The following is a 139,299-nucleotide window of genomic DNA, read 5'->3' on the forward strand; positions in this document are numbered from 1 at the left end:
ATGACCATCGGGTGCAGCCCCTTCATTTCACGGAGGAAGGGCTGCTCCCTGCCCAGGTGACCCGATGGCCCCGCCCACTCAGGAGCAGAGCAGGGAGCGGCACTCAGGCCCTGGGAATGGGGACCCTGCGTGTTTTCGCCTCTTTGATGGATCCCACTGCAGACAGCACAGCCCTCACGTCACCCCAGCAAACAGTGGGCATCTGTCTATCCCTCCCACATGCCTGGCTCGGGGCGAGGCCCTGGGGCTGCTGCTGTGAGGAGGGGACAGGTGTCCCTCCTGAAGGTGCCCCCGAGCCCCCAGCAGGGGAGAGACATTGCCACCAAGTACTCGAGAGACTCTACGAGGGACATTTTTTCACTCGCTCTACATATTTCCCAAGTTCAAGGCCTTTAGTGAAACCCAGACTCTGCTGGGCATTGAAAAGTATTCCTCGACTCCCTGGCTGGTGTGGCTCAGTGGATTGAGCACCGGCCTGCGAAACAAAGGGTCGCCGGTTCGATTCCCAGTCAGGGCCCATGCCTGGGCTGCGGGCCAGGTTCCCTGGTGAGGGGCCCGCGAGAGGCAACCGCGCACGGATGTTCTCTCCCTCTCTTTCTACCCCCTTTCCTCTCTCTGTAGAACTAAACAAATAAAATCTTCAACAACAGTTTTCCTTGTGATGGTGTTTGTCGTACCCCATTCTTTCCCTTGTGTAACTTCTCGTTGATACACGCTCCTAAGAGTGCTTGCAATTCATATTTCCCCTGCTATGTTGGGGGGTGGCAGGCTGCACAAAGGACGGGTGTCGGGAGACATGCCACTCACCATGTGGGTGTCCTGCGCCCCAAGGACTCATGGGAGAAGACGGCCAAACCTGTTTGCTCTGCCTGCCTCATAGGCTCGTGGTTAAGGTCGAGCAGAGTCAGGTCTGCGAAAGGGCCCAGCAGGACGGAGCTGCCTTCCAACGCCAAGTGTGGGACCCTTCGCTCTTCCCCACGATTCCTGGAAGCCATGGGCAGAGTTGGGCTTGTGCCTGCTGGTGAGGCCACTGTCACCACCCCTGAGCCCGATGGAGTGAGGGCTGCCTGCAACTTTCTCCTAAAAATAAGGACCCGATCCCCTCCTGGGAGAAGGTGAGAGCGCATGCTTGCTTTGTGACATCTCACCGGCTCAGGTGCAGTTTGCCGTGGTGCCTGGTGACTGTAATTCAGTCCCTGCAGTCTGGTCACTAAGAGCAGGGGAGGGTCCCCGTGAACGGGGCTGTCTCGGGGCGCTCAGGTGCACCCTGAGCTCTGCTTTCGTCACCTGTGGTTATTGGGGTAATGACGTGCCTCCCCCTCTTGGGGTTGTGGTGAAGATGAAATGAGTTAACCAAGCCTGGCACAGACGAGATGTTGGATAACTGTTAGCTGGCCTTGGGATTTATTGAGCTGGCCTCCTGGTTACACTGCGGATTAAGACCCCTGTCCCTGCTCCTGGAGGGGCCCAAAGTCTAGTGTTGCAGGCCAAGGCTCCGGTGCAGTGCGCTGACATGGTCCCCAGACACTTGGCTCCCCTGGGAATGCCCCCTTCCTGCGCGGTGTCTTTGCGGGCTCTGGGTCAGGGGTCAGACCCCACCGGGTCTGCAGCAGCACCCTGATTCAAGCCTCGCCGGGGCAGGGGGCCCTGTTGAATCCGCACACCCCATCGATGAGCAGATTTCGAGCCTAATTTGGGAGCTCCAGGGGGCCTCTGGGCGACCAGACAGGGCTTGGAGAACTCGGAGGTGCAGGGGCCGCACTCACTCGCCGCAAGCGGCCTTTGCGCGCGCCTCTTGGCCGGGTGAGGGCCGCCCGACTTCCTCACTTGCAGCGGCTTGCGGACGCCGCGGTCGGGGCCGCGCCGGGAGCTCGGCGCAGGCCCGTGCGCCCTGAGGTGGCGGTTACACGTGGAGGGAGGAAACTTGGCGCGCCCGGGAGGTCGCTGCGGCCGCGGGGCGCGCTCGGAAAGGGAGCGCGGCGGCCCCTCCGCGGGACGCGCTCCAGCCCCCTCCCCGAGCTCTCCACCCCTCCCTGCGCCGCGCACGCCGCCGTCGCCCCGGCTGAGCGGCTGGACTCGCCCCGGCCCACAGGCCCGACTCGCACCCAGGACCCGGGCGCGGCGGCCCGGGCGCGGCGGTCCCTCCTTGCTTCGGAGAAGCGTCGGCCCTCCCCTCGCCCAGAGGAGCAATCCAGCGGGCCGGACGTCCCGAGAAGGCCGGAGCCCGCGGCCACGTCCGGGCCCGGCCCGCACGCCGAGGAGCCGGAGGAGCGGGCTCCTTCCCGGGCGCGCCGGAGCCGGGCAGGCGCTCCCTGCAGCCTCGAGGACCTCCGCCTCCCGGGCCGCAGCTGGTCCAGCTCCGGCCGCGCAGCGAGCTCCTCCGTCAGGTAAGGGAGGCGGCCCGCTCTGGGCTCCCGCTCCGGCCGGCGTTTCGGAAAGTTGATTTGAAATGCAGCCAGGAGCGCGCAGGGCCGGAGCGGCTCCGCCCCGAGGCGACTCCTCTGCTCCGGCAGACCTTCCCGGCACCAGCGGGCGGCAGGAGGACGCCCGGCGCCCCGGGTCCGGAGGGCTCGCACTGCCCTCTCCGCGGGCCAGGCGCGGGCTGCGGAGCTGGTGGCCCCGCGTGCCGGAGCCTTTCACCCCATCCCACCCGGGAGCTGGGTTCCAGCGGGGACGTCCGCAGGGCCCAACGCAGTGGAGGTTGGGCGGAGTCAGGCCAGCACGGGAGCCCAGGGCTGGGACAGGGTGGGGACGTGGGGGCAGGGAAGGAGAAGCGCAGTTGGGGGGCGGAGGCCTAAGTACATAACGCGCTGACTTCGAGTGAAGTCAGATCAGTTGGAGCGGCTGGCGGTGACTGGTCTCTCCGCCCACCCCACGTTCCTCTTGGCTGGCCTCTCCCCTGCGGCTCCTTCTGGTCACCCTGGCCACTCCCTCCGGCCTTTCCCAGGAGTGCGGCGGCCGCGTTCCGGAGGGCACGACGCCAGAAGCGTCGTTTCCTCTCCTCCGTAGGTCCTCGCGGCCCGGCCGGAACATGCTGGACGGGCTGAAGATGGAGGAAAACTTCCAAAGCGCCATAGAGACCTCGGCCTCCTTCTCCTCGCTGCTGGGTGAGTTCTCCGGCCACACGCCCCCGGCGCCCGGCCAGGTCCAGATCTGGAGCCCCGGTCGCTGGGACGCGCTGGGCAACAGGGGAGCTGGCTCCCCGCAGCTTGCACTCAGCTGAGACCCTGTCTGTCCGCCAGTCCCTCGGTCCCCCCTGCCCCAAACAGAGCAGCCGACAGGCCTCCTGCGCGGGGCATCGAATTCCCCAAAGCCATGAGGGCTGGGCAAGCTGGCTCGCAGGCGACCGATTTCAAGTGATTAAAAACACCCTCGGCAGGATTTTTAATCATAGAGCTGATCGACAGCTCTCAAATGCCTCCCTGTCTTCGGGGGCCCACAGGCGAGCGTGGAGGAGGCTTCTCGCGCCCACCGACCCTAGGCTCGTCTCAGCCGAGGGGCTTTTCCGGGCCGGTGGGCAGCGAAGCGCGGGGATTAGCCTGCGCGGCGGGGCCCTCGCCCAGGCTTAATTAACTAGAGCAGGAGCTCCGGCCGGAGGCCCTCCGCCTCTCCAGCCTCTTCGCAGCGACCGCAGGGAAGCAACGCGCCCAGGGCCTCGATAGAATGTGCGCGCGCGGGCCCCGGGAGCCAGGGCAGGACCTCACCCCACTCAGCTCGTCCTTGGCACCTTTCAAGTTTGGGGAGCGGGTGTTTCGATTGTTTTAACGGGAGGGGTTTTCGTTTTGTCCTTTACTGTGGCCTCTCTGCATCGCCAGAGCCGCTAGAGCGGGGTGGAGGCGACGAGGAGACATTTCGGAGGGAGAAACCGCGTGGAGAGAAGCCCCCCAACTCCCCTACGGACACGCAATCGCGTGCGCGAACATCCCTTGTTTCAGCCGCGGTTCCGGAAACTCCCCGACTCCTCCGCCTGGGAGGAACGCGGGCCCGGGCTGGCAGCGTCCTGGCGCGCGGCGCGCGTGCACCTCCGCTTGAAGCGGGCATCGGGGTTCGTCCTGGGCTCCGCGGGGCACGTCCGCACCAGGAGACGGGGCAGAGAGAGTAGAGAACGTCCACCTGAGAAGTAACTTGCTGCTCTTCTTGGCCTCTCTGCCTGTGCCTCACGTCTGTGACCGCCACCCTGGGGAGCTGGTGGCCAGTCCCCTGAGGGAGTGTAACCGCGAAGCATGGGCGAGACAGGCCCTTTGGGACACGAGGCGCAAGGCTACTGTTACCAGGGCAAGGCTTCTTTTAAATAGCTGTGAAAAGTGCCAACAAAGGTGGCCAAGCGTCCCCCCCCCCCCAAAGCACTTCATCCCGCAAAGGGACACATCAGGAGTCCAGCGGGGTAGGTCCGAGAAGAGTGCCCTGTTTGTGGAATCGGTTTGGGGTCCGTGTAACTCTCTTCCGCGGCTGCTGCGCCGCAAAGCTTCCCGGAGTCCCGGCCAGACGCACAGGGTGTCTTCCCCCCTCGATTCTCCCCTTTGTTTTTTTTCTTCTCTTTATTTCGATGCCTCTTAATGATGAAAAGCCCATCTGCAGTTTGCAGCGGAGACTCAGCAAATGGGGGTTCGTTGTTTTGAGCACCCTGAATTTGCTTGAGGCGAGATGGCGTTTTTCCTGTATGCACGAGGCTTTTTAGAAAGCAAAGAGAAAAAAAAAACTGTAAAGTCTTCCTTCAAAGAAATAAACATAAAAAATTCAGAACTTCGTTTTTAGCAAAAGACAAACCCAAACAAAATTCTTTCTACACACTCAGTTTTAATAAGGGTCGGCAGAGGCGAGCACAGTGCGTGGTTTCATGACTGCGGTAGACCCGGGAGAACGGGTTTATTGGTAGTCTAATTTTGCAGGATGCGCGCGGACCGGGTAGGTTCGATAATTAAAGGCTACTATGGATTTCCTCTCCCTCCTCGGGTGGAGTTTAAACCTTGACTGTGTGTTGGAAGCGCCGCTCGGTTTGATTTTTCTCTGTCTCCAAACCTCGGCCGCCGGGATGAGCCGGGGTTTTCCAGTGGCGGGAACGGGGGCGCCCGCGGTGGGAGCGCCGGGAGCGCGTCCGGCGCGGTGGCGGTGGCGGGACGCGGAGCGCGCGGCTCACCCCCGCGCGTCTGTCGCTGCTGCAGGCCGAGCGGTGAGCCCCAAGTCCGTCTGCGAGGGCTGTCAGCGGGTCATCTCGGACAGGTTCTTGCTGCGGCTCAACGACAGCTTCTGGCACGAGCAGTGCGTGCAGTGCGCCTCCTGCAAAGAGCCCCTGGAGACCACCTGCTTCTACCGGGACAAGAAGCTCTACTGCAAGTTCGACTACGAGAAGTAAGTGTCCGCGCCCCCGGAGCCGGCGATCGCCGCCGGCGCCCTTGCGCGTTTCGGTTCCGGGAGGCGCAAGGGCACCCGAATGCCCAGAGGCGCACGGCGTCCTTTCCCCGAACCGGAGCACTTCTCGGGAGGCAAAGAAATACCCGGCCCACGCCGCCGCCCGCCCCGCGGACAGACGCGCGCCAGAGCTGCCCTCTGTAATCCACTTGCCCAGTTTTCAGTCCTCTGGGGTCCCTACCCTGACTTGGGGTGTCCATTAAGCTTGCTCTCCCAGGCCCCCTTCGCTGGGGTGCCCTGCGGGGTGCCAGTGGCCCCTGTCTCCTCGCTGGTCCCCAGCCCACCTTACCCACGTGTCTGTGCCGCTCCCGCACCCTGCTCCGCTGGGAGGCTCAGCAGCGGGGAGGCCGTAGGGGGATCCCAAGGCGGCGGTCCCTTGCGCTTTTCTTGGTCTGCTTTGTCTGCTGGGGTCCGACACATTGCGCTCAGAAATGGCGCTGTGGCCCCTCTGAGCTCAGGGCGCACACCCCCGTTTGTGGTTCTCTCCGTGTACTCTGCCCCTCCCTTCCCCATTTCTACTGCTGGGGCGCAGGACGGGGGGCCGATATGGAGGCCGGTCGCAGCCCTGTGCCATTGCCCCACCGGTGCCTCCTCAGAGACCCCGGAGTGTGCGTCTGCGTGCTCGCAGCGGGGGTGATTCCCCCCTGCCAACATGAGGAGTGTTTAGAGGAGAACTGGGGGCAGGTAATTCAGAAAGTGGATTACTTTGAATCTCGACTTCTTTGGTGCCTAAAGCCTCCGAGAGGCTGGGGAGTGGGTTAGGGTCCCCAGGAGGCTGGAGTGGCTTTGAGGAGCTGAGGAGAGGGAACTGCTCTCCTTGTCAAAATGGCTAATTAACAGGGACAGAGACTTAGCAGAGCCACAGAGGGTATTGAAGGACTGGAAAGTGGCTGAGAAAGAGGTCTCTCTTTTTTGTGCCCTGGGACTGGTCTGTGTGACCCAGCGGACGAGCCTGCGGGAGAGTTCCACATTTGTCACCGGTGAAGGGAGGGGACAGCACTAGGTGCCGATAATCGAGGGCCAGTCAGCGTGAGTGCCAAGCGATTTTCTCCGAGTTAGCAAAGCCACACAATGACTGGGGCAGGGGTGTGTGCAGAAGTCTCCAGGTAACAAAAGCACCGAGGAAAAACAAACACGCGTGTATCCTTCTCTGCCTCTCTGCCTTCTCTGCCTCTGAGACCTGTGACCACAGGCAAAATACCCTTTCTGCCACTCGGTGCTGCTTTGCCAGGATATACTTGAACTTAACCCCATGTGTGTAGTGTGCTGGGCGTTTTGTGATTTGTTTTGAAACGCTGACTCCATTTTCAGTACTAAAAAAAAATGCACATTTGATTTGGGACGAGCTGGACAATGCAGACCGATAGACCATGAACACAGGCCACCACTTCCCAGAGTGGCAATTGTGGCAAACATTGGGAAGCAAACAGGCGCCTGCATCTGTCTGTTTTTGGTTGCCTGTTTATGGCCACTGTGTCTCGGTGGACGGTGCAGTTTTTAGAAAATTCAGTCTGTCTTGCCCACACAGCCCCTAGTTCCACTGCTGGGTCAAGAGCCTGGTTGATGGCTCCCCCCACCCTCCCCCAGGCCCCGGCTCGAGTCCGGGGGTCTGTGCAGGCCCAGGCTTTATCCTGCCGCTTTCAGACCATCACTGCGATGCCCACCCCCTTTGGGCAGAACACTGGCAAATTCACGAAGATTGGAGGATTTGGGTTGTGGATTTTCTGTTCTGTTTGTTAACAACGACGACAAAAAAATCGCAACTCCGAACAGGCCGCAGGGTCAACACAGCTGTCCTGCCAGCCGAGCCCGCGCTGAGGAGGCCGGGCTGTGTCAAGAGAAGGAACAGTTGTTGGAAGGCCCTTCCCACAACAATGCCCTGCCACTCCAGCCCCTCCGATTAGCCCACTTCCAGTCCCTTCTCCCCCGGCGAAGCTCTTTCTGCCGAGGGAAAATTGCAGGGATCAACCTCGCAGCTGTTGACCAGAACCGGGAGGGTTTGAGGGAGGCGTGTGAGCGCGCCACGCTGGCCGGAGAAGTGCGGACGGTGCCCGGAGGGCCTCCGTTTCGATTTCAGCGAAGGTTCCAGAGACTCGGATGTCCGGAACGGGGTTTCGAGGACTCTGTAGCTGGGGGTGCACTCTTAGCACTTGTCTGTGCCGGCCCACTGGTTGTCTTTTTTTTTTAGTTTACTTTTATTTCTTTTCCCCCTCCTCCTCAATCTCCCAGCCCAATCCCCCGCTTCTTCCAACAAAACAGGGTTTGAATAGACTGGACCGACTCTGTGGTGTGAGGGGCGGGAGAGAGAGGGGAGGCTAGTTTGTTTCTTTGTTTTAAAACTGGGCTCAGGGCAAACACCTTCATTCTTCCTGATTGGCTGGAGCTGTTTCTGCAGGCCAGGCACGGGCTGGGCAATGGGAGAGCACAGGAGGGGCGCAGCCTGCCTTCAGGGGGCATGCGGCTCAGTGCTGGTCCCCTTTGCGTGGTCCGGGCCAGCAAGCCTCTCTCAAAAAGCCCCTCTGCTTTTGGGGCTTAGAGTGGAGGGCTTGGAATGGGACAGAGGCTGTCCGGAGTGGCCGGGTGTCTGTCCCCTAGAGGGACCCAATCCAATTTCAGATAACACTCGGGAAACAGAGAGCAGGCTTCCTTTTTAACAAGTGTGTTTATGAACTTGAACGTGCCTTTCTCGTGGGATCCAGGTAAATTGTGAGGCCCAGTGAAGGCCCATGGAGAGGAAAATCTGACCGCTTGCGGGGCGGTGGACAGCGATGGTGGTAGACTGTGGAGCGCTTATTTCAAAAGGCACTTATTGGTGACTTCTCCAAAATCCGTGAAATTCAAATGCGGCTTCTGGGCACGCAAATGGAAGAGTGGATTCTTCGGGCAGGTCAGAAACTCCGTAGGAGCGAGGCAGGTTTGTCCCCTGTGTGTGGCTCTGGCTGCCGGGCGGTTTTGCATTTGAGTTATTAGCTGCCTGTTCTCGGTGTCAGGCAGCCTGTTACGAAGCGGAATTTCTGCTCTATCAACTCATTGCAACACCTTCTCCACGTCAAGCCCTGAATCTGCCTAATTAAAAAAACCCTGGGATTGACAAGAGAGGCATCGCAGGCCCACAGCGGTCCATTCGACAGGCTCAGGATGTCTGGTTAAACATTTCTGTCCTGCACTATGACACCCTGAGGAGAAATTTATCTTCTGCTCATCCAAAACAAATAAGCATTTAAGGCCCGAGTGGAGAACGCTGATTTATGAAGGTCCAGAAATGAGGAAGTGGACGTGACTTTCATTGCTCTCGACACGTCATCCGAGAAAAACGGCTGGTCAGGTGGGGTGATGCGTTTACAGGGTCGCAGGAGGTTGCTGGAGGTGGGGACGTTGGAAAACTGGGCACGACCCTCCTCCACGTTCCCGAACGTCCACGGGCAACCAAAATATTCTCCGGCCGAGGGGCCTTCTATTCATGTAACTGCTGGTCCCGATTTCACTGTGTCCTGTGATCTGATTACTTGGGAGTTTTCCCTAAATTAGTTCCCGGAAGAGGCTGCTGAGTAACAGGAATGGGGTTCTGGGCTAGAGGGTGAAGCCTGCTGGAAGGGCTCCTGCCGCTAAGTCAAGTTGATGCTGTGTCTTTCTCGTGCCTGGAGGCTCAGTGCGTCAGGCAGGCCCGCCCCCCCTCGTGTGGGAGGTTTATCATTGTCCCTTCGGTGTCTGTGGACGGCGTGGGGGCGGTCTGGGATCAGATGGCTGTCATCGGGGCCGCTGTCCTCACATCGTTCCTCCCCGCACGACAGCAGGCCTCGGGAAACCTTTCCTCCAGGGCCCGGCCTCGGTCGCCCCCCACCCCCCGCCCCCAGCCTTGCTTTGGGATCAGAAGGATTTTGTGAAGAGAAAGACTGACTGGGTCTCCGAACATCCTCCGTGGCATCTTTTTTTGGACCTGCTGATTGGCAGCTCCTCGGAGAGAATGGCTGAGCTAATGGTCTCTGTTAAAACCCGAGATGAACTGATTCGGCATCTGGTCGAAGTCCTGCAGGAAGTGTGTGCAGGAAGGACAGTTAGTCTGCTTTTGTTACTTGGAGATCAAAAGTGGGCACCCAGGTCCCCCAAAGAGCGGCTGTGGAGGATGTGACAGAGGCCATTGTCCCATTTTCGCTCGGCTTTGTGCTGCCGGCCCGGCTCCCGGCAGAATAAAAGGGAAGGGATGTAAAACTCAAACATGGCCGGGCAATAAATGGAGGTTGGTGCTCAGGTGCTGGGGGGCTTAGCCCGGAACACGCAGCGCCATCCTCAGCCGTGGCTGTGTGTACGCAAAAGAACACGTCCCTCGTGTTTTATTTAGGGGGGCGATTGGAAATGGCCTCGCTCAAGGGCGCTTTCTTTGTTATTATGTGTGTTGGTCCCTGGGCGGGACTTTCTTGGGATCGAAGACTTAAAATTCTGCAACAAAACCAGATGGCAGGAGTGGACAGTGACGGTGTCCTGGGACCCCGAGATGGGCATCGCCTCCCAGAGCCGGCTTGCGGGGCTCCTTTGGTTCTTCCAGAAATGGTGCACACCGGAAAAGCTGGTCCACACCCCGCGCCCATCTCGGACCCTTGTCACTCCCGGGGCTGAGGCTATCGGGTCCAGATGTCCAGGGAAAGAGCTTTCCCGACGGTTCCTTGTTTGTCCGGCTTTGTAGTTTGATTTTTCTTATTTACGACTTTTGTATTCTCCCAAACGCTGTGAGGGATTCGAGAGGGGAGTCTGGGGAGTGTTTAGGCGACACCAAAGAGGTGCAGAGTCTCCAAGGAGAACAATTCCATTTATTAAATCATCAGCTAATTAGTGCTCATGGCCTGAGAAACTTTGCGGGCCCTAGTGTTCAGAAGTGAGAAAGGGAACAAGGATGGAGAGTCCTTATGGTGGTACCGGACACGTACGAAAGCTTCTTAGTTGCCTACACCAAACGGCGCCGTCGAGTTATATCAAGTTCCAACGACCCCCGACGGAGTCTCCTTCACTTGGTTATTAATCCCAGTTGTACGACTGAGGGACATGAATCGTGGGGGGCGGGGAAGTGCCGTCACGACCAGCCCAGAAAGACTTAAAACTGATTTCTGCCGTCACCATGAGCTTTGGCTGCACAGCCCTGCAGTTTTTTTTTTTTTTTTGCATCTCTCACATGGCTTTTTAAAGGCCTCTCACATCTTCGGAGGGGAATTCTCGACAAGCAGGTGAGCTGAGAGGTGGGGGAGCTGGGTGGGAACATGCCTGCCACCCCCTGGAGCCTTTTGGATCTGGCCTGGGGCACTCGGTAATCTCAGGAGCCAAGTGTGGAGAAGGTTCTGGAGGAAATACCATCGCAGGACGGAGGACAGAGGCCCTGCCTGTGTGTGCCCTGCTTCTGGAACCACAGAGAGCCCGGCTGGGCGTTCTCCGGGTTGACATTTGCCCCTTCTTGTCTTGGATGCGTGGGACGTGGGACATCTCCGTCAGGGGGCCACATGCAGACGCAGCCGAGTCGCCTGCGACCACTGTCGGTCACGGCTGTGCGTGTCTGTTTCCCACGTGAAAGGAGCCCGCGCCACCGTCCTGCCGCCTGGAAGGAGACGCCTTCCAGACGCCGCACTGTTATTTCGGGCCGGCACACTCATCTGTCTGCGCTTCTAACCACGAGGAAGTTAATGAAACGGCCCGGCCCGGCATTCATTAGGGGCAGGATTAGGGCCCCGCGGGCTGATGGAGGTGTAAGTGCTCTAATCTTGCTGCGTGTCTGCTTTCACTCTCTGGGAAATAAATAAAATGCGGCTTAGAGCAGGGATCGCCTTTCCTCCGGGCGTCAGGCAGCGGTCGGAGTGCCGAGGAAAGGTGGGGTGTTGGTGAGGACGCTCCTTGAGTGATCACCCGGGGTCCCTCTGGTGGGTGTGCCTGGCCCCGTGGCAAACAGCCTGGTCAGGCCGTTAAACAAGGGTTTCTAAAACCCACCTCTGTGCGGTGATTGGCAGCAGTGACCCTCGGCGGCCCGGCCATCCGCAGAGCTTGTCACCTGCTGCCAGGCATGCTCGGCTGAGCTAGAATTTAATGAAATCGCCGCCGCGGCTGTTGCCTTAGTGCACCGTCATGTCACAACAGCTAAAAATGCCACACGGGCCGGGCTGTTCCCGGGCAGCCCTCGGAAGTTGAGCGAAGGAGTGTGGTCTCTTCCAGCCGTGCAGGCGGCCGGTTGGGGGACCCAGTGTTGGGACAACAGGAAGCCTACTTGCCTTTGCCGCCTCCCCAGGCCCCCTCGGCTCTGCACCCTCCTAGACAGTATTTTGTCACCGTCCCCGTGGAACAGATGAGCCCCGGCAGACACCGGCCACTGTGGGTTGGACTGTCCGGTCCGACAGGCCCGGTGAGTCCCTCTTTATATAAAACAAAGCCTCGACCCCCAGCATCGCTGGGCACAGGCCACGTGCCACACAGGGTGGGAGGAAGCAGCTTTATAGTCAGTCGTTCTTGTGGACAATGATACAATAATTAATCAATAATAATAATAACACTAGGACAAATTCTGTGTCTCCCATACACACAGCGATCGACCTACTGTGCGCCCAGCCTGTGTATGCAGCGGTCACCTCTGGCCCCATCCCGTCCTGCCCTACCCCCACTGCACCCCTGTGTCCCGTGGGACTGTTTACGTGACTCACGCAGACATCGGAGGTCACCGAGACAGCGTCTGGCGGACTGCCTCACGTCCCGCCTCACCTGTCCTCATGGACCGCTGGTCCTCTCGGACGTTCTCTCCTGGAGGGAACAAATGAGGCTTTTCCGTGTACGGAATGCTGGTGCCCGGGCCCCGGAGCAGGGCTCAGCTCCGCGATGCTGAGCTGAGCGCCACCCGGTGGCTGTGACCCTGTGGGGGACCATTCGGGACCCCTGGACATCTCTCTGAGCACCCCCCCCCACACACACCGGCACCGTGGTGGATACGAGTTACATGCTTCCCCTGGCGGTGGGTGATTTTTGGCAGGTCAGAGAAGTGCCCCAATGCTGTCCCCAGAGAACCAAGGGGACTTGTCCTTTACTGCAAAGCCTGGGTGTGTCCGATGGAATGAAACCCACCCCTCGTTCCCAGCCTGTTGCTTCGTCTCTGGGCAAGTGCTTCTCCGGCCCAGAGCGCACTGTCCACTCGAGCCCCAGGCCCGGCTGCTGCAAAGAGAGGCGGTCGGTCTCTGGAACCGCCACCGCCTCCAGTGACCTGGCACTCAGGATCCCGCTGCTTCCCCTGCCCCCCCACTGTCAGGCCTCAGGAGCCTTTAAAAGGATTGTTCAAAGCAAAGCAAAACAAAACACCCCTCCTGAACTCGAGATTAGCCTCTTAAGCGCTTAAAAGTTCCTTTAAATGCCAAACGCTGGGTTCCTGGGGACTGCCCCCTGCACCACATTTTCATTCTTCACGTTGTTCTCATGCACTGCGCAGCAGGTGAAGGCCAGCCCCCACCCACCCTGGCCCGGAACTGTCCCCTCTCTGTGAGCAGGAGGGTCCCCACACGTCATTGTCGGGGGGACCTTGCCAGCTGGGCTGGGGCTCCCAGCTCCAGGCAAGAAGGGGTTGATGTCTTTGGGGACAGGATGGGGCCCAGACAAGGGTGCAGGCGGTGGAGAGGGGACAGTGGGACTTGCACAGTTTTGGGGAGTTTGGTTGTCCCGGGTGCTGGGGAGAATGGGGGGAGGGAGCCCCAGTGGCCTGGATTTGAAGATCCGTCCTTGCCCTGGGACTTGGGTGGTTGCGGGGGCCCTTCTGTCTGGGACCCGGGTTTTGTTCATGCCCAGGCACCACTGGCCTGCCACGGTCCAGAGGTGGGTTTTTACGGCCACTCTGGCCTTTGGCCTGGCGCTCTAACCTGTATTTCAGCCTCCTCTGCAAACAGCCTTTTCCACCCCCTGGTCCGTTCAGGTTTCCCGCCCCCGGGCCGGCTCCTGGGGCGGCTTTCTGGTTTCCGTCGTGGAACAAATCCTTTTTAACCTGACCACGGAGCGCTGCCGGCCTCCCCCCCCCCACTGGTTCCCCTCACCCGCCCCCTCCCACCCCCCTCCCACTACAACGGTGTCACCCTCGTCACGGGGACACAGCACAGCGTGCCAGAGACGACTGCCACCATCAGGACCTGGAGGAGGGCTTTGGAAACCCAGGGGAGGGGGCACCCTGGAGGCCTCCCCACTCGTTTCCGGGTGGACTGTGCCGGGGTCCCCCCCCCTCTCTTCCCGGGGCTCTGAGCCCCTGCACCCTTGGGTTCCGCTATAGCACAGGTAGTCCCCCCCCCAGGACCCCCGCTCAGCCTTGGCTCTCATTCGTCTTATGCTCTGAACCCCTCTCGTGAGCTTTTCCATTTCAAAGTGCCCTGGGTGCGGATGGGAGCTTCCCCACAGCCGCACGCCGCCCCGTTGGGGGTGCGCGTCATGAAATGATTCGTGCTGGGATGTGCGTGACCCTTTGGTTTTCTTCCGGGGACACCACCAGCTGGGAGGTGTTCACACAAAGGAGGAGAGAACTTCGGGCCCAGGCGTGGGCCAGTGAGGGAGGTGCTTTGGGGCAGAACGCAGACAGCCCTGGGCAGGGCGGTGCTCCATTGTGTGAGGCCGGCAGTCCCCACCCTCATCGAGTCTTTGGGTGTTACTTTGTTTCTGCTCTGTTACTGCTTGAGATCTCCCGTTTCTCTTTCTTTCTATTTATACTGACGTTTTATGTATTATTGTTATTGTTAATCCTCACCCAAGGGTATATTTATTGATTTGAGAGAGAGAGGCGGGGGTGGGGGGAGGAAAGAGAAACGTTGATTGGTTGCCTCCTGCATGCACCCTGACCAGGGATCGAACCTGCAACCTTTTGGTGGTAGGGAAGTGCTCCAACCCACTGAGCCACCCAGCCAGGGCGGTATCTGCCATTTCAAAAATCGTGTCCATCGTCGGACGGGGGTGAGCCAGGTGGACGTGGGGAATGGGGGCCCTGCCCTGCACTGTGCTCTCCATGCCTAGAAAAATAAGTTGAAATGCACGTCCAGAGATGTCCAAGCCACAGTGTCCTCGTTTATACAGTAACCCTTACAGGGTCTGCCGAGGATTACGTGGAATAATGGAGGTGAGAACCCTTCTGGGGAGATACGGAGAACTATGCGGAGTTGGCTATTGTCACTGGTTTTTTTTTTAAGATTTTACTTATTTATTTTTAGAGAGAGGGGAAGGCCCAGAGAAAGAGAGGGAAAGAAACATCAGTGTGTGGTTGCCTCTCATGCGCCCCCTACTGGGGACCTGGCCCACAACCCAGGCATGTGCCCTGACTGGGAATCGAACTGGTGGCCCTTTGAGGGTCAATTTTCCAAGATCCATCACATATAGTGTCTGTATGGGACCTCACAACGAACTTACATATTAGGCAGGAGTGGTTATTTCCTTGCGTTTTGTCGTGGAGGAGAATGCCACTCAGAGAGGTGACCGCCCGGGCCCCTGCTGCTGGTGGTGGGAGGGGCCTCGGCCGTCCCCAGCCGCGGGCTCCGGGCCCAGCGGCCTTCCCGCTAACTCACACCATCTGCTGCTCAAATTCTGGTGTCACACCCGGTGAGGTCACAATTCTCGGTTTGTCCCGTTGAACCAGCTCTTGGAAAACAAGTCCCCACCTGCTGGATGCTCCAGCGGTCAGCTGCTCCCGCACAGTGTGGTTTTAAAGGACGCTTTTTGGATTTGGGGGTCACCTCCGTGTTTGTGTGTGAACCCTGCCCTGTGTGTGCATCTGTCCCAGCCCGTCTTGTCCTCTCCTATCTCCGCGGTCCCTCCAGGGCGGCTGCCCCTCCCAGCAGCAGAATGACCAAAAGGCGGCGGGAGCCGGTGGGCCTCCTGTCTGGCTCCTGGAGTTGCTAACGGTGACTTCTTTCCTGAGTGCGTCTTGGGCGGCAGGGCTGTTCAACCTCAGAGCCAAGCCTTCCGGACGTAGCTCCCCCCGGGACAGCCCGCAGCTGTCCCTCGGCTGTGCGGGTGGCCCCTCTCCACGCTGCCCGGTGAAGGGGCCCATGTTTTCAGACGGCTGGGCCCAGCCAGAAAGCGTCCCACTGCGCCCGCGGGAGGCCCGTGGCCAGCACTGTTCCCTTCCTCGTGTTGATTGCTCGGCCGGGCTGGACTGGAAAAGGGACATTGGAATCTTGGTTTTTAGGGAAATCAAGTATTCCTGAATGACACTATTTCTCTCCCCTGTCCCGGCACTGGGTTCTCTTCAGTGTGGTCGATTTCAGAGACAGGAAATGTTGGTCTGTGTTTAATCTCTATGAGAGTGGAGATTTGGGGTAACACATCGGAAACCTGGGATGCTCTTGACTCGTTGTGTGTGGATTTCTCAAACCTAGAATCCAGTGGAATCTTGTAAACAGCTTGTTCTGCAGTTAAATCGCTCATTCGCTTGTGGAATCGTCGCACAGACATGGAATTCCTGTATGTGCCGGGCGTGCGGAAATGCATCAGAGTGCTTCAGTGATCTCGGGGAGGCTGCTGAGAGATGCAAACTAAGCAGAGGCTCCAAAGACGGACGAGTGCAATTGTTTTGAGAGAGGTGCGGCCTGCGGGGCGGAGGCCTGGCCCTGGCTGGGCGTAGCGCTGTGCCCGTTGCGGTTTGCATGGTGCTTGTCAGCCTCTGAGGTGCACGTCTGCTTGTTGGGTCATTGCCTGGGTGTGTCACCGATCACAAGCTCTATGAGGACAGGGACCGGCCTGTTCTTGTAACATTCAGCTTTCTTTACCTCCCTCACCCCTAGCGTCTTGTACGGTGCTTAATGCAGGGTGGGCCTCCGGCGGAGGCAGGTTGGTGTGATGGGTGAATTAGCCAGAGAATGGCAGGCCGGGGTTGCTGAAACCACCTCACAGAGCAGGCGGCAGACAATGAACCAACACACACGCGAGCATTTCAAATTGCGGTCCGTGCTGTGAAGATGATGAAGAACATGTAGCAAAGCAGAACCCGGGACACGGAGCATGAGGTTGTGTCGTCCTATAAATACGGGAGAGGAGGGTGCCCGAGGGGCCCTGTGTGCTTGGAGAAGAGGTCCCAGGACGGGCAGGGCCAACTTTCGGGGGGCCCTGGGACAGGCTGGGGTGGACGCGGGCAGGAGGGTTCTGGAAGGCGCAGTGGACTTGGCCGTTGGGCACTGGTAACCGTATCGAGAGCCACTTCATGGGAGGCAGGAAGGGGACAGGACAGCCTGATGGTGGGCTGTCCAGCCGAAGGAAACCAAAGAGCGAGGGGGTTTGTGTCCAGCTCTTTGGAGGAGATGGGTAATGGGAGAAGGGCGGAGACCAGAAAAGGGGTGGACGCTATAGGGTGGAGTCATTGTGAGCCTCCTCTGTGGCCAGGGTGAGGTTAGCCAGGAAAAGGAGGGGGTTGGAGGCCCAGGGTGGGAGGGGCCTGGGGAGGGTCAGCCACAGCCCCCGGCATGGGCTCTGGCCCTGCTGGGTCTTCCCCGGCTGTCCGTCCTGCTGTTCTCATGTGCACTTCCCTGTGGGTCCCCGGGACTGGTCACCACAGAGCAGGGGTCTGCAGAGGGAGGGTCTGCTGTCCGTCACTCCTCAGGGTCCCCTTGATGTGGCCGCTACAGCTTCTCACGTGGCTTCTCCCCCAGCTCAGCCTGGTCCCCAGGAGGCAGAATGAGGCTCCGGCCTGTGTCGTCCTGCAGGTGCTGTCCGTCTTCATGTCAACCTGCCCCGTCCACCATCCTCCCGGTCCTGCCCCTCGTCTGTGCACAGCTCCGTGGGGTCAGGGCGTGGTCCCAGGTGTCCCCGTGGGGCTGATGTGGGAGCACAGGCTTGGCTGGCAGGCCCTCTGTGCACCTGGCTGTGGACGGGCCTTTACTCCCTGTGACCTCGGGGCGGCTCTGAGAGGGGCCCCCGGACTGGGACGCTGTCTGCTCCTTCACCAGGCCACGCAGCTGGTGGCCACTCCGTTTTGAAGTCTCGTCCACGCGGTCGGCTCCCCTGTGGGCTCCTCCACACTGGAGGCCGGAGCGACCTCGCGGGCAACCGTGGGCATTTGGAGCCTCGACCTTCCCTCTGGCCTCTCCCTCCGCTTTGGCCGCTCAGACCTGGGCAGATCCTTCGACCTTGGAGATGATCCCTTCTGCCCCGGTGCCTTGACCTTGAGCCCCGGGATGTGGAGCGGGATCGCAGGGGGACAGGGAGCGGGGAGCCATGGGCGGTGGGCGGGAGCACTTCCCTGGGTCAGGTCTGCGGCTGCCAGACCCGCGTGGCCCTGGGAGAGCACAGGGGGCAGCGTCACAAGGGGCCGGGCCTCTTCACTTCGTAGGGAAGGAGCCTGAGGTTGATGTTAGCAGAGAAGCTGTATCCCAGTGGCTCTGCCGCCGTGGCCGGTAGATTCCGAGGAAAACAGGTCGGCGATGGCTTATTTGGTACCATAGCCAGACACCCAGCTGATGCGTGGAATGGATGTTTCTACTTGTCGACTGGTGTGGACCAAGTTCAATGGCAGTAGGAGGGAGACCTGGCAGGGGGGCCGCAACACAAATGGCAATACTGGGCACTGTGTTACCTCACGGTCCCGTTGGCAGTGGGAAGAGTGAGGCCAAGGGGACTGTACCCTTTCAAATGGCAGCGTGGCCACCGGGGACGGCTGGAAAGCGTCAGGAGCCACGCTGAGTCCCTATCAGCTCAGTTAAACACTCTCCATCCCTGGCCGCTGCCCCCACTTAATTATTAAGGGATTAGACAACTTCCCCAGTGAACACCCTTAAAAATTTCATGATGTGCGTGTGGCGGCGGCCCAGTCCCTGGGATGGGGTGATTTCAGCTTCACCCTGACGTGCGGCTTAGTCAGAGGGGGGCGCAGGTTTGAGGCTCCCTTGACCTGGGATAGGGGAGGGCCCCCCCCCGTCTGCCAAGTCCCGGGCCAGGAACGCAGGGGCTCCCGTTCCCGACACCTCTGAACCAGGGGGAGCTCGTGGCTGGGAAGAGACACAGGGAGGACCTGCCTGACTGTGGCCCCACAGCGGCTGTGGCTCTGTCTGGCGGTCCCACTCCTGGTTAGAACAGTGTTTGCAGGAGGAGGGAGTGGACAGCCGCTGCCCGGGGCCTTGCTTGGTGTCCTAACAGTGTGTGAGGGGGTCAGTCCCTTGCAGCTTCTGGAAGAGGACACGTGGGCTTTGAATGCCCCATTGTCGGGTAGAACACACACACACACACACACACACACACACGGGCACACTCTTTCCCCGGGAAAATGAGGGTATGTCCACGTGACGTCACCAAGCGAGCTTGGGGTGTAACCTGTGGTCAGAGAGCCGAGTCAGTGCCTCCTGGTTTCCATGAGGACCCAGCCCCTGTCCTTGGACTCACCAGCACCAAGAAGGGGGCAGTAACTGTGCCCATCAGCCATGACCCGGCTCAGAGGCCAAGGTCATCTGCGAGTGTTCCGGATGAGCAGGTCTGCACTGGGGACTGCAGTGGGTGGGGGTGGGGGCACCCAGAGATTTTATCAGGCCCTGGAAGCTGCCTGTGGCCCCAGAGTGGCTGAGAGTTTGTGGCCCAGGAGAAAGGGAAAGGACGTGTCATTTCTACACGTGGCGAAGAAATGACAATGGCATCAGAGAGGATGACAGAAGACAGGCCTGCCCCCTCCCCCCCACGGGTAGGGGTTCAAATCCCAGCCCCGTTCCTTCGCCGGTGAACCTCCGAGACGCCTGCCTCCTTATTTCAAAAGGGCAGAAACAGCACCTTTGCGCACGGGACAGGGTGGGAGATGGTGCGTCTCCACAGCATCGAGTGAAGACCCTCCGCAGTCTCCAGCTAATCACACTGATCACTTATCCGCTAATGTGTAGCGATGCCAGCCAGTTGTGCCCAGGTGGGCAAGTTTGTTCTCCCACCGGGGGCTGGCTCCTGGCATGGCTTTTAAACCCCAGCACTAGCTTTGTGTCCAGTGGACGTCCCTGATGTGTGGGAAGGGCCTAGCAGCCGACAGATTGCCCTGGAAAGCGAGAACACGTATCAGACGCAAGAAAGAAAAATCCAGGCGCAGAGATTTGTGCTCTGCAAAGCAGCCGGACGAAACAGGGGAGATCTACTCTGAGTCCTCGTTTACGAGGACGGACTGATGAGCTCAAGCTGCAGGCCAGTGGTCTGGTTGCTTACGTCAACCCTAAACCGAAGAATAATTAGCAAATTTGTTAAGTAGGCTAATGTTTGGTTACCTTTCTTTGCCAACAATTACGATCATTTGTCGGCAGCAGAAGGCTGAGGTGGGTCCTTCCAACTTGATTCCCCCGACTCAGCTGTCGGGAGAAAATCACGCGTTTCAATTTCACGGAGATGTGAGTATCGCAGGTCTTGTGATAGGTTTTGCGGAGGCTCCGCCTCCCACAGACGGTGCCCACGGCTTCCGTTGTGATCACAGAATGGCTCTTCATTTATTGGTTTGCTCACAGTAATTTGTGGGTGGGCACACGCACCGATTTTCAAATGTATCCATTGTACTAATTAGTGTATGTGTACCCTGCGTGAGTATGTTGGCTTTTATGAGAGAGTTCAAAGTCTTAGAAATTGTGTTTTCTTTTAAAAATCACATATTGTTTCTCGCCCTGGCTGGGTAGCTCAGTTGGTTAGAGCATCACCCCTGATAGGTCAAGGTTGCGGTTTTGATCCCGGTCAGGGTACACGCAAGAGTCAGCCAGTGGCCCTGGCGGATGTGGCTCAGTTGGTTGGATGTCGTCCCTCAAAGCGAAAGGTCGTGGGTTTGATTCCCGGTCAGGGCACATGCTGGGGTTGTGGGTTTGGCCCCTAGTTGGGGCGCGTGCATGAGGCAACCAATCAACATTTGTCTCTCTCTTTCCCCCTTCCTTTCCCTCTCTCTTAAAAAATAAATAAATGAAAATTTAACAAAGCCATTGAGCAAAAGAATCAACCAATGAATGTAAAAATAAGTGGAACAACAAATTGCTGTCTCTCTCTTCCTCCTCTTCCTCTCTCCGTCTAAAATCAATCAATAAAACATGTTAAAAGTCACATACGATTTCTCTGGATCCTTCTCACGTGTCCTCTGAAGCCGCTGCACCCTCATTGGCTGAGGGTGTTCACAGCCTTGAGGAGCGTATAGTCTGGAGAGTGGGTAAGGACAGAGGCCGCGCTAGGTGGTCACCCCCAGCCCCTCCCAGAGAGGAAACTGTGGCTCGAAGGGGCTGCCCGCCGGGCCCCACGTCACGCGGCCCCTTAGTGGTGCGGATGGGACCACGCTCAGGGGTTCAAGGGTCAAAGCCGGTGCGTGTGCTCTGCGTCCTCGTGGCCTTGTCTGGGCGGCAAAGCCGGGAGCTGCTGCCTGCTCTGGGCCCCGGGCTGCGTGGGGAGGCCCGCCAGCAGCTTCCAAGAGAAAGTAAATTTGGGACGTTCTGGGGCCGTCCTGGTGCTGAGAAGGGAGGTGGCAGTCACTCTCCAAGATGCAGTGACACAGCTGGGTCGCTGGGGCCAGTGAACCCGGCTGGAGAAGCTGAGTCGGCATCGGCGGACGCGTCGACTTGGTAAACCGGCCCCACCAAGTCTGTCTCGGGGTTTGAGCACCTCGATCTGACCACGAGTTACCGTCATTGTACCATCATGGTACATGTAACATGTACTATTTACATGTGTGTTTGTGTGTATACGCATATACGCACATACAGGTGGAATGGTTAGATTTTAGAGGGAAGGTAGTTCATGGGTCACGGGTAGCATAACCATTAAAAACAGGAGGTGGGTTGCCTGATTTCTCCCCTTATTTTTAAAGTACATGTCCTGTAGACAGCATATAGCTGAGTCTTGCTTTTTCTTCTTTTTCTTCAAGATTTTATTTATTTGTTTTTAGGCAGAGGGGAAATAAGGGAGAAAGAGGGAGAGCAGCATCAATGTCGTTGTCTCTCATGCGCCCCCTACTGGGGACCTGGCCCACAACCCAGGCATGTGCCCTGAGTGGGAATCGAACCAGCCACCCCTTGGTTCTCAGGCCAACACTCAGCCCAGTGAGCCACACCAGCCAGGCTGCTTCTTCTTAATCCACCTGACAACCTCTTTCTTTTACTTGAAGTGTTTGGTCCATTAACATTTACTGTGATTACTGGTACAGTTACATTTCAGACTCCCATGTGGCCATTTTTATGCTGGTTTTATTTTTCCCTTCTATGACTGTGCTGTTTTCTGTTCTCCATCTTCCCTTTTGTGTCTTTTTTTGGCTAAGTGGGAAATTTTTTTAGCATTGACTATGTTATTGGCTTTTTAACTGTATCTCTTAGACTCTTAATGGTTTGAATGGTTACCCCAGGGTAGCTGTTCCAGTCAATATCCTGCCCCCGCGGATGACGCGTAAGGACCTGGAGTGTGCGCATGTACTCGGTGTCTCACTCTGCTTGTCCCTTCTTTCTTTCTTTTGCCAGTTTCAGCCTTTCCCCCCTCTGTTCTTCACCTCGGATCACGTCTGTGCTGAAGGTCATCGGTACTTTGTCGTCTCCAAGCGGCTGTTACGCCAGTCCAGTGAATATTTCCTTTTCTTTTTTGTTTAGATATTGTATTTCTCCGTGCTAATGTACGGAGTAGCCACTAGCCACCCGTGACCATTTAAACCTGAATTTAAACCGACAACAACTCGACCTCCGGGCCTTCAGGTGCAGTGGCCACACTGTACTCGGCCGGTGGCCACGGGTGGCGGGTGGCCCCCGCCCGCCGTGGGCAGCAGCGGTGTGGCGTTTCTGTCCTCGCGGGGAGTCGTGTCCGACTGGGCTGCCACACGGTTTCCAGAGGATCCGGTTCCACAGTCTGAACGTCTCCGGCGGCGTGTCCCATCTTTTTATTCCTTTCGAGCATGTTTTCCTTTACATCTTTGAGCGTAGGCACCATGGCTGCTTTGACATTTTGGCCAGCTCATTCCAGTGTCCCGGCGACTTTGGGGGTGCCCCTCGCTGATTCCCTTTTCTCCCGTGGACGGGTCACGTTAAGGTGTTCCGATCGTATTCTGCACAGGATCTAGTATTGTAGACAATCCGGATTCTTATGTGTTTTTTTCAAGGAATATTTGCATTCTAAGAAACTTCCAGTAGCCAGTGAACTAGGCTGAACTCAAACCGTAACCCTGCCTTCTCTGTTGGGGGAGAGAGCTGGCGTCTCCATTCGACTCCCAGGTCCGTCATGGGTCTGCGGGGCCCCCCCGCCCCCTCGAGGGGTTGGGGCTCCTTCTCCCTGCGGTTTCCCGGTTCCTGCTCCCACTTCAACGTCTGTCCTCCAGTCCTTCCAGCCAGCAAGACTGTGGTTTTTTCCCATCTGGGTTTCCTAGTTACTCAGTTTGAGCAAAAGCTGTAAAAGCAGGATGGTCACCCATTTCTAGTCCTTTCTTCCACGTGCTGACCCGCCTCTCTGGTCTGCCCGCTCTTGGCCATCTTCTGGGGGCTTCGCCTGGTTGTCGTTCACGTTCCATCTGGAGTTCTAGTTGTCTGTGGGGGGTCGGCCGGGACTCGGGGACTGCAGCCAGAGGGGCCTTGTTTCCCATCCCAACTCGGCCCCCGGCTGGCACCGGCTCCTGCGTCCTGGGCCTCAGGTGTTTCCTTGGGGCGCTGGGCGCTGGGCGCGATGTGCCTCCCTCCGCGTTCGTGGTGAGGAGGACGCGGGCGCCGAGGCCCGCTTCTGGCAGGGTCGTTGCATGGTGTTCGGTGGTGACAGGACTGTGAACACCTCATCTCACTTTGCACAAGTGGAGGTCACGAGGCTGATTGGTGGCGGGGCCAGCGTGGGGTCCCTAGGCCCCAGCCGGGCTGCACACACCACACACACACACGCACACATGTGTGCACACATAAGAAATAGGCCCGTCTTGGAGATAGCCCTTGCTTCAGTGACGTTCTGATTACTTGGTGTGACTCTCTGTAAGTTCTTTTATGTGTCCCTGGGACTTGGTCTCGAGGTGGGGTGGAGGGCCGCCTGCCAGATTCTACTAGTAACAGCCCCTCTGCCTGACTCTGCCAGAAAGTGTGTTTCCTCCGTGGGTTCGCCGTTCTGCGCCCCCTCACCTGTCGGGCTTTGGGGGGTATTTTGACTTGGGGGTTATGGCTGCTTCCGCTGTGTTGCTGTTCTCTTGCCCTGCTTGGTGGGCCGCTCAGCCGCACTTTCTCTACTCGGTGAGCGAGGTGGCCGTCCAGCCCATGGCCTGCTGGTTAGTCGCCCTTTACTGAATGGCAGCTGTGTCCAGTTGTTGACACGGATGGGGGACAGAGAAGCCCAGCCTGGCCTAGAGAAGAAGCTGCCTCAGCTCTTCATCTCTAGGGTGCATCTCAGTCCAGGGTGCTCTCGGCGGGGGGCCAGTGTGCCCCGATGCACCGAGACGTGGTTGTGTGCACCGTTCTGTTGGGGATTTCTGCCCCAGGGAGACTGGTCGCTGCCTCTCTCCTGACCGCGGCATCATGAGCCGGGATTGCCTCGGGAGTTCTCTCCACGTGGGTTTGAGATAGAATGGGAGCCCCGAGTGGGGGGGCACCGGTTCCCCTGTGCTGGTCAGCAGGAAGCCCGGAGCCCACTTCTTCCAGCGGGTCCGCCTTCCTTGTCTGCCTCCTGGTCTCCGGGAGTGCGGCTGCACTGGCTGGAGCGGGGTCCCGCCGCCGGAGCACTTCCCGGGTCTCGTCCCCACAGCGATGGCTCCCCCAGGACGCTGGCCATCATGGGCACAGGCGCACCAGCCCGGGTGGTGGCCCTGCGGGGGGACCCATCTGTCTCAGCCTGGGCTGGGTGGCTGGCCAGGTGCCGGGAGCTCGGCAGAGGTATCACGGGGGTGGTGGGGGCTGGGCTTCTAGACCCGAGGGCTGTCTGTGTCGGGCTGGCTTGTGCCCATGTGCCAACCGCGCACACTCGGCGTCACACTGTGCCTCTGCGCCCAGGGAGAACGAGAAACGTGTGCCCAGCCTCCGCCCCACGCCGACGGGCTGCTCTGGGACTGACGTCCGGAGGAGCGAGTCCTCTGTCCCCAGGGCTAACTGCAGGAGCAGGCCCCCGGCCCAGTGGCCGCCGCTCCAACACACCGGTGTCCGTGTGAAATCGTGGGAGCCAGGGGGACGAGGGCCCAGCGTGGGGCCCTGGCTAATGAGTTTTCCTTTCTCCGGCCTGTGTCCTGTTCTCCGCCTCCTCTTCTTCCGAGCTCCCGGCTCCTGGTCTCCCCGGGTCCCGACCCCGGAGCCGAGGGAGTGAGGCCTCTCGGTGCCCAGGCTCCCGTCAGACGGAAATATTTTCCCATTAAAGTCCCTTGTTGGGCTCCGTCAGTGCGGTGGTGGCTGGGCAGCGCTGGGGGCTCCCCACCTTTGAGAATTCCCGGGAAAGGCTCTTAGTGAAAAGGATTTGCGGCTGAGACAATGCCGCTTTCACAACCTTTAATTACACTTGACTCCTTCCAAAGGCTCCTGCTGGCAGGGCCTACCTTGTGGAGCAGGGCCTGGCTTGGGGCTGGGAGCAAGGTGGGAGGCGGGAGGCGCTCCCCTCCCCGGGGTGTCTCCAGCCCCCAGGGCTCCAGTGGTCCAGCCGGTGTCCCTGCGTGAGGTGGGTGCAGGGACCAGGCCACTTCCATGGGGCCGGGACACCTCAGGGCGGACCTGGAGCACCAGGGGGTGCCTGCCCAGGTCTGGTGTCTTTTCTGGTGGCTTCGGAGTTCAGCCTCGGCCTAGGACTCTGCATAGCCCACCCTCGCCTCCGGTGGTCCGGTCCGGTGGCTCCTTCTCTGAAGTCGACCTTGACCCTGGTGAGGCCAGGGTGACCTGGGGCTGTTTCCAGTGTCCCAGCTGCCGCAGCCGCCCCTTGGAACACAGCCCGGGCCTGGGGTGGCTCCGGGTGTGGTGAAGTGTGGAGTTGGGGTTCTTCCCTCCTTGGGGTGCTTCGTTGTCCTCCTGTTCGCTCCCCATGGTCTTTCCCACAGTCCTCGCTTTACCTCTCTGTCGCCTGCCATCTCCCACCAAGGAGGAATCTGCTCCCCAAAATCCAGTGGCACCCCAGACTGTGACCTTTGGTCCCAAGTCTACCAAGCCCACTGTTACCCCCATGTCTGGATCCATGTTTCCAGCTGCCAGGCAAGGACATTTGAAAGCCAGTGAAGTCATTGACAGAGGGGTGTCGTAGGGTTTCTCTGGCTCAGCATCGCTGGTAATGAGGAGAGGAGCCACAGGGAACTGAGCGAGTTTGGGAGAAAGCAGTCGAGTCAGGATTTGGAGATTTGATCCCATAGGAAACCGGGGGGAGAAGGCGGGGAGGAGTCCGGGAAGCACCGTGACTCCTGCCGCCCCAGCTCACAGCTCCTTCCCACTAGCGCCGGGCCATGCCATGCTGTGGCGTGCGCGACGCCAAACGTCCTCCTGCCCAGCTCATCTGCGGCTCCCCTCCTCCCTCCCTCCAGCCCCTTGCAGCCCTATTGGAAAGACCGGGGAGGTGGTGATGGATCTGACTGAAGACTGTGTAATATAAAAGGGCAGAGCTGAGCCTGCGGGGACCGGGGGCTGCGCGAGCTCCAATATTGCTTCTTCCACCGGGGCCGCGCCGAGGGCCCCGTGGGATCCCTCTCAATATTGCTGCCCCCGGAGGGGGGCAGGCAGGCGGGGAGGGGTGTCTCTGGACAGCTGCGCCAGGGCCTGGCAGGATAGTAACAAAAGTGGCCGTATTTTCATAATAGTAAAAACAGTCATCATGGCGCGGTCCAGGTTTATTAACTGGGGGCGGTCGGGTTTATTAACTCTCCGGCTTATTAACGTGGAGAAAGAAGTCTTTGCCCGTGGCAGCGTCTGCCCGGGGCTTGCTGCTGGGGCTGAGTACCCGCATCTCTGGCTCTCTGGAAGGAAGGGGGGGGGGCGCGGCAGGCAGGGGCAGGGAGGCGGCCGTGATATCCGAAGTAATTAGAGAGACTTTATTGAAATCAAACGCGCAGGCCAGAAGTGGTAATTAACGGAGAGACAAGGACACTTCAGGTGGCGAGGCTGTCACAGAGAGCCCTCATCTGGGGGCTCCTGGAGCGCTTGGAAGAGGCGGTGTTGGGAAGAACGTGTGTATTTTATATTATTTAAAAAATATTCGATTTCTTTTTAGAAAGAGGGGAAAGGAGGGGAGAAAGAGGGAGAGAAACATCGATGTAGGAGAGAAACAATCAGCTGTCTCTTGCACGCCCCCAACTGGGGACCTGGTCCACCACCCAGGCATGGGCCCCAACCGGTGACCTTTCTGTTCGCTGGCTGGCGCTCAACCCACCGAGTCACACCAGCCAGCGCAGAACGTGGGGATTTGGAAACAGAGGTCTGAGCTGAACAGCGAGGGAAGGAAGCAGCTCTCCCCTCCTCTTGTCACCGTTTCTGCACAAAAGGGGAGACGATAAAGAAGAAAAGAAACAGGACAGGCTCGTTGGAGATTGGAGTCCGTCCCTGAAGTCACTCCCGGGTGTGGGTAGCCCCGGACTCTCTGGGCAGGGGAGGCCAGGCCCAGAGCTCCAGACGACAATCCCGGGGAGGACAGGCTCCTGGGGAGAGAGTTCAGGGTTGTGGGGTTCACCTGGGGGTTTTGGGAACGTGGATTAGGAATCGCCTGGTTCCCTCACCTTCATTCTGAGGCCACGCAGCCGCCTGGAGGCTTTTAGAGACAAAGGCTGGTGGCCACCTGGGGCCGAGGAGGGGGACTCGGTGTGGAGGGACGGCCAGCTCACCCCAACGCGGCCGGTTTCCTAGTGCTGCTCTGAACAGAGAGTGGGCCCTTTATCCGATGGTGGCCTAGAAGATATTTTAAAATCCTTCTATGAAACATTTATTTGCTCTCTGCTGTGGTTTGGTACCAAGAAGAAATCTGGCCTATGTAGCTGACTTTGCCATTAAAAGGGCCTTGGATTTGGGGTCAGAAATCCCAGGTTTAAGATGCACGGACCTCTGTTTTTTGTGTGAGAAGGGGTCACGCAGATTATGTCTCGGAGCAGGGACTCTAAAGGGCCACACACCTGAAGGTCACAGACTGTCGTCATTGTTAGTAACACTTAAGTAACACCTACCGCCCCTCCATGAACCCAGGGATCCCCGGCTCCGCGGCTGCACACGGCTTCCCTGCCGGCTGGGCTTCCCCGCCTGTCCCAGAGCCGGCTGGCGGGGAGCCGCTGGGTCAACATTGACACAGGGATTGCTCCATGTCTGACGTGTCCAGTCAGTCATCTCACGGACGGCTTCTGTTCTCCGGGCCACGCTGCGCGGTGGCCACGCCACGGCCCTCCGGGATCACAGGGATTTACTTCTGATTAGGAGGGCAGCGAGCTGGGCCCTCTTCGGGGGAGGGCCTCCCTCGTCCGGGTCCGAGGGGGCTGAGCCTGGGGCCCTGGGCTGAGCTGGGAGGCCCGGTCCCCACGCAGCCCGCCGGTCTGACTCAGGTGGCCTTTGTCCTCCCGCACCCGGTGCCGGGCCACTGTCCGTCACCTGCGGGGGCGGGGTGTCTGGTCTGTTCGAGAAGGCAGTGCCTTCTGCGGAGTCTCCCGCTTATTTTCATCACTCATTTCCCCAAACCCACAGGCTCTGCGCCCCCAGGCCGAGTCTGATGTTAACAGAGCACCCTTGTCACTGATTGGTGTCTGAAGCGTGTGTTGGTGGGGCCCCAGGATCGGGGAGGAGAGGCCTCTGGAGAATTTCTCTCCATCTTTAGAAGGGGCAGCTCTGAGCATGCAGTGGGCACCTTCCGTTCCGTAAACTTTCACCTGCTCAGCAAATGTTTGCTGCTCGGCAGTTGGGCCTGTGGCAGGGGTTGAGGGTGACGAGACGAGGCCTTCCGGGGTTCTGTGCAGGAGTTTGAAGCTCCTTGAGGGCAGTGAAGCCAACGAGTGCTGAGTGCTCAATTCAACATCCTGGGCCTGTCCTAAAGGAGCAGAGGGGTGTCTCAAACGGGCTGCCGAGGAAATCTGGGAAAGCTTCATGGCGGAGGCAAGCTTTGATTTGGGGGGGCATGAGGCAGAGGTCAGCATTGTCCAGGTGTGTGGCTGGGTGCGGTGCAGGTGGGGACGGCCCTGCTCGTAGGTGCCTGACTTACATTGTGACAGCAGCATCTCTACCTCTAATACGTATCGAAAAATGGGAACATCAAACCCACACAGTCATGGGACTGATACAAAGGTTCTGTTTTAAAATAAGTCTGTTGAAGTGGAGTGAATCAGTTGCTACTTGCAGCGGGTCCCAGCTGCCCGGGTGGTGAGACTCGAGGCACAGGTGCGCCTGAGCCGTGGGAAGCCCCCACGTAAGAGGCACAGCACGAAACCAGCGTGCTGACTCGGGACGTGGTTACCTGTGAGTTGAAAAACCAGGAAAAAACAAAGTGGGCACCATTGGGGAAAGGCTTCCAAAGTCCAGATGTTAAGGACGCACAGTGGGTGATTATGTCATCATCATCATTGTCACATAACACGCAATGTACCGCTTTAGCCATTTGAAAGTGTACTGTTCGGTGGCTTTCAGCCCATTCACAGTGTCGTGACGCCATTGCCACCACTAATCCCAGAGCCTTCCGCCATCCCCACAGGAGACCCTGTACCTGGGAAACAGGCGCTCCTTGTCCCGTTCCCCAGCCCCTGGGAAACATTTCTCTGCTTTCTGTCCCTGTGGGTTTGCCCGTTCTGGGTACTCCATGTAAACAGGGCCACACCGTATGTGGCCTTCTGTGTCTGCTTCTTCCCCGTGGCAGGGTGTTTTCAAGGTTCCCGCATTCTGTGGTATATAGCGGCCCTCCTCCCTTTTCATGGGTGTATACTATTCCGCTCCCCTTCACGCTTGTGGCGCATTTTGTTTTTTGTTCATCAGTGGATAGACATTCGGGTTGTTTCCAGCTTTTGGCTGTTAGGAATGATGCTGCTTTGACTATTCACGGGCGTGTTTTGTCTCGACACCTGTTTTTAATTCTCCAGGGTCTCGTAGGTTTTAACACACCTAGGAGCGGAACTGGTAGGCCGCGTGGCAATTCCGTGTTTCTCGTGGAGGAATTGTGGAGCTCCCCTCAGCGGCCACAGGCTGCTGCGTCCCCGCCAGCCACGGGTGAAGGTGCCGATTTCTCCCCCCGCTCGCCCACGCTTGGTGCCCTGCTGTTTCCTTTGGGTGCAGCCAAACCCGCTGTGTCTTCACCTGCATTTTCCTGTCCAGGGACCAGGTTGAGAATCTTTTCACCTGCTCATTGGCCGCTTGTCTGTCTTCTCTGGAGAAATATGGACTCAAGTCCTTTGCCACTTTTTAACTGTGTGTTTTGCCTTTTGGGGGTTGAATCAGTTGTAAGAGGCTTTATATATTCTTGGGCAGTATAGCCCTTTATCCGTTATGTGATTGGCCAGTATTCTCTCCCGTTCTGTAGGTTGTCTTTCTATTTTCTTGATCCTGTCTTTTGATGCACAAAAGTTTTTAATTTTGATGAAGTCCAGTTGCCTGTTTTTTAAACTTTCAAACAAGGGGTCTCCGTGACCGAGTGTTAGGGTGCTGTGATGGTCAGAGATACTGGATTGTGGGGTGATTAGGTGCTTGTTGGAGACACTTGGAAGGTGTTAACATATAAAGACAGTGGGAGTTACCCAGGGTGCTACCGCTCACCGATTGTCCCCTCGGTGTTCTTCGGTCTTTCTGGACATTTTCCCCTTTATTCAGGCAAGTTTATGTCTGTCTGCCTGTGTAAGATTCCCTTTTGTCTGTTTATTTGTGCTTTACTTATTCTCATTGACATTATGCTGGGAACGTTTTTCCATATTAGAGTTTGAAAGTACATATGGTTTTGCCCTGACTGGGTGGCTCAGTTGGCTGGGCATCATCCCACAGACGGAAGGGTCTCTGGTTCGATTCCTGGTCGGGGCACACGCCTGGGTCGCAGGACCAGGTCCCTGGTTGGGGCACGTGCAAGAGGCAACCGATCAATGTTTCTCTCGTACAGGGATGTTTCTCTCCCTCTCCTTCTCCTTCCCTTCCCCCTCTCTAAATAAATAAATAAAATCTTTTAAAAAAATTAAATAAATAAACTGTGTATGGTTTTACTTGTTATGAAACTTAATTATAGCCTACTTTGTTTAACCATTTATATGGTTGTAATTAACACTTAGGTGACTTTGCTGATAATACACATTTTATTACATCTTGGATTATATTCTTAGATTGCTGACAGGAAGGATTATAGCACAAAACATATTAACATTTTTTAAGGTTCTCGAGCTTTCTTTTTTCTCTTTCTTTCCTTCTTCCCTCCCTCCCTTGTCTCTCTGTTTCTGTCTTTTTGGCTTTCACCTCAAAGAGGCCCAGGCAGGCTCCGGTATCCGTGAATTTCCGTTTGGAAGCTGCCCTCGGCCAGTCTGGCCTTGACTGGTGAGCGTGCAGGTGCGTGGGAAGGGGCCGTGGCTCTGACTCCCATCTCCGCCTGACTCCTGCTGACCTGGCCCACTGCTTCTGACTGCTCTCTCTGCTCCTTCCTGAACTTGACCTATTCCGACTAGTTATAGCCCTGAAACCAGGCTGGTCTACCCAGCGGTTCAAACCCCCTGTCCTGCCTCCCGATTGCTTTCCAGGTGGCGTGTCTTGTGCTGAAGCAGATGTCACGGTCTGGTTTCTGTGGAAACTTCAGGGTAGAGTCCATATTACTGTATTTTGCTGTGTGTAATGCACAGTTTTTTTTTGCCCAAATATTTGAGGGAAAAATAAGGATGCATGTTATACATGGGTATAATGGTTACATACCAAGGGTACAATAATCCCGTATATAATGCACACAAAGTCATGGGCGTGCATTATATACGCAAAATACAGTATATGTATTTTGATGTTGGGATGCCATGGATATTAAGTTACCTCATTGAATAAATGCAACTTTTTCAAGGAGAAACAATAAACAAAAAGGCAGGCTCTTTTTTTGCTTTTGTCTTTGAAACAGATGTTTGTAAGTTCCTTTCCAGAGGTCTCCCCGCCTGCCCCGAGTGCAGAGGTGGGATCAGGATGTATTCGTTGCCCCTCAGTCACCTTTTCAAGAACAGACTTCACGTTTTAGAGCAGTTTTAGGTCCACTGGAAACTTGAGAGGAAGGTGCACAGATTTGCCACGTACCCCGCCCCCCCTCTTCCACAGCCACCCTCCACCCCGCTGCCAACACCCCCTGCTCCCCCGCAGAGGGGCTGTTTGTCAGAAGTGATGCGGCTACAAGGACACGCCATCAGCCCCCCGAGTCTGTGGTCTGCACGGGGCCTACTGTGGGTTGTACGTTCCCTGGGTCCAGACAGATGTGTGATGACGTGTGATGACATATGATAACGTGCGATGATGTTTGATGTGCGTGATGACGTGTGATGATGTGATGATTATAACATCACACCGGAAAACCTGTCATGTCCATTCCTGTCTCCGCCCTGAGAACCTCTGGCCACCGCTGATCTTTTTACTGTCCCCTCGGTTTTGCTTCATCCAGAACGTCGTATAAGCGGAATGACACAGTGTGGAGTCCCTTCAGCTGGGTGTCACTTAGTCAAAGGCAGTGCGCTTTCTGCCACGTCTCTTGGTGGCTCGAGGCCCCATTTCTTTCTGACTTCGGACGCCGTGGCGTCGTGTGGACGGAGCCCAGTGTCTTCATCTGCTCACTGCCCCAGGGCCGCCCTGCTTGCTCCCAAGTTTCGGCGACTGTGGGTAAAGCTGCTGTAAACATCTCTGCATTTATTCAGACCTTTGTACCTCTCAGTGAAGCTGCATTTTCGTCCTCACTGTTCCACATATTCCTTGTAAGGATATTCCTAGATATTGCAGGTTTTCTTGCTGCGGTGACAAAAATCCCTCTAAAATCTACCCTAAATTTTGTTTGTTGCTAACATCATAGAAAAACTGTTATTTTTTTACATATAGCCTTGTGGCTTGTATTTTACGGAACCTATTCATTTTAGATTTTTGTTGCTCTCTCAGTTTTATTCATTTTCAAATAATCACAGTTTGTGTCTCCTAATTCCCAGCAGCTGCATGTCTACCTGTTTTATCTAATTTTCCTTTCTTTCTTTTTTTTTAGACAGGACTCTTCAGTATTTAAATTGTGGAAGTAACAGGGGTTCTTTTTATCTTCTTCCTGGATTTTAAGGAGAAATGGATGCCTTTGGATTATTTAAGTATGCTGTTGGCTGTAGGTTTAAGGGTAACGTTTTTTTATCATGTGAAGCGATAGGTCTATTTCCTACTAAGCAGTTGGTGGGCACTGGTGTGTGTGTGTGTGTGTGTGTGTGTGTGTGTGTGTGAGCAAGAGAGAGAGTGAGAGTGAGGGAGAGCGGAGAGCTCTCTGTGTTCTTTCTCTGGCTCCTGGGGGGCCCCCCATCCTCTGTGCGGTTCCTCCTGTCCACCCTCAGCCCCGGGGGCTCCCATTCTCACGGCCCCAAGCACCGTGCAGGCTGGCCTCCCACGCCCATTCCAGTGGGAAGAAGCTGGCGGAGCCAATAGGTAAAAGTCCAGAGAGCCCCAGCGGTGGCGGTGGCGTGTGCTGTCTAGGGGGCTCCTGGTTCCATCTCGTTAACGGGCTGGGCAGCCTGGAGGGCGGAGGTGGTCTGGGAGCAGGAGGCAGTGGGGTCAGGGTCCAGCAGTGCTGTCTGGCGTGGAGGCAAAGGGCTCGGACCCCTGGGCAGGGAGACGGTGTAACGCCCCAGCCCACGCTCCAAGCGGGGAGGCGGCTGGTTTTCTGTGAGTCCGGACTCCCCTTCCCACCCTCGGAGCTGGCACCTCGCTGCGCCCCGGCCTCCTGGGAGGGTGCCTGGCAGCAGGACCCCGAAAATGCTCCGGTTCCCACCGCTCCTTCTGCAACGGGATGCTTCATTCTTCTTTTGGTTAATGAGTAAACTGCTCTCTCGCCCTGATTTTTATGGGGCTGTTATTAAATTACCTCTGCTCGAACGGGCCCGTCAGGTGGACGGGATGTGGACAAGGTAGCATGTGGACAGCGGGTTAGCAACAGGGAAGGTGCCTTGCAAGGGAGGAGAAGCCGGGGAACGAAGGGAAGAGTCAGGAAGTCGCGGCCACCTCCCAGCTGGGGGAGGGAGGACAGGGAGTGTGGGGTCAGGGCACCCCCAGTCTGCTTTGCTTATCCTTTCGGCCTTGAGAGAAATGTCTCACGTTGCAGTTTTACTGGGAAAAGCCCCCTCCGTCACGCTACTTTTGTGGCAACTATTAATTGCTTCCTGCATTTCTGCCGCATAAATACAGCAGGTTGCCGGGGAGCAAACGCCCCGGCGGGTAAGCGGCTGGTCGTTAGCGTGGTGTTGACCCTGAACCCCGAGGATGACGTGAGGTCCGCTGGAGCGCTCGGGAAATTTACCAGAACCCACTTCAGCTGGAGGTGATGTGTTTTAAATCCTCCATAATGCGCCGAGGGAATCAAATTAGATAATAGTTTGCAGAGATCTGGGCCTGGGGGCCCCCTCGGCGGGACTGGATCCTGCGTGTTACCCCGTTCGTGCTTCAGGAAGACCCTGGGCCCCGTGGGGCCCAGACGGCTCTGTGTCTCCCCAGATGGTGACCCAGCACACCTGTGACCCCGAGGTGCCTCGGGGTGCAGGTATTTCTCTGTGTCCCGATTGTTTGTGGTTCTTTTGAGTCGAGAAGTAAACTCCAAGTCTGCCTTGTTCCGAACCCAGCGATTCTGGTCCGAAGAGAGGGACCGCCCCCTGGGTAGGCTCATTGCCCTGCCGCCCCCTTTCCGGCTTCCCCCTCCGGGGCGTCACCCCCGGCCTCTCCTGGCGGCAAGGGCGGGAGTGTGTGTGCCCGCTGGTTCTGTGGGCTGATGCGTTTCTTTGGGGGTTGGCATTTAGAGCGGGAAGTATTTGGGGGTGCATCTCGCCTCCATCACTGTCTGAGTGGATTCCACAGTTCAGAGCGGCTCTGGATGAACAGAATGAGGAGCTGGGTGAGGGCTCCCTGGGCATCGTGGGGGTGGCGGGCACTGTGGTGGGTGGGGGTCGGGGTGGCGGTCCGAAATACATGAAAAAGCCCGCTTCTTCCCTGGCTCAGCGCCAATTTCATAAATGCTCCTATCGGGTTAGGTCTCCCTCCCTCCCTCCCATCCTCCCTCCCTTGCCCACCTGTGTCTTTCTCTCAGACCTATGACCTGTGTTCTCACTCTTCACACACACACACACACGATGAAGAAACCATGGTAACCAACTAAGCACCACAACTGGAAAAGAAAAACCTTCCTCCCGTCCAGAAATGAAAGGCCCGGCCACCATGTCACCCACCGAGGAGGCGAGGGGCGTCGGTTCTCTGGCGGCTGGACTCCAATCCTGCTGCCCTGCCTCAGGGACGGCCTGTAGGTCCTCACCAGGCTGCGGCCACCTGCCTCCCAGGACAGCGTCCACGGTCGTCTGTGGAGAGCAGGCCCTCAGGGCCTTCAGGACGGCAGTGCCCAGAACCCTGGGTGGGTGTACCCATGCTCCGGGCAACACCAGGAGTGGAGGCCTCTCAGCCATGGGAGGGGGGCGTTCCAGGTGGGGGCAGGGTGTTTGGGCCTCACACGTGTCAGGAGTGTGTCAGGCGGGGCGTCAGGCGTGCGAGGGACTCTCCAGAGCCTCCTCTACCTCTGCAGTGGCTTTGAGGTCCGGCCAAGGGCCTCCGTCGGCGGGAGGGCTGGACCTCGGGGCTGCTGGTCCGCAGGAGCCTGGGACGGAGCTGGACCAGCACGGAGTCAGGTGACAAGGATTTAGTTTTACTGGGTTGGATTAAGGACCAAATGCAAGATGACTCGGACAATTTTCTCTCTGCTGGCTCCGTGGCTGCAGGCAGTTTACCCCAACCTCCCCCGGAAGGCCGGCTACACCGTTAGCACGCGCTTCAAAGCCCAGGCTGCGGTCGGGTTTCCTGTGCCGATGTCCCAGGGGCTTCGACCCAAGGTTGGAGCCGGGGAGACAGGAGGAAGTGGGGGTTTCCTGCGTGTTCTTGGCTAGTGTGGATGTTGGGGAGCTCAGGGAGGGTGGGTGGGGCCAGCCCAAAGCAGGGGGGACAGTCAGGAGTGGAGGAGGCGGCCTCTGGTGGCGTGGCCTTCATCAGCAGGAAGGCTGTGGCTCCCCACATCCCTGAGTGGGGAGGGAGGGGGACAGAGGGAAGGAGGAAGAAAACAGAAGAGACGGGATTAACCGAGGGGTGTGTCCGGTTGGACTTGTCCTTGGGACCCTTGGACCCTTGGGACCCTTGGACTTGTCCCAAGGGTCAAACAGTGGGAGGCCAGAGTGGCCTTTCTCATGCGGGTATCTGATCTGTCACTTCACCAGGGGTGGGGGGACAGACCAGGGGCTGTGACCATAACCTACCAGCAGCCTCTGGGGCATCTGCCCGTGGCCTTGCACCTCTAACTGGTGTGAAACAGGTGTCCCTGACCAGCACCCGTGGGCCGAGCCCTTAGCTGGTCTAGTAATTGTCCTAGTTACGGGGAGCTGGCTGCCAGGACAGGTCACCTGTGGGGCGACAGGACGGGGGGATGCAGCGTTGCTTAGAGGAAGGTGCTCCCAGAAATCCGGTCCAGAACCACAGACCCTTGAGCTCTGTTTGTAAGCAGAGACTTAAGGGAAAGGGAGCGAGTCCTCGGAACGAGAGGCAGGGGAGGGCAAATTCACTGGAGGAAAATGCAGGTGCTGGGAGGGAGCGGCATCACCGGAGGAGGTAAAATGAGGAGAAAGCGACCCTGAGACGCCAGGCGGGTGGACAGCATTGTGGGGGCCAGCGGGACGGGGGGTGGCCTGCTCCCTAACACACAGTCCCTGTGCCTGCCTCCCGTCAGAGCTGCAGACCAGACGAGGGGGACACACAGAAATGCCCTGCGGGCCCACCTGTGCCCCCCCAAATCACCAGCCCGAAATGAGGGTACCTGAGTCCGTCGGGGGCGCCCAGGCTGCTGGGTGGCCCTTTGCCACGCCCCCACCTCGGCCTCCCAGGGACAAGCCAGCTGTTCTGAGGCTCAGAGCCTCTTTCCCGCCCTTGGTGACTGTCCCCTCACACCAGGCAGTTGCTTCACCAGGAGGGGTCATTTTGGGGAGGTGCCTGTCACCTCTCAGACAGATACTGAGTCTGCTGTGTTTACCCCGAGCCCCTGCTCTGTGGGGTCAGGGCTGGCCCCAGGTTCTGGCTCCTCCACTTGCTGCCTCCGTCCCCTCGGCTGCCCTGTCCTGCCCTGGTTTTTGAGGGCAGCTGGGACAGGGCCACCGAGGGGTCCTCTCGGGAGGCTGGGCTGCATCTTCAGAGGTTTCCGAAGACAGCTTTTCCAGGGTCCCCACTGCGGGTGAGCCGTGGGCAGGAGGGGAGTGGGGTTGGGTGTTTGCGTCCCCGGCTCCTTCCCCACACCGTCCCCACCCGCGGGCTCTGTCCTCGCCCTGAAAGCCTTAGCTGCTGTTGGCTGTCCTTTCCACGGTGGCGGCTCTCTACCCCGTGTCCTCAGAGGGGACAGCTGCCCGAAGTCCCCAGCCCTGTTTGGGGCTTCTTCAGCCCCTCCCACTCCTTTGTAAACACCTTTTAAACCTCAGCCATCCAACCACAGCAGAGGACATGAGTGTGACTAAGTCTGAAGTTGGCCCGTCCTTTCGGAATGGCTGGGGACGTGAGGCCGGTGTTCTATCACTGGGTCTGACTTGCTCGAAGGACTCGTGGGGACGGAGCAGAGGGGGTGGCCTTCTAGGGGTGGGGTGTGCGTGCTGCCCTCGGGCTGGGAGCAGGGTGGCTTCCTGGGAGTGTGACCTGTATTGTCCCCCAGAGTCAGTGCCAGTGACGAGCTATAAGGTGCTTGACCAGAATGACGCCTCTCTAGGGGACCTTTTAGAGCATTTTTTTTCCTGGTGTGTAGCCTCCCTGCATGAGCTACAGAGCAGTAGAGAATCCCTCTGTTTTGGATCAATTCTCCACCCAAAGTCTGAACCTACGTTCCTGTTATTTCTGGCTGCATGGAGCGCCCCCCGAAGGCAGAGGCCTGAACTGCAGCGGCCGTGCTGTGGATGGGTCATTGGGAGGGGTCATTGGGAAGGGCTCCGCCAAGGTGGCAGGTTGCTTTTGACGCTGTCAGCTGGGCACGGACAACCTGCCTCCGCGGTGGTTCACCCTGCAGCTGGCAAGTGGGCCCTGGCTCTCCCCTGGGAGCTTGGCCGTGGCGGGGGGGTCTCGGTCCCCGTCCCTGTCAGCCTGTCCCGGGCTGCTTGGGCTTCCTCACATCATGGCGGCTGGTTTCCAGGAGACAGGAAGTGGGAGCTGCCCCTGTTAAAATGTGGGCCCCCAAGGAGTGTGACATCAGTCCCTCCCACCGTCCTGGGGTGGATCCAGATTTGAGGTGAGAGGACAGAGACCCGGTCATTGATGGGAAGGGAGTCAAAGCATTTACCATCAGGTATGTTTAATCAGTCCCAACAAGCACTCCTGTCGTATCCGTGAGACATTGCGTACATGCTCTGTCCAGCACCGCGCAGCACGGGCTGTTGTTCTGTGTGGCCTGGCGAACAGTGGGAGTCTTCTCTGTCCCTGAGGTCCCAGTTCTCGACCCCCAAGCACGTTAGAACGGCGGGAAGGGAGGTGCTCCGGAGCTTTCTATAAGGACCGCTGGCGTGGAGGCTGGGCACTTGGAACACGAGGGCACATGCGTGCCCCGACAGCAGACACTGTGCTCGCTCGTCGGGCTGATTAGGGATGAGGGGGCGTAATGGAGCCACCTCTTGTTCCAGGTCAAGTGGGCAGTGCGGGGCCATCTGCAGGAACGGCCGCAGTGGCACCCGGAGTCCTCTCCTGGGTCCCTTGGGGACTGTGAGTGGAGAGTGAAGGCTGTGGGGAGCTCTCAGCCCTCATGGTTGGCACCCACTCCCCGATGCCCGTGAGAAGCTCCAAGGGGACCTGGATTTCACAGCAGCGGTGTCCCATCCTCCTTCCAGGTGCCTGAGGCCCGTGTGTGGGGAGCGAGTGGGTGGGGGGCCCAGAGACAAGGGCCCCCATGGTTGGCATGCCCTTCCCTCCCCCCCTCAGTGCAGGGTCCGGGGTGGGACTCGTCCGGCACAGCGCGCCCGCCCCAGCGTGCACGCCCTTTCCCTTGGGACGCTGGTGCCGGGAAATAGGCTGGCTGGTCCCGAAGTCTGGGGCGTCCGGGTGTCCTCTCTGGGCCAGCGGGCGTTCTGCATTCCCAAGACACCTGTTGGTCCCCTTGCCCCCTGAGGAGTTCTGAGGGCGGGCACTCCTGGGCTTGGGGACATCTGGTGGTTCCAGAATCCGCTTCAGAGGGGACTTGTTGCTGCACAGGCCCCTGCGAGGCTGGGGGTGTGCTCCAAAGGCGAGGGCACCTGAGACTGCTTTCATGCCCGGGACCTCACTCGTCATGGGATGAGGAACCTCCGACCAGGTGTGTGGAGCTTCCGGCCTGCGTGCTCGCAGTTCGGAGAACTCAGCTGAGCGGATGCAGTTCGTTCCGACCACGCGGGTCCCAGCCAGGCTTTCCCAGGATGGGGGACAGGCCCCGGGGAAAGAATAAAAAAACGCAGATCCTGTTGACGGAAATGCTTAGCTTTGGGGATTCCGTTAGGTCTGCCAGATCAGCCCATCCAGTAAGACAGCTGAGCGCCGGTGCTCTGGCCACATGGCTCTGTTGGCTGGAGCGTGGTCCATATACCAAAGGCTGCAGGTTTGATTCCCAGTCAGGGTACATGCCTCGGCTGTAGGTTCAGTCCGTGGTTGGGGTGCATGCCAGAGGCAATCCGTCGACATCTCTTTCTCTCCTCCTTCTTCTCTCTCTCAAATCAGTGGAAATATGTCGTTGGGTGAGGATTAAGCAAAACAAAACAAAACAGAAACAACCAAAGTTAGGAAGGTGGGACGCAAGCCCAAGCCCGGGTTGCAAGTGCCAGAGTCACCCGTGTGGGAGGGAGAACTTGGGTTCATCCCGTGCGAAGCCAGGACGCCTGGAAAGTGGGGTGTCAGGTGTCTCTGCCTTCAGGGAGGGGACGAGGGTCCGGAGTGCCCCACACCCTGAGACATGGGTCAGACAGCAGTCACCGTAGGTCGCCACCCGGTCCCCCCGTGAGAACTGCCACTCACGGGCAGCCTCTTGTCCTCGCGAGGCTTTGCTCGTCTGTCCGATGGGAGTCTGCGGGGCGTGGAGGGAGTGGCCCGGCCGGGGGGCAGGTGAGGAGCGTTTTTCTCAGGTCTGTTTCCTCTCGCGGAGGCGGGCGGCCGGGTGGGAGGGTCTTTCGGGCTGGGCTCCCCCAGGAGGTGGCTCTGCAGGGTGGCTGGTGGGTCTTTTTGAGACCTACCTGGCCATGTCAGGTCCCCACCAGCGGGGGGCGCCTCTCTTGGGAAGCTGCTGAGAGCTGAACAGGGCACACATGACCCCGAGAGTCTGAGCTGGAAGGATGGGCTGGAGCTGGGCTGGAGGCGGTGGGGGTCCGGAGGGGGGACCCTTCAGGAAGAGGGGGCGGCCCTGGTGCAGACAGTGGCTGCTGCGGTGGGCGGTGGAGGCCTGGGGGGCCGCAGGTGCCCCTGCCTCTCCGGTGAGCGGTAACGAATGAGCTGACAGCCTGCCCCGCAGCCCCGCCCTCCCCAGGACGCCCGCGGCTTTGCCACTGGGGGCTCTTGCTAGACAGAGGTACCTTCCCTGCCAGGTTTTTGTTATTAAAGTTGATCCCACGTATCAGAACACAACCCTTGGAAATCGGCACCCGCGGGGGATTCGGGGCTCCACGTGGGGGCCGGTGCCAAGGGCTGGGGGCGGGGCCCGAGTCGGGAGTCGGGAGCGGGCCCTGCGCATCACTCAGGCTGTCAGGGCTCGGCGGTGGTAATCACTTCCAAATGGCTCCCCATGGCGGCGGGCGGGGAGGGGCTCCTCTCCGCTTGTCCAAGGAATGTCTTGCCTCGGACGGAAAGGGGGGCTTTTCCACGGGAGGCTCCCCTTTCCAGAGGGGACCGATGGCAGAATATGAAACGCATGAGTCTCTCTGGGTATCGTCTATGATAACAGCCACGTTCACAGAGCGGGGGAAGGGAGCAGGGCTGGGGGGCCGTGTCCGGTCCCCTCGGCTGACTGGGAGGTGCTTCCGGGACCCCTCCCCCTCCAGAACTGACACGTGGCGTCTCCGGTGTGTTCCAAGGCCGAGGTGGCCGGAGAGTGTGCACGGGCGTGGATGTGGTTTCCACGCAGTGGACAGGCAGCGACCTCGCCTTTCACGCCCACAGATCCACACTGCGCACCACTGATGTGCTACGTGGTTGTGACTTCACCGTCCTCAGCCTTGAGGGTCTCCCCTGTCACGCGGGAATCACGAGGAGCGTTTCGTAGAACTGCTGGGGGGACTCAGAGATACAGCTTTGGAGGGAGTGGGGACCATGTCTGAGTCTTAGAAACAGCACGGAATCGACTCAGTGTCTTTCCTGACGTGTGACCTTGGAGGGAAGTCGGGTTTTCTCCGGTTCTGACCAGACGCGGGGCAGCCGCCCAGAACTGCTGTGCCCAAGCTCTGTGGCCCGAGTCACTGTTTCCCTGCTCCCCGCCGCCCCTCTCATGCTGCCTTTGCTGCCGGGGGCCCTGGACGAGAGTGGAGGTGACGTGGCCACGTGGCTCGTGGGCCCGGCGTCCTGGGCGTTCTCGGCTCTCAGCCCGGGCGCCCAGTTCTTGGGCGTTGACTGCAGGTTCCCAAGGCCCTTCTCTGGCTGTTCAACCCCCGGAACTGGTTCTGCGTCCTGACCTTTACGGGAGGGACCAAGGACAAGGGGCAGTAGCGTTCGTAGCCATGGTTGGTGGCCTTCACCGTCTTTTCATCACGTGACAATGTGCTGTGCTCAGAGACCGTGTCTGTGGGAGACCAGGTCCCCCAGTCAGTTCAGAGACAGGTCGGCCGGTCGGCCCATGAGGGGCGTGTGCAGGAGTCTCAGGCTCCTCTGTCCTGCTCCCGTGGGCGGCGTCCCTGGAGGTGAGCAGGTGTTGGGGGGGCGGCAGACTCAGGGGACGGTGCTGTAAGGCCGTGGCGGCAGTCCGGGGGGTCCAGGAGAGGCAGCTGGCACCAGACAGCATCTTTATTCCAGGTGTGCGTACTGTGCGCCCTGAATTCCTCCTGGAAGAGTAGGTCCTGGGCCGGGGGGTGGCGTGAAGGTCCCAATGGTCTTCTTTACATTATCTGGTGCTCAGGCACGTTGGTGACTAATGCCTGTCTCGAGTTGCGCTCTGGTCTTGGGCTCGGCCAAGCCGCCCCTCCCCATTTTTTATTTCTGTCTGGCGCTTCGGCGATCCAGAATTCTTGTGGACTGGCAATCCGTCTTCTGGATCATAGGAATCGCTGAGATTTGAGCCTTTCTGGAACCGGGTCTGGCCAGGTTTGGACGGAAGAGGCCTTGAGGCCCACGGCGGAGCCGGGAGGGATTTTCACGCGCCTGTCCGAACCCCTCTCTCACGCCCTTTGTCTCTCGGTCCCTCTCAGTGGTCCTCCCGCTCTCTCCCCGCTTCCAGAGCCGGGCCTGGCACGGCTTCCCGAACGTCAGCAGAGTGCGTTTCCTGCCATTTGTTTCCCTGCCGCTCCTGGAAGGAGGAGGAAGTCTGGCCATCCTCGTCTGCACGGCCCGGTTCCCCGCACGAAGCCTCGGGGAGTTCTCGTTAGCTCTGCCTGTACGCGCAGACTCTGCGGGGCCCCGCGCAGGTGGACGCTGGCCGATCAGGGTCAGGCCCTCTCCTGCTGACCGGTTCCCGCCGGGTGCTGCTTGGTCGGGGGAAGGGCTTCGGGTGGCGACTGGAGTGGAAGTCCTGCCGAGGGTGGCAGGTCGGGCAGAGGCGGCCAAACCACCAGCCGTCTCCCGTGAGCTGGGCGCTGTCACGGTTCCCATTCTGCAGACGAGGAGACCGAGGCCTAGAGTGACCCCATCAGTAAAGAGAGTGGACCTTGTCTTCACCACCTCCATCCTGGCCAAGCCTCAGCCCGGAGGGGGACGTGGCATCAGCCCATGGCCTCCACCCCCTCCAGGGTCTGCACACCTGGAAGGGGGCCAGGGGCGAACTCTGCATTTGAAGAAAATGGTGATATCTGGCCGGGGAGAGTCCCTGCCGTACACCAGACGGGGCATCCCGTGGAGGAGGCGTGCGTGGTTTCCCGCTCTGTGGCTGCTGCCTCGAAATCCGCTCTGAGCTCCACAGCTTGAACCAGAGCTACGAGGACAATCGTGAGGCGGAGCGTCTTAGAATCTGGCGGGCCACAGAGTCGCTTCCTTCTCGGTCCCACCCTGGCCCCTCCCATCCCCGTCCCTACCTGCCTGCTGCCCACCCTCTGCTGCCTTGGACCTGGGGGGCCGCTGATCCAAGGAGAGGCAGGCCTGGGCGGGGTCTGGGGGAACAAGTCCTTGGGCCGCTGAGGCTGAGGCCAGTAGGATCCCAGGAAGCCCTCGGCGTGTGGTCATGTGGCCACCCTTCCGGCTGAGGAGTACACTTCCACGAGTCTTGTGCTTTTGTGAATTTTGTTGAGGACCTGTAAGCAACTCAGAGCCCAGAGGGAGCGCTCCGGGGGCCACCCACAGAGTCCGCAGCCCCGGCACGATGGGGGAAATTAGGTGCCAGCTGTGGCCACGAAGGAGTCGGTGGCTTTCATGGATGAGGTGGCAGGACCACCATGGGCCGCGGGAAGGGCGCCTGCCCCAGGTCTGCCTTCACATCTGGGGCCACCGGGAGCTGTCTGTCTGTCTGTCTGGTGTCCTAACTTTGACACCAAAGGTGTGTTGCCTCTCTCCTCTCAACCCCCTTCCCTTGCCCTGGCTGAAATTTGCAAAATCTACCCATCACTTCCCAAAGCTGGAAAAGTTGTCATCATTATTTGCAAGATACCCTCCCAAAGAAGACCTGAGGCCACTTACAATGACAAGAAATGCTGTGGACTGAATGTCTGTGTCCCCCAAGTCCCCATGTGGAACCCTACCCCCAGGGTGGTGGCATCTGGAGATACCATATTTTTGGGAGATACCATCTTTTCCAATGTATAAAGTGCATCCTGATTTTTCCCTAAAAAGTTGAGCAAAAATGTGTGCATTAAACATGGCAAAATACGGTAGTTAGGGCTGGATGAGGTGATGAGGTTATGGGGTTGGGGACCTAACGAGAGGGGTTAGTGCCCTTGTAGGAAGGGACCTGAGCGCCCCCTCTCTGTCATGGGAGGGCACAGCAAAGAGTCACCGCAGTAAATCAGGAAGCAGGCACTCGCCAGGACGTCGACCTTGGACTTCCTGGCCTCCGGGACTGTAGGAAAGAAATGTTTGCTGGGCAAGCCCCCGGGTCTGGGGTGTTCATTAGAGCAGCCGGACTGAGACCACCGGGTGCGACACATGGTTGAAACAGGAACCAAGGAACAAGAGTGAGGGGTGAAGGGGCGGTGTGGAGCAAGGGCCTTTCCGGAAGCACGGGCTGGGAGGAGTCCCCGGGGGAGCGAGGGGTGCTTGGCTCAGAGCTCCCTCAGCGCCGGGGAAAGCAGCCTCGCTGGGGGGCGGGGACGCCCAGCCACGGGAGGGCCCTTTTCCCGAAGGAGGAGGACTCACAGGGTGATTGTCCATCCCAGCTGTGGCCAGTGGTTTTGTAAGAATGACTTTGCCAGAAACTCGGAGACACCTCCTACTCCTCACCTTCCTGGACCCACACGAGGTCCAAAGCCATGGGACGTGGGTTCTTTGGACAGGCAGAAGAGGCGGCAGGGCTCAAGAACATGGGACGTGTCCCTCAGGGGTCACGGGGGGTCGGGGGAGCCAGGTCTGAGCAGCACCGCCGGTCTCAGAGCCTCGTCTCCCATCGAGTGCTGGGTGGGGCTCCGAGTTGGGATTGGTGGTTTCCGGTGGTCTCTGCCATTTGGCGGGCTGTCTGCGCAGCCTGGGAGCGGTCGCTCCACTGTGGCTGAGCAAATGTAGGCCTTGGCACTTCTCCTCCGTCGCAGGAGAAGAGGAAGGGTGTCGGGAGGTCCCTGGGTGCGTCAGCTTTCTTCGACCTTGAGAGAGGAGGCGCTCTCTCGGGGTGAACCGAGGGCTACCGCGGAGAACAAAGGAAACGAGCGAAAGGCGACTGAATCTGTCCTTTGTTGCTGGGCTCCTTCTGTCTTCCTTCTCCCACGGCTTTTGCCCCCAATTTTCTTTTCTTCTTAAGTCTGGTCTTGGAAGCTGGCTGTCATTTTTAACACGGAAGGGCCATATTTAGCAAAGGATTCTCACCTTTTTTTTTTTTAACGTGAATTCCATCGGCTTGCAAGCTGCTTGTCTGTGTCCACAGGGAGGAGGGACTCGGGGGGGTGAGTAAGCAGAGAACAGTTAGCAGACACGAGCCAGGGGGCTCCCCGCTCCCGTCCCCTGTGGGTGAGTTTTGAGTAAACGGCAGGTCTCACCGCCTGCCGGGCGTGCCTGCGTGCGTGTGGTCTGGCGTGGCGGTCTTGGGCCACACGGGCGCCAGGTGGGACGCAGGCAGGTGGGTAGAGCGCCCGGGAGAGACAGAGCCACAGAGAAGGCCCTCGTGAAAGGGGGGAGGATATTAACACGGACCCTCGGCGGTGCCCACAGATGGCTGTCCCCCGGCTTCTCACCGGGTTTGGGATTGTGTTAAGCCGGTCCTGAGAGCTGGCGGTCCGTGCCTGTTCGCACAGCCGGCAGTGAGGGGCGTCTCCGGCTGACCCCATATGTAAGGCAAACAGAAATCTGGGCTGTAGTTCATTCTCGATCAGAAGCTAGTGCCCCTCCGACTCTCTCACCCTCGGACGCCACCCGAGAGCTTCTTGGGTCGAGCGGACAGGCTGCTGGTTCCCTACAGTTTTCCTGGTCCAGGCAGGAAAAACTGCCCGGCCGGTTCGGGGACTACGAGGAGCCGGCAGGTGGCAGGGAGGAGGGAGGGTTATGGGCATTTCTATAATATTAGTGTTGTGCAAATAAAATGCAAATTAGAACCGAGTGCTCCCACACTCAGCAAAGGTGACGCCAATTTGCTTTTAATTTCTCTTCCCTGCGGCTGCAGGCACTGTGGCCACCAGGGAGCTGTTGTGGGGGCAGGGAGGGGGGGACGCAGGGAGAAGTGGGCTGCAGGGTGGTGGGCTGTGGATGTGGACAAGGGTCCGCCCGTCTGGTGTGTGGGTGAAGCCGGGTGCTTCTGAGAAGGGCTGATGGGGTCTTTCTCTGCACTTGGACAGGAGGGAGGTTTGGAAGAAGGAGCCGAGGGCTTTTCCTGGGTTAGGTCGGGCTGCTGATGGAGAAGAGGAACCTGGGTGCTTTCTTGTGTGTCTGGGAAGCTCTGTTGAGAAGGCCCTTGGAGCTGTCCCCACAAAAGGGGACATTGGTGACGAGAAAGCCCCTTCTGGAAGGCCAAGGGGAGAGCTAGGTGAGCAGCTCTGCACCTGGCCATAGGCTGTGAGCACTCGGTGGTTGAGGGCAGGCTCTGGGCAGCTCTGAGCTCAAAATGAGCAGACAAGAGCCGAGCATTTCGGCAGCCAAACGTACGTGCTCCAAAGCTTGGATCGCCAGGGTGCTGGCCTGCCCCCTCCCACCTGTAGGTGGCTCAGCAAGACTTCTGGTGACTCAGAGTCACTGTGTGTCTCACTCTTCCCAAGGGGCCCAGGAGAGTCTTCCGACCCAGTGGCCCTTGTCCTGCAGAAGGGCCTTGGGCAGCCAGTCTTAGGTGACTGAACCAATGACCCACAGCCATGGCGGGTCGGCACCTGGCCTAGAGGAGGTCTGGCCGGGGGGCAGAAAGGATTGGGAGATGCCCTTGGGATTCAAGAAGAGCTAACCGCCACCTCTCAGAAGTGGTTAATGGTATAGTTCCAAAAAAACCTTCCTTCCCCCAGCCCCCGTGTGCTTTTCGATGGCGCCGTCATCGGTTCTACCTGCAGAGGCTCCAAGAGAAATGTTTTAACATCCTGAAACTGAATTATTAAACGGAGATTAACTTCGTGTTGACTTTTCCTCATGGCGGAGTTGCCGGATGAACTGGGTTTAAGGCGTCTCCTGCTAAACCTGGTGGATTTCGGTCAATCGCAGCGGATGAGCCATTCATTAAAGATTTCACGCTGATGTTATTTGTTTAGGCTTTGATGCCCTTTCTCTGGCCTCCCTCCCCTTTTATTCAATGATGATATCTTTCAGGGAGAGAATACCGTGTCCATCCCGTGGCATTAAGGGCTCTCAGTGGTGGGGAATGTGGTTCCGTAGCTGGCAGCCAGGCGGGGAATCGGGGGGCTGAGCTGGCCTCCCGGCCTCGTCCCCAGCAGCCCCACAGCCAGGGCTCCCTGGGTAGCAGGCACCCGGTCCAGCTGCCCTTGGGACCTCATTTCCATTAATAAGGGATCTCATCTCTTCCTTTTGCTCTGAAACACCTGCCTCCCCCCACCATCAGGGTGTAAGTTCATGTTCATTGTTACGTTTTCCCCAGCAAGCAGGTGTCCTAGGGCTGTGTGTGGGGCCAAGATAGGCAGAAGGACCCTGGCTGGGTCGACGTCACAGGTCGGAAGACACTGCCCTTGGGCAAGCTGGTCAGCCTCTCCAACCATGGTTTCCATCCATGGAAGGAGCGAAAGGAAAATGCCCTTTGGCGGTGCCTTGAGGGTGCCATTGAGTGTTCTTGTCACCAGCTCAGCCTATCAGAGACGCTCCCTGTCCCCTGCCCACCAGTGGACACGCGTCCCAGGGCGGAACTCCTAGTGTGGGCCTTGTCTTAACCGCCATGGAAGAGGCCACTCCTTCCGTCACTGTCGGTGGCTGCCCAGCATCATGGATGGTCATTGGTGATACTTAGGATTGTGGGTAATTTTGGCTGCTTCTGAAGGTGGCCGTCCCCTCCGTGGGCCCTGGACCCTCCCGTGTCCTGGGCGGTGGGGTGTCGTAGGAATCCAAGACAGAAGGCGTTGCCTCGGTTTTTCTTGGGACGTCCTGATGTGAGGTGATCTCAGATGGCGGGACTGCTGCCTCGGCCCTGGCCGGAGGTCACCGCCGAAGTCCAGAATGGCACTCGGAACGTCATTTCCCCCGTGAACCCATGGCAGTAGTGTGCCCTTGTAGCCGGGCCTCCCGACTGTCTGGTTCTAGGCCTGGCCTGCCGGGCCTGGGCCTGCTGACCTCCATCCAGAACCTTCCACCCACGGTGTTGAACTCCTCCTCGGACCCCTGACAGCACCAGCCAGCCCAGCCGTGCCGTCCCCCTGACTGGGCCACACTGGCCTTTCAGCACCAGGTGACCGAGGTCCTCACTACACAAATCTGCTCTGGTCTCGCCAGCCAGGGGTGCACACCCAACCCGCCCAGAAGCTTCTGCCGGGGCCCCCCAACACGCATCTGACACTCGAGGTTCCCGCGTCTTTAGAAAAGTGTCTGAGGACAGACAGACTTGGGTGCGGGAGGCCGGGAAGCAGCAATCAGTGCAGGGCGCGTGTGAACCACGCAGGGCAGAGTTCCCACGGCCTGGCGGGCCCCCGGCAGGGTGCCGGTGCCGGATTTGGTCAGGGTGGCCTGCGAGGCCGTGCGGGGGGTGGTTTCTGTGGGCTAAGCGTGGGCTGGGGGCTCTAGGGTGGGGTTTTCAGCAGTGCAGCCGCCGGCCCTCGGTATCCGCGGCTGCCCTACCTGCGGATCGATCGGATCTGCTCGCTTTATCACCCCATCTGCTCGCTTTGCCCCTTACCAAGGACAGGAGCCCCCGCTCCTCAGGTCCTCCTGCCCCACCCTGTCCACCCGGCCCCGGGGGCTGTTTGCTCCTGAGCACCAGGAGGGGCCTCTTCCTTCCGGTTGCGGATTTGCTTCCTGCTCTTTCACACCCGTCTGTGGAATGTGCCGCTCCCCAGTGATCATGCATTTGGGTTGAGGTCGAGTGACATGATCTGGTCTCTGGCAGGGCCGGGGGCTTATATCCAGGAACCAGGGGGGAGAAAGGAAACTTCTAGCTCGTTACGGTGATTCCCGGAGGCTACTTCTCTTTAAAATAGAATTCTGCGCGACTATAAAGGGACTATGTGTTTATTATAGGACATTTGGGGTCACGGGGAAGAAACCGGAATCGGCCGTCGTCCACCGTCCAGGGTTGGTCACTGTTACCGGCGGGGTCTCCAGCCCCCCAACTGTCTCTCATTTCCCTGCCTGCACATTTTCCTGGGGTGCTTTACCACCTGCTTTTGCATCGTTTTGAGTTCAGTTGGCACTCCTGGCCACACGGAGGGTCACAGGTGATTAGTCGTTGTCCACTCCACTCACCTTGTTTTCTAGATGAGAGAGGGGCCCAGAACACACATGGAAGGAGGCGAGCCCAGTCCCAAATCCCCTCTTCACCCCTAAACCAGGGACAGAGCTGCTACTCTACACACCTGACATCATTTCTGCCTTCTGCTGTTCACGCCGGAAAGCCCACCTCTGCGTGCGGTCTCCCTCCGTGTCCCCTCGGTGCCCAGGACGGCACTGGGGGGCAGCGGCTGGCAGCCGTCCCCAGCGGCTGGGTGACCCGGAAGGGCTGCGGAGGTGGAGAGCTCCAGCGAGGTCTGCAGTTTGCAGGGCGGCAGATGACTGTCCTTACACCCCACGTTATTAACTTATTTCTAACCATTCCCGCTGGGGGTCATGGAAGGGCAGGTGTGCGGGGTGGAGGGTTTGAAGCAGGACCTGGGCGTTGGTTTAACAGAAATACCGGGAAGAGGGGCTGGAATAAGGGAACGCCAGCCCCCCTGGTCCGGCAGTTCGCAGACTTTCACGTGCATGAGAAACGCCTGTTAAAACCGGCTCTGAAACGGAGACTGGCCCCGAGGTTCTGACTCCTACGATGGGGGGAAGGGGCAGGAATAAGTTCCTGGGGGACACTGCTGGTCCAGGGGGTGCAATAGTGTCTTTTGTCAGCTGTGTTCAGCTCTTAGCAGTGTCGGGCTGAGACTGTCCCAGGTCCCCAATCCCTGCAACCTGTAAATGTGACCGTGTGTGGAAGACGTGATTACGTTACATCTGAGATGAGGAGACCGTGGGGATTATCCGGGTGGTTCTAAATGCCACCAGAAGGGTCCTTGGGAGAGAGAGGCAGAGGGGGGTGTACACACACACACACACACACACACACGCACACACACAGGTGTGATGTGGCCATGAGCTCAGGGCTGTCAGCAGGAGGGTCGGAGTGGCCCCCAAAGCCTCCGGAAGGATGGCGGCCCTGCCTGTACCTTCCTTGGCGCTGAGAGAAACCGAGTTTGGATCAGTCCATTCTCTCAAGGCTGAGACTGTTTCCCACCCAGCTCCTCTGGCTGAAGAACTATTCCGACCAGAGTACAGTCAACGTGCCGTCCCCTCCCGCTGCTCGGGGCTTGCTCCAGGGGCCGTGAGAGGGTAAGTTCTGTTGCTCTCGGGCACCAAGCTCGAGATACCGTGTTACCGGGGCGGCCAGGAGTGGGGGGCGCTGGCAGACCCCCAGGACGACTGCAGAGTTTGCAAAGCGCCCCTGTCAAATGTGGCCCCACAGCGGCCCCTGAGCAGGCGGCGGGCGCTGCCTCCCTCCTCCAGAGGAGCAGCTGCTTTTGGGCGGCCCCTCTGCGCCACAGACTCTGCCCCTGACGCGCCCCCAGTGATTCTTGTGCTCTGCGGCTCAGGCCCCGCCCTGAGCAGGTGACTTTGGCTGTGACTGTCACAGACTCAGGCCTGGTCCTGAGGTCCCGGACACCGGGGCTGTGAGTGTTTCTGTACATGGAATCACCTAGTACGTGTGGGATGGGGGTGGTAGGTGAGACTTGCGGTTCCAGGACACTTTGCATGTGACTCTGTGGCCAGGGTGACAAGGGGCCCAGGCAGGTGCCAGAGTGCTCCCGACACACGAGAGCCGCTACCGGGTCCCCTGTGCCGACGGGCGTGGCAGGGCTGTTGGCTTCCCAGGTTCATCACCGACCAGAGGAAAGGAGCCGAGCACACATTCGGGTGACTTTGGGTCGGTGTATTTATTTATTTTTACCCTCACCTGTGGATACGTTTGTTGACTGCAAAGAGAGAGGAAGGGAAGGAGAGAGAAACATCGGTGGGGTGCTTCCTGTAAGCGCCCTGACCGGGGATGGGACCCACAACCTTTTGGCTCACGGGATGACGCTCCAACCAGCTGAGCCACCCGGCCAGGGCTCGGGTGGGTGCATCAACAATACCCACCTCGCTCCCAGCTCCAGATGGACACCTGGCCATCACTCCCCGACGTGACCACAAAAGACCAGGGGGAGGCACAGGCCAGGAGGCCGGAGTGTGTGGCATGGGTGTTTTGTAAGACTCTCCGCCGGCGGCCCGACTTCTGTTTGCTCTGCCCACTTGGCCCAGCTGCTGGCCCCGGTCATGTGCTCTGCCCATCGGGTGTCACCTAGAGACTTTTATGGTGCTCACTCTAAAGGAAATTTGAGGAAGGGATTGCTTCCTCCGTTTTAATTAGAGCCCGGAGACTGTTGGCCTGCGGTGCGGTCCCACCAGCGTAGCTCCGTCTCAGCCCGGCTGCGGGGACCACGGTCAGCCCAGGGTGCTGGGCGTGGCTGGAGAAGGCACTGGAAGAGCCAGGTCGTGATGGTCGCTGCTGCCCGAGTGTGTGTGTGAGCGCCAACACACACACACATGCACACACGCACACACAGTGCCTCCTACAGCTGTTTGAACAGTCCCCGGAGAACACACATTTTCTGTTGTAATAAAGAACACTGCAGCTGTCACCTAGGAGACACGGGTCCCCCCAGAGCTGGAATCTGTAGCCACGTCTTGGCTGCCCACAGGCTCGGCCCAGGGGGGGTGGGGCCTGTCCGAGGGCAGCCTCATGCTGCCCTGAAGTTCCCCGTAGCAGCTATGGTGGAGGGGACAGCTGCCTGCTGTCCCTCACACGTCGGCCCCTGGGGAGGAATCAGAGCTAAGTGGCTGTTGCAAAGGGGCCAAGGTGCGGCTCCCACTGCCGGTTGCAGGAACACAACACTTCTGGTCTCCAGACACTTTCTGCTCCTTGTCTCTGCAGGTGCTTTGGAGCCACAGGGCCGGGAGGGACTGGGGGGGCACCTACCTGTGCCCCCGCTGCTTGTCAGCCCTTCCTCCGTGTGCCCCCCTGGGGTGGCCATAAATCTCCTTATCTCCGTTCAATAACCTGGGGCTCGAGCGCATTTGTTCCAGGAGAAACGACAGCAGTTGCGAGCCGAGCGACTCGCGGGTGATTTAAGCTGCTCATCTGGATGTGTTTAACACACTTCAGTTTTATTATCCGGGTTTTCATGCAGGGAGTTAATGAATAACTCGGTCTGTCTCCACAGTTCTCCAGCCGAACAAGGACCCTGGCGGGGGGTGGAGCTCGGGCCGGGCATGGCCGGTTTGCTCGGTGGCGGGGGTCCGTCCAGGGCCGTGGTCTGCAGCTCAGAATTCTGACGCGGAAGCGATTGTGGGGGAACGCAGCAGTTAGCCCATTTATTGCCATTGTCGTTGGACAGTGGGCTTTTTCTTTTCTTTTTTTTTTGGAACGTGGGTAGCTCCCCCCCGTTGACTTCACAGAGGTCTGTCGGGAACAGAACATTTGTCCACAAGACTGTGTGTTACGCTGTAGATGACGTCTCAGGGATGGTGTGGAGGTGCCTTGTGGGAGGTCGATGGCATGATTCCGGAAGATCCTGGAACGCGTGGACGGGAGGCTGAGGGGCCACCTTCACCCTTCCTGGGTGCGCAGCTGGAGCGGGCGCCAGGCTCCGGCCCGCCAGGCAACCAAGGACTTCCTCAGGGGTGGCGCCTTGGAGGGCGGTCTCAGCCATGTCTTCTGACCGCCTCCTTTTTGGCAAATGCCTTCTGGATTGGGCTTCTTTCTTGAGGGCTCCGCTTCACGGGGCTCGGAGCCCCTCGGAGGCGCGGCCTCTGGCGTGTGAAGAGCATTTGTGGTCATGGATCGCGTTCTGCCCCGGAGCCATCTCCGGGGTTTGGTGAGGTTGGGCTGGCCAGATGGATTTTTTTTTCTGGAAGCTCCTGTGCTTCCTGTCACACAGGCAAACACGACGGGCATTCCTCAATTTACTTTTCCTCTGGACCTCACCCTGACATCACTGTTCGTGGTATTCGTCCCCTGGATTTCAACCTGGCCGGGTGGCAGGAGGGGCGGGGCGATGGGTGTGCCTGGGGTGCCGCAGCACTTATGGGTCCTTGGTCCTTCAGGCACCAGACACCCTTTATTGGGTGACGTCATCATTGACTTGGCTCTAATTGTTGCATTTGCAGGACCCGATCTTGCAAATGCTCAGAATACCTTTTTGAAGTATTAAAACATGGAAAAGGGCCTGGCTGGCGTGGCTTAGTGGACTGAGGTCAGGCCTGCGAACCTGAGTGGCCAGTTCGAGTCCCAGTCAGGGCACGTGCTCGAGTTGTGGGACGTGTCCCCAGTAGGGGACGCATGAGAGGCAACCACACACTGATGTGTCTCTCCCTCCCTTCCCTCTCTACAAATAAATAAATCTTTAAAAGGGCTCGACCTCCCAGCGGAGCAGGTTAAATTGGAGACCTAGTGCCTTGCGTGATCCTGCTGGTCCCAGACTCTGTGCTTTTCTAAGGGAAACCTCTCCGTGCCTCGGTTTCCCCGTCTGTAAAGCGACTCGTCGGTAGCAACCCCATTGGACTCTCAGGAGAGTGTGGGAAGCGCCCCTTTCAGTGGTTGGCCCATAACGGCCAGGCTCCCCCCCACCCTGCAGGCTCACATTCCATCTGCGCTGAATCCGGGGAAACTGAGGCACGGAGAGGTTCCCGGTAACTTGATCCGGGCAGAGGCAAGTGTGGGCCCCTCTGATGCGGGTTCCTGCCACTCTGTGCCCCTCGTGGGCCCGGGGGACTCAGGCGGCTGAGGGCCTGTTGGGGAGTGAGGTGGAGACCTGGCACGCGGCCCCTCCCTGCTGGTGCTCCAGGCCGCGTCCGAGGCCCCTCAGGGAGGAGGACGCTCACGCTGGCCGAGTGTCCACATGCAGGGGTGTCCGTGTGAGTGAACGACTCTGAGTCGGGAGCCCCCCAGGGATGGAATGATGGAGCCCCGTTCACAGGGGAGCAGATCCAGGTTAGGGACGTGAAGTCCTTTGTCCACCATCACAGACGGCGTGAGAGCGGTGGACACAGGATCGGGCCTGGCTCTGGGCCTCAGACTCCTGCCCACCTGCCAGGTCCCCCACCCCTGCAGCGACAGCTGGGGGTCTTGCCTCCTCTTGGATGTCAGCCTTCGCATTTGGATGAACACCCGTGTTTTCTTTCCTGGCCAAGGAGAGGGGCTGCCATTTTTCTAATTAGCTGGTTCACACTCTGACCCACTCCAAGGGGCCAGGTCACCTGGCTGCCACAGGTGGGGCGTCTTGGAGCCCCTGCCCTTCCGCCCCACCCCAAGCCCAGACGGCTGGAGAGACAAGAGCTCATTGGGTTGACGAGGCGTTTGGAAAAGAAGCTTACGCCGCTTCTCCTGGTAACCGTCCTGGCTGGAGCGGTTCCCTGCTTCTAGCCTGAGCCCAGCCCCGTCCGTTTGCTCCTGGTGGAGATGCGGACAGCTGGTCCTCACGGGCTCCACGCTAATCCCCCGTGAGGAAGCCCATATGCGTGCGGTCCCCGTGGAGATGTAAACCTTCTCTCGTCTCCTGGGCAGGCGTGTTGTGCTTCCAGGCAGCCACAAGGCACAGAGCGGCTCTCACGCCGGAAAAGGCTGGCAGAGCCGCCCTGGTTCCTTCCAGAATGGTCTCTGACTCTGTGGGCGTCGTGGAAGAGACCAGAAGACCTACAGAGTCAGGGTTCGGGACAGGAGGGGCAGGAAATGCAGTCTTAGGGATGCTCTTGTTCTATAGATGAGACGCACCCCCCGCGCCCACGCTCCCCAGCCCAGGTGGGTGAGGAGGGGCCAGAGCTCCTGCAGAACCTGCTGCCCGTGGATGCCTTCCAGGTGCACGACAGGCCCTCACTGTGAAGTGAAGGCACAAGTCCCGTTATTTCCTCGTGGGCCCCGTATCCAGGCTGCACAGCCTGCTTCCCAGTCCACATGCACTTGGATCCGGGAACCACATTTGTTCTCTGCGCGAATGACACGGGGGGCGTGTGGCTGCGGCATCGACGGCGCTCTCCCCCATGGGGCGCGCTTCCTCTGCGCCAGAGCGTGGCGAGGTCGGCCCTTCGTCTTCTGTCACCCGTTTCTCAGATGGAGAGACCGAGGCACCTTGGCCGTCCATGCTGTGGCTCCTGGTTCTGGTGGCCGTGCAGGCTGGTAAGAAATCAGAAGCCTCCCTGCGTCCCCCACCTGCCCTCCCTGTGGGACAGGTGGACGCTGGATGGGTGTGAGCGGGATGGGTGTGAGCGGAGAGACTCCGGGTGGGCTCCCCGGCCTGCTCTCGGCAGACGCCCCCATAAATCTCACTGAGAACAAACGCCGTAACCAGAGGAGGGACGTTGAAGAAGCCCCTGGGGCACAGTCTGGTCTCGGCTCAGCGGTACAGCTCGGGGTCGGAGTGCGGCTCCCCGCCGAGGGCCACGGCAGCACCAGGACAGGGTGCTGAGAGAACTGTTGACACGTGTGACCGCTTTTCCCTAGAGGGTCAGAAAAGAAAAAAGACAACAGCTAACCCAACAATATCCATCTGGTGTGAATGAGTCAAAATTTTACCCATTCTTTTGTCAGGTAGGCAAAAAGTAGATACGCTTTTTGGTGTGCCACCGAATTTTAGTTATTAGCTTATGTGTTTCGCCCTGAGATGAGGAAGGTTGGAAATCGCTGGGTTGGGCCATATCCTGGGGAACTGAGCTTCCTTTTCCGGGGGCAATGCATTGTAGCTCTGCACACATGTGCACACATGTGAGAGACACTGTTACCTGCGGGTACATGTGGCTGCGTGGACGGTCCTTGGCAGTCCCCCTGCCCACGGCAGCACTGTTCATAAAGCCTGCTCTCTGCTCAGTCAGTGGTCAGCCTGGAGCTCGCTCGGACACTCCCGGGGTGTCTTCTGGCTCCTGAGACGGAGCTGGGCTCCCTTGTCGCGCTCTGTGCCCTGCATCTTCCCCAGTCCCCCTGCTCAAACCTGTCGGACCCTCACCTGTGCACAGCTAGCGTGTAACTCCAAGCCTCGGCCCGCGGTGTGGGCACAGGCGTGCCTCCCCTGTGCGACATCACAGCACAGACGCAGGTTCTGGGCAGCCACACACGAGAATCTGTGAGCACCACCGAGTCTTGGAGAGTTTCTTCCAGAAAGCTGAATACCTTGCACCTCCACATCGTCCTTCTCGGCGGCACCTCACACGAGTTCTGCTCTCACCCCAGTCACCCCGAGAGGCTTCGGGAGTTCCGGGTATGGTCCCTCACAGAGCCACCTCCCCGGGTCACGGCCAGAGCAAGGGGGGTTGGGGGCCATGTCGTGAGTCTTGGCATGCCTCCATAACCTTGCAGATGGCACCTGTGTGCGGACCCCGGGCTCAGCTCGGTGCCAGGCGTTAGGACACGCAGACCATCCGGGGGGTCTGGGTGAGGGGTAAGGGTCCCCCCAGGGGGTGAACAGGAATGCAAATTGCATTCACCAGCAGTGAAGTTCAAGAAGGTTCGTGCTTGACCTCAGATACGGAAGCTTCCAGATCTCGGCCATTTCTGCCAAACTCCATCTGTCTGGCGATAGAAAGACAGACAGAACTGCCAGGGAGCCCCTCCCCTGTGACCAAGCTCGCTTACTAGATGCACAAGCACTAACAGTGTTTTAAGTATAACAGTGATGATGACTTAGCCCCCCCAATCCCCCTGCCAACCTCCCCAATAACCTCAAGTTTGAACTTCCAGCATCTTGGTATCAAGCCTGATGCACAGCACCACGGAGTGATATGAGGTGTATTGTTTGGGGAGAGGATGGGGGGCCACGGAGGAGGACTCAGAACCCCACACCCTTCGTCTTTAATTCAGCCCCGTGTCCCCCGAGGACCGGCCTGGGACGATGGCACTTTGGTGCCGGGGTTGGGGGGGCACAGTTTGCTGGGGTTGGGACCCCATTGAAAAGCGCCACCACGGCCTGGTTGCCAAGTGCCCCCGAGCCTGAGGTGAGGAATTCTGATTGGCAGGATCCGCAGGAATTCAGACAAGGGAGCAGCGCGGAAAAACGGGGCGCTTCGGGTGGGACCCGGGCCGCGGAGCCGCGCGGGGCTCCGGTGCGCCCGAATCTGCTGAGAACACACTTTCCGAACACGCCGCCGGGTCGGCCGCCTTTGTTCGGGGGTTTGTTCAGCATTATCTGAAGAATGCCGTGGTTCAGCCCGCTCCGTGTGAAGCCTAATTCTCCCCCTGTCTGGAGCCACAGCCTGGTGGGTTCAATTTTTCTCTCTCCGTAGGGCTGCGGGCTCTCTGCTACTCCAGCCAAAAAAACACTCATATTTTAGCAAGCTTAGTCCCAGTCTGGTTGCCAGGCAGTAAAACGAGCACTTGCCCGCCCCGGGGAGAGGGGGCCGCGGGATGGAAAGGGGTCATGGAGATGGCCCGCGCGGCCCTCCCCCCAGATCTGCACGGAGGGTCTTCGGGGCGGCCCCCGAGTGCATGGAGTGCAGGGAGGCCGCCGCCTGGGGCCGAACCGTGGCCGTTTGTCGGAACGAACAGCACAGATTATTTTATTACTGCGGAGATGCTGTTGGCAGTGTCTGCTTGCCCTGGGCTGCTTTTGGAGGGTGTTAGATATGTTCATTTGATGGGCGCTGTCCTGCACGGGCAGCACCGACCGGGTCACCAAAGGGGAAACTGAGGCACGCAAGAACTGAGCTTCTGGCACTGAGAGAACGGAGGAGCCAGACAGACACCGGGGAGGAGGGCGGGGTGACGGGGTGAGTCTCTCAGGTGTTCCCTCAGGTTCCGGTGGGAGGACAGCTGCGGGCCCGGTGGCCGGGAGGGCGCTGAGCCGGGCACGCGGGGCCGCTGGGACAGGCCGAGGGCTGGCGTTGGCCCTGTGTGGAGGCTCCACCGGGGTTTCCTGCAGACCCTGGGTCGCTGTCGTCAGGGGAGGATGACTCCACCTCCCTTGGACCTGTTTGGAGAGTTCGCCCCAGAGTGCACCACCTCCGATTCTGCCGTGGGACCCACCCAGGGCCCACAGGGGCCCCTCAGATTTGGGTGGCTCCTCCCTGGTGCCCTCCAGCGCAGATGTCCCTGTGGCTCATCTCACGGGGCCACCCTCGGCCTGGGCTGCCGCCCTGCACGCCAGGCTGAAGCTCTGGGGCCACCCTGTTGGCCTCAGCCTGAACCCAGCCTCCAGTGCAGCGACTGAGAGCCCGTGTGTGGATTCCGTCCAGCGCCGCCCCTTCCGTCCCCTGCCAGGCAGACCGGGAGCTGGTCCCAAGCGGCAGTGTGGGCGCCTGGGTTCATGGAGCCAGCGAGGAGGGGAGACCAGGTGAGTAGAGAGGAGACAGCGGAGCACAGTAGGCAGGCGGCGGCAGCCAGAGTTTGGTGAGGGACACAGTGTCCTCCCGGAGGAGGAAGGGAGGACAGGCCATCCGCAGAGAAGAGGAGGCTGCCGGAGGGACAGCCTGCGTTGCCGGCACCGGACCTGCAGTGGAGTAACTGCTGAGGGCGGCCCCGAACCTGCCGGGTCCTCAGGTATGAACGTGAACGGGTCACAGCCGAGTGTCAGACGCTGGTACAAGGCTCGACGAGGTCACGGACCTGCAGAGAATGCGGCGGTGCCTGGGTGTGCCTCCTGCCCCTGCCGTGCTGAGTCTGTCACCTTGGCCCACCGCTCCGCCTCTGGGCCTCATTTACCCGTCGGGGGGGCGAGCACAGCCCGCGTCCCCCGTGTGAGGGCCGCGTCGGCTGGGGTGTGTCAGCCCCCCGAGAGGACTGGTGGGGACTCACTGACGTGACCGGCTCTTAGTTACTCCCAGAAACCCCGTCGGCACTGACGTGCAAGGCCGTGCACTCTCTGGGGTTCACGGACCTGGAGCAAACCCCACTCTATTTCTTTATTCTTTTATCCTTGCCCAAGGGTGTTGTGTTGATTTTAGAGAGAGAGGGAGGGAGGGAAAGAGAGAGAGAAGCATCAATATCAGTCAGTTGCCTCCTATATGTGCCCTGACCGGGGATTGAACTTGCAGCTTTTCAGCATATGGGCTGACATTCCAACCGCCCGTGCCCCCAGGCCAGCGCCTTTATTCCTTCAGTTGGAAGAAGCTGGATTCCTGCCCGGCTGGCAGGAGCCATTTCAGTCCTGCCAGGTGCCCGGGGGCGGAGGTGGTGCGGCCCCCGTGGCTGCGGCGGGTGTTCCAGAGCCCAGACAGGGCTTGGGGACCCAGGAAGGCTTGGGCTTTCTGTGGAGGGTGACGCCCTGGGACACAGACACCTCTGAGAGGAGCACGCACCCCAGTGCAGGCGGGGGTCTGAGGAGGAAGCCGCAGCCAGCGACACCGCCCCAGGGCTGCGGCCCTCTCTGCGGCCCCTGGACAGTGTCCTGGACATTGGCACGGCCCCAGAACTCCCCTGCCCCAGCAGACGATTTGGCAGAGACAGCCTCTCGAAGCCGGCACTCCTGGTCTCAAGCCCTGGCTGAGAGCAGAGAGGCAGGCAGATGTCAGACAACTTCATTGAGTAGCTGTGCCACCCACAGAGCCTCTGACCTGGGCCCCTGCGGCTGCCAGTGTCCCCCACCCCGGCCCTCCCTGCGCTCTGACAGCCCCTGCCAGCCCGCCACACTTCCCCACCTCTGGCTTTTCCCAATGAGCCCACAGCAGTCACGCCCAGGTCCCCAGGGCTGCTGCCCTCTCGCTCCCTATTCCAACGCCGTGCAGAACCTCTGTGCACCTCGCCGCGGTCAGCAGCACGGTGCGGCAGGCCCCGCCCGCACGCATCGCAGACTTGAGAGCCCACATCTTCGGTGCAGGGGGGGCCCTTCCATCTGCCTCCCAGGACCCCTTCACCGCTCAGGGCCCTGTTCCTCCCCCCTGGAAGTTGGGGTGAGGCACGCGGATGGTAAAAGACCCACCTCCTCGTGCGTGGAGTCCGGTGCTTTGTGAACCATGTGCGTGGGCACTGTTGTCTCACCAATGTCACCCTCCCTCCCAACTTCCTGACCACACTCTCTCCCCCAGCGACTCTCTGAAGAGCTGAGGAGTGTACTCCAGCCACGCTTTAAAGGGAGAGTCACTTTCCATTACAGATTCTGTGTGATGTGCAGAGGACGTTGCCCGAGACGGCTCGGTGGCCCCACCAGGGCAGGGTGGTCGTCACCCAGGTTCTGGACGCTGCATTCACCATGGGTCAGAGCGTGAGGTCGGGGGCCTCTGGCTGTTCACGCTCATCAGGTGGTGCCCCCGATGCCGAGGGCTGATGCCTGGGGGAGCCTCGGGTGCTGCCCTCGTGGGCGGGGCCTTGCCGGGGGCTGTGGGGCGAGGGCGGAGGGGCAACCCTCTGGGGCAGGGCCGTCCCTCTGGCTGGAATCCCTTCATGCTCAGAGAGCGCTTCATGGGCGAGAGCCCGACTGTAAAGTCCCAGCAGGCTGCTGTTAGCAGAGCAGGAGCGGCTGCGTCGGCGACCGGGACCCGTTGATGGGCAGGGGCGGGCACGCCCAGGCAGCTGCCTAGCTCACGAGAGTCAGAGCCTGTGCATTCTCAGGGCTGTGCAGCGCCCGGCTCTCAGCGGCGCCCTTCTGGCTTTCCCTGCGTCCTCCCCGGCTTCTCTCACGCCCCGTCCCTCCCCCCGACGCCCCCGGCCCTCTGCTGAGCGTCCCATCACTCACGCTCCGGCTGCCTTTGTGAAACCTCAGCATCGGTCCCACCACGGCTGTGGTTATCTCCTCGCCTGGCCCAGCCTGCTCTTGTTCTCGGAGTTGGCTGGCGTTCAAACTCAGGGGGGGTAGACACACACTCACGCACACACATGCACACACGGGGCACTGGGAATTCTCCAGAAACCAGAGGGGTGGGGGCCCAGCTCCTCCGGGGCTTTCCCTTTCGCCCCCTCCGGCCCCCACCCCGGGACCCAGCCCCCGTCTTGTCCTTAAAGGACGATAAGGGGCACCCAGAGTTTGGACTTGCTATGAAAGGCACTGGTCATGGGGTTAGGGGGGTCGGGGGTGGAGGGTGGAGGGGGCCTGGCAGGGCAGAGGGGAAGGAGGTACAAGGTCCCTTGAAGTCACCGGGAGGTGAGGAGGCCTCTGTCGCCCCCGTCAGGATGTGTGGGCATCTTCTGGCATTTTTATTGGGGTTCTTCCCGCAGACGCTAATGAGCAGGGGCACCGTGATGGGGACCGGGCGTGTCGGGAGCATTGGTCACACCTGCTAATGAGTAACTGCCACTTGTGCACCCACAGCCCAGTCGGCCGTGACGGTGGCGCAGCAGCCCGGGGCTCAGTGGAGAGAGCTGGGGAGGGCTCTCTGCGACGTCAGCGTGGCGTGCCTGATCAGCGAGGAGCCCCGCTTGTGGGGACCCATGGGGAGTCTTCCACTTTTGACCCCGGAGTTCCTGCGAGGCCCGGTCTGGTCTGGTTAAATGTGCACATGAGACCCAGAACACTAGCTCGGCTCGATCAGACAACTCAGGGACAGGTGGCCCTGCCCACCGCTCAGAGAATGGGGCACTGCTGTCCCCTCCATCTGCCACTGCAGTTCTTCTTCCCCAGGACAGCAGGAAGCGAGCGTCCCTGTCTGCACGCTGCAGGCGGGAAACCGAGGCTCAGAGAGGGTTAGCGACGCACTCTTCCGTGTGCCCCACCCGAGTTTCCTCCCCACGGTGGCGGGTTGCCCTGTGACCTCCGTGGCAACACAGCCATGAGGTTCCCAGGGGCTCAGCAGCCCCGAGGTCCTGGCTGGAGACTGCGTCCCACCGCTCTTGATGGGGCGGCGGCCGTCCATCAGCCAGTCCCTCAGCCCGCTGCCTCTCCTCATTTCTGCGGCCAGGGCTCCTCCCGCCTCACCCGTCCCAGGGTCCAGCGCCGGGAAGGTGGGCTGGCTGAGGGCGGTGTGGTCACGCCTCGCTCTTCAGGGTCAGCAGTCAGCCCTGACGTGGGTGCTCCAACCCAGACCCCAAATTATTTCAGTTCAAGTCAAGTCAGTTGACTTCGATCTGACCAGCAGTTCTTTAAAAAAAAAAAAAAAATTATTTATTTACTTTTAGAGAGGGGAAGGGAGGGAGAAAGAGAGGGAGAGAAACATCAATGTGTGGTTGCCTCCCACGCGCACCCTGCTGGGGACCTGGCCCACAACCCAGGCATGTGTCCTGACTGGGAATGGAACCAGTGACCCTTTGGTTCTTCATAGGCTGGCGCTCAGTCCCCTGAGCCACACCAGCCAGGGCTGACCAGCAGTTCTTAGTACCTGCCGCCCACGAGGGACTGAGTGTGCTCTGTGCTGGGAACATAAAGAGTGAATGCTGTCCCTCTGGGGACACACGGTAATGAGAGGGACACTTCGAAGCCCTCCCTATTTCTAAGTTCAGTGACATCCACCAAAGTTGACCTGCGAAGTGCTGTTGTAACACAGAGCCGAACATGCAAATGTGTGTGTGCCCGGGGGTCCCGGTGGAGGGGACGCAGGGTTGCAGGGGGCCCGAGCTGGGCCTGGAAGGCAGAGGAGAGAGAGCCACCCCGGCACCCAGGTGGGGGCGCTCTGCCGAGGACCCGTTGCAGACACGTCACCGTCAAACCAGGATGAGGCTCCCTGGCCACGTGACCTCCCCGACGTCCTAGTCAGTGAAGGGGGGATGCTGACCAACTCTGACTCGGGGCGAATGGGAGGGGTCGATGACGTCACCCAGCGCCCAGGGCCCGGCCCTGCAGCGTCTCCCGAGGTCCTGTGGCCTGTCCCGCAGGCCAGTTTGTGGTTGGCAGGCCAGGGAAGGTCCCCTCGCACCCTCGCCCGGACCCCTCTCTCCCTTAGCTCGACGCCCCGCCTCGCTCCTGTGCGCCTTCCGAATCTGTGCGGCTTCTCTGGCGGGGGCAGGCTGGTGCCACCCCCCCGGGGTGACTCCACCTGTGAGCACTTAACAGACACTTGTTTACTGCAGACTGGACAGCACGTGACCACGTGTTGCGACGCGTGCTGAGGGCCGCGTTCGAATCAGAAGAGAGCTGGGGTGGGGAAATGTGACGTAATGGAGCCCGGGCAGGAAGGTGGGGGCCGCGTCCCGGCTCCGTGGGACCCCCGATCAGCCGGTTTCTCCCCTCAGAGTTGATTGTTTGCGTCTCTCGGAAAGATCGGCCTGGTGAGGATGCGGACTTGTTCAGGTCTGCGGACCTGCTGTGGGGGGCCGCCTGCTGGGTGGTGTCGGGGTCCCCGTGAAGCTGGCACTCCGCAGATTTTTCATGCTGTGCCCCCTGTGAGAAGGCCCGGGAATGAGCCCCTAAGACCTGGCAGGTCACTCCCTGGTGGGGATGGCTTCACACAGCCCCGCTGCCCAGGCCAGCTCAGAGCCCCTTCTGACCAGCCCGTGAGGACGGCCCACGGGCCAGTGCGGCAGCTGCTCTGTCCTCGCAGCCTGCAGTCTTCGCGGCCGAGCATCCTCACGGCCCGAGGCCCTCGCAGCCCGTGGCTCGGGCTGGGCTGGTGCAACGCCGAACCGCGGAATGCCTCTCCGGGGACCGGTAGGGACGTGGGCGCGGCCGGGCCGCAGAAAGTCCCGCCGTTTCCTCCTCATGCCGCCGGGTGGGGGGTGCCTGCAGGGGCCCGTCTGTGGCCGGCAGAAGAATGTTCACGGAGGATCTAAGTCCCGCCTGCTTCCCGGCCCCTCCCGCTGTTCGGGGACCTCCCCAGGCTGTGCTGCGAGCCGAGGGCCCTGTCAGCCCCAGGTTCGCCCTCGCTGGCCCCTTCCTAACCACACCATCAATAACTATCGCTCGAGAGCCCGTGCGAACCAGCCTGCCTGCTCCGGGCCTCTGGGGGGCTTTTCGGTTTCTCTGTGCCTCTGACTTCAGCCCTGACCGGACCGTGGAACCGGGCCAGCGGGCCTCCCCGCATCGCGCCCGCCCCCGTGGCCCATCTTCCCGCTCCCCCCCCGCCCTGCGGTTTTTGTCCCCGTCGACGGAGGGGTGCGTGCTCTGCTCTCGGACCTGGGGTGCGCTATTGGTGTGAGCCCGGGGGACGTGGGGACGGACCGGGTGACCAGGGTGCCGGGAGGAACGACGGTCCTTCCCACAACTTGGTGGCACCCTCACGTCGGCCCTGCTGCTTCCAATGAGCGAACGGGGCCGGTGTAACCAGATCTCCGTGGACTCTTGAAAAATGGGGCTCTCTTCAGCAGCGAATGTTTGCAATTAGCGTTAACATGTGGTGGGGTTGTTTTTGCGTCCGTTCGGCAGGACAGGCAGCGAGGTTCTGGCAGGGAAGCGCCCCGCTTGTCACGCCCTGGGCCTCGCGGGTGGGGGGTGGGCGGGAGGATCTTCCCCCTCCGTTTGCAGCGCGGCCACTGCCCTCGGTGGCCTGCGGTGGGGTCAGCCAGGGCCCAAGCCCTCCCTCTGGCTCGGCATGTCCGTCTGTCCGCTTCTTCCCAGGTGCTTCTACCTGCCCCGCAGCGGGGACGTGTGGGTGGGGCTCAGCAGCCTGTGTGGCCTCAGTGACCCTTGCCTCCGAGTTTGGCCACTGCCCTTGGTACCCTGTGATTCCACTTGTCCTACTGAAGCCACATGCGGTGATGGTCATTCCATTAGGGGACGGGGTCAGCTCTGCGACCCCAGCCCAGGGGAACGCAGGGACTCGGTAGATAGGGGGCGGCAAGCTGTAAAACCGAGGGAATGGGTTTCCGCCCATAGGAGCGCCATCTTCACCCAGCCAGCAGCAGGGGGGTACCTGCCACCGCGTCACTTCGGCAGTGGAACTGCAGCCCGAGAGATCCGCCCTCGCTCCCAGGGCGGCAGCCCCCACCGTCCCGCTGGTCAGCCTGTGCCTGCCAGATGGCGTCCTACCCTCTAGGACGGGCTCTGCCACCGGGTCCCCCGTGAGGCGGAAGGAGCTGGGCTGTGGCTCTCTCTCTCCCTGCTTCTTCCCTGTGGAGTTTCCTCTTTCTCGGAAACGCCCCTGCAGCCTTCGCCTGCATCTCCTTGGCCGTCATGCCCACCCCAGGCTAGTCACTGGTTCAAAGGGGAGAGAGATGGGCGAGTGGCCGAGGTAAATCGTGCCGTGTCCTGCTGCGTTGCCCAGGAAGGCAGTGGTCCCTGGGACGCTGGGCGGGGAGGAGTGCCTTCTAGGAAGCTGGGGTGGGGGTGGGTGGGCCTCAGGGGTCCAGGTCTCCCCCATGTGCCACCCCAAGTTCTGCCTCAGCTCAGAGATGAGTCGGGACCCCTCGTTGCCTATGCAGGAGGGGTCACCTCCTGAGGCTCCTCTGCAGGGCAGGTGGCAGGCACGCCGGTCTCCCTCCCTCCTGCTGCGCTCTCTCCAGAGTCTCCACGTGGCCTGTTGGCCCCCTGGCTCAGCCTGCTCAGCAGCGACTTATTAGTGGGTGCTCTCACGTCAGTGGTTTCCTTGGAGGACTCCCCCTCTGACCGACCCACCTAGAAGCTCCCTGTGTCCTGTGGGTCTCGGGTGTCCTTGTTCCCGGCAAGCCCCCATGAGCCACAGAGAATGTTGGATGGGAACTAGGAGACCCCACAGGGGTACGAGGCTCAAGCAGCCCCTCGAAGAGCCGGGAAGATTTGGGGCCCGGCCAGGCCCTGGGGGTGGGGTGAGACCATCTCTGAGAAGGCACAGGGTCTTCACACTCCTGCTTCTGCCTCACCTTCAAGCACCTCAGTTCTCCCCAGGAGCAGGTGCAACTGGCTCACGGGGACCGTCCTGGACGGTGCGGGCAGAGGGCGTGTGTGTCCTCACAGAGAGTTCTGCTGGACAGTGCCCACGGAGAGGGTCCCTGGGGAGGTGTCCGCTCCCATCTGCACACGTAACTTGTCACTGCGATTCCCAGCCAGGAATCCTGTTTCACGGAGATTCTTGCGGTTCTGTAGCTCCTCCCGTCTGTCCCTGCTCTCTAATCCCCTGAACAGAGCTGGATGTGGGAAGCAGAGCCCTCTGAAACGCATCCAAGATGAAAATTGCATCCCAGACTTGCACGTGAATGTTGTGGTCGGGGGCGGGGGTCTGCTGGCTGGCGCTGCTCACGGCCACCATCCCTGCTGGGCTCTCCGTCCCCTCCCCCCAGTCCCCACGTGCTTGCCCCCACCCGGGTTCCAAGCCCATTGCTTCCCTGGGTTAGACCCAGCCTCTGTCCTTGGTCTCAAGAGTCAGGCTGTCATTCCAGAAGTGGGGGGCAAGCCCTGGCCTTTCCTTTCGAGGTGAAATATTTCAGGATAACAGATAATCTCTTTCACCCAGTTCTGCCTTATCAGGAGCTTCAGTTGGTGATGATGTTGTCTGGTGGTCACGTAGAACTGTAATTTGTTTAGGATGGTTCTCTGAGCTACATCAGACAGTGATGTAAAGAGCTTTAGTGGGTTTGGGCCTTAACAGACTTGGTTTGAACCTCGGTGTTTCCAATTATTGGCTGTGTAAAGCCAAACAAATGACTTCAGCCTTCATGTGCCTCTATTTTTCTCATCTGTAAAATGGGTGACCGACGAGTGCCGTGATTTAATTTAGTTCTTGGTGGGGTCACCCTGGCTTCGGTGTTGAAACGGAGCATGTCAGGAGGTGGGAAGGAGCAGGTGGTCCATCAGGAGGCTGCTGAGGATCCAGGGAAGAGGCGGTGGAAGTGGGCGGAGGTGGTGAGTGGCAGGTTCTGGTCGTCCCGGGACGATGGAGCAGACATGGCTTGTAGACAGTTTGCACAGGAAGTGTGTGGAGACGGGAGCTGGAGGGACAGGAAATGGTGAGCACCATCCGTCAACAGAGAGATGGCAACTGGGGGGTTGGTTGGAGAAGATCTGGGTCAGGGTCAGGGGGTGGGGTGAGGTCAGGAATTCTGTTTTTTGTTTACTTATGTTGGAGATTTTGATCAGAAATCCAACTGATGACATTGAGTAGGTGGACGGATTTCGAAGAGACGTCTGGGGTGGAGATAGACATTTCAAAGTCATTGAAAGTAATTTAAAGTCGTGAGCCTGGATAAATCACCGAGGGTGATGAGTGTTAGAGAAGAGGAAGAGACATTTCAGGTTTAAGGAGATGAGGGGGCCAGCAAGGAGACCGAGAAGGAGTGACAAGTGAGGGGTCCTGGGGACCAAGTGACCACTATGCCAGGTCCACTGATGGGCTCAGTATGATGGTGACTGAGTGACATGGATGTCATTATCAATAGTCACAAGACAGTTTTGTTAGAAAGAGTAAGACAAGTACCTGATGAGATTGGCCGTAAGGGAGCAGAAGCAGAGAAACTAGAGATAGAAAACAGAAATAATTTATTTCTGAATTTTTCTACACAGGCTATCAAATCAGTGAGGAAGTAGAATCAAGAGGAGGATAGTGTTTTCCCAATATGGGAAAAATAAGAAAAACCTATGTGCAAGGATATTAACAAATATATGTGATGTAGCTTTGGAGTGAGCATGAAATGAGGAAGGCTAGTGTCCGCGTGGAGGAGGTGGCCCGAGAGGAGTTCAGGGCACACCAGACCTTGAATGGAAAGCAGGGTTCTTCCTAGGACATTGGGTTTCATGTTGCCACAATCTGACCACAGTGGGTTGATTAACAAAAGCTGTTATTTTTCCCACAGAAAGAGAATCAAGAAGTAGGAAGTCCAGGGAGGGTGCAACTGCTCAGGAAAGTTTTCAAAGACCCGGGCTCCTCTCCTCTGGTTCTATACCCTTAACAGGTGGCTTTTATTCTCTTAGTGCCAAGATGGCTGGTTTGTCTCCAGGTATCACATTTTAATTCCAGGCACAGAAATAAAGGAAAAGGTGAAGAGTGGAATGTGTGTGCCAGCTGAGCCTGCCTCATTTCATAAAGAGCACAATAGCTTTTCAAAAACATTCCCCTCCCACCGCCCACCCCCATGCCCTATATTACCTTATATGGTCACTCCTAGCTGCAAGGGAGTCTGGACAGGGGCGATTTTTTAAGTGGGAACACACTCACTGAGATTTTAGTTACAGGAGGTAGAATATGAAAGCTCATTGTATCTTCCAGTTAAAAAATCTTATTTTTTTAATTTTTAAAAATTGTGGTAACATGTACATAATATGAAATTGACCTCCTCAACCATTGTTAAGTGTGACATTCAGTGGCATTCAATTTGTGCTGTGATCCATCCATCTCCAGAACATTTTTCATCTTGCAAAATGGAAACTCCTCCCCCATTAAAACAATAGCTCCCCATTCCCACCTCCCCCAACCCCTGGCACTCACCACTCTACTTTCTGCCTCTACGAACTTCACTACTCAAATTATCTCCTAGAAGTGGGATCATACAGTATTTGCCCTTTCGCTACTGCTTTAGCTCACTGAACATAATGTCCTCAGTATGTTTAGCACGTGTCAGCATTTCCTTCCTTTGTGAGGCTGGATAATAGTATTATTCAGCCTTATGGCTTTTGCCTCTCGGCTGTTGGAAATAGTGTTGCTATGACCGTGAGCGTACCAGCATCTCTTGGAGTCCCTGCTGTCCCTTATTTCGGATGTTTACCTGGGTGTAGAGTTGCTGCATCGTGTGGCTGATCCTATTTTTAATTTCTTTGAGGCAATGTTGTACAGTTTTCTGTATCAGCTGTGCCATTGCAGCCAGGAGCACACACGGGTTCTAATTTCCCCAACTCCTCACCCCATGCTGATGGGTGTGGTGTCTTTTAGTGCATCATGGGTGGGGAGAGTGTTGAGGGTAAAAAGGGTTAAAAAAATGAAGAGCAAAAATAAGGAGAACAAGAGCTAAGCCCTGTCTCGCTTCCCCTGGTCAGAACTCACTGAAAGCTCTGGGGGGCCCTCGGGGGTCTGGAGTCTGCTTGGAAGGTGACGCTGTCTCAGGGGAAAGAGGCTGCGTGGGTGGGTCAGGACACTGGCTTTTTTTGCTGGATTTGGGAAATGCGCAGAGGGCCTTTCCCTGCTGGCACACCAGTTTTGCCCTGTGCGATGAGGCTGGTAGACTCGGAAAACAGAATCTGCCCCCGTCCCCGCCCACTTCAGGACTGAGATGCTTTAGAAGATCACACAGGCTCTGAGATCTTCGCATGCAAAGCATTCTGGGCCTTCAGACCATGCAGAATGGCTGTCCGCCCTGCTCATGGGAAGGGCGAGCCCCACACCACCGCCCCCTCCAGCTTGGCAGGGGGTCCTCACTCAGATTGTCAGTCCACGTCTCCCTTTTCTTGTCACCCCGAACCACCGGGGCACCCCCAAAACAGGCGTCGTGTGTACAGGAGCTGGCATAAGTCGCTTTACGGTTGTGAATATGTGAAACACGGGTTTATCTTTTTTTGATTTTAATCCTCACCTGAAGATCTGTTTTACTGATTCTTCAGAGAGAGCAGGAGGGAGAGAGAGGGAGAGAGAGACACACACATTGGCATCTGCCTCCCGTCTGCGCCCTGACCGGGGATCGAACCTGCGAACTTTTATTTATTTATTTATTTATTTATTCATTCATTCATTTATTTATTTATTTATTTAACTTTTTAAAAAATTTATTTATCTTTAGAGAAGAAGGGAAGGAGAGGAGAGAGACATCAATATGTGGTTGCCTCTCATGAGTCCCCTGCTGGGAACTGGCCTGCAACCCAGGCATGTGCCCTGACTGGGAATCGGTCCGCAATCGTGTGGTTCGCAGGCCTGTGCCCAATCCACTGAGCCATGCCAGCCAGGCCTGCAAACTTTTGACACATAGACCGATGCTCCACACTCCTGAGCCCCCGCACCAGAGTTTATTGTTGCATTATTGTTTGTTTACTAACGATTGTATTATCCATTACAATTATTCCCGTACTTTGCCTACTGCTGCGGGCGAGGAGAAGCGAGAACATCAACAACCTCTAGAATTTTGAACACGGCCCCGTGCAGACTGCCGGTGGCCCAGTTGACTGGGCGCGTGGTCAGTGGTCTTCGAAACACGTCTACTTCCCGACACTGTGCAGCTCTCGGGTCGTGACAAGGTGGCTTCCCCCGCCCCCACCGAAGGTGGAATACAGTGGTAGAAATGAAAAACGATGGTGATAAAGGCAAACGGAATTTGTGGAGAGCTCGGTGTCGCCCCCTGCTGAGCCCTGAGAATCTTCCCATTGGAGCATCATTCATTAATGCCCCCGGCCTCCTCCTATCTCTCTCTCTCTCTCTCTCTCTCTCTCTCACACTCACACACACACACACACACACACACGCACACACAGAGCCAGGAAACTCGCATTCTTTGTCAGCGTATACATTGTCTTGGCCGCGTGCCATCCAGCCAAGCCAAAAATCGCGGAACAATAGGAATCTGTGCCCAGAATATCAGCTAAAAATACCTCCTCCCTAGCTCTGTTGTGTGCTGGGTATGTTTAAGAGCGTCCCAGGAGGCTAATGAGGATGAAGGGAAAGGAAAACTGACATTTTCAAAGGAAACCAAACCTTTAACTCCCTAAAAAGGAAACATATATTTTCCGTGGGCCTGCTTTATGTTTCTTGCCATGTTTGCTTGTCAGCGTGACAACATGGGAAGAACGTAATCGATGCCGAGCCACCTTGGCTGGGGTCATGGCGATCCCTGCTTTCGCCGCAGTCTTTCGCTCGGTGGCCCGCCCTCCAGACAGCCCTCCCAGTTTGGGCCCAAAAGAGGAGGGGGACGCAACAGAGAGAGCCAGAGAGCCTCGCTGTCGCCCAGCCCCTCCACTCACTCAGCTGCTCAGGGTGCGGCCCAGACACCCAGGGACACGTTTCCATCCTCCGCTGTTCTCTTTCTTGCCCATGGACTGAGCCGAAACCTCTCAGTGGCCTTGCCATTCTCTGCGGGCTGGGCTGGGTCCCTGCTCCTTCCCGGGCGCTGTTTTCTTTTCAGTTGTAAGATGCAGGGAGAGGCTGCCTGATCCTTGGGGCGTCTGACAGGTCGGGAAGCAGGACAAGGAGACAGACGCCTCAGGGCTGCCCGCAGCCTGGAAGCAGCAGTCCTCTGCGCCCTGCGGGGGTTCAGGGCAGCGGTCTGTCCGGATGTTTGCCTGATACCGTCAGCGCTGACCAAATAGCAGCTGTTGGCTCTGCCCCGCTCGAGCCCACTGCCGACATGCTGAGTGGTAGGCAGAGACCTGGGTGTTGGTCAGCACTCGTTGGCTATGTCAACATTGACCTTGGGCTGGGCAGAGCAGAGCCGCAGTTGCCTGAATGACATGCACCTTCTGTCTGCTGTCAAGTGTTTGTCCTTCCATGCTGGCTCGTTGGCCTCTTCTCCAGTAACCCACGGAAGGCTTGTTGGACTTGGGCTGAATTTGTCAAACAGGGAGGGTCAGAGCCAGAGATATGCGTCAAGTTCTGTCTGTGCTCCGTCTTGCTATCGGTGACCTCATACCTGTGTCCACGTGGGCAGGCCAGTTCAGTTGGTGGCCATGAGAATGTGCTGGCTACTTCCAACCTGTCACCTTGTTCAGCCTCCGTGACATCTCGTCTGTCTGGTGGTCACGAGAACATAGGAAAGCAGAGGCTTCGGGGCGTTCCAGCTGGCCTGCGCTCTCAGAGGTGGAACCAGCTTAACTCGAACCCAGGTCCCACCAGGCTGGAAGACCTTGGTGGCCCTACTCTGCCTGACCCTGGACCAGTGCCGCACAGGGCCAAGGGAGGGATTCAGCCGCCCTTCCGAGCTGAAAACCCCCCATGGCCAGCGGCATTTGCAAGGGACGAGGAGCTGAGTGACTCGTGTTGTGCGTCTTGGCGAAGTGCCTCTGGGCCGCGCCCACGCCCCACTTCACTGTCCTCGTCCCTTTGTCCGGCCCTCCTCGCCACCCCCGGGGAGCCCCAGGGGCACAGAGCTGAGGACCGGCCCTGCCAGACACCTATTGTTTCCCACTTCTCCCCGCCGCAGAGCCTTGAGAGGCCCTGCTATAGAAGACCCTGCCACGTCTATTGTCCCCGCAGACTTTCCCACCGCCCCGGGACCGCGGGCTCCGGTGCCCATTGTGGCGCTGCTGGCTCAGCCTCAAGGACAGAGACCTGGAGCCAGCTGACAAGGTTGCTCATGTCACTACTTCTAAGGCCACAAGCCATGCTTTTGGTTCCCAATACTTTTGAACGCCCCCCTTCAGTTGGGCCACGTGGTCTCCCAGGCTCCCGGCAGCAGAGTCCCCGACAGACAGGCTTGGCTGATGGCCAACGCCTGTCTCGGGCCTGGGTGACCTGTTTCCAAGTCAACATGGCCTTTCTGAGTGCCGCCGCGCTGCCCCCTGGTGGAGAGGGTGGAGACGGAGGGGCCGCCGCCGGGCCTTGCTAAGGAGCCCCCACAAAGACCCCCTCCCTCCCAGGTTGCTATACCCAAGGGCTTAGAAATTCCCTGGTGGAAGCCACCGCTCAGTGCGGGTGCAGAGGCATCTCATGTGCAGTCGCTTCCTGCCTGCCGCTGCCGGAGGCTCGGACCTCGTACTTGGACAAAACCAGTTGGCCTCACGCTGGTGTTTTGTGTGTGTTTGTTTTGTCTTTCCTCCTTCCACGCCAGGTGGAGGCTTTGAGAGGCCGCCTTGGCGATCTTCAGGGCTCTGGGTCAAGGTTAGGGAAGATTTCAGTGTCTGCAGGCTTGCCCTTGGGTCAGGAGCTTTCTGGGGTGTTAGGAAGGGGCCCCCCTTCTGTTTCTGCTCGGTTCTCACGTGTCTCAGAGCCCCGGCCCGGGTTGCAGGAGGCGGCCATGTGTTCCTGTGTGTCGGAGGCTGTGCTGTCAGTCTGGAGGGCAGCGAGGACACAGCATCGCCCAGTCTAGAGGACGGTGGGGCAGGTGGTGGCAGAGACTGCAGGCAGCCTCGGAGTTCGTGGGGGGAGTGGTCGGGTGTGTCAGCTCTCACGAGAGAACAAAGGCTCAGCAACGCCACGTTCTTGGCCGTGACTTTGACAGACAGGGTAGAGGGGCCAGAACTGCGAGTTGGGCTGACGAATCCTGTGTGGGTGGGCACGCCAACCCGAGCCTGAGGTCATTGCCGCAGGTGGGACCCCGCCTCCTTGACCTTGTCAGGGCTGGTCCCCAAGTGCACGGCCAGCACGGCTGGGGAGCTGGCCTCTGACCTTGTCCCACTGTTTATGCCCTTGGTCCTTGACGACCTGCCCCGGTCCTCCTCTCTCCAGGCTCCTCCAGCTAATCTGGCTTCTCCTGGGCTCTGGCACTGTAACTCATGGTCTTCAGTTTACGCACTAATTTCTCTCCCAGATGCCGCATTCAGCTTTGGTTACTTCTACCTCCCTCTCCGACCCCCCCCCAGCACCGCACCACCACTGCACCGGGCACCATTCTCCTGAGGGTTCATCATGCCGGGCGCTGCGTTCCGTGGTCTTAATCCATCAGTCCAACCACTTCTTACCGGGCCTTACGGGAAGTCTGTCACTGTTCCGTGTGTTGATGGTGAATGCATGCCACCGTCTCCTGACCATGGTCACAGAGCCGCGGGGTGGAGAGGGGACTTGGCTTTCAGATCGCTCCATCACACCGTGCTGCCCCCTCTCCTTCTCTTTCCCTGACTCCGTGTCTCCCTGGCTCTCAAGTGTCCCCGGGTCTTCCTGGGTCCAGCCCTGCCGTCCTGCATGTCTGCATGACCTGGAAACAGAGCTGCCTTATTTCTTGACATTTTTGGATGGGAGACCCCTGTGTGATGGTGTTGGGGGACAGAGTGTGTCCCAGACACAGGACAGGCCTCTCTCAGGGGTCCTTTTGGGTCCTTGGGGGTGTGGCAGCTGGGAGGCCTGAGGGATCGGCTTAGTTCCTACCTGTCACCCCCCCGTGGCTGGAGAGCCTTGGGACCTCCTGCAGACCCAGGGCCAGTCCAGAAACCCTCACGTGAGCCGAGGCGGCCGCCTCAGCTGCTGGGTCTTTCCATTTCTCCCGAGAACACAGCGCCAGGCAGGGCAGGAGAGAAGGGGAAGGACGACCCTGTGCGCCGGCCCTCCGAGCCTGGAGTCCTGCGAAGGGCGGAGCTGAAGCAGGGCGGGATTCTCCCCAAGGTCACACACTCGTCCCACCTGCTCTCAGCCTGTGGGAGGTTCACCTCACCTGTTTTCATTGCTACCTGGACTTTTTTTTCTTTAAAAAAATTTAATCGTTATTGTATTTTTTCCCATTACCATCTAGTCCCCTTATCCCTCCCCACCCCCAGCAGTCACCACCCTGTCGTCTGTGTCTGTGAGTCCTTTTTCCTTTTTGCTCCATCCCCTCAACGAATACTTTGGGCCTTAGAGGAAGGGACTCGAGGGAGGCGTGTTGTCGGCAGCTGGGGGCCCCTCGGGACCCGGACAGCTGTGCGCACACGGGCACCCAGGCCTGGTCTTCATCCCAAGGGGTGCGGACGGGGGGAGTGGGGGAAACAGGGCCGCCCTCCATCCCGGTGGTCCTCATCCCCACCGGCCACGATGGGCTGGGGTTTGAACCCACAGCACCGCCACCTCCTCCGGCCACTCCCGAGCCCACGCTGACCCTCCCCCCCCAGCTGGGGGAGATTTCTGGAGTGAGGGCCGCGTGCAGCAGGAGGAAAAAGAAGAGCCGACTCTCAGGGCGGAAGTTACAGAGGACAGATGTGACCACCTGGGGCGTCATCCCCAGGGCTTGTTGACTCCCTGGGACGATTCCTTCCTGGGGAGGGGACACAGAGCAGGGCTGGGGACAAAGGTCCTTCGCCTGGCTCCTGGAAGAGCACGGACTGGTTCGCTCATGTTGGCAAACAGTGAGGAAGCGGTGGATTCTCTGCCCGGTGCACTGCACCTGGCAGGGGGGCCAGGGGGCAGGGGTCCAGTCGAGGACCTGGGGGCCTGTGTTTGGGGTGGTCACACACCTTGTCAGGGGCGAAAGAACCACACCAGCCTCCGGGAATGTCCACCAACCTCACCCCCGTCCTGCAGGTGAGAGGAAGAGGGAAGGCGTGTCAGGTGCTCCAGGGGACCAAGGACAAGGGTGGGGTGGTGGCCCCGGGCTGTGCGGGCTCCCCTGCGGGCTGGCCTCTGTCCCGGCAGGGGGCACAGAGGCGGCTGTCTTCCCTTCAGGGCCTGGGACGCCCCCTCTTCCCACAACAACCTGCGTGTTGCAGCACCTCGGGAGCCCCTCACCCTCCTTCCCTCCCGCCCCCAACGCCCCCGTCGTCCCAGGAACCTTCTGAGGTGGCCACACCGCACGGGCAAGGACTCGGGGCCGTACCCCGTGCAGTGTCCGAGGGAGCAGGTGTCCTCCCAGACTGGCCATGCTGTCCTGTGCTCACTGGACGATGCCGAGTCGTCCTTGTATTCCATCTCCTGCGGGGACATCCCTGCATGGACACTGTCTGTCTGTCTGTCTGTCTGTCTGCTATTTCTCTCTCGCCAGCAGGGGAGCCCCACGGCGTTGGGGACTCTGCCATTCTGTGCCACGATCACAGTGGGACACGGGACAGACCCTCAGTGTGGGTGTGTGTGTGCCTGACGACCCGTGTGCCGTGAACACACAGTGTGCGGTGTCATATGTGGAGGGTGCTTCTGAACAGCGAAGGGGTGAGCGAGGAAGGACACGGGACGAACGGAAGGAGGAAACGAGCACCTGAACGTGTGCACCTGGAAGCCAGGCTTTGCGACCGCATTGGCCGTGTGCAGGCGACTGGGTGGCTCGGTGGCTTGGGGCGCTGGCCCTGCACCAAAAGGTTGTGAGTTTGTTCCCCGGTCAGAGCAAGTACAAGAGGCAACCGGTCAATATCTCTCTCTGTCTCTCTCTCAAATCAATACACACATCTTCCGGGGAAGATGAAAAAAACCAATTCTTTGTTTAGGACACCGAGACCTGGATGCTGTAACGAGTGGACCAGAGATGTGTTTAGGGGACATATCTCTGCGCTTGTGCCATAGGTACAAGCCACAGGCCATGGGTGACGCAGGCCACTGGTCAAGAAGACAAGGGAGGGCCTTTCCTAGACACCCCTGCACATGACCAGGGTGGGAGCTACTCTGTCGGGCGGGGCCTGCTGCACCCCAGCTGCTCCGTGGCCTGGTTCTTGATGTCCCTTCTGTCGCTGGCTGGAGGGAAGGCCTGGGTTGCAGCCAGAGCTCTGTCACAGACCCTCCCCACTTTGTTCCTACCCTCAGGCTGTTTGCTGTCAAATGCGGGGGCTGCTTCGAGGTCATCGCCCCGAACGAGTTCGTGATGCGGGCACAGAAGAGCGTGTACCACCTGGGCTGCTTCTGCTGCTGCGTGTGTGAGCGGCGGCTGCAGAAGGGGGACGAGTTCGTCCTGAAGGAGGGCCAGCTGCTCTGCAGGGGGGACTACGAGAAGGAGCGAGAGCTGCTCAGCCTGGTGAGCCCGGCGGCCTCCGACTCGGGTGAGTGCTGCGTGGTGGGTGAGTAGGGGTGCTGGGGGGGCCATGGAGGGGTGACGGTCTTCAGGGCCTTGTCTCCGAAGGGCTAGCCACCAGGGAGGCCTGGCTCCATGGACGGCAGCTCTATGCTTTCCAGAAACTTCCTTTGGGAGGCAGGAGTGATCTCGTATCAGTCAGCATGGCCACGATGTGCTGCGTAACAAATGACCCCCAAAAATCCCATGGCACACAACTGTCGACACTCACACACTCACAGCTTCTGGCCAGAGTGACTCTGCTACAGGCTGATGGTCTCCCGTCACCTGCAAGCTGCTGGGCTCGGCCCCAGGCTGTGGCCCCAGCTCCCATCTGCCCCTCGGGCATCCCTTCGGGGTCCAGGGCGGGCTCTTTCCCAGGGAGTGGCCAGTGCTCAGAAGCCATGCCCAGCCCTACAAGCTCACGCAATCCTCCAGAAGCTCTAAGGGCTGGCCCGAACCCACCTTCCCCTGGAGCATTCCCTCTTCCTCTCACCTCTTCCGCGTCTGCTAAAGCAACGTAAAAGTTTGAACGTAACGCCCGGAACAGGGAAGCCGCCTGCGGGTCCTGCGGATGTGGGTGCGGGGTGCTCTTCCAGGGAGGGGATGTGGTCAGTCTGCGCGTCTGTGATTGCTCAGCCTCACTTCCTCATCTAAACCAAGCTCCGCTTGGCGTGAGAAGGCCAGCTGCCCCCCACCCGGTCTGCCCCTGTGGGCCTCTTGCTGAGCACCCCACTGAGGTCCCCCCCAGAATACTGCAAAGCCTCCGAACACCCCATGGACTCAGAGGCTGCAGCAATGAGCACGGCCGTGGGCAGACACCCGGAGGGACGCTCTCCTTCCTCCCGTGGAGACAGAGGCCGAGGTCCCATCTTCCCTGCCGCACAGGTGTGTGGGGCTCGCTCACTGAGTGGCCCAGTTGTGGGTGGTCATTGGCTGCAAACTCTCCGTGGGGCACCTCCTCCTGGGCCCACAGACAAAAAGAAAAGGCTGGGTCCACGTGGAGTTAAGCAAAGTAGGATTTTCAGACCAAGCGGGCGACCACAGGCCCCCTTCCAGCCCCGGGCACGTCCTTCTGAGGCCGATACCGACAAACCAGAGCTTCCCGGTCCACTCAGGTATTTACTCAGCAGTCCTATTGGAGGGCTCGCTCTGCACCGGGGGCGGAGTCGTGATGTGAATGACAGGAATGGTGTGGGCCGGAGAAGACTCTAAAGGACATCGGGTGACGTGGTTATAGATATTTAGGCTAGAAAAGTAAGGACTAAAGGAGGACCTAGGTGTCACCTTCCCGTGGTGGGTCAGACCTATTTTTCCCCCCAGTTTCAGAAAGCAGGATTAGAATTCGTTTACTCAGTTCTGTGGCCGTCACTGAGGGCTTCCACTGCAGGTAGACAGGTAAAGGAGAGCAGTCGGGCCCCGCACGGGGAGCGCCAGGAAGTCGTCCCGGTGAGCAGACCCAGCAGGCCGGAGCCCACTCGTTGAAACCGCTGCCGGCCAGGTGGGAGGGGAGGACAGTCCTGGACAGCGCCCCGGGTCCCTGCTCACTCTAAATCAACTCTCACTCCGAGCGAGGCGGCGTCAGAGTCTTGCCCAGAGTCCGATGTGCTGTCTGAAGCACCCCTACAGTCCGTGATGCAAACCTTGCCTGTCCCGCACCTTAAAATGCACTGTGGGCTGGAGCCCCCCACGCACCCACGGGCAGGCTGCCAGCAAGCGGGGCTGAGGCTGTTCACACCTTTGTTCCCTTAGCGAAGCTCAGCGTGACGCAGGGAGAGGGGATGTGGTCCGTGAGGACCCAGTGACGCTCCCTGTGTGTGGCCGGAGAGGCCACCTGATCGTGAGGGTCCAGAGAAACAGTTTGGGGGGCTGCCCCAACACAAATACAGTTTCTCCTCTTGTCTATGTCCTGAGCGCCTCACCTGTGGGAGCGGCTTTGGTGAGTGTTTGTGGAGGGGACGATGGGACGTTCACTCTTGGACGTTTCGGTCGGCACCTTGGATGAAGACGCAGGAGGTGGGTGTCTTCGGTTTGTCGATGGCACAGACCTGGCAGGGTGGCTGTGGGGACGCCCGGAGTTCACAGAGAGCTCGACAGCCTGCCAGCGCCAGCAGGAGGGAACCCAGCCGCCGTGTTCCGAAATGCCACGGTTGTTGGCTGGGAGGGGGCCCATAGGGGCGGAATGTCACCTGGGGTTCAGGTGACCTGAAAGCCGATGGGCACCAAAGGGGACAGTGCATTAAGAGAACTACAACATCCCTAACTCGGTACTGAAGCTCCCTTGTTTTGGGGGGTCATTTGGAGGACATTTGGGTATTTGGTTAAATGATGCGTTTTAGGGGGTCACTGACAAGCTAGAGTCTGGAGGAGAGGGAACAGCTTGTTAAATGACAAATAACTCAGTGTGCGCAGCTCTGTAATAAATAAGGTGGAGGGGCCGGTGAGGGTCACCCCCGAGGGTGCAGACCCCTGGACAGGTGAAGGGGCGCACCCGGGCTCGAGGGAGGTTAGAACTGCGTGTGACCAGAGTGCAGACTGGCTGCCTTTGTGGAACGAGAACCCGCTTGCCGTTCATGTTGTGGCTGCAGCTGGCAGAGGACAGACGGGGTCGGGGCCCCTCTGCTGCCACCTCGGATGCTGGAGTCCCTGCTTCCCAGATCACGAGTCACGTTCACGGCCAACGGGACAGCAGACTCAGGAGGTGCCCGGCGGCCGGGTCTCTTTCCTGGTGTAGCCAGAGGCTCCGGTCCCTGCTGTGCCCATGGCCTGGGAGAAGTCACTCAGAGGACGGAACCCTGTAGCCAGAATCAGATCACCATCTTGTCAGGACCCCCAGTGCCCGGGGCCTCCGGGACCAGCCCCCAACACTCACGGCCCCTGTCACCGGCTCGCACTGTGGAGGTTGTCCACGCCTGATGCACACCACTTGGTCTGGCTCTGGGCAGCTCCAGACCTCCCCATCTGAGTGTGGCCTGTCCCAGCTGATCACGGGGCCCCGAGGTCTGTCTCCATGGGCGACCTCAACTTTGGCCTTGGTTCTGCTCTCAGGAACGCACAGAATCTCAGTCAGCCTCCCTGGGGCGTGGCAGCCCTCCGAGTCGGGACAGATGCACGTACAGATGCCGGGACAGAGAAGACAGATGGGTCTTCTCTCTCTGCCCATCCCTCCCTCTGCCCCTCAGCAGGGGCCGCCCGCCCTGCCTGTAAAGTTGCCGCAATCTCTTTAGAATGTACCACCCGGAGGGGACTCAAGCTCTTCTCTGTGTGGCCCGAGCTAGCACACGTGACCACTGCTACTTGTCGTCTGTTGGTGGGGTCTGTGACTGGACCCGTGCATGGGGGGTGTGCACGGGGGGTCGGAGCCTGGGGGCCCCTGTGGCTCCCGCCCGGTCCACCGTGCGTTTCTCAGCGATCGACCCCTCTTACCTGCGCATTTGTTTTTAAACATCAGAGGTTATCTGAGGATGCCTTGGGGAGCGATTTCCAAAAATGTTTTTTATTTCAAAATGAAGTTTTACATGGACAGAGCGATGTTGAAGTTGGAGAGAAGTGCCCCCGTCCCCTCCGTCTGGCCCCCCCGATGTTGTTACCCCCTCCCATTTATACGCACATTCTGATTCGTGTCCTGGGAAAGCTATAAAGCTACCGCCGGCCCAGCACCAGTCAGGGAGTGGCCCCCACAGATGCCTTTGTCCGTTCCAGGACCCGAGGCGGGATCCCAGGTTGCGTCTTTGTTTTATGTTATAATCCTGTTAAACTGTCTCTTCCCTCCTTCAGTTCTGAAATCATTAGGCGTGCCTGGACAGAAGTTTATTTTTGCCCCTCCCTCGGACAATGCCTTTTAGGTTTCATTTCCTTTTCCCTCTTCCTACCATGGGATCACCCTGTTTTTGCTGGTTGGTTTAGGGGTTTACCTGCCTTTGGGAGGCTTTCTGAGGAAGAGAAGGGGTGTTAGATTGCCTCGGGAATTTATTCCTCGTCTGTTACCACCCCCCAGGCTCCAGCCATTTCACCCTCCTGGCGCGCCAGCTGCGGTCAGACCCACGGCCGAGAGTAGCTGGCCCAGCACCCCGTCCTTTGTCTGCCGGGAGTCCGGGTGTCCACGCGGGAAGGCGGGCTGTTCCAGAAGCTCCTCTGCTGTGACAGGAACTCTCCAGAGGAAGCCGGGTGGCGAGGTCCCCACCGTGAGGGTGGCTTTCTGCAGTGGAGACTTTCCAGGCCTCTGTTCCCTGGGGAGGTCGTCTGGGTGCCGGGGGTCACTCTGTCCTCAGGGTCTGCGTGCGCCTGGCGCTAGTGCAGGTCCTGGCTCACAGTAGGTGCTCAGTCACACGTGCTGTTTGTCCTTTAGCCTCCGAGCTCCTGGCACTGGGGCCCAGCGCGCAGCGTGAGTCTCTGCCTGTGGCTGGAATGAAGGTCCCCCCAGCCCCAGAGGTGGTCAGCCCTCTGCCCACCTGACTTGCTTTAGGGCACGTAAGATGGCAGCTTCAGAAGGCCCGGTGGCTCTCCCGTCACTGTCATTGTGAAGGACCCCTTCCTCCCCCGCCTGCGAGTCAGCTTCCTAGACCCTGGTTTTCATTTCCTTCCACAGCCTTGGGCTGAGTTTTTTTATTCATTACAGAAGTATTTCCTTGACCCTCTCGGAACTCTTCTCGTTCTCCAATAAATCAGAATGGAGAGCGGCTGCCGTGGCCTCTCGCGTCCTGGAAAATGCCTGCTGTCCAATGGGATTATCTTGTCAGTTCGCTGTCATGAATTTTTTAAATGCAAGACAGAGAAGGCAAAGTCCGCAGGACGTGTGGAGGAGGGGTCTCGTTCTCGAGTGGCGGTGCCCAGGGCTCGGGGTCTCCAGCTCCTCGGATCGGAGTTGGGGTCTTGCCCTCCAGTCGCAAGCTGTGACCTGGGGAAGCTGACGCCCCTCCCCCAGGACCATGCTTCCCAAGTGGTGGGTAAGAAGTGGGTGACTTGCCTCCCCTGTGGGTTCCGGTGACACCCTGAAGAGGTCACGTGTGAGGACCTGGGACTGGGCTGACACCCAGCAGATGGCAGTAGTTGTGACTTTTACCTGCCGGGCAGGGGGGGCGCGTGTCCTTCTGTGGGGGGTCTCGGCCGGTGAGCTTCGTCCCCAAAGACGCAGCGCTTCAAACACGTCTCGAATTCTTCTTTACACGTCTTTTTCAGACACTCTGGTCGGCCAGCCCGAGGGCACCTCAGGGTGGCGCAGAGAGCGGGCCTGTCGCCGTGGGTGGCTGGGGTCCGGGAAGCGGAGGGGGGCGGGGTCACACCTGTGAGTCTCAGAGGAGCCCTCCTGTCTCCACTCATCACTAGCGCTGCCCCCGGAAGGCCCGGGGGGAGGAGACTCGGCAGAAACGGTCCTGCAGCCCCTTCTTCGTGGGAATTTCAGGCAGGAGTGGGGAGGGCGAGTGGAACTTAGCCACCCTTCCCTCGTAGACTCGGAGATGGGGGCTCAGAGTGGTTTTGATCTGAGCTCATCCGAATGCCCGAGTGTCTCCGCATTCCTGAACAGAACATGTTCTGGAACACAGTTCACCGGGGAGAGAATCTTCGGACCTACTGGGGACCTAGCCTGCAACCCAGGCATGTGCCCTGAGTGGGAATCAAACCGGTGACCCTTTGGTTCGCAAGCCCCCGCTCAGTCCACCCAGCCACACCAGCCAGGGCAGTAACAGGCATTCTTTACCACTCCCTACTTACACACAGGGGTGCGTGCGTGCGTGTGTGTGTGTGTGTACGACATAAAAGTTTCAGCACTTAGGTTGACTCCCCGATTCCCGCTCATGCCGATAGTTTCTGCTCCGTTTATTCTTCCAGGCCCTGCCTTTGCCCCCCGCCCCACTGACAGCTGCGGAGCCCAGCGCCTCACGGGGTGGTTTCTCCCAACCCCGACCCTGGAGGGTTCTGGAATTGACATACACCCCTCAAATTTCCGGCAACAGGTAGACATGTTGCCGTGTTCCCCATGGTCCCTCACCGTGTTGGGTGCCGAGAAAAAGTCAAAGAGGCTGAGGATACCACTGCCCGCCCTCCAGGCCTTGGGGCAGTCCCCTGGGCAGAGTCAGCGCACAATGACCATCACGTGTTTCTGGTCCTTGGTGTTGTCATGGAGACCTGAAGGGCGCACATGTTTACGTCATGACGGGCCTTTTTGGATTTATCTCTCTGGCACCTCTGGGTTGTCAGCAGGAGGCGGCCGGAGCTGCCGGAGCCTTCCGGGCGTTCTCACAGCCGGCCTGGGTCCCCGTCTGCGTCCAGGCCCTCACGCCCGTGACCTTGGTTCTGCGTCGCCCTCGGTCTGAGGCGGAGCTCTTCTCTCCTGCTCCAAACCCCCGTCTGCTGGTGTCCTTGGGTGTCTTCCTGGGGTGGAGGGAGAAACAGGGACACAGGGCGCTGGAGTCGGGGATAAGCCCGAGTAAGAACTTAATTCTGCCACTTACAGAGTCAGGACACCAGATACCCTGCCTGCCCGGTGCCTGGGCGTCGGGGAGGGTTTGTCTTTGGTGCCTGAAATGAGACAGGCGACCCACAGCTTCAGGCCAGGCGCTGCCTCTTTTCTCGGGACGGTCATTTAATTTCCGTGTGGGTCACACGTCATGACGCTGCTGTGAGCCACCCCTGAAAATGCGGGCTGTGGCTCCGGAGGTCGGTGACGCGGGAAGGGTGGCTGTGTGCATTCATGCCCCCTGCGCACCGTCCCTGCAGGGGAAGGAAGTCGGTCACGTGGACGGTCGGCCCTGGTGCGTTTCCAGTGGCGAGGACGGTGTCAGGGGCTCTGGAGCCACGACTCTGCACAACGTGTTGCCGGCAGCACTTGACACGCGTGCACGAACTTGACCTTCCCATCAAGCTGAGGGCGAGGGTGGTGTCCGGCCGAGTCCCAGCCTATATAGGTCAGGGAGATGGGCACTGACTAATGAGCTGTTTGCTTCAGGTCCTCCAGCTGGTCACGGGAAGAGCCGGAATCCGCACTGGGGGTGGTCCAGCAGCAGGAAAGTGTCCATTCGCCCCCCCACTGTGTCCCGGGTGCCCAGTGGGGGTGCCCTCCCGGCGGGAGCACTTTCAAAGTGCTTCCAAAGTGTGTGCAACTTACCGTCCCTGGTTTGGGGGCTTTGTTTTGTTTTTTCGGTCGCTCAGCACATGTCTGTGTCACTCCTGTGGCGTGTTTGACGGTGGCAGGAGACGCCAGTCAACCTGCTCTGTCCAGGCGCGCAGAACCAGGCCCGACGCCATGGCCCTCGTTAGTGAAATGCGCAAGTACAACAGTGCGGTTCATCAGTGCGGCTCATCAGCGCGGAGCAGGGCCTCTGCTCTGCAGGCCACTCCACGGTGCCCGCCATCCGTCCGCACCCCACTCTGGGCAGACCTCCCTGGGGTCTGAGCATCCCGTCTGGGTGTGGTGGCAGGACTCCGCGCAGCAGCACCGGGGAAAGTGAGGAGTGACATCTCTGGCCGTGGGGAGCCAGCCTGGGACCTCGACATTTCAGCCCCTGGGCTCAGTGACGGGAGGCTCACCCGGGGCAGGCACAGCGGGGGCGCCCTTGTTCTTGCTCAGACATTCCAGCCAAGCCCCTTGGCGTTGAGAGTCCCCTCCGCCGGGCTCCCCAGTGGCTCTGAAGGTGCCAGGGCTAGTCCACCGGGCAAGAGGAAGAAGCACCTGCCACAGTGCCCTGGGCCCTGAATCAGGGACCTGGGACCACCCCACGGTCCGGCTCAGGAGGGTTGGGTGGCTTCCTCTGCGTACCTCGTTGTTTTGTGCTGCAGAAGTGTGTGGAAAACCGGGTAATTTAAGAACTGTTGAATTCTCGGTGGCCCAAACCCAGGTGTCCATGTGGGGAGTCCGAGGTACACTTGTTTTTTTGTGGTGAATCTGGGCGGGGTAGGAGGTGTGCGTCCTCGCGTGCACTCGGTGGGGTTGGCGGGCCAAGCTGGCGTTCCAGGTGAGCGTTCTCAGGAACCCGCGGGCGTGGGGGAAGAGTGGGAGCCAGCCCAGCCTCCATCCCGCACAGGACTGTGCCGAGCAGCTGCACCGAGCAAGGACCGGGTTTGGGGCGCGGGGACGAGTACAAGTGTTCGAGGCTTGGCTGACGAGCGAACATTTTCGAGCCCTCACCATGCGGCAGGGATGTCACAGGTGCCGGGTGAGAGTTCTGCGCTCAGGAAGATGATATTCCCGTGCAGGGAGATGGTCAGCAACCGCACACGCAGGTCAACAAGATCACACGCCCACGTGAGGGCTGCTCGTCAAAGCAGACGCCCTTTAAACTTGTCTACTTCTGTCTTCAAAGAAGGACTTGGGACTCCTGGGGAAGGCGCCTCGAAGACCAAATGGGTCTTGTGGGCAGCCGGGGCTCACAGCCGCCCCTCCGGCAGCAGGTGGGGCCCCCGGGACCGAGGTGGGGCCCCTCGCCTGCTGTTCTGCACAACTGCACAGCTTTTGGGGCTGAACCAGGAAGGCTCTGGAAGTAAAATGAAGGACGGCCTTTTTCTCAGAGCGAGCAGGGTGGTGAGGTTTAGCTAACAAAACTCCTGTTAAATTTGAATTTCCAATAAACAGTGATTCACATTTGTGTGTGTGTGTCATGTGATATAAATAACGTTGGTCCTCGGAAATTCAAATGTGGCTGTGTGCTTTGTGCTTTACTTGGCCGCTGTAGGTGTGAGACTCTGGTGGGGGTGGGGAGGAGCAGCAGGGGGTGATGGGTGCTGGACTTTGCAAGGATGTACACAGGGAGAGAGACTGACCAATCGATCGATTGATGAGAGGAATGTGAATTGGCGCCCAGACACCCGGGTTTCTGTCCCCTCCGTACCCAGCCTTGGCCCCAACCGAGCACAGAGTAGCTCCCTCTCTTGCCCTTAGAAAAAAGGAAGGTGGCAGTTGGACTTCCTCTCCAGTTACCTTGGCAACCGCCTTCCGCCTTTGCTTCACGATTACACCCCAGCTAGGCAGTCTCCAGGCCCATTTCTTTTCTTTCTCACACTCACTTCCCTCTCAGGGAGCAGCCAGTGGGGCACCCGGTGCCATTGAGTCTGGGGGAGCCTCTGGGCCAGGTCAAGTGTGCCCTGCGGTGGGTGTGTGACGTGTGAGTGGTGCGAGGCGGTGGGTATCCGGCCTGGAAGTGGGCGTCAAGGGCGCGCACGATGAGGGCGGTGGCGCGCGAGGTAGCGGGTGCCACGCACGCGCACGGTGGGGGCGGGGCGTGCGAGGCTGTAGGTGCCAAGGGCGTGCGAGGCGCTGGATGCCAAGCGCGCCCTTGAACGGAGCGCGCATCCTCCGCACATTCTTCCCGCTCTTCAAAGGCCTTTAGAAATGGAAGAGGACGAGTGCAGAAAACACACACGGACGGCAGTTTTATGAGAAAATGCAGATAAAGAGCCCAGCGTTGGGGCCATATGTTCACCATAATCTCCAAAGCCGGCCCTTCAATTAAAGCCTCCCCCGAGTTCTAATGCCGGTCCTGAATAAACAAGCCGCTCTGAAAGGAGGACTTGGTTTCCAATTAAAAGTGTACTAACATTTCTCCTTCCCTTAATTCCCCCGGGCGCAGGGCCCGGGTCGCGACGGGGTCGTCCTGTCCCCAGTCCTCTTTTTAGCCGGTCCTGTTCCCAAGTGACGTCAAGCGGAGGGATTAGGGCCCACCTTGTGTCCCCTGTGCGGCTGCAGAGTTAATTAAAGTAATGCCACGTAAATCCGCCCGCTGGCTTCTGGCGGAGCCCCGCCTCGGGGCCGGGCTTGGGGAGGAGGGCTGTTGAAAGCAGGTGCTGGGGAGGCGACTGTGTACTGAGCTCCTCTTCCTCCTCATCCCCACGTTCCCTCCTCTGCGCATGCTCAGAAAGGGACACACACACACACACACACACACACACACGCGCGCGCGCGCCATCTGAACCCAGCTCTTCTGGGTCCAGGGGCATCTGCGTCCTGGCCGGGGTTTCACGTCCCAGCCGGGCAGCGCAGACGCTGCTCCTGGTAAAACTGCCCACTCCTCTCCTTAGCACCCCAACCACGGGAATTCGAGGAGCGTAAATAAATGGCAACAGATGAGAGGTCATTTAAATCGCAGGAAAGCAACCTCACACCTCCGCCTCCTCTAGGAGCTGTTAGAAGTGGAGTGTGACGACCGCCTTGAACTCCACGCTGGGGGGACCAAGCAGAGGGTTTCTGTGGCACTTTTGTCCTCAGAGCCGGTTGACAGTGGCCTGGTTGCAGATGGGGGAGTGATTGACAGATTAACTTTCTGGCCTACTCTCCACACCACGGAAAGAACCAAAGAATGGAAGCCATTATCTGAAAAAAAAATTCCAGAAACATCAACAAGCAGAAAATCCTCACCAGATCATTCAAATGCAAATGCTTGCCGCCTTCCAGGGATGATCTACCCGGAGTAATTACTTCAGTCTTCACTTTGGCCTTGGGAGGGAAGACTTCAGAGACCCCGGCGCGCTAAGACCAGGCTGTGTGTTTATCCCCTGCTCTCTGACTGATGCTAAATTAAATTGAGGCCAGTTCGGCAAACACTTGGAGGGCCTGTTTGTATGTCACATGCCGGGGCAGACACCAGCGACCCTGAGACCCAGGGAGATAACTTGTACGTCGTGGGCACTCGGGTTCCTCGGTGGATGGGAAAGGCCCGTGACAAGGCAATTCTGGCAGAACAGAACGCTCATGTGTGTGTGTTACTGGAGTTAGGCACAGCGCCAAGGTCGTGGAGACGGGGCGGTGGGGCAGTAATTTCCCTTGGGGGGGCAGAGGGACGGGGCGCTGGTTGGAAAATGCTTCAGAGTGGATGTGACATCGTCACCGAGTCTGGACAGGGAGGTCATTTTGGATGGTGAGAGTCACATGAGTGTGTTCTTAGGGGAAAGGGCCCAGCTTCCCGCGAGCAGAGTCCCAGAGGCTGGGTTGTAGCGGGCACGGGGGCGGGTCTGAGAGGGGGGTCCCTCCGGGAAACTGGGGTCCCAGTTTTGGGGAGTGGCAGGATTGATGCCGAAGGGGAAGGGCTTTGTGTGTCTCACTTGGGTCTGTGCTGACGGTGACAGGCAGTCTGACCAACAGTGTGTGCCCGCAGCTGTGGCGTAGGTTTGTCCTTGGAACCGAGGGGTGGGGAGGGTGGGCTGGAGGTGGCAGCACAGTGTGGGCGTCAGATTCACATCACAGCGACGGGACCCCACCCGTAAGGGGTGGACACCCACACTTGCTAGTGGCCACTGTCCACAAACACCCAGTCCCGGGACAGCTGTGGGTCCCTCGGGTCCCAGCAGCCCACATGGGGATGCAGACACTGATTAAGCTCTGGAGCTCACCGCACTGATTCCCAAGTTTCCTCTTCATTCCAGAGTGACCCCAGGGCCCTGGGGGCCTGCACCCTGTCCCATCTGTCCTGTCTGGCACAGGGTCTGACTAGCACAGCCTCCTGTCCGAGCACATTCTTGTGAGTGGACAGGAGAGGACACAGGAGGTGGAGCAGGCCCGGGCCATTGCTTTCAGCTCTGACCGGAGGACGTGTGAATGACGCAGGCTTTCTGCAGGTCCCCTGGTCCCCATCACCTCCAGTGCCATCCGTTCAGACAGCACCTGCGCCGCATTCTGTGAGCAGCCTCTGGTGGCTCAGCCAGGGCACACAAAGGGGGAAAATGACGCCGCGTCTGCCATCCAGACCTACCCGATGCCCTCGAGTCTGTCGGGGAGTTTATTATCTGAGGATAAACTGACGTGGAGCTGCTGTCCCCACCGAGTGTCTGAATGGTCGTGGAGAAGAGAGGAACTGTGACTCCGTCGGTACAATTTTTTTAAAGAAAGATTGACAGGTTGGTACTTGGGTTTACCCCCAGTTCTTCCATCTGGTGGCCGCGGGGGACCTTGGGGACCCCCTTTCCTGCCTTGTGAGAGGGGCTGATGTGAGGCTCATCCATGCTGACGTGCAAAGCGCTCATCCCAGTGCCGGGAACTAAGTAAGTGCTCAACAAAGGAAACGTGTTGTTAGACGTGTGCCCCACGCGCTGGTCCTCCGGACACCGTTGCACTCTGCCAAGGACAGCGAGGACAGTGAGGACGCGAGGAGTGGTAGCACTCAAGGGCATCTTCCCAGCTCAACGGTGCCCTTGGCCATGGCGGGGAGGCTGTGCTTTCGGCTGCTTGACAGTCACGCAAGGAGCCGCAGCTGGTGTGGCTTTCCCAGCAGCTGGGCTGTGACGAGAGGGAATTCGGGCTCTTGAAGGAGGGACAGAGGACGCCAGACACAATCCCCGAGAAGGGGAACGTGCCAAAGGGAAGGTGACCTTGGCTCTAGCGCTTTCTCCAAGACTTCGTTCAGGTTCACGGAGCCGGGGCAGTCCGCTCACTCCGAACGCGGCTTGTTTTCTGGGTCAGCAGCGAACCGCAGCTGGAGAAACTTCTCGCCTCTGCAGACCTCTGCCCCTCCCCCAGGGGCAGACTCAGCAAGGATGCCGGCTGCCTCCCGCTGCAGACGAAGTGCAGAGTGGATCCAGCCTCCACCGAGCCTTCCTGCACGCTGGACAGTGCCCTGCTGCGGGCCTGCTCCGTGCTGGGGGTGGGGGGAGGGAGACCCACGGAGAGCTGGCTGTGCTTTCTTCAACAGGCTGGCAGGACCTCGACCGGCCCTTCCTGGCTCTCCTCTGGGGTCCGACGAGAGGAATGGAAGTGCCTGCTCCTCGTGGGCAAGTCCAAAGTCTCTGAGCCCGGACTCAGTGACTCCCGGTGGGAAGGGGCCAGGGCGGGGCGGCACCTCTTTCCAAAATGTCGCGGGGCCCCCCACGCCTCCCTTCTATAGCTTTCTACATTAAATCATTATAATGACAAGGTGAGATTAGGCAAAAACATTGTGGCCACAGAGCCGAAGCTCAGAGATTTCTGTTCACCTTCGTCAACACCCTTCTCAGAAGGTCTCAGGCCACAGTGTCCAGCGTGGGCACACGTGGCATTGTGGGCGGGACAGTTAGTCATTGCACGTCTGTGGCCTCTACCCACTTCATGCCGCCGGTAACGCCACCAGTCCCTGGAACCACCAGAGAGAGTGCCCTGCTGTTCCGAATGTCCCCGGGGGAGAGAACATTGCTGATGGAGAGCCGCTGGCCAGTGGAGGATCGTGGACGGAGGAGTGGACGGGACTCTGAGCCACCGTCCCTCCCAGCTCCCTCACGTCACAGTGGAGGCAACGGGGGGCCCCAACGTGGTCCCTGTGGAAACACATACGGTGTCAGCAGCCTCCCACCCACTGCAGGGCCCGTGCGGTGGCCTCTGTGGTGTCATTTATATGGTCAAGGAGGTGTCTGGGGACATGGGAAATAGTTGAGACTACACTGGACATGACCGAAAGGCTGTCTCTATTGTCCACCAATGGGTGCCATCCCAAGGTCCCCAGCCTCGGCGTTTTCTGCAGTGACCAGCCCGTAACTGGTTCATCTTGTGCAGGAGGACTGAGGTGCCTGCGGCCGAGCCGTGTTTCACAGTCCGAGACCCTTCCGTCGGTTGAACTTTGACATACCCAAAGCTGGACTGCGGCGCACCGCTGATGCGGTCAGAAAGCACCTCGGGAGACTTTAACCGGTCACGTTTTGTTTCTCGGGGGCCCATAAAACAGTCACATGTTTTGCAAGGAAGGGCAGCTGGACTGTGATGAATGTAGTAACTGATTCCCAGGACCGGTCTTGGAGGTCATTTCCGCTGTAATGGCTCCCCGGCTGCAGGCTGTGGCCGGACGGGTCTGTTTGGGACCCAGCAGGGCAGCTATTGGAGACGCATGGAGGGGAGGCTCCAGGGGCAGGAATAAGCAGCTGTCCCCTTGTCTCCAGTCCCTGCAAGGGACTCCCTTCAACGCCCTTCCTGGCCTCTACTGTTGGGGCTCTGGGGATCTGGCCGTGGTGCTGACGGCACAGAGAACCCCAGTACCGTTTCCAGGGACTCCGTCCCTCGGCTGAAGTGTGAGCCCTGCGGCAGATAGCCGCCATGCCTTTGCCATTCTGGAAGAACCTCGGGAAGGTGATTCCATGAAGTGAGAGAGGAAGTGAGAGGGGCTGGAGCTGACTCGGGCTTCGGCATGGCTAGGGAGACGGGGCGTCCGAGAGGCTGCCCCGGGGCAGGAGGGGACGTTGCCCCACCCGTGAAGTCCCTTGTCAGCCTCGAGAACTGTGCCAGCCGGAGGCCGAGCAGGAGGCAGAACAAACCGCTGGCATTTGAAACAGGGAGGGTTTAATACTGAGAGTTGGTTACACGGCCAATGAGGTTGTTGAGATGCAAACAGATCAGGTGCTGAGACCTGTCCCAACTCTGTAAGGGGAAGCTGCTGCCTGACAGGTGACGTCACCTTTGGGGACACCAGGGGCAAGCTGCAACTTCAGTGGGCTTTCGAGGTGTGACTTGGAGACCCAGGGGAGTAGCAGCTTCAGCCACAGAGACCACCCAAGGCTGAGGGAGGTCACGGAGATGTCTTAGTCTCTCCCTCCCCTTGGACTTCCTTGTGGACACCTCCCATTGGCTGATCCCAGACAGACGCAGCCCCCAGGGGACACACAGATGGAATCTGAGTCCCAGGAAAGACACATGAGCTAGGCAACCCTGTACTCTGGTGGAAAATAGGGACATCTAAAATGGTGGGTGGACGATTTAAAAATCAACATTTATTTGAAGTCCTTGGGGGCCTCCTTTTGAATTGGGGAGACAGCAGGCATCGTGGCCTAGTTTAGTCGGGGAGCAAAGTGTAAAAGAAAGCCCTGAACTTGGGGGGAAGGGACAGGGATAGGGATCTGCTCCAGGCTCTGCTACTGACACGGGTTTTCTGACATCCGGTGATGGGCATTTCCGGTCTACAATGCACCAGTGCCTGGGGACAGTCGGCCTTTGCACCGTGCTTGTCAGTCTGAGTTGCGTGCGGCCGTGTTGTCTTTGAAATGGGGAAGGAGGAAGCGGTAGGAAAACTCCGGGAGGAGAAGATATGGAGGGCACGCGTATAAAAACTGTGTGCAAGTGCATGGGCGTGCATGTGTATGAGCTTGCGTGTGTGTGCATTGTGCATGCGTGTGCATGCTAGCATGCGGCCCGTTTGCACAGAAGAGTTCCTTTTCTGAGGGGCAGCAAGCTGGGGACAGACAAGTGTCCCAGCCGTGGCGGGAAACCCGCGCTCCCGAGTGGAGCCAGGTCCCTGGGGGCCTGCCTGGACCTCTGAGCTGGCTCTGACCCACCGCCCCTCCCTCAGCTGGGCGCTGACACCCGGGCATGGTGGTCAAGGCTGCACGGAGGCATCTTTCTCCCGACAGGCTCTGGGCACTGTGGTCTCCACCAGTTCAGGGGTTGGGGACTTTAATTAAAGACCGACAATGCCCCCCATTGGGCAGCCCCTGAAATTCTGGATCTTCACAACAACCCCACGGGACGGGGCAGGTCCGGTGGGCAGGGGGTGGGGGGGGAGACAGAGCTCCCAGGTCTTTGCCCTGGGGCAAGAGGTCACCCCATCCCTGGGCCTCAGTTTACTCATCTGTGAAAAAAGGCTAGTGACCCATTTCCTGCCTCATCTCGTTGTCATGGAAACAGTGCACCTGTGGAATGGTGCCATGTCCAGTGTTGGGTAAGCATGGGAATATTCATGTCGCCTTGTAGATGAACAAACTGCTCCCGGTCCTTAGAAACTCTTTTGTCTTCACACAAAATGCTCCTGAGAATGTTATTTACTTATTTTTAGAGAAAGGGGAAGGGAGGGAGAAAGAGAGGGAGAGAAACATCAATGTGTGGTTGCCTCTTGTGCGCCCCCTACTGGGGACCTGGCATGCAGCCCAGGCATGTGCCCTGACTGGGAATCGAACCAGTGACCCTTTGCTTTGCAGTCCGGTGCTCAATCCTCTGAGCCACACCAGTCAGGGCCGTGTCATTCATTTTTAAATCTAGGGACACCTGCCCTGTGTCACCCCCCCCCAGTGCCCTGCCTGGTCCTCTAGTAGCTGGGACTCCATGAGGGCACAGGTGGACACATGTCACCATCCCTCTGTCCCAGCCTGTGCTTGTGCCACAACTGGCCCGTGAGCCCCAACACTGGCTTCCTGAGCGAGTGGCCAAATGAACACGTCCCTGTCACATCGGAGGGACCTGGCTGGAGTCCAGTGGAGACCCCCCGAAGGACCGTGTCTGGCCGTTTCAGAACTGCGGGACTCGGCTGTCTGCGGTGTCCCACTCACCGCCCGAGGGCTGGAGACACGGCCTGGCCCTGGGGCTGCCCACGGTGTCCGGGAGAGCGGACTCCGAGCCGCAGGGCAGGGACCGGAGCAGCTGCCTCCGCACCCGTCTCCCAGCGCCCCCCCAGCCCCCACAGGAGCCCCTTCCTCTACTCCCCTGGCCCCCAGGATGTTCACAGGCTCCGCACCGAGGAGCGTGGGAGGCCTGCTCCTGCCTCTCCCGCGCCCACGCCTCCCTCAGATCTCTCCGGCCTGGTTCCTGGGCCGCTGGGAGTCTTCCAGCCCCTGACATGAGTCTGTGTGGCCCCACGGGCAGCTCAGCCCCTCTCGGCCATAAACCATGTCTGGGCCTTTCATCTGTGGTTGTTGACGTCGTGCACGGGTGGGAGGCCCGGGTGGGAGGCCCAGTGTGGGGAGCAGCAGCCCTGAACTGATCCAGGCTTTATTTTATTTTTTTGCACAAAAAAAGGGGGAAAGAATGGCCCCGAGAGCCATCTTTCCAAGTCTGTGCCGAGTAAATTTATTTCCTTCCAGCCGGCATCTCTGCAGGTCACTTCAGGAGCCAGAGGGAGGCTGAGTTTGTGTCCAAGTGGCCTCCGGGGACACTGACGTTTGGAGTGGGAGACGCGAGGGGTGCTTTCGCCTTTGCAGAGGGTGTCAGCTTAAATTACGAGGGCTCGCTGGGCTGCCTCCACCCGAGAGGGGCCGCCCCTCCCGCCCCGCCCGTCCCTGCCCTTTGAAGGCGCTCCTCTCTCTTCTCGCCCATCCTCCTGCTGGTTCCGGGGAATCTCCGGGTCTCTGCGGACTTTCCTCGTGGTGGGCAGAGGGATTTGTGTGTTTTGGACACTGGCCATTTTCCTGGAGAAGTGGGCATCGGAGTCGGGCGTGGAGAAGGCCACAGTCTGGGGGACTTCCCGCTCAGCCTGGGAGCTCCCGGGGCGGGCAGAGGGCACCGCTGTGCCCTCGACGTGTCCGGCACAGGGGACAGACGCCAGGAGGTAGCAGCCAGTGGCCTGCCTTCCCCTCGGCAGCTGGGTCAGGCCACCGCCAGCCTCTCGCTCGGTCAGATCAGCCAGGACCCCTGGCCTTCCACAGTGGGGGCTGTGAGGCCGGAGGCATCTTCTGTCCAACGTGTTACCGACTGTGGGAGTGAATGCCGAGTTCTCCAGTCGTTGACCCTCTGTGTCCATGACGAGTGGTGCTTCCTGGGAGAAGGGGCCAAGGGTCAGCAGCGGTCAGCAGGTGTCTAGGGTGGCGCCCTTCCTCCTGCCCCTCCCCCACCCATCCTGAGAACAAATGCCGTCACCTCTCTCTTTTTAGGGCAGGTGAGAAAGTGCGTGAGCATCCACCTGTGGCCCCTCAAAAACGCACACCAAGGGCAAGCCCAGGACAGGGGGTCCCCACCCAAGTTCCATCTTGGGGACTGAGTGTCTCTCCCAGGCAAGCTGAGGGCAGGCGCTCAGCCATCCTGCCTCTGGGCTCTGAGCCGACTCAGCCGTGGAGTCTCCCTTCTGGAAGCGTCCCCCTCACCTCTTCCTCTTCCTCCTCACAAGCCCACACACTCCTGCACTGCAGAGCAGCCCCCAGCATTGCCCAGGGTCATGTCCACCCTGGAGAGAAAAGTCTGAACTTGGACACGGGCCGCCATGATGAACAGAAACGTGTCTCGGGGCAGAACTTCATTATTTCTCTTATGTGGAAGTGACGATGGTGACGATGGTGGTGGCAATTCACGAAGCACCTCCCACATCCCCACGGTGCCAAACCCTTTACACACGTCATCCTATTGGTTCCAGCCACACCGTTTCTTGCCCCAGTGAGCACGCGGGGTCTTGAGAATTCGTCCACAGTCTCAGGTGATCATGGACCATTCCCGGAAGTGAGGCTGAGTCCGTGGGACTGCAAAGCCGGTGGCTGCAGACGCCACGTTGCTTTCCATCCAAGTGGCGTTCCCGCCGGCGAGCTGTGTCCCGGACTCTGGCATTCTTTTGGACTTCCCACCCTCGCTCGTGACCCCTGTGTGCTCACGTCAGGTCACAGGATGGGGGCTGAGAGAACCGGCCGACTCCGGATCGCTGGCAGGTGCCGCGTTGTGGACAAAGCTGGGACAAGGCGTGAGGTTTCTGAACGCAGACAGCTGCACGTGAAACCCGCTCTGTACTTTGGATGCCCACCCGTCTGAGCCCCTTGCAGCCCCTTGTTGCCCCTGCCTGGCAGGGTCCTTCGGTGTGGTGTCAGCCACAGACCTGCCACCGAAGGCATCCCTGGTGCTCCAGGGCGTCCTTTCAACCCTGAGGAGCCCACCAGTGGAGAGAACCCTTGTTCTCACCGAGGATGGGGCTCGGGGCGCAGAAAGGGTGCATCTGTGAGTCGGTGGCTTCTGTGCCCTCTCCTCTTGTGGGTCCTCTTACATCCTGGCAGTTTTCAGTGCTTATTTTTTCCTTGCCGTCCTGAAGAGGCCCTTCCAGAGAGACCCTGAAGGATTTTGTGTGTTTGTCTTTGCTGCCGTCCCACCGAGAGGGTCGCACCCTCAATGACTCACAGGTTAGGGTCCCTTCGCGCTCAGACTGGACGTCCCAAGTTCCCGAGACCAGCAGCTGTGTCCTTGGCGGTAAAACGAGGTGGCTGCTCACCTCTTACGTGGCTGCTCAGTGACTGGCAATGGCCGAGGGACTCGACACCATGGTCTCTGCTTCTTTCAGGCAAAAGTGACGATGAGGAGAGTCTCTGCAAGTCCACCCACGGGGCGGCGAAGGGCAGCGCAGAGGACGGCAAGGACCACAAGCGCCCCAAGCGTCCCAGGACCATCCTGACCACCCAGCAGAGGAGAGCGTTCAAGGCCTCGTTCGAGGTGTCCTCCAAGCCATGCAGAAAGGTGGGGGCAGGGGGAGGAGGGGAGGGCCAGGCCCCTTCTGCGGGGTCACTCAGTTCCTGGGGTGTCCACGGATGGCCCCCTGGGCTCAGGGTGCTGGGTGGCCTGGAGCCTGGCGGGACGCTCCAGGGGCCTGCGGCCGTGGCCAGGGCTCCAGCAGAACCTCCCCGAGCTTTGCGTGGGTGTCCCCAGTCCGTTGGCCGCACGCTCACAGCGTCACTTCTGGAGAGCAGTGGGGACAGTACCCGGTGCCACCTGGGTGGGCTGTGGTGCTGCGGCAGAGTCACGCTGTGGTGGCTCGTGGCGTGCGCTCGTTCTTGGTCCTGTTTGTCCCTCTCCGGGAGGTGGCCTGGGGACTCGCCCACGTGCACTGCCTCCGTTTTGGCTGTTGAGTGCTGTCCTGCCGTCTGCGAGGGCCACGCTGGCTTGTTCAGCCGCCCGTCCGTGGGGCTGTGGGCTGTTCCCAACTTGGAGTGGCTACGGACCAGGCCTCCGTGAATTTTCCTGGAAGAACACACAGCGGTTTGATGCAGTGGGTTTATTTCTCGGGTGTGTCCTGGTCCGGAGGCGACAGTCCTGGACTGCCGGGTCCCTCTGTGGCCCCTCACCTGGGCCCGGGGTGGCTTTGTCGTCACCACTGCCTGCAGCCACCGAGGCGGAGAAAGAGGAAGAGCGAGGCAGGCAGCTGCCTCTTTTAGGGCAAACCCAGGAGTCTTTGCATCACTTTCATTCATATGTTTTGGCCAAAATTTATTCCCACAACTGAGCCTCCTGCGGGGGGCAGGGAAGGGGGTCTGCCTGGGTGACCAAGTGCCCCTCGGAAGCTTGGGGAATCGATGGCCGGTGGGGGGAAGGGGAGGGGGGGTACGGGGAAGCAGTTCGCAGTCTCCGCCCCAGGCGGCTGCGTCTATTTATTAAGAACCTGCCATTTATCAACCGCTCGCTGTGTGTCCGCAGGGAGGGTGAGTGTTTGAACACGGCTCCTCGTCGGGGCCCCTGATCGAGGTCAATGAAGCAACCAGGAGACGGGGGCAGGGGGACCCCTGTCATTTTGCTTGCTGACCTTCACCCCGACTTCCCCTGAGGGGGGTCATGCACATGCACGGCGCTGGGCTGGCGCACAGTGGGCTTGCCAACGCCGGGGAGGTAACTGAAGGCCGACTGCCAGAGCCAGGGGTGCCAGCCCACCCCCTGGAGTCCGGGTGTAACGTGGCAGCTATTCCTGGTCTGTCTGCCTGGCGGAGGGCCCGCTCCCCGCGCCGACTACTGTGACGTTCTCAGGGTGTCCTGTGTGTGAGACCCAAGAAGTGGGCTGGGGATGTCCCATGCTCTGGGGACACGGGGCTCTGCCCAGACGCCGAGACACCCCATTTCTAACGGTCCGTGTCTTTCAAGGTGAGGGAGACGCTGGCTGCGGAGACAGGGCTGAGCGTCCGCGTGGTGCAGGTGTGGTTCCAGAACCAGCGAGCGAAGGTGGGTCCGCTGCGCACTTCCATCCCCGTCTGGGTGGCCGGGTCCCTGGAACACAAGTGGGGGGACGTCATGTGTGCTGACGGGCCCTCTGACTGGAGTTCACGAGACAGAGATTTCTCCTGATGCAGAAGTTCTGTTACCAGCAGTGCCTTCCCGCACGGCGCTGTGTGGTTTTGGTGAAATTGCTTTTATTTTCCCAGTGGCCGTGACTGTGAACCTGGCCAGCCACCTGATGAATAAATGTGTTTTCTGGGCCTTCTGGTGAAAGCTGGTTCTTCAAGTGACATGAGTTTAACCCAGATCCCAAGTTCTTTTGAAATTCCAAACACGCGTGACTGTGCTATGACAGCGCCGTGGCCCCACGCGCGCCTCTCCCGGGCCACATCTCCCCACCCCCTGGGGGAGGGCCAATCCTCCTCATTGTCACCTGCCGTCCCCTGCCCAGGGCCTCACCTTAGACCTCACCATGCATGTGTCCTGTGACCCACCGCTCAGAGCCTGACCTTCCGTGGGCGACAAAAGAACGGCTCCCGATTTGGTCACACTCGTTTCTGGGAGCATGTCCCTGACTAAAGTCCTCAGAGCACGGCCATTGGTTCACCGTCTTCAGTGGTTCCTTCTGGGAAAGGGTTTCACGGGTCAGGGGGTGTGGGGGGCGCTGCGGCCGTGGAGCGCATCCGGAACTCCGAGAAGCCTCGCAGTAAAGGATTTCTTTAACCTGGTGTTGCCCGCACCCTCGGCGTGGGTGCATGTCGCCCTCTCGTGGCACCCCCAGCATTCCGAGGGACCCAGTTTGAAACCTGCTGGGTGACAAGGCCCCTCCCAGGAAGTATGTGGTACTCACGTGGCCTTTGGGAGACAAGCTCCAGACCCAGAGGCCTGACTCTCCCGGTGGGTCCTCAGACTCAGGGGCCGGCGAGTGGGCAGGGGCGTGGGCACAGCCTCTGGGCTCGCCCCAGGTCACACCCTGCGGGCAGGCAGCCCCCTGCCCGGCTGCAGGCCCCTCCCCACACCTGTGCCTCACGTGGAACTGTCACACCACAAGCAGCCTTATCCCCGGAGAGGAAATCCCCGCTCCTGCAGGACACCATTGCTGCCCAGCCGGCCGTCAGTCCACGGCGATGGCAAAGGCAGGATGTGTGGAGCTCCGGGCGTGGCTCCCTCGGAGTCACTGCCGGAGACGCAGCCCTGCTGCTTGCCCGTGGGGCCTGAGCCCGTGGCAAGCCCCCCCTAACCTGCAGTCCTTTCCCCATCAGATGAAGAAGCTGGCCCGGCGGCAGCAGCAGCAGCAAGACCAGCAGTCCAGCCAGAGGCTGAGCTCCGGTGAGTGCGGCTCCTCCCACCGGCCGTAGCCTCCGCTGCCCAGCTCTCAGGACGACACCCGCGTGGGATGGGGACCTTCTGGTGGCACCTGAGCCCCAGGAGCTGTGACATGGCTGCAGGCAGGCCTGGGGCCGCCTTCGGGGGGCGGGGGGCCCCCAACCCTGGGCAGTGTCAGGGGACAGCGTCAGGACCACCCGCCGTGCCCCCTCCTGCCCGGTCCTCCGTCCTCTGGGCAAATCAACTCCCGGAAGACCCCGCTGTCACTTAGCCCTTGCTGAAATGACGTAAAACGGCGACAGTAGCAGTAGTAAACCATCTCCTGCTCTCACTCCTGCTGGCCCGTCCTCTCCGTTGCCTGCCCCCGAGGGAACAGAGGAGTTGTGACAGGCTCTGACAGGTAGACCAGTGTCCCAGGCGGGGAGGGCACCAAGCTGGGCCCGAGAGGCCGCTCTCTGATCGGCGGTTCCACGGGGCCACGCCGCGTGAGCGCACCCCGCCCTCGCTGTTAGCAGAGGGGGAGTGAGGGTTGGGGAGGGAGGCGGGACAGGCGTCTTCAAGGAAGTTCGAAGGAAGGAAGCCAAGCACAAGGACATCGGAAGGAGGTCACTGTTGGGCTTCAGGCCCCACCTCAGCCACCTGCCTGGCAGATTCCCTGGAAGGGCCGTTCGCTCCTGAAACAGGGCTTCTCTGGTCATCACCTGCACACAGACCGCCCCGGGCCACTGGGCTGAGCGTGGAGAGTGACCTGCCGCCTCCTCTGTCCTGCAGCTCAGACGAACGGCGGCGGAGGCTCGGGGCTGGAGGCCATCATGAACCCCTACACGGCCCTGCCCACCCCACAGCAGCTGCTGGCCATCGAGCAGGGCGTCTACGGCGCGGACCCCTTCCGGCAGGGCCTCACCCCGCCCCAGATGCCGGGGGACCACATGCACCCCTATGGTAAGACGCCACCTGTGGCGGGACCTGGGCTGGCGCCCACAGTGTCCCCTCATCCCTGTCCCTGTCCCTGTCGATCTGTAAATGAGGAAGCAAGGCCCAGTGAGTAAAACGTCCTGGCCGAAGCCATGCACCAAAAACAGTCACCGCCCTGCAGGGTGACCCTTGGTGAGGCTCACCTGTGTTTTAACGACACATCCCAAGTTCGCCCGCTCGCTCCAGTCTCCCAGGTGGCCCGCCGGCCCACAGGGACCTCTCCCAACTCGCTGGTGTGGTCTCTCTTTTCCTCCCAAACACCTCGGCCAGTTCCCAGGTGCTCCGGGAGGCTGCCGGGCCTGCGAGTGCCCACGAAATGCTGTGGCACCACCTGCCCCCACTGCACGAGTTCACTGGGGGGGTGGCTGCCCTCACTCTCCTTTCAAAGCCGCATCTGCGTTAGTTTGAAGCTGGAGGGAGGCGGTGCTCCCGCTGCTGGCCGCCTGCCTGCCGGGGCTGAATCCCTGTCTTCCCTTTTGGAGAGGTACGAGGTCGGCACGGGCTAGGCGGCCGGGCCCAGTGAGTGAGCCTTCGTGGGAGGGAAAGTACAGATGCCCAGAAAACGGTGCTCTAACGGGACTGTTAGGGCCGCCACCGAGGGGCTGTCACCTGTGTCCTGGTGAATCGAAAAGGTCCCCCTCCCCACGCCCACCCGCTGACACAGGGGCCGCCTTCAGCGCTGGTGCACGGGAAGCTGAGCCTCTCTATCTGTCAGCAGGCCGGGCCTGGCCCCCCGCCAGGGTGGGCGAATTCTGCAGCGGGCAGCCAAAGTGCCACCGTGGGGCCAAGTGCAGGGTGCCCCGTGTTGTACGGACTCCGACCAGGCCTCCAGAGCATGCACGCCTGAGGCGGGCGCCTGAGCTCACAGATCGGGCCAGACGGCTCCTTTTGTGTCTTTATTGACAGAATCCCCTTTGCTGCCCAAGTGGGCCCTCACCTCCCCTGTGGGGCCGCCAGCGAAGCCCGGGGAAGACCTGCCCCCCCCACCCCGGCAGGGCCTTGCAGACGCCCCAATCGCAGGTTCCTCTGGGGACACTTGCTGCCCTCGGGCACACGTCTCACAGCTGTGGGGAAACAGGGCAGATGGCTTTTTTTTTTTGGCCAACTCTTAGATTTTCAGAGTCCCAGGGTCTTGTGATATAAAGGTCCCCATGAGGAATTCTGTAGTGAAAGGGATCATTAAAGCCACGCAACACGCCAAGTAAACTGCAGTTTCCACCTGTCCCATGTCCCCGAAGTGGTGGTGAAGGGCACGCACCTGAGGTGGACCCCAGTGGGCCCTCCGCCAGGGGTGCTGGGGAGGCAGGGGCGGGTGCCCCCCCTCCTGGCTGCAGGACAGGTTCAGGAAGCCGAGGCAGGCGGTGCAGCTGAGTGCACCTGAGGTCACAGGATGGCACCGGCTCTCGTTCCCAGAGCCCACCTTCACTTCCTCGCCTGCCTCCTCGGAGAACCACCTGGTGGCGGAGCCCCCCCCCCCCCGAGGGCCTGGTTTACCCCGAGGGCCCCCACCCTGCACCTGCTGTCTCGACGCTCTGCCATCTACACCGGCCGCTTCACTGTGTTCGCAGCTGTTGGCACTTGCAGACACAAGCCCCTGTGGAGACCAGAGCTCTCTCCGGACAGGGACTGTGTTCCCGCCTCCTGTTCTGTGCAGCCCCCCCTGCGCCCCCACCCCCCACCAGAAGGCCACCCTCGCCCGTCGCTGCCAAGGCCCCGGCCCTGAGGTGCGTCCCCGCTCGCAGATGCTCAGGCCCGTGTTTCATCTCCATTTCAGGTGCCGAGCCCCTTTTCCACGACCTGGACAGCGACGACGCCTCCCTCAGTAACCTGGGTGACTGTTTCCTGGCAACCTCAGAGGCCGGGCCCCTGCAGCCCCGCGTGGGGAACCCCATTGACCACCTGTACTCCATGCAGAGTTCCTACTTCACCTCGTGAGCTGTCCCCGAAAGCCCGATGGCCAGGCCCCGACTGGAAGGCCCAGGACAGGAGGGGTCGGCTGGCTTTGGGACGGGGAGGCCGGGAAGAGGTGGGCGGGCGGGGGGTGCGTCTTGTCGGGTGCTGTTGTGTGGTGCTCTGGGGTAGGTCGGCATTGCCAAAGACTGGCCGCGTGTCGGGTCGCGTAGTTGTAACGTTTCTCATGGGAGTCCTAGCGTTAGGTGTACAGGTCGTTTACCACTGGGGACGGGGCGTGTGACAGACGTTGTCACGCAGACGAGACACCCAGAGACCCCTAACACCTTCCCACCCCCCGGGGGAGCTCTTGTCCGGCGGTGCCTACGTCTCTTCATGCGGACAGCCCACAGACAGACAGACAGACAGGTAGATGTGTGTGTGAGTGTTACCTTTCTTACTTTATCGTCAGAGTCTATTCCTAATTATGACACAGCCTCTGTACAGCAAAGGAACTTTATTTTCAGTGTGAGCTATATTTAAGGAAATGCTTGATGCACTTAAGTTATAAAATGAGATGATTTACTTTTATAAACTTTATTTTGAGTTGGAAGAGACTCGTCGGCAGGGCGGAGGGGGCTGCTCCCCGGGGTGTCACCGAGGGCGGGGGCCGGCAGGGCGCTCTCGTGGGCTTTCGCCCTCGTTGGGGTCGAAGCACCGGGCCTGGGGGGCAGAACAGTCCTCACTTATGCTCCTAGGAAGCGTCAAGCCTACAGACGCTTCAACTTTCTTTTAAACTCTGACACATGGTTGCTGGTGGCGCCAGGCACGCCGGGTCGGCTCCCGAGTGTCACCGTTGGCAGGTCGGGGGGAGGTGAGGCTGAGAGTGTGCACCACCTCACTAGGGGGCGCCGAGGCTGCGTTCGCCCCCAGGATGCAGGAGCGGGGCTGAGACGGGCACCTGAGGTGTGTTTAAACACAACCAGACCGGTCACTTGGCCGAGCTGGCCTCACGGCCGGACAGCTTCTGCCCCCGAGGCCCCTGAGGGGAAGCCTGGGCCGCCCAGGGGACGCCGAGTCCTTCGGGGGCGGAGGCTGTGGCTGAGGGGCCGGAGGAGGGTGGCGGTGCTCCAGACCAGGGCGGTGAGCCACTGCCTGTCCATGCCGGGCCTCTAATGGGGTTTTCCACAGTTTCAAACGGTTGTAAAAAGAAAAACTAAAAAGAGACGGAGCGGGCCCCGGTGCATGTGGCCAGGAAGCCTGAGGTCCGTGCTGTCTGTATTGTTTGTAAAGGGGGCGCGGGCCCCTGTCCCGAGGGCCTGTGTCTGGGGACAGAGGCACAGGGTACAGGTCGGGACCAGGGTCCTCCTTCTGGCTCCCTTCTCCCCGCTGAGCACAGACGACCCAGCTGCCACTGTGCCCGGAGACAGGTGCCCCCATCCCCATGTGGTTCCCAGACAGGGGAACTAATGGGTCTGGAGCCCGAGAACCCAGAAGGGGCGGATGGGGAGTCGGGGGTCAGCTGGGGCTCCTCCGACAGGTATGGGGTGGGCCTGGCCTCCCTCCCGGGGACGTCACCAGTCACCGCAGCCTCAGCCCCAGTGGTTCGTCCCCACCCTGCTCTGCTAGGCCAGGGTCTGTACTGAGTGGCACTTGAGCTCCAGTTAGTAATTTCTGGGAGCCGAGAAGAAAGCCCACCCCACTTGGTGAGTGGACATGGGACAGTGTGAGTGAGTGTGTGTGCACGAGTGAGTGTGAGTGTGTGCGTGTGTCAGGGTGTGAGGTCCCTAGGACAACCCTCTGCATGTGACGTCCTCACGTTGTAGAGGAGAGACCTGTCGCTCAGAGAAATCTGGCTCCAGGTCGCAGAGGTGAGCTGCTCCTGCCTTTGCGCCGGCGCTCCGCCTCCTGCCCGTCCCCCTGACCCCCGACTTCGGAGTGGCCGGTGCGTAGACGTCTGGGAACTCACACACACCCAGGTACCGCTGCGAGGGACACGGAGAAGTCACACCATCTTTTCTGCCTGCAAGGAGCTCACAGTCTAGATGAAAGTAAAGATGTACAGATGAACTTGACCTGCATGCCAGTGTCAGATTGCTGGTGTAGACACAGCTCTGGGCATCAGTAGAGGGCGTGGTCCTCTGGGAAAAGGGCAGAAGGGGCTTCGCCAAGATGCAGGGGCGTGAGCTGAGACTTCGGAGATTGTCGGAGAGCAGGGAGGACTTCCCCAGGCAAAGGACCAGGCTGGGCGAAGTGCGGAGGAGAGGGCGCCGGGGACGGGCCAGCGAGTGGAGAGCATTCTGGTGGGGGCAGAGCATTGCCTGACGGTGCTGGGGACAGGAGTGTGTCACCAGTGATTTTCTGCTGGTGGGTCCCCTTGATCTATTCTCTTCTTAAAACAACACCCTCCCATTTTGGCCAGCACGAGGCTGCTTGGAATAAAGCCTGTAGTCCTCAAGGCCCACACAGCTCAGGGTGCTCCTCGGACCACGTCCTGACCAGTGAGAGAGCCCCTTCCGCCTTTCCTGGATCCCTTTTCCCTTCCTGGCTGGAATGTAGATATGATGGCTGGAGCTGGAGCAACTCTCTGAGGTCGTGAGGTGAACTTGTGAGTGGAGGCTGCACATGGTGGAACCACGTGGAAGCAGCCTGGGTTCCCGAGGATTTCCAAGAGCCCAGCCGCCGCTCTAGCCCCGAACTATCTCTGTCCGAACGTAACGTCTGAGAGAGAAATAAACATGTTTTTTAAAGTTACCTTTGTTTTGTGTTTCCTTGATGTCCAGTCCAATCAAATCCAGATACACAAAGCCTGTCAGGTTGCAGAGAAATCGAAGCCCCCTTCCCCTCCAGGTGGGAGTCCCACGCAGGGTGCTGCTCGGGAGTGGGAGCCAGCAGCAGGCGGGAGGGCCGCCTGGCCGCGCTGGAGCCCACAGGTGGTCTGAGGCCACAGACGCTGGGGCCGGGTCGTCTCCTCCCTCGGAGAGAGGGGTCAGGGTGGCTTCTTTGTCCGCCTCGTCCCACAGGCTTCTCTGAAGGTGCCCGTCTGTGCTCGGGCACCCGACCCCTGTGGGGTCCGACGCCAGTGCCCTGTGGGAGGATGTTCCACGGTCTGCACACTGTTTCCTGCCTGCCCCACACAGAGCCGCCGGGGCAACTTTAAATGTCCCGTTGTTCATCAGTGTACACATGCGTGCACACATCCTTGACACACGAGGCGTGTGCGTACACTCTGTACACCTGCATAGACACGCACACATCAGGGGAGGCTGGGCTACGGGTCCCACGCCCCCCGCTGGCCAGGTATCGTCTCTTCATTCTGGGTCCAAGCTGTCATTTGGACAAAGTCTGACAGTGGTCACCGGTGTGCTGGGGACCCAGGCGCGATGGGGGTTAGAACCGAATGATCTCGTCTCCTGCGACGGGAAGAAGGCTTCCTCCAGCCGTCCGCCACTTTGGGGAGAAGGCAGAACCAGGAGGGAGTGGCGCCTGAGGAGGCTCGGTCCTCTTCCGAAGTCAGAGCCGGGACATAAACCTTCCCAAAGCCTCAGGCCAGCCGGTCCTGCCTGGAGACAAATCGAGGTGGACTGTTTGTTCGTTCCTCTGCTCGATGGTCCAGACAAGCTTCTGAAGAACTAACTCTGGACCAGTCTCTGGGCCAGAGGACTGAGCATGCGTTGCAGTTTGGAGACGCGGCTCGGTCAGAAACATCCCTCTGTTTTCTCAGTGGTGGCCTTCTGTCTAGTTTCCGCCCCCTCCCCCACCCCCCGCCTGGTTTCCCTCTTCAGCCCGTGGCCCAGGGGTCTCGGAAAATGGCCAAGTGATGGGGCGTCAGAGGGAGGAGCCTTCGGGTGGGTCCTGCCATCCCCCCGAGGTGCCCACAGCCACAGTCAACACCGCCTCCCCTCGTGCTCACTGCCCCCCCGTCCGGGCACCCGCCACGTGTTTCTCTCCGTGTTCCGGCGGCGTCACCGACCGGGAAACCTACTCAGGCCCCTTCCTCCCCCTCCCTCGAATCGCGCCAGGAGCCCCGTTAGAATCCGGAGAGAAGCTTATCTTGCTTCTACTTCTGACCAAGACCGTGTGTCCCTGAGTCCTTACTCTTCTGCCTTGAGTTCCCCCACCATGAAATAAAATAAGGCTTTAGTGGTGGCATTTTCCGGCCACACTGCATTCTGGAAATACCAGCCTTCCCCAGAGAGAGCGAGCCCCCCTGGTGAGAAGAGGCTGGTCAGCACTCGGGTGGCAGGAACGGGCTTCGGGGAAGGTGCTTGTGGAGTCTGTAGGGGCCACGTGGAGGGGGAGGCGGCGTCCTGGCGGAGGTGACATTGGAGCTGAGCTTGGACAGGTGAGGACGCCAGCACACCGGTGGGGAGGACAGGCCGGAGGAGGAAACTCGGAGTGCGAGCAGATCACCCTGTCTGGGGTGACGGCGTAGTGGCTGGAACACGGTGGGCGGGAGACACGGGCCGTGAAAGGGGACTGGGGCCGGAAGGACCGGGAAGGGCCTCACTGGCTTCTGGCACAGACCGGCCTCACCCACCCGGCGGGTTGACTCAGTTCCGAACACCCGTCCTGAGTCCCTCTGGGGGAGAGGCCGGCTACAGGTAGGAGCAAGATACAGACGCAGCTGTCACCCCTACAAAGCTTAAAAGTTAGTAGGCGGAGGAGGCATGTCGTGAAGCACTTAGTGTGTTTATTTAACACAGCACATATCCACATAGGACACACAAGTAGACAAAGTACAACCCGCCTTGTACACACGCATATACACACGCCTGAGTAGAGACCCCGCGAGTCAGGACGCTGCCCCCCACACCCCGACGGTGGGATGGTGAACCCCTGGGGTGATGGACTGACCTTTCCACTTTCCACTCGGACACTGGCCTGTGGAGGACTGGACACGGCGTGGACAGGGACAGCCTCAGTTCTTGACCGAGACGGGGAAACCAGCCGGGACACAGACAGGCTTCACCCTTCCGCCCCTGCCTGCCCACGTCCCCCCTCAGGTCTCCGTCCCCTCTCAGGCGTTGGGGCTAAGATGTGTGCCTGCCCGCTGGGACGAGTTGCACGAGTGCAAGGTCAGTGGGTGCCTGGAACCAGGTGGCCCTCCCTGAGGGCCCTCGGGATGCAGAGTCCGGGCCTGGCGTGGGGAGATAGGGTTGGGGGAAGGGGGCTAATTTGGGGGATGGTTTGGCGGCAGAAGTCACAGGACTCGGTCGCTGGTCAGGCAGGGAAGAAGAGAGAGGGGGCAGTTAAAGACCTTTTTGGCCCAAGGAACTGGAGCCCCAGTGGTGTCTTTAAAAACAGGGGACCCTGGGTAAACACTGCCCCATCCAGTCCTCTGTCCAGCGGGACCTTTCTGACAAATGCAGACTCGGAACTTGGGATGGGGTCTGGCCCCGCCCTTGTGAGGCCTCCGGCCTGTGTCCGGGATTCAGCCCAGCCAGGCGAACCGGTCACGGAGTCTGGCGGAGGCTGCTCGGCGCCCGCCGGTCCGGAGGGGCTGCCGAGGGTCCCGACAGGGCAGGCAGCTGCAGGGCTCGGCGATGAGTTTGCAGGGAGCTTGAAGGTCTCGGGTGCAGGCAGGTGAGGAGGGGAGAAAGGATAGATTGGGGGTTGACCTTCCTGCAGGGACCGGGACGTTCCATCAACAACCCCTCTTTGTCCTCAGATCTTGCCCGATGGCCTGAGATTTGCTGGCAGATGTCCTTTCAGGCGGGGAGTTCCCCGCGATGCTATCGGAGAGGCCAGGCTGGCTCTGAGTGATCTCCCGTTAATGACCTCGCTCCGCCAAGGTGGGCAGAGATGCAGCTGGGAGTTACGTGGCGGGGTTCTGGCCGAGAGAGCTGCCAGCGCAGGGCGGGGACACCACGGGGACCAGGTGCCTGGGGACCTGGCCCCAGAAGGTGGATGGAGGCGGGCATACGTGGGCACCACCTGTGTCATTTTAAGTCATCCATTAGCCATGGTGAGCACGCCAGAGCAATGCATCCCCTTAAGTTTAAGAATATATTTTGTATCATCCTAGCTGGTGCGGTTCAGTGGATTGAGTGCCAGCCTGAGAACCAAAGGGTCGCTGGTTCAATTCCCAGCCAGGGCACATGCCTGGGTTTCGGGCCCGGTCCCCAGTAGGGGGCGTGTGAGAGGCAACCACACATCGATGTTTCTCTCCCTCTCCTTCTCCCTGCCTTCCCCTCTGTCTAGAAATATATAAATAAAATATTTTTAAAGAATATATTCTATAAACCCAATATACCGCTGATTTTCTGCTCAACATGTCCCACCAGCCACATTTCAAGGACTCCACAGCCACCTGCCGGGGGGCCCACATCATTGGATCCCTGGAGAACGTGGGCTCAGAGTGAGGCTCCCACAGGGAAGGAGGGGGCGGCGGGGGCTTTGTGGTTCTCCTCGACCGAAGGACTGCATTGCAGCTGAAACTCTCTAGCATTTGGCCGCGTGTGCTGTCAGGGGCTCCCTAGGGTGTGTCCCCTACCTGTCTGGCATCATCTCTTTTCTGCTCCCTACCTCCATTTATCGCCACAGCTGCCACAGAGAAAATTTGGAGAGAACCAGAGAGCAGGGGCTTGGTCGGTGAGTGCCGGGCCTGGCAGGAGGGAACCCGGCCCACGGCTGTTGAATGGGGGTAGAGCGGACCAGCAGCCCACACTCAGTATTTTCTGCGTTCGCGCCCTCAGGTCGCTGTCCACATTCCTGTCACTCACAGATAACTGCCTCCTCCCGCTGACCAAGGGAGGGATAGGGTCCCGGGTGCCACCACTGTGAGAGGTAGAGTGGAGGTGAACAGGAAGGCGACCAAATGTTCCCTGCCGCACAGCATCTCCAGTTCCAACACAGTGCCTGGCGTGCAACAGACACTGGGAAAACGTTTGCTAAGTTAATGAAATGACCAAGAGGTGGACACCTGGGCTTTGCTCCCGTAAAGGTGGGGAGGCAGAGACTTCATTCCGACCTGAAGCCAGCAGGGCGGCCGGGTCGGTTGCGTGGAGATGGGTGTCCCTGGGCGGGCTGCTCGTTGGGCCCGTGTCCAGGGCGGCCGGAGCACTGCACAGCTGCCTTGCATCTCGCCCCTCGTGCCGTGGTGATGAGCCCTCACGTGTGGCCCTCGGTCGGGAGGGAAGCAGGCACAGATAATTGTAGCTGCCGCGGGACACCCACCGAAGCAGAAGTCTGCGCCCATCAGCCTGGGGAAGAGGCAGGGGTCAGACTTCCATCTGCTTGGGAGGCTGAGGTTGGAGCGCGGAGGACAGGTGAGTCACCAGTGGTTCAGTGCTGGCCTGTGGATCAAAGGGTCGCCGGTTTGATTCCCAGTCAGGGCACATGCCTTGGTTTCAGGCCAGGTCCCCAGTAGAGGGCGCACTAGAATCAACCGCACATTGATGTTTTTCTCTCTCTCCCTTCCCCTCTCCAAAAAGATAAATAAATAAATAAGATACCCGAGCCACGTCTCGGAGGTGGGAGGGCGCTGGCCTGGGGACATGGGAAGGCGGGAGCAGGGTCCTGGCACCCGATGGCCCATGTGGAGTTTTACTGACCAGCCACTGACTGCGGCGGTCTCTGGTCCTCCGGTGTCAGCGCTGATGGCCCCGCCACGTGGCTCTGCGTCTCCAGCTTCATGGGACTTGTGGCTCCAGCTCTTATTGCTGATGCCACCTGCCCGGCAGCCTGGGTCCCACTGGCCCTAGAAGCCTCTCGGCCGTGTCCCAGCGCCTGGCTCTTTGGGTCTGAAGCCACATGCTGACCACCCAGGATGGGGGCTGGCTTGCCGGAGGAGGGTGGTGGCAGGGTCAGTGTCCAGCAGCGTGTCCCCTCGGGGGCTGCCTGCTCTCGGGGGGGGCTTCCCCTGCAGGTGTGGTACAGCCAGGGCTGCCCGGTTCTTCTGCAATGGGCTCTGCCTGCTGGGTGGACAGACTGGATCACATGGGTGATCATCCGTGTCCCTGGGTCCCCGTGGCCCACTGTCGGCTGGCGGCTGCGAGGCGTTCCCGGACCTCGTTCCTTTCAGTCTGGGGGAGGGGCGAGGGCCGGCCCCAGGAGCCCAGGTGAAGGCCTTTCTCCTGAGGTGAGGACAGCTCACATTCCAGCCCGCCCGCAGTCCCCAGGGCCCTCTCCATTTCTTGACCTCGGCCCGTTGGTGACCTGGCGCTGCCCCCGAGGGGCGCAGGTGTCTTCGCCCTGTCACCATCCTCGTCCCACTCACTCAGCAGCCGGGCCCTGCCTGCTCCCGTGAGGCGCTCAGTGTCAACACCTCTTCTGCATCCTTATCTTTGATTGGCAGGAGGCCACCTGCCATTCCAGGGGTTGAGACCGCAGCCCGCAGGCCGGGGCGGGGTCTCGGGGGTGATGACCCTCCACAGACAAATGATCCAGAAACTCGATTACAGGGAGGTCTGAGACCTCGGGGCCACTGCGCCGGGACCCGCGAGCGCTTGCACAAAGCTCTAATAGGTGAAGGCCACTTTCCCAGCCTGGCTGCCCTTGACCCCCCCTCCACCTCCGATGGGGCCGAGAAAACGATTCCCGCACTTCACGGCCTGGCCTGAGGTTGTGGAGCCGGGAGCCGGGGCCAGTCTGGGAACACACGTCTCCACAGGTTACACAGCAGTGAGTTCAGGCCCTAAATATGCCAGCGCCCGGGACACAGGGTGCGCCCTCTGTCCCCTCCCCTGCCCTGTTGAATGAGCTAAGTGCCACGTGTGGGTTCTGAGTGTATCAAATGAAACAGACCGTCTCTCTCAAGGGGCTGACCTGCCAAGTCCTCCGTGTGGGCAGGGGACCCCTAGGAAGTTCTATCTGGGGACTTTCGTTCCTCCTCACCTGCAATTTTGTCCCCCGCTGGTGGGTGACCTGAATGAGTCGAGGCCAGTAGGCTTGGCGTGAAACACGTCACACACAGGATGACGTTCACAGGTACCGCGAAACCTGCCTACATAGACCCTGCCATGCTCGGCTGCCCTTGTCTCCTTCTAAGACCCCCCCACGTTGGTCTCCCCGCCTCTCGGCCGTCCTCACCAAGGCCCACAGCTTCTTCCTTCCCGGGCTGCGGCCCAACATTCATAGCCATGCTCTTGGTGGATTCTCTTTTTTCCTGTTGTTCTGATTGGTTGTTTTTGCTTCCTTATGTTCCAAGTCATTGATTTGGTTCTCGGCTTTACCCACTCCACTCTTGTTTCACTGTAAATTGTTCTTTATTTCAATTAGTGTATCCATCATTTCTGACTGGATCTTTTTTATGCTGCTGAGGTCCTCGCTGAGTTCCTTGAGCATCCTTATGAGCAGTGTTTGGAACTCTGCATCTGAGAGATGGCTTATCTCCATTTCATTTAGTTTTTTTCTGGAGTTTTGATCTGTTCTTTCATCTGGGCCATGTTTCTTTGTTTCATTTTGGCAGTCTCCCTGTGTTTTTCTGTGTATCAGGTAGAGCTGCTTTCACTCCACATCTTGGCAGAATGGCCTGATGTAGTAAGTGTCCCGTAGGGTCCAGTGGCACAGCCTCCCCATCACCCAAGCTGGGTACCCAAGGTGAGCCCCTTGTGTGGGCTGAGAACACCCTCCTCGCGTGTGTGAGCCCTGGTTGCTGCTGGCAGATCAGTGGGAGGATTTACCCAGGCCAGTCAGCTGCAGGGACTGGCTGTGACCACTGACCATCAGCCTCTGCTCTCTGTGGAGGACCAGCTGTGCAGGGGCAGCATGGTGGTGCTCCAGTGTGGTCTGTAGCTGTCCACTGGGGGCGCTGGCCCTGGGGTTTCCCTGGCGTTGCAGGCCAAGGTCAGCCCCGACCTGTGTTTTGCCTGAGGTCATCCCGCCTGAGCTGTGAAGCCATCTGAGATGGCTGCTGCTTGTGCTGGGCTTGGAGACCCCCAGACGAAGCCAAGCCGTGAATCTAGGCTGCCAGTTCTGGGCCTGGGGCTCACCGAGGCCAGCTGTTTCTTGTTCGAAAGGATGTGGCAAGTTGTGCAGAATGAGCCAAGACCAGCCATTCCTAGGGAGGAGCAGCTTGGGTGGGCCTAGTTTTGTGTGGTGTGGAGTTCAGGGCATTTCCGAAGAGGTCAAACAGTGTTAGCCAGTTTGACGGAGTCTCAGATGTGGTCCCAGCTTTCTGGCTCTGTGGTCTGTGGAGGGAGGGTTTAGGTAAGGGACAATGGCCTCTGCTCACCTTGATGCCAGGTCCTTCAGGTCCTCCCTGCACGTCACCGGTGCCCCTCCAGCTGCCACTCTGCTGCTGGAGCCCAGAGGGAGTGTGTCTGACTAGGTGAGTCCGTGTGTGGGTTCTTTAAGAGGAACTGCGTGGGGCTCCAGCAGTTCCTTCCACTGACTCAATCCCTGCTGGTTTTTGCAGCCAGAAATGATGGGGACTTATCTTCCTGGCACTGGAACCCTGGGCTGGGGGGCCTGGTGGGGGGCTCAGACTCCTTGCTCCCAAGATGTCTCCCCCAAATTTGTATCCACCACACGTGGGTGTGGGGCCAGCCTGTTCCGTGTCTGCACCCCTCCTACCAGTCTGGAGGGGTGTGGCTTCTTTGATTCCATAGTTGTCAGACTTCCATTCAACTCGGTTTCTGTCAGTTCTGGGTGATGATTGTGGTATATTTAGTTGTAATTTTATTGTGGTTGTGCAAAGAGGTGAGCCGTGTCTGCCTGTGCTGCCATCTTGATTGGCAGTCTAGTTCGTGCATTATAAAATGAACTGATTGGTGTCAATAAAGCCCGGGCAGCTGACTGGTTGTTTCAATCCATAAGAAATAAAACGAGGTCAAACTGACACCCGTGAATTCGGCGGGAAGTCCATCACATCTGGGTCTCCAACAGAACGGTGTTTATTTCTCACTTTCATCCAAAGAATCGGGCATCAAGTTGCCCCAACCGTAGTAGGGCTCTGGGCTCCTCCTCGGACTCTGACCACATTGTCAGTTCGCCAGCTTCTGCACAATCATCCACTTCTCTAGCTGAATGCAACAGGGCACCGGCGCAGGGCACCGTGAGCTGACTGGGTTAAGAGTGAGAGCTTTGGAGTCACCCCCTGCTGGGTCTGAGTCCCAGCTCCATCCCACAGCATCGCTGGGCTGTGTGGCTTTTAGAAAGTTACTTGCTGTCTCTGGGCCTCAGCTTCCTTATCTGTAAAATGAATAATGATAACAGTACCCACCTCAGAGCTGTTAACCCACGTAAGTCCCTTTAAATATTACAGGGAGAAAGACCCTCCCAAAAGTAGTTATTAAATATGAAATGTGCGTAGTTCAGAAGCAGCGAGGAAAATACAGGAGCGTAAAGTTTCGTAGGAAGCCCTGAGGTCACGTGTAGACTTCCGTAGATGAGCAACGTCAGGTTTCCAGGCGTGGACGGGAGGCAGAAGTCAGTTCTTGTGCTCAGCGGTGTTGGTGCCACAGCTCTGAACACGTGTTTGCTGATTGATATGCCCAAACAGGGCATTCCTCACACCCACTGACACAGCATGAGTCCCGGTTAACCAAACCAACTACCTCCGACGTGTTATCTCTTCCAAACGAGTGTGTTGCATTTAGTCCAGTTTATGAGTTCGGGCCAGGGTCAGAAAACAGACAAAATGTACTTCTCAGCAGGAAAGTTTCTCAGGCTGCCCACCTCGTGTGTCTAGTCCCAAGAGGCAGGTGGGTGGAGAGGCTGTGTTCTTATTGGCGTCCACGAGACACTGGGAGACGCTACATGCCAGGGGGTTCACGTCTCACCTTGGGTTCCTGGAAGGAGAGCCGAGTCACGGGTTTATTTGGGGAGAAGGGGTGCAGGTGGAGCAGAGCTGGGGGACCGAGCTGGGCACCTGGGCAGGTGGCGGCTGCCCGGGCCCGGCAGTCCGAGGAGCTGGGAAGGGCATCGCAGACCTGGTGCGTGGGGGGGAGGAAGGGGCAGCCTGTACTGTCAGCCCCTGGTTGTGCAGGTTCGGGCCCCAGGTGGGTTCTGGGGGGGTCCCAAGGCAGAGGGCCAGCAGAGCTGGGGATGCAGGGGGAGGGGCTGGGATGAGGGCCTGTCTGTGTGAGGCCGACCACAGCGATCAGGCCAAGAGGACGTGCAGAGGCGTCAGCAGACAGTGTTACCACGCCCGGGACACAAGGCACCCGGGCAGGAAGGCGGTGGTGTTTTCTGTCCGACTGTCTTTCTGATGCTTTCTCCTTGGGCTCTGAGAGAAGCTGTGAGCCTGCTGTTGACAAATCCCTGTTTTTCCCACGAGTGGACTTTGGTTCGAAATGGAAGGGAGGCGGGTCTCGCCCCCATTGCCGTTCACGGGCCGGGTGTATCTCGTAGCCACACGCAGTTTGGTACCAGCTGATCCGAGCGTGGCCTCAAGCTGGGTTCGCATTAGCATCTCCCTTTCTGACGGGCGCAGACCCTACCTGCTCATTCCAGCATCCAGTGCCCTGGGCCTCTGGGTCCCGCTTGATGGACACGTGTGAGCGCCCCAGCCCCCACCCCATCTGGCGGGCGGCTGGGATCCACACAGACCCCTCCCCGCCGCCAGCCCTGCGCTCACGGTGGGGACGCAGCGCCCGGCACGGCCCCTGTTCCAGGTGCTCGCACACGCCGCCCTCCCCGCCGCCGCCGCCACCGCGATCATCGGTGACACCCTCCCACTCGCTGCCCTAGTTCACAAGCCAGCTGGACTCTCATGTGCACGTCACTGTCCCTCATGCCAAGGACCCTCCCTCTCCTCCGGATCCGGCACTACGGGGCACACGCTCAGTCTTTGTGGACAGCACGTGTGAGGAGTCCAGGGTCCAGGTGTGCTGGTGGACTGTGACCTGTGACCCCACAGAAAACGCAAAACCTGGTTGGTCCTGCCGGTTCATGCCCACGTGGTCTCCTCCACTGTGGCCGCTGCTACCCGGCCCACGATTTAGCAGCCACTTAGAAGTGCGTGCATAAACCTGTCTTGTACGAACACATTAAATAGTGTTTCACCAACACAGGCAACATAGTGAAAACTTGAGGCTCAGAAGAGGGTGGAGGGGTAGCGGCCACGAGGGCAGGATGGCCACCGGTGGCCAATGTCATGCTTCTCTGTCTGTCGTTCACCATGGCCTGCTGGCTGTGCACGAGGACCCGGAACTGCCTTCCCAGTTGTTTCATCCAGCAAGACCTTTGGCACCATCAGGTGAGGTGACGGGCTCTCCCTGGGTGTCTCCCGACGGCACCTGGCCCACCTCGAGGCCACCTCGGGGCAGGCGGACAGAATGACACTCTGTGTGACGTCGGGGGTGCCATCTGAGCACATGACCCGTCGTGGTGCTGAAGCCGCACTGTCCCTCCCTGCTCACCTCAGCGTCCCGTGCGGAACAGGTGACAGTGAAAGGAGACAGGACCTGGGACACCCTCCAGGGCAGCCTCGCCCGGTTGCCGGTTGGCAGAACCTCAGGCCCAGAGATGTTGGTGAGAATCACTGGTCAAGGACATCGGTTGCTCACGCCTCCTCCCTGCCCAGCCCTCTCTCCCCAGCTCTTGTATTCCGTAATCCTTCCCATCACCTCCTAGGCTGTGGATTTTTATCTTATTTGCGGTGTCTTCTCCACGAAGGTGTAGGTTCTGCAGGGAAGGCATTTCTGCACCGTGCCCCCTGCTGACTCCCCAGCTCCCAGAACCATGCCTGGCACATAGTAGGTGCTTAATGAATTCTGAATGGCCGGTGCCATGGCAAGGGGAAGGCTGGATGAGACAGGTTGAACGGATCCTCTCCTTCTGAATCCTAGCCGCCGTCATTATAAGAATGCGTGTCTTCCCCCCGCTCGCCAGAACGCCGAGCACCGAACACTTGTCTTTTCTTCTGCCCGATTTTTCCAATGAGGAACCAGAGGCTTGGGGGTCGGTGACTTACTCAGCGTCCCCAGCTCATTCTTGGATCTGGACCTTCGAGTCCTGTGACATTCAGCCCGCTGTTCTTTTCACGTGACTCTTCCTGGGGCATCATTAAATCAATTTCTCTGCCAGATAATAGCTAATGTTTTTAAAGGATGACCTGGGTCCAAAAATCTTTTATCGAGTAGGAGCGTGAAACTCGATCCGGCAGTTTTCCACCACAAGGAAGCCCACTCGGTGCTTAAACGGACATGTAGATCAAATCTCAGGGCCAAGGAAACGTGTCCATCCTCATCTGGGTTCCTTCCCCTTAATGGAATTTAATTATGATTGCACTCGACTGAAGTCGTATTTTCGGGAATTTGAAAAGGACGTATCAGGCATCTAACTTCTTTGGTGAACTTGAAAATAGGGGAAAACAGGACGGACACCGGCAGGAGAAGGGAGATCTCTCTCGTTCTCTCTGCTCCGTTTTTCTCTCTGTCACACACACACACACACACACACACACACACACACACACACACTCCTTTTTAATTTGCACCTGCAGACTCCAGAACCCCTGTGGGTGCTTTGCTTGGAAGCGTTGAGGGCGTCTGGAGGGTCAGCCCCAGACCCCAGGGTCAGCTCCGGCACGGTCTGGAATGCGCAGTCTTGACTTTGCGCAGGAAGATGTCACAGCGCGAGTCCAGGTGACTCTGGGAGCACGTTCATTAGAGCCGCAGGTGGTAAAATGAAGGAGGGGCCTAAGACAGAAGAGGCGAGATCACGGCAGCAGGAGCGAGCCACCCCGGGCTGCGTGGACTCTGGATACAGGTCACCGAGGCGAAAGGTGACGGGTGCAGAGGGTGAGCCGGGGGGGCTGCCGCTGCCCACTGTGCCCCTGGCTGCAGGTCCTGTCAGAACCTTAGTGTTCAGGGGACAGAAAACAGATACACACCGAGGGAAGGAAGGCTGGGGGGGGGGCGCTGGCGTACTCAAGGGACAGCGCACCCTGGGTCCTTTGTCTGACGGGTTTTTATCTGTTTTTCTAAAGGTGGGACTTTGAGGGGAGGGTCTCATCAGAATGTTTGTCAGCTTTCCAGGTGCGCCCTTTGATCGGCTGACTCATCAAAATGAGCGTGTAAGGTTGGGGTCATCTCTGGTCAGTTTCAGCCTAGAGGAATGTCACCGGAGAGGTGCTGGGACCCCAGTGTGATCGGTCTGGAAGGAGTAAACCGTTTGTTCCCAAGTGTCCTTGGTCGGGGAAGATAAGACCCTGCGATCTGTTAGCTGGCTGTAAACTGCCCGGCCATGTGTCCAGCAATCCGACTCAGTGTCCCCACGCACTTGCCACAGAATTTTCCTGGATTCTTACTGACCTGCCTCAGGGCTACGTGGTGCAGAGGGGAGACAGCTGAGCCGGGGAGCATTGAACTTGGCCTTCCTCTGTGTCTGTCGCCAACCAGCCATGAGCACGCAGGCAGGCCCGCTCCTCGGGTGTCACTTGGCCAGTGACCAAGGGCTGACAGTGCTGTCCTGTGTGCTGTGGCAATAGTGGGTGCTGAGTTTGGGGGTCGGGCAGCGGCTCTCAGGCTCCTGGCGGGCAAACACCGGGGTCCAGGCCCCATTCCCACAGGTTTGGCGTGCACCTGGAGGTTTGGGCGCAGCTGGCGGATCCCCTCATTTCGGGAGCACGGGGGCATTTCCACGGAAATGGCTCGGAAGAAGCATCTACATTTTCAGGGTCAGGCTGCCGTATGGCAGACTCGGGGCAGCCGAATCAGAACGCCGTCATAAGAGAAAGATTAATGCCGGGGAAAACCAAACAAGGTCGGACTGCATCCGGGGCGATGGGCGTGGTCTCCGGTCGGTGGCTGAGTGAGGCCCACGGGTTCCTCGGGCGCCCAGGTCAGGCCCCGATGGAGGCCCAGGGGGGAGAGAGGGTTTGCCGTGCCCCAACCCCATGACTTCTGGGCCGGTCTAACTCATTGTCCCCAGGTTCCAAAGCAGGACAGTTACGACTGGTGCCTTGTCCAAAGTCACACAGCTGCTGAGCAGGGCAAGCAAGATGAGAAGCCAGACCTCTGACTTCAAAGCCTCGGTCCCCTTTGCCGTCCACACCCCCCATCCCCATGGTGTTCAAGAACGCCCAGCAGTGAGACAGGCAGAAAATGCGGGGCAAGAAAAGCTGACGAGTGTCCCCGATGAAACGCATGACAGGACTGCTCATATTTAACGTCGGTGCCGCTCGGGGCAGGGACAGAGCACTTGGGAAAACTGGGGAGGAGGTGACAGTGAGTTTGGGGCTTGACATCCCCTTCAGAGTCCTCCCAGCTCCCTGGCTCAGGGAGAGAAGCTCCCACGGTCACGAGTGGGTTATGTCCAGTAATGTAAAGTGACAATGGCAGATACAGCTCAAAGCACAGGCCGCCAGGGGTGTCGGCACGTCCACAGGGAAGGAGACACTGGGCCCAAGGAACGCAGGTCTCATTGTGGGGTTTCGGATCCCAGCGGACAAGTAGGGGTGAGTGAAGAGGCCCCCCATCACCCCGAACAGAAAGACCCTGCCCTGCACCTGCCTGCTGCCCAGGACAGTGGGGCCTTGTTCACGCCCACTTTTCCAGAAGAACCGCTGATTGGTGGGCCGAATCCCGGCCTTAGAGGTGCCTGGGAGGGTGAAAGAAGGCTGACCTCGGGCACTGTCTTCTGACTCAGGGCCTGTCCTTTGTCTCCGCCAGCCCCTGGGCAACCCCCTCAGGCAGAGCCCTGGCTCCCGCTCAGAGCGGCCCGGGGCTGGCTGACCTGTGGCGGGCACACTGCTCAGAGCCACCTGCCACGCCATGTGGCTGGCCTCCCAGCATCCGGCAGGACAGCTGTCCGTACCTGCACAAGGGCCCTTCACGGAGTCCAACAGCCTCCACAAACCCTTCAGGGTCTGGGGTCAATGACTCCGGCAAACAGTGTCCAGGCCCCTGCAGAGGTGCCTTGGGAGGGCGCCTTCTACACCCTGCCACCCACAGGGGACAGTGTGTTTGTTCTGCTCTCCGCTGGCTGCCTGCCCAGCATCCACCCCGGGGATTCCCGCCAGCTGCCAGGGCCAGGAAGGGGCTGGGGGTGCCGCTCTCCGCGGTCCTCAGGGTTCCCTGAGCTACAAGCACCTCCAGTGCCCGCCCTCAGGCCACCTGGCCCTTCTGCTCTGGCCACGTGTCTCGTCTGCCCCTGGGCTGCTGAGCTCTGGGGCACACGAAGCCGGTTCGACTGAGGAGGTGTCATCCAAACTGGCCTTTGACAAAGAATGACGTGTCCCAAGAGTCCTCAGCAGTTATGAACCTGTGGCTTTTAGCCAAGGGGACATTTAATAGAATCCTAAGTGGCGACAGCCAGAAGGACTTGTAAACCACCGGGAAGTTCAGCACCGGCACGAGGACACGGCCGTGTGGAGGCCGGGGTTTGGTCACTCACGGAATGGAAGTGACCGCCCACAGTCCTTGTCATAGGAGGTTCGGTTCCAACTCAAATGGGCACGGTGGCCGAAAGCTCATCAGAAGTCAAACCCCAGCCCGAACCGGCACGGGGGTCCCCTGCCTGACTCCACGCCGGGTCCCCTGGGCCAACCGTGGTTTGCAAAGCCACCCCTGCGTGGAATGCAATAGATGCTCAATAATCGCTTGTTACTATGACTTAGTATCTCCGCAACTCAGTTTGCGCCGATGCCCAAACCTCTCCTGGGCTGACCTGCCCTGTCAAGCTGCCCATTGAGGTCCGCGGCTCGGCCACGAGGTGTGCCTGTGTGTTGCGTCCTAATGCATTCGTGCTCTGCCGGCCCCCAGGACTGAGGCCAACACGGCCTCCCACCCAACGTCGCCTTTGTGGTTGAGCCACGGCCCCCAGACCCCGGACAGGGCTTGGCGCTGGAAGTCGGGCAAGAGAATAGTGCTCCGGCGACTTCGATGTTAATAAGGGCAGAGCCAGAAGTGATTTGTCCCTCACAAAGGCCACTCTGTCCTCTGTTGGCAGCAGGGGGGTCCTGTTTCAGCCCTGGGCCGGCCACCCTGGCTCGGCCGCTGTCTTACCGCGGGGAGCAGGCCAGGCCCCCGATAACATCGCTGCGGCACAGTGGGGCTTTGTGCGCCTGGGGGCTCCGGTTACCTGGGGCAGGTAGGAGGCAGGATCCGTGCAGGGGCCAGGAGGAAGGCAGTGACTGAGGGAAAACAAGCATGAACGGGGGGGGGGGGTTCGGGAAACCCCCGAAGGAAGCTTTCTTCCCCTGAGTCCCCTGCCCCACCCCCCTGGGTCCCCAAGGCGTTTCCCGAGGAAGCTGCTTCATTGTAGCCATCAAACCAGCCAGGAAAGGGACGTGGGCCAGCCTGCCAGCCCCGACACTTCTCCTCTGTCCCTGGGGCCCTCTCTGCATGACAAGTCACAGGCCAGCTGTCTTCCCAACCAGCCCTGAGCTGCCTGCAACTTCACCGGAAGCCAGTGGCCGGGGACTCACCCTCCAGCATGAGTCAGGTGGCTGCCTGGGCTTGCCCTGCCGAGAGAGGTGGCCGCGGACGCCCAGCCCGTGCCGGCAGCCCAGATACCGAGCTGGATGGGTGGTCCCTCTGGGGAAAGCTGGAGTCCTCGCTGGGAAGGAGCCTGGTCCTCTGAGCCTTGGGCTGCAGGCCGCGGTGACGTAAAACTTAAGGGACATCAAGTGGAGGCTGTAGGGTCGGTTGCTGTGCCCTCCACACCCCTCACCCCGGTGCCCACCTGCTCCTGTCCCCATGGTATTCAGGTGTGACCCTCTGCCACCGTCTGTGCCCCAGCGGGTCACAATCCCCCTCAGCAACCCTGCCCACTGCTCCTTCTCCTTGTGACAAGCCAGTGTCCCGGGCCCCGGGGCACTGAGGTCCAGGAATACAGCAGAAGCCGGCGGAGAACCCCACTTCTAACGGGTGAAATCTGTTTTCTGGGTCCAAAACAAACGACCATGAATTCGGTGGATTCAAACAAAAACGTGTTTCCTCACGGTTCTGGAGTTTGGGGTCCAAACCAAGGTGCTGGCGGGGCGGCAGTCTGAAGGCTCCGTGGTGGGGGGTGTCTCTCTCCTCTCCCCGCTTCCGGGGCACCAGGCATTCCTGGGGCCGTGGTCACCCTGTCACCGCCACCCTGACACGTGAGCTCCCGTCTGCAGTCTGTTCTCTTCTCGCCCTTACAAGGGCGTGCGCGCCACCCACAGGCCCCGGCGTCAGGACAGGCGTTAAGAGCGGACAGCAGTCTGGTGTGTGCCAGACTGCACCACGACCGCACTGCTAAGAATGGGCCTTCCCTGTTCGAACTCGAAAGAAGGGTTCTCGGCGGACATGGGGAATCCTGGCTGGCAGCTTCCAGCAGCGTTTGAAGCAAGTTTCATTGCTCGTTTTTTTATCTCCTTCCAGCCGCACCCACGGGCCCACCTTCCAAGTCCAGCTCAGGAAAGACGGGGCCAGGGGTCCCTGAACCAAGAGGGGAGGTGGCTGTGGGAAGTGTCTCTTCCTGAGTTGCCTTGGAAGGTGTATGGCCCTCCTCCAAGGAGCTGGAAGGGATGGCAGGGCTGTCCCCAGGGCTCACTGCTCAAGAGATGATTTGCCGAACTGCAGTGGGCCCCTCCGAGGCTGGGCTCCCGGAAGATCCCCCGCCGCGGGTAGGTGGCAGCCACATTGCAGCTGGTCCTGGAAGCAGCGGGAAGAAAAGCAGGAGCCCGTTCTCCTCATTCTCCATGACAGAGCCGGCTGGGCCGTCCCACCTTCAGGGAGTTTAAAAGGAACTGACCTAGGGGGCCCCTTGCCCGTTTGGAAAGGTGCACAGAGTGAAGTTTAGAAGCTCAGAGAGCGTCTTGCCTGTTGCTTCTGGGCCTTTGTCCCTTGAGGGCAGCACCCTCTGTGTTCCCTCTCCACGGTCTCCGTTCCCCTTGGGGACAAGACTCTGGAGCCAGTGAGGTCGGGGAAATAGTCTTCGCTGAGTGAATAAACCACGTGCAGATGGTAGTCACTGCCTCCGGTGTGGCTCCGCTACATAAAGTTCTAGAAAAGGCAATGAGCCTCCAGTGGCAGGAGGGCAGGGCCACCAGGGGAGAGGGGACCACGGGCGTGTCAGGTGTGGCCACACTCTTCACGGCGCTGCTGGTGTCGTGGGTGTTCACGCATGTCAGTGCCTCAGCGTGTTCTCCTTAAATATGTACATGCTACCGCATGCCAGCCACACCACAGTGAAGCTCTGAAAAAGAATAAAAATAGATGCAAAATGCACCGTGGGACTGGGACTCAGGACACCATCCACGGGACTGGACGGAGCCCTCCTGCATTCAGTTTTAGCATCACCCTTATTTTAAGGCCGAGGCAGGTGACACCCAAACAGGTGAGACACGGATGGACAGGTGAGACCCAGGCAGGTGAGACCTGGACAGATGAGAGGTGGACAGGTGAGACCCGGACAGGTGATACGTGCACAGGTGATACGTGCACAGGTGAGACCCGACAGGTGGAGCAGGGGCTCGAGGGTCACCAGCTTCTAGGAGCTGAGGAAATGAAGCCCGAGTCCCGGGATTTCCCTCCCAGGGAATTTTCCACTCACTGTCAGAAGGTTAGGTCTCCTTCTCTTTGGTTCTGTCTGGCCCACCTCCCCCCTTCGTGGCCATGTGGTTTTGCCCGGGGGGGGGGTGACAGCAAAGCTCAGGGCGGGGGGAAGGGGAGCCGGGAGGGACTGCGGACCAGAGAGAGCTCCGCTGGACGCAGCTCTGAGACCGATGCTGCGGGTCTGCGTCGGAACCCCTGCGAGGACAGCGGCATCCGCAAGTGTGTGAGTGTGTCCGCGTGGGTGTGCGGGGGCGGCGTGGCTGTGAGGAGCCACGCACAGGCAGCAGCGCACGCCCACGCTCCCGCAGCGAGCTGCCCATTTTATGGGCTCTTCTCGGCCGTCTTATCTCCGCCGGCATCGCATTTTTCGGAGCAGCTCCATCCCGGCCTCTGTGGGAGTGAAGGTTTCATCTCTTCCCCCCTCGCCCTGGCCGGCTGGCCCAGTGCCCGTGACCCCGGCGGGAGGGATGACCGGGGAGGCAGCCTCTGCCTTCCCCTCTTACCTCACCGCCGCCGCCCGCCAGCAGGTGCCTGCTGGTTCTCCCCGAATTCAAGAACCGCTCCTGGTGCGAGCCTGCCCCTCGCTGGGCTTCAGAGAGGGAAGATAAAAAGCAAACCTCGGGAGGCCGCGGAGACGGTGAGCGGCTTGGACACGTGCCCTGGAAGCAAATGGACCGTCGAGCTCTTCCTGGGGGTGGAGGTGGTCGTGCACAGAGGTGATTGTGCACGGTGGGCACGGTGGCACATGTCACACATCACACGAGAAAGTATGTGGCACGGCCTCACCTCGGGTGGGGGGACACGAGCAGGCTGTTGAGCCCAGTTCCAGCCCCGAAACAACAGCGACGTCGTGAACACCCTGGGCCTCAGTTCCCTTCTCCGTAAGGCCCTACACACCTGCCGCTCCATCTCTCTGTGACGCCACACGCCTCTTGGTGGCTCTTACAGACAAACTCGGGGAGGACGGGCTCTCTGGGCCCAGTCGGCAAGTGGTAACACTGGGGGCCCCTGAACAGACCTCAGTGGGCCTGGGGGCTCACGAGTGGGACGATTCCCCCGTCAGTGGACCCAGGTGAGAGCCTTGGGGACGAGGACCTGGTGCCTCTTAGACCCGAGTGGGCAGGCTGCCTTCCTCCCTAGCTTGTTGGGGGTTTAACCGGGGTCAGTCCCAGTGTTCTCTGTCCTCCCCGAGGCCCTGGACGGGCCGCTCTCCCTGAGGTCCCGCACTTCGTCTGGCGAGTTCCGCATTGCATGGCTGAGGTGCCCCTGCAGAGGGGACCCAGACCCCAAATTCACAACCGCAGCGCCCCGCGGCCCCTTCCCATTAGGACTTTGCGCCTGGCGAACACCGAGGAGGAGGAAAATGCAGGCCCTCCTTTTTCTGACCACCAAAGTCGTGGGGTCCCTTCGCCCGAGGCAGGGTAAGGACCACGGCCCAGGAAGCGCGGGCCAGGAGACACTCGGCACAAGCGTGGGGTTTCCAGCAACAGTTACAGCTCTTTTCCTAGGAGAAGGCGCTCCTTTGCATTGTCAACAATAATTGGAACACTGCCTAAGTGCTGGTGTTAGAGTAACAGTCGAGGGGACGAAGGTGGACAGTCATCTGCTCGCTCCCCTGACAAGCTCAGAGGCCGGGAGGAGAGGCAGGTGCGAGGCCATGGACGCAGAGAAGCCGCCGCACAGTGCGTGCTGCTGGAGGGCGGAGCTGTAAGCCGGGGAGTAAGTGACCGGCTGGGGGACTTGGGAGAAGCGTCTCAGTGCAGATGGCGTTTGACCAGGGTCTTGAGGGATGAGTAGGAGCCTGCTAGCTGTGGGCAGCGCTCCTCACCAGCAGAGGAGGTCAGACAGAGTGGCCGAGTGGCTGCTGCTCAGAGGTATGGCCAAGGGGTTGCTGGTGCCGGGGACAGACCCCAGATTCCGTGACAGATATGCAGGCGCGGGGCGCTCTTGTGCCAGCATATATGTTACAATCCATCAACGCTTCCCTCCCAAGTCTTGGCCTCTCCGACTGCCGGCTGTCAGCCAGAGGGGGTGTGAGTGGGGGTCAGGGACGGGGAGCCTGTGCCTTTTCTTTGCCCCGAGGGGACGTATCTCCTTATACTTCTTAGCTGTGTGGGTTGAAACAGGCAGGTAAGATAGAGTTGAGGGGGATGAGTGGAGGATTGGGGGCGCACAGGGGAGCACAGCTCCCTGCACACCCAGCCCAGCTCGGGGTCTGGAGCCCCAGGTAGCTCTTGCCGCCCTGGGCGGTCCAGGGCCACTGAGGCCGCCTCCCTGGCTGCAGCCTGCTCGCCTGAGCCCGGGCAGCGACCTGAGGCTCTTCACCTGCCGTCCGCACGCACCGCGTCCTTCTGCCAAGAAAAGCCGTCGAAACAAAGGAGGAGAGTGTGCCGGCGTCTCGCGGTCCCCACAGCTGACCGCCCGGCTGGAGAACACTTGAATCGTTCACATTCCTGACTCTGCTCAGGTGAGCCAGGTGCACCCAGGCGGGGCCACCGTCCTTCTCCTCACCTGCGGGGCTGGGAGGCCCCACAGACAGGTGGGCAGACAGACCTGCTATTGTCACCTGCACGGGGTGGGGTATCAGGTGCATCTTAAGAAGGGCTTGGGGCTTGAGGCTCGTGGGCCTCCTGGGCACAGACCGATGGAGAAGAAACCTTAGAAATGGGGGCGTTTCTTCCGGGCGCGGGGTCAGGGAAGAACACGCGGGCACCTGAGTCGGGCCGAGTTTCCCGTGACTTAGTCAGTCAAGGTAGAAACAGCTCGGTTCTACAGCCAGCCTCCCAATCACAACTTGGCTCTCGCCCTCGTTAAAGTCTGGAACTAGTTAACACTTCGAGTTTCTTCTGGGATGTCTGTCAAGAGGGATTAGTGGCTGATGGATGTGGGTTCAGACAGCCGTGAACTTGCAGCAACCACCCCGCTGCCGGAGGCCAGCTCGGCGTCCCCCGCGGACCCCTCTCGGACACTGCAGACCAGGGCAGAGGCAGTGTGACCGGGCGGAGTCGGTGGTGGGTGCAGACGGCGCCTTCCGATAAGCCACGAAGAACCTTGCCATTGACTACCATAAAGAAATATATGAACACCGGCATCTACTTCTTTTTGCAAAAAATATAGGAAGGGTAACCCCCAAACTAGCAAGACTGGTTATGTACAAGGGGTGGTGGGAATGGACTCAAGGAATTGGGGGTCAGGCATAACCAGGCTTTAAAAATATTTTCTGTGCAAACCTAACTGTTGGAATCATGTCAGTGTTTTACTGCTCAATAAACTCGAATCGCGACGGATAGAGAGGCCGTAAAGCGAAACACAAACTGAAACAAATGGACCCGTGTGCGTTTCACATGAAAAACCTAGTCTGCTGAAGGGGGACACACAGCCAGTGGGCGTACCTCCTGGCCGGACAGACCCTCTGCCCAGCGGGCTGGCCGTCCCCAGGAGAACAGGTCATCAGCGTTGAAACCGCGGCGTGGGCGCTCAGGTCTGGGCAAACAAGTGAGCGTTTGAGGGTCCCTCATGGTCACAGAGGGAGCGTCACGTGTGGGAAGGGAAGGGCGACCGTGACATGGTGCTGCTGAGTCACGGGGACGTGCCGGTAGGAACTCACTCTGTTTACACATGTGATGTGTTTGGTGTGCACACCTGTCACATGTTCACGTGTGAGCTGTCTCGGGACAATGGGTGGTCACAGAAACCCTGTTTTTTTCTTTGTAAAAGGGTTCCCCATCAGGTTCACGACACACCTGTCCCCTCGCTCACTGTGCTCTCATTTCTGTGCGGACGTGCAAGTCCTGCTCCCCGGTAAACGTCACACAGTCGCCGCAGTGCCCTCGGCCGAGTCTCCACGGCCGCCCTCAGATGGAGCTCCTCTCGGGGCTGACAGTCCGCACCGTCACCGACGCTCACTCTGTTCCCCGGCACCCCGACCGCATTTCCAGCTGTTTCCAAAAGTTGGGCTTCTCTCTTTTGGGTTCCACACACACGGATGCTCCACCGGATTTGTCTTTTTCTGACTAGTGTCACGCAGTGTGACACCCTCCACACCTGTCCATGTTGTCGCAAATGGCAGCATTTCCTTCTTTCTGGTGGTGGAATTACATTCGTGTGTGTGTGTGTGTGTGTGTGTGTGTGTGTGTGTATAAGTCACTGAACTGGAAAGTGCCCAGGTCAGCACTTGGCTGAGGCTTTGCTCCTGTTAGAACTGGGTTTCCCCCACTGCATGAAGGTCACGCCTTTGACCTCTAGCAGGCGGTGAGGTCATTGGTTAGACTGTGATGTGTGTGTGTTTTAGGTCAATAGACACAAATTTATGGTATTCCTGCACACCAGCAGTGAACACCGGAATCAAAGTTTTAAAAGCGATACTATTTACAAAACACCCCCACAGTGAAAAACGTGGTTATAAATCAACAGATATGTGCAGGATCTGTACCAACCCCACTGATGAAAAAAATCAAAGAAAACCTGAATGAGTGGAAAGACAGTCCAGGTTTACGGACTGGAAGAATCAAATCGGTAAGATGACCATCTGCCCCCTGACACCCAAAGACTGATCTGCAGACTCAACGCAATTCCAGTCAAAGGCTCGTGCACTTTTTCTTCTTTAGATGCGAGAAAACTTGGGCTGCAGTTGAGGACCAGGATCGTGGCCACATTTGTGTTGTGACTAATAGGCTCCGTCTGAGTATTAGACCTTGTGGTTCTTAAAGGCCAGGCTTTGGAGGGTGAGCACCGTGTGCGATTTTCCTAGGAAGCGTCTATTGTGTGAAGCACATTTTATTGATTGTGCAGAGCCCCTATCGCCGCCGTGTCTCCACGCTGCCCTTGGGTTCGGCTCCTCCACGAGGCTCTGTTCTTCTAGCAAAGTGTCCTGGGCGCTGTGTTCCCGATCACAGCTGCGTGACGGGGGGTCGCCCAGCTGCCAGGGCTCAGCCCTGAGTGCACATGCAGCCTCAAGCCCCCTCTTCCTCTTCCCAGCGTGCACCTCTTGCTCTTGGGGACATCAAACGTGCTCACCAACCTCATGCTGGGCTGAGAGTCAAGGGGCCCAGGAAGGACAATTTCCCCAGTGACGCCTTGTTCCACCAGGGAGGGCTCCCTCGGAAGCTGTCCCCGGAGTGTCTGATTTCTAAGGGCATCTGCTAGTTCAGCCGAATTCCCCGAGTTGGTTTTCTGGGGTGCACGAGTGCCCTCTGCTGGCATGGGGCTGGAAGTGCTGGCCTGACACACTGTACTGTGGCGTCTGAACGTCCCAAGTTGAGAAGGGACCGATGGGAATGGGACCCAGCTGTCCCCAGTCCTCCTCCCCTGTCAGCCCCCCTCCACAGCGGCGTCAGACTCCACACATTGTCTAAGTCAGCGATAGAATGTTCTGCAGCGAGGGCAAGCTTCTCTCTCTGCGCACAATAGCCACCCGCTGGCCGGCACTTCCCAGGACCAGAGAGAGGAGCCACTGACTTATTTGCTCCTGAAGGTAAAATTCACAGAACAGACTCGACGACCTTGAACTGTGCAGTTCGGTGGCATTTGGTGCAGTCACATTACTGTGCAACCTGCACCTCTGTGTGGTTCCCCCAAACCCCGTGCCTGTCTAGCAGTGAATTTTCATCTGCACCCCCACCCTCCCCACCCGCTCCCCACCGGCCTGCTTTCTGTCGCTGTGGGCGCTCTCTTCTGAATATTTTGTGGACGTGGTATGCTCACTATGTGACCTCATGTGACCGGTTTCTCTCATTGAGTGGGATGTGTTCAGGGCTCACCCACACCGCAGTCTGCATCAGTACCTCACACCTTTTTCACGGCAGAGTAATATTCCATTAAGTGTCCACCCCAGATGTCAGTCATGCACTCACCTGTCCACGGACATGCGGGCAGCCCCAACTTCTGGCGCTTGTGAGAGCACCGCTCCCATGATACTCTTGTGCAAGGGCCTCTGACAGTTGTCCGTTTCCGTCCTTTGGGCCACACGAGAGAAGCGGGCTTGCTGTGTTGTGCAGAAAGTCTGCATTTCACTCTCCGAGAGCCCACCAAGCTATTTTCTGAGCAGACAAATGTTTACTTTAATATAATTTTAATGAACAGTTAGTTACTTTTACGTGTACAATAGTAACCCCTATGATTCTACAGCACCTTATTTTTTTTTCCTGAGTGATAGCACAGGTGGCTGAGAAACTGTCCAGGCAACGCTGAACACACATATTCTTCCAGAAAAAGAAAAATCTATAAACGTTATATCCTCGCCTGGTTTTTATATTCATCCTGCATTACAGGGACAGAGGTCACAGGTCATGAAAGGGAAGAATAGAAAGGGGCCGAGAGGCCAGCTGTCCGAGCGTGGACACTTTGCAGATGAACAGACTGAGGCTTAGAGAGGTGCCATTTCTTTGCACGTGGGGCTCTGGGTGGGCTCTGGGTGGGCTGGGGTGGGGCCCGGAGAGCCGGGTGATGGGAGGATTGGGGGCTGAATTTCAAGACCGGCCTGCAGGCTGATTTACCGGCCAGAGCAGGTTCTGGGGCTGTGGCCAACCCACCCGGTTTAAATCCTGCCTCGTCACCTCCCAGAGCGAGAGCCTGTGGGTCCTTCGTGGTGGCAGACACAACCTGAACCTGCCACTTCTCACTGCCACGGTGGCACTGCCCGTGCCCACATCTGGACGGCCTCGGAGGCAGCATTCTCCGGGAACCCCTGTGCCACCCCCACCCCGTCCACTGCTGGGCATTTGCAGACTGTTCAGCCCCCACCGCCTGGATGTTCTCGCCAACTCCCCAGGCCAGTGCCCTGGTGTGCGAGGCCCGTGCACGTGAGCCGGGGCTGCTCCCCTCGTCCTGCTGTCGGCTGTGAACCGGCTCATGAGGCTCCCCTCGTTCTCTGTTCAGCAACAGCAGCTTCGGCCTTCCTTTTGCCACGCCCTCCCCCTGGGACGCTTCTCCCGAAGGTACCCAAAGGTCCCCTCCAGCTCTCCTTCCAGGCCTCTGCTCTGACGCCGCCCTAGCAGAGAGATGTCCCCGACGGTCCGTCTGTGGTAAACACAAGAGCCCTTCACCCCCACGGGTCTCTGCCCTGGCCCGGGTCAGCGCTAGACTGTTCTGTCCCTGTTCTGCACAAACTGGTTCACCCCCCAGCACCTGGGCCCTCTAGGGCCGGGGCTTTGTCTCCTGTCCTCCACTGAGCCCAGAGCAGTGGCCGGCCTGGCCCGTGGCAGGTGAGGGAAAGGAGGCAGGAGGGCGGGAGGACAAGGAGGGGCTCTCAGTGAGTTGCCTTATCTGAGATGCGGGACTGGGAACTGCACCCACCACCTGGGGTGAAGTGGCTCTCCGTGGGCGTGGCCCAGCGCAGGGCACTCAGGACGTGCTCCAAGAATGCAACGTCCTGTCGTAGCCTTTCCTAGTCTCCTGCACGCTGTGTGATTGTCCCCACGGCCCAGACACTGCCTCGGTCACCCTCACTCATAAGCAGGGCGGCCCGTCCTGCCTGCCCCGTTCCACCTCTAGATGGCGCTCTACACTCCCCACTCAAGGCTCTGCTCAGGGCTCGCAGTTCCTTCCGGTCCCCCCCCCCCCCGCCGCCGGAACTCCTTTCCACCTGGTATATCAACGCACCGATCCCAAATTCGGGCTGCACACAGCCATCAACCCTTCACGAGACACCGGGACAGAACCACTTTCTTACGTCTGGGTCAGGGGTTCCGACTTCTGTCCTGAGATAACACGGTAACGTCACTTTCTTGTATCTGGGTCCCCAACAGTCAGCACGGGGCCAGGAGACCTGCCCCCCACAGGCACTGACCCAGATTAGCTGGGACACCTGCAAGGGGACCGTGGTCTCTGTGGGTTGGCTTCCTGGGCTGGCCTCTCACTGGAAAAGAACGAGGCTGGCGGCCGGTCTCCTCCCCGACACAGCGTGTCCCTTCCGACGGCGGTCCCCAAGCTGGCACCCAGACCCCTTGGGGTGCACAAGGTCAGCTCCAGGACGGGCTAGCCAGCCTTCCTGGAGCACCCGTTTTCGGAAGATCGTTTGGAGTGGGGTGCAAATATGCCGTGAAGTACAGGTACATTCACCACATTCAAGGCAAAATATTCGTCTTGCCGGAAAGGCCTTACTCCTGGTCCAGTCCACGTTCCCCTGGCTCCTTACACGCTTCTCACACCCACGGGTCCCAGGTCACGCTGTCTTCTGCTTCGAAGGGACAGTCCGTGGGGCACTCCTAGGGGGTGTGAGCAGCAGAAACATGCGTACTTTGCACAACTACCTCGTGAGCAAGACCAGCCTCGTGCTGGCCGTTCCTCTGATCGGCGCGGCTCGTCCGAGATTGGAAACCAGCACCGCCCCTCCCTCCCGAGAGCATCACTGGGCTAACACGTTGGCGCTGGTGCAGGCGTTTTGCAGGGGGGAGAAGCTTTCGTTAGGTTCCCGTCATCGATACCGGAAAATGTAGGTGGCACTGGACACACCTACAGTGATTTTACCGGAGGCCTGGGCTCACGCAGCGTCTGAGGTTCTGGTGGGTGTTAAACACACTTTAGGGGCCAGTCAAGGCCTTTGAAGCTTTGGAACCACCTTGGGCCATGGCCCCCCAGGGTTCCCAGCCCCCCTGTTGGTCAGGCAACAGTCCATTACGGTAGCAAGCTCGGGTCCTCTGTAGGGGCCCCGTCGCTGGTGCCTGGGGCCGGTAATTACACTTAATAATAAGGCTGGTGTGCGGATCTCGGCGTCAGAAACGCCGTCTGGAGGGTTCAAATATTCATCCGCGGCGGCCGCCCTGTCTTCATTCCCGGACCCGCTTTCTCAAGTTACTCTCCTTTGACCGGAGAAAATCATAATCACAGGGAAGGGCCTTCGACCCAACATCTGCAAGGGGAACAAGTGGAGCCATTCACCTGCAGAATCAAAGCAGCTCCTACATTCCCCGGGCACAGCGGGGGTCTGGAACCCCACCACGGCGGCGGCCACGCGGGGTTGGGGTCCCCCTGGCGAATGTGCGCAGAGTGACGGGCAGGGGAAATCGCCTGTGGCCCCCCAGCCCCTGAGTCCCCTTCCTGCCGAGTCCCCGGGCGGCACGCCCGCCCGTGGGGGCGCTCAGGCTGTGGGATGGGCGGGGCACCGTCGGAGGGTAAAGAAGATGCCCCGTGGAGTCCCCGGCGACAAAAGAAAGTTGCGGTCGTCTTCCCGAGGGGCGCTGCTGTGAACCGCGGCTGGCGGGAGTTTTCTCCTCACAGCTATGGCCCCGTCAGACAGATTGCTTGCCTTGCTTTGAAGAAGGAGCCCCCCGCCATCTCTCACGAGTGGGGAGCTCCCGGCCCAGCTGGCCCAGCAGGGTGCAGCGTCCTGTGGGGATTGCCTTCTCTGGCTCCATCCCTTCGGCCTGTGGAAGCAGCCGTGGTGCCCACGGAGCTCCTGGGGGCCCCCTCCATGACGCTTGACTGTGGCCTCTGGAGACAGCGGGCCCTGACCTTCCCTAACCCACTGGGACCCTGCTGTGGGGCTGTGATGTCATCCCTGAGGAGGGCACCCTGATGGGGGCGGGTAGGGCAGCACAGACGAGGGGACTTCAGGTGGCCCTCAGGCCAGAGCAGACAACAGCCAACTCTTCTCCCTCTCGATGGGGGGACATCTGTCCCGAGCAGAGAGAAGAAGCAGGTGACACTTGGCCAAGCTTGGAGAAGATTTGGGATTTGGCGCTTTGGGGGGAGCAGGTCTTTCTGGAGTTCTCCGGGCAATGCGGAGCCAGGCCGCATGTGCTCGCTCAGGCCCACCTCACGCTGTGGTGGTCTGCGGACCCTGCGTTGTCACCCCTGGGAATGTCCTCACTGTCACTTGTCCTCGCCTCAGTGCCTGGGGTTCTGTCTTGCAGTCCATTTTCTGCAGCCTCCGCCTGAGGATAGCGTTTATCACCGGTTTCCTCCCCGAACCGCACACCCCACCCCTCGCTGACCATGCCTGCCCACGGGCGTGTTCGGTCCACTTTTCCCTGAAATCACAAGCCCACTGCGCGCCTCTCTGGGAGGGTGCTACACGGCCCCCCTTGGCTCTGGAGTCCAAGTGTGTCGAGCGGCTGACCTGGCCTGTGACCCACCTTGGTGCCCCCAGCACCTCACAGAGCCCCTGCCTCCCGGTGATCTTGCCCAGTCCAAGGGGACCCCATGTATAATGCTGGGGGGAACCAGTGGTCCTCGGGGTGTGGGGCCTGCCCTGGCAGCCACAGCGGTGCCAGGACAAGTGTCAGAAATGCCGTTCCCCAGAAACAGACAGGCGGGGGCCCCTCCCGGCGACCCTGAGGACGCTGGGTCCTTCCGGGAGCCTGACCAATGGCCTGCAGGGGAGCGTGCTCTCAGCAGCCAGCGGGTGCATCCTCAAAGGCAGAGCTTTGCCGGTGTGTGTGGAACGTCGCACCACCACACGGCTCCGGGGACTTCCGGGGGACGCGCAGGGGCAGCATGGAGGCGGCTGGGGGTGGTGGTCAGGGTCTCCCCTACGAGCTAAGAGAGGGAGCTGGGTGTCTGTCACCACAGATGGCCCGGGCGCCCTGCGCTGTCCTCAACTTGCACTTGCCGCCCCGTCCCTGGCATCTGGGAGGGGGCAGAATAAAGACAGGGTTTGGTCGGCGTGCGCCCTCGGCCGGCCCCTGAGCTATGCATGGCATCCCCAGGCCCTGGCCAGGCCTCCCGAGCCCCGCGTCTGCGGACGCTCACCTGCACCAGGTAGACAGTGAGCGTTTGTTCCAGGCGCAGCGCTGTGCACTCAAGTGGAGATAAGGGAGGCCCAGGGGTCAGGCGAGCTGCCCGGGGCGTCTTTCATCTCCGGCTCACGTGGGTGGGGCGTGGAGCGTGGCAGGGCCCGGCCGCGCCGGCGGTCAATGCCGCCTTGTTCTGCCCCCCGGCTTATCTGCCATCACTCTGATGTCACAGGTTTCATTTGGGTAGCTGACTTCAAAGGTGCTTTTCAAATTTTTTTAATTTTTCTATTTCAGGGATAATAGCCCAGCTTTTCAAAAGCATTTTGCTTTGCAATCAAATCAAACATTTTAAAACGGGACAGGGCCGAGTTAACCCGGCCCAGGCCTGGAGGCCCCCAGAAGGCTGCCAGGAGCCCGATTAGCTCTGACAGATGGACAAAGGGAAGCCGGCCCTCTCGACTGGGTCCTTCCCTCAAAGCCATCCGCGCTCTGAGCCTTTAAACAACAAAACACGGCCCTCGCCATTCTTCTCTTGGGGCAAACGGGTTCATCCGGGCCAGGTTCCTCCAGGTCTGCCCCGGACTGCCCGGCAGTCAGATCACAGACCCTCCAGTGGGGACAGGCCGGCTACCGGGTCACCAAAGTCCGGTTGAGCTCTGGTCCTCGCTTTTGTAGCCTGAGCTCTCATTTGAGGCCAGGCCCACTGATGGACCACAGAACCTACTCTCCGGGGCCTGGCCCCTCCTTGTTTTCTTCCTTCGTTGTGGCAATGGCTGAACACACCACGTGGTTGCTGGGCCCCGGCCGCCACCGGCCCGACCTGACTGTGAGGTGGGCTCAATCACCAGACCCTGGGTGGGGGGGACGTCAATATTTCCAGCAAATGACAATGAACTTGAAGTGCGTCTTCAAGTAGCTGACAGCCTGATCTGGGGGAGAGAGAAGTAGGTTCCCCGGTGGCCCCAGAGGTGATCTAAGGTCGATGGACAAACGTCACAGGGATGTTGGTGTCCACAGTGTGCATTTCCATTGTTGCTATAACAACGCACCCCGAGTGGCTTAAATCACACAAGTTGTTACCTCACAGTCCCACCGGTCAGATGTCCGACATGGGTCCCCCCGGACTAACCCACGGCCCTTTGAGTGACCTGAGGGGAGAACCCACTGCCTTACCTTTCGCAGCTTCCAGGAGGCCGCCCAGGTCGCTGGGCTCCTGACTCCCACCCCCCATCTGCAAAGCCGACCGTGTTGCATTGCTGGCGAATCGGGGGTAACAGCGTGGCCTTCCCACAGGGTTGTGGCAACAATGCGATGGAGTAGTAAGATCTCTGGCCCGTCTGTGTGAAAGGAAGCTCTCATTCAGGCAGCGTGTTTGCTCACCGGAAGTATATTCTGTGACGGTTTGTGCCGCTCGTCCCCTGTACCAGACCCTGTTCCAGGCGCCCAGAACAGCTCAAGGAGCAGAAAGTCCCAGGCTTTGTGGTGCTTCGGTTCTACCAGGGGGTGGACGATGATGAACAGCGCACTTAATAGACGTGTGCATTACCTAAAATGCTGGTAGGCGAGAGCAGCTGTGGGGAAAATAGGAGGCGTCGCGGGTATGTGGAGAGAGCTGCAGGTTGAAATGGCCTCACCGTGACAGTGAGACTTGACCGAGAACTCGAGCAGATGAGGAAGCTGGTCTCGCCATTCTCTGGGGAAAAGCATGAGAGGCATTGGGAACAGGGTGTGCAAAGGCCCTGGGGCAGGAGCACGGTCACTGTGCTGGGAGAATGGTGAGACCTGTGCAGCCGGCAGGGATGTGGTCGGGGAGGTCATGGGAAGGGGTAAATGAGGGTACGGGGGCAGGAGGCAGGGGCTGTGTAAGGGTTTGGCTTTTACTCCGAGTGGAATGGAAGCCGCCAGAAGATCAGGGGGTGTGAGATGTACCTTTTACAGAAAGGACTCTGGCTCCTCACCTTGAGAGAGAAGCAAGGAGGCCCCTGAGTCACCCGAGTGAGGGCGCAGCTGATCTGGACCAAGGCGGCGGCTGCAGAGGAAGACAGACTCTGATACATTTTGAGGGTAAATCCACTGGAGTTTGCTAATGTCAGAGATGAGAAAGGCGTCCGGAAGGACTCCGAGAGCTGGGGGCCGGGCCATTCGAAAGGCAAAGTCCCCGCTAACTAATAGGGAGAGACCGAAGGTGGAGCCCATTTGGGGAAAAACATAGGGAGTTTCGTTTGGGGTGCGTTGATACAGCGACCCCTCATATGTATCTAAATATCCTGTGGACTAGGCGGTCAGACGCGGAACCTACGGTTCCGTGGGTAAGAAATGATTCTGTAACACCTAGAGACCCATACAATTCTAAGTTTCTGACGTCGCGGACAGTTAGTTCCAGGAGGGCCAGGACCATGAGTCCTCTCCTGGGGTATTTCACGGGCAGGGACACTTCGAATGCACGTCCAAACCCCCGGAGTGCCACGCAGGACAGAGCATCTCAGAGTTTCATGCCGGTGAGCAGAATGAGTCACAGAGCAACGCTCCTTTGCTTCGACCCGGTGCATCTGCAGCGTAAATACGGGACCCACGTGCCCACGCTTGGCCTGGTGATTGCTCTTCCGCTGATTATGACTTAGCGACAATATGAAGAGCATGTTACCTGGGGACAGCCCTGCCTCCCAGCGCCCCAGTGTTTTTCCTTGGGACAGCTTACGTGGTCTGTCCCCAAAAGAGTGCTGTGGGAATCTGGGCACCAGGGACCATGGAAGGGACAGGGCAAGTCCCCACACGTCCCCCTACTCATGATCCCCACAGGCCCCTACAGGTGACTACAAAGTCCTGCGTTCGTTTCTCACGTATTATGATTTTTACCTTAACTTCTAATCTCTTCTCTTTTCTCCCATTTGAGCCCCTGCTCTGGGCCCTGCAGAATGCTTTTTTCTTTTTTCAGAGATTTTATTTATTTGTTTTTAGAGACAGAAGAAGGGAGGGAGAACGAGAGGGAGAGAGACATCGATCGGTTGCCTTCTGTACGCCCTGACTGGGCACCGAACCCGCAACCCAGGCATGGGCCCGGACTGGGAATCGAACTGGCGACCTTTCACTCCGTGGGATGACTCCCTATCCACTGAGCCTCGCCGTCCAGGGCTGAAGGAAGCCTTTTATCTGTAAGCCTCACAGACGGACTGAGCTCATGGGCCCTTTGAGGCTTAGCCCTATGTGGTCATCTCGGGTATTTGAAGCCAGCGGAGCTGGCCAGCGGCCAGGACCTTCCAGAGCTCTCCCCTGGCAGGCTGTTCCGGCTGGAATCCGGACGGAGAAGGACGCACTGTTGGGTCCAGCCCAGCCTGACCTCGCCCTGACTCTGACCCTCAGTGCATCCAATCGCCGATGGCACTTTTTAAACTACAGATCCGGGCCGCAGCCTGCACCTGCTGACTCTGAGACCACCAGGGCTGGGGTCAGAAATCTGTGATTTCTGCAGTGTCATCGTTGTCCAGTCTGACATGGGTGGCCCGTGAGGTTAGACCACGCCCCTTCCTTCTGACAAGGTGGTGCCCACACCAGCTGACTCACCCTCCCCACATTTAAGGGTGCCCCCCCCAAATTGCTCACGCCGCCTCTGCACACATTGCTTTCTTCCACGCAAGCCGGTGAGGAAAGCTGGTGTGGTTACACCCACTTTGCCAAATTAAAAACAAAAGGCCCAGAGAGTCTACATCTCACTCGAGGGTCACAGCAGTGAGAGCCAGTGTCAGAACTTGAACCCGGGTCTCACTCCCGACCCGAGGCTGTCTGGTACACACAGCACGGAGCGCTTGGTGCATTCCCTGGGAGATCACACCCCAGGACACCCCGAAAGAGCAGGGTGGGGGTTGCTTCTGTGAACTCGCCACGTTCGGGGTTCCGTCCAAACGCAGGCGGGTCCCTGCTCTCTTCTCCTTGAACGTTTCTGGCTGGGCCTTGGTGGGGAGACGCCGCCTGCCGTTGGTTGGTGCCTGGCTGTGCACCCGTTCCCAGGGCCATCGATGATGTTGCTGCCTCTTCTCACGCAGCGCCTGCGGTCGGCCTCGGCTCCCTGGCTCACGGAGAGACGCTTGTGAGTTGTTCACGTCAGCTCTGGTCAGAGCAGGGACGAAGGGGGCGATGGGAAACACTTGGTCTCATTGGGGCAAACAGGAGGGGAAGGCAGAGAGGACTCGTGCCCCCTGCAGCCCCACCTGCGATGACCATTGTCACAAGGATGATCCACATGAATTTAGTGGATGGTTTGGAAGGTGCTGGTTGGGGTAATTTTGCCTTTATGAGATGTGACCTCGAGGTCAGGAAATAAATGTCACAGGCTCCTAGGAAGGCACGCAGAGAAGTGAGGGGTGTGGGGGTCTGCCTCCGGGGTGACGGAGGGGCTCCCCCTGCGGCATGACAGCCACACTGTTTGTCCTCATCTGTGGGGAGTGCGTTCCCGGGAGCCCGAGATTGTTCATGACCCACCAGCTGCTCCGTCTTGACCGCTGTCTGTCATGTGAGTGTCCCAGCTGTCCCCAGGGACACGGCGTGGGTGGTCAGAGTGTAGGTCACCCGGCCACACCTGCCTTCCACAGCAGCCTCTGTTGCTCAGGGTAACAGTTCCCTTAATTCCATGAGCTGCCTCAGAGGCCACTGGTCTGCCGTCTGCTGCTGCACCGCCTGCCGAGCTCGGGGTGCCGTTTAAAATCGAAACACTGAGCCCGGCTCCACGGAGCTCGCCCAGGTCCTGCCGGTCCACTCCCGTCCCCGGCCGGGCGGCCTCGAGGTAGAAAACTGCCTGAAAGTGCAGGCTGGGCAAGAGGCAGAAAGGACAGTGGCCAGTCCCCAGGACCGAGGGGAGGGGCAGTTAGGGTTTCGGGGGACAGAGGCTCAGTGTTGCAAGACAAAGAGAATTTGTGGACGTGTAGCAGTCACGTTGATACATCGATGTGCCCATACTGAACTGTGAACGGAAAATGGCTTAGACGGTACATTGTAAGTTGCGTGTTTTTACCACGGTAAAGACTCCACAGCACTGAAGGGAAGAATAGGTCTTTCAGCAAAGGAAGCCTCTTATTTGATCATCAAACATCCACGTAGACATTCACACTCTTCGAGGGTCTTCCCGGGAGCCAGTATCTTACCTCCACGCAAGGCTTTCTTGACATCTCCTTAGTCTCGACACTGATGACCAGAGAGCAGGGTCATTCGGGTCACGGGGTGGCAGAGGTCTCATGGGAGAGGACCCACCTCGGGAGACCTGGGTTCGATCCCCAGGGTGATAACCGGCCAGGCAGGAACTTAGCCTTTCTGAACTCATCCATCATGGAAAATGAACTCATCCGCTCATTGGGAAAAAAGAGAGAGACCAGAGATTTCTTTCAGCTCTACACTGAAAGTTCAAGTGTTTTCTGTGAGGGTAAAAATTTGACGAGACCTTGAGGGCAGGCTCAGCAGGGGCCAGAGCACAGGGAAGAGAGGGGTTTTTTCTACCCTCACCTGAGGATCTGTTCATCGATTTTAGAGAGAGGGGAAGGGAGGGAGACAGAGGGACACTGCCGTGAGAGACGAACACCCTCGGTGGCTTCCTGCGCGCGCCCCGACCGGGGATCGAACCTGCCATCTGAGGGTATATGCCCTGACTGGGAATCGAACCTGCAGCCTTTTGGGGCACGGGACAGTGATCTAACTGAGTCACCTGGGCGAAGGGAAGGGATGTTTTAAGGCAAAGCGGGTAACAGACGAGACGGGACAGTTTTCAAACGGAGGCGTCAGGTTCGCTAGGGGGGCCGTCAGAACAGGTAACCCGCTTCCAGTCGGCGCTGGATGGAGCGGAGGAGGACGGACGCTGTCCGCGGGCGCGGCGCGGCGCGGCGGCGAGTGCTGTCCCTGAACACGTGTTTCCGTCCTCTGGGCCGTGTCTGGACAGGAGGACGCCCATCGGAGACCCGGCAGAGAGGCGGGCGCCGGGGCTCACGGCCCATTCCGAGGGCCCAGCCCCAGGCCGCATCCCGGGCTCTCGGACCCCCGGTTTTGTGGGCTGAGTCGAATCTGGCCCGCTGGGGCGGGTTTGGGGGACCCTGCGGCAGACCTGTGCCCTCAGGCAGGGCCCCCGGGCCCCTCCCAGGGCCGGCTGGGGGTGCACAATGGCGTTTCCTGTGTCTTCATTGGCATTTCTTTCCCCAATGGCCCATGGTGCTCGGGGGCCTCTTCGAGACCTTTCTGACCTTGTGCGTGTCTTTGGAGAAATCTCCACTTAGAGCCTGTGCCATTTGTTCATTTCAACCCTCACCTGAGTGTGTGTTGATCAATCAGAGAGAGAGGAACATCGATCCGCCTCCCGCAGGTGTCCCAGCAGGGGAGCGGACCGGGACCTTTCGGTGACAGGGTGAGGCTCCAACTGTCCTCGCCACCCGGCCGGGGCGGCCACTGCCCATTTAAACACCTGGGTTGTGTGTGTCTTTATCGTCGAGTCGTTCGAGTGCTTTCCGTAGTCCAGACACAAGCGCCTCCTCAGGTGCCCTCTCCACAGTCTCCTGCCCCTCCCGTGAGTTGTCATTTTGCTTTGCCCTCAGTACGGCCACTCTGCGAGCTACGCAGGGGTCTGCCCCCAGGGGAGGCCGAGGGGGACACACAGGACGGGTGCCTGAGTCCTTTTATGGCCGACTGGCCCATAAACGCAGTCAAAACGGCGGTCAGTTCAGCCCAAAGCTGGTTGGCGGGGTGTGGTTTCTGCTGGGCTGGCCGAGTGACCGGATGTCTGTTCCTGAAAGTCCATTCACGGGCCTCAGCGCCATGCGGTGCACTCGGCGGCCACCGAGGCCCGTCTGTCTGGTCAGGAGGACAAAATTTGAGCTGGCTTGGAACCCAGCGTCCTAGACAACCAGGAGACAGGCGAGGGAGGACCAGGATCCCGGCCCCAAGGCCAGGCCCAGGTCCCTGGGCCACTGCCTGCCTGTCCTGGTGTCCTCTTGGACTCTCTGACTCGCCTTCCTGGGAAGCCAAACTGGCCAGCGAGTCTCTACTCGGGGCTTTGGGCCTTGGCCGCAGTATGTGGGCAGCCCCCGGGCCACGGGTGGGGAGGCCGGGCACAGGGGAGGGGTCCGCCTGTTCCTTGTTTGGCAGACAGGACCCTCCCCGGCAGACTCCGACGCAGTCTGGCTGAGGGCTCCGAGACCCAGGAGCAGATGACGGGCTGCAGGCTGCCCGTCCCCTTCTAGGGAGTAAGGCGAGGGTTCCTTTAACGCAATGTGACAACCAATCTCTCCGTGGCACCTGACGGAGAGGCTTTAATTACTGCTGCGACCCACGCACGTGCCTTCCATCACGCCGACAGCCGGGCGTCCCGGCGGCTCCCCGGGACGGTGGCGGGCGCGCCGCCCTGCCCAGCGCCAGACCCCGGCCGTGTCCTTGTCTTCCCCTTGTCCCTGCGTCCCGTCTCCTCCCGCCGTGTCTCCCCCTCCTTTCGTTTCTTCCTCCGGGCGAGGATGCGCTCACCGCCTTTCTGCTCTGGACGGAGGCTGGTCCTTCGGCTCCCCCCCCACCCCAGATGCCGCCGTGAAGCCAGCAGTGGCGGGGACCAAGCCACACTGGCATTCCGGCACTGACATCTTTGGGGACTCAACGTGTGTGGCTCGGGGGAGCCTTGTGCGGGGAGGGGATGGGGCGGGAGTCACAGGATGAATTGGGGGCACCCCAATCTACATCAGACTCCCCTGCAGCTCAGAACTTAAACTGGGACCCGGTTCTGAGCCTGTGCTGTTCTAGCACCAAATCCATGCCATTGGCTGTGCGGACACCATAGATGTCACCACACTCCGGTGACAGGTGCCTGGAT

At 59.4% G+C, this 139,299-nt stretch overlaps 1 protein-coding gene across 1 annotated transcript; it reads left to right on the plus strand.

Moving 5' to 3' along the window:
• Positions 1 to 2,850: 2,850 nt before the first annotated feature.
• LMX1A (LIM homeobox transcription factor 1 alpha) lies at positions 2,851 to 100,494 on the plus strand. Its single transcript, XM_037167475.2, has 8 exons — positions 2,851 to 3,107; positions 5,163 to 5,349; positions 75,408 to 75,640; positions 94,551 to 94,723; positions 96,116 to 96,193; positions 97,450 to 97,516; positions 98,285 to 98,455; positions 100,263 to 100,494. Exons 1-8 carry the CDS (start codon positions 3,032 to 3,034, stop codon positions 100,421 to 100,423), a joined length of 1,146 nt encoding a protein of 381 aa, XP_037023370.2. The 5' UTR covers positions 2,851 to 3,031; the 3' UTR covers positions 100,424 to 100,494.
• The last annotated feature ends 38,805 nt before the right edge of the window (positions 100,495 to 139,299 follow it).

This window comes from Artibeus jamaicensis, unplaced genomic scaffold, assembly GCF_021234435.1.
Source record: "Artibeus jamaicensis isolate MK-2021 breed Jamaican fruit bat unplaced genomic scaffold, CSHL_Jam_final scaffold_625, whole genome shotgun sequence".
NCBI classification, from domain to species: Eukaryota; Metazoa; Chordata; class Mammalia; order Chiroptera; family Phyllostomidae; genus Artibeus; species Artibeus jamaicensis.

Excerpts from the sequence above, each read along its gene's own strand:
- LMX1A (XM_037167475.2), top strand. The coding sequence starts at position 3,032 with ATGCTGGACGGGCTGAAGATGGAGGAAAACTTCCAAAGCGCCATAGAG. Across the intron at positions 75,641-94,550 it reads CCCGGCGGCCTCCGACTCGG|GCAAAAGTGACGATGAGGAG; the intron begins GTGAGTGCTGCG and ends TGCTTCTTTCAG. Across the intron at positions 97,517-98,284 it reads CAGCCAGAGGCTGAGCTCCG|CTCAGACGAACGGCGGCGGA; the intron begins GTGAGTGCGGCT and ends TCTGTCCTGCAG.